This window comes from Medicago sativa, chromosome 3, assembly GCF_051527215.1.
Source record: "Medicago sativa cultivar Bolivia chromosome 3, Bolivia_mono, whole genome shotgun sequence".
Classification (NCBI taxonomy): domain Eukaryota; kingdom Viridiplantae; phylum Streptophyta; class Magnoliopsida; order Fabales; family Fabaceae; genus Medicago; species Medicago sativa.
This window is the reverse complement of record NC_140751.1, coordinates 65,363,786-65,507,964: the sequence shown is the minus strand read 5'-3', so window position 1 is coordinate 65,507,964 and position 144,179 is coordinate 65,363,786. Positions and strand designations below refer to the sequence as shown.

The 144,179-nt window shown below is 34.8% G+C and overlaps 8 protein-coding genes, 3 long non-coding RNA genes and 5 pseudogenes across 22 annotated transcripts in view; 8 read left to right on the top strand and 8 right to left on the bottom strand.

Annotated features, from left to right (window-relative positions):
• The window catches only part of CYP79A4P (cytochrome P450, family 79, subfamily A, polypeptide 4), a 741-nt gene extending 32 nt beyond the window's left edge, over positions 1-709 (bottom strand). Inside the window, 2 exon segments of the mRNA XM_085749747.1 lie at positions 1-545; positions 706-709. The exon segment at positions 1-545 is cut by the window's left edge and continues 32 nt beyond it. Coding sequence (XP_085605873.1) covers positions 1-545; positions 706-709 — 549 coding nt within the window.
• Positions 710-1,193: 484 nt separating this feature from the next.
• LOC146939248 (isoleucine N-monooxygenase 1 pseudogene) lies at positions 1,194-2,678 on the bottom strand (annotated as a pseudogene).
• An 806-nt stretch (positions 2,679-3,484) lies between these two features.
• LOC146939246 (S-adenosyl-methionine 4-1-methyl-2-pyrrolidinyl-3-oxobutanic acid methyltransferase-like) lies at positions 3,485-11,479 on the top strand (annotated as a pseudogene). The gene is made up of 4 exons (XR_015031597.1): positions 3,485-3,628; positions 9,900-10,305; positions 10,464-10,696; positions 10,944-11,479. The product of XR_015031597.1 is annotated as an S-adenosyl-methionine 4-1-methyl-2-pyrrolidinyl-3-oxobutanic acid methyltransferase-like (transcript).
• On the bottom strand, positions 5,073-8,444 carry LOC146939247 (uncharacterized). Of its 5 annotated transcripts, none has more exons than XR_015031601.1 (8): positions 7,951-8,436; positions 7,439-7,535; positions 6,995-7,041; positions 6,366-6,392; positions 6,180-6,230; positions 5,975-6,041; positions 5,571-5,853; positions 5,073-5,326 (listed from the first exon to the last, which is right to left on the bottom strand). It is a non-coding gene; the product is annotated as an uncharacterized LOC146939247 (long non-coding RNA). The 5 variants fall into 5 exon arrangements; XR_015031600.1 differs by having other exon boundaries at positions 5,571-5,787; positions 7,951-8,431; XR_015031599.1 differs by having other exon boundaries at positions 5,571-5,799; positions 7,951-8,429.
• Positions 11,480-12,046: 567 nt separating the features above from the next.
• On the top strand, positions 12,047-15,562 carry LOC146939245 (uncharacterized). 2 transcript variants are annotated; one of them, XR_015033435.1, is made up of 7 exons: positions 12,047-12,309; positions 12,982-13,030; positions 13,174-13,261; positions 13,357-13,403; positions 14,132-14,249; positions 14,337-14,483; positions 15,155-15,562. It is a non-coding gene; the product is annotated as an uncharacterized LOC146939245 (long non-coding RNA). The 2 variants fall into 2 exon arrangements; XR_015033436.1 differs by lacking the exon at positions 14,337-14,483.
• A 27,912-nt stretch (positions 15,563-43,474) lies between these two features.
• Positions 43,475-45,912, bottom strand: LOC146939244 (isoleucine N-monooxygenase 1-like; annotated as a pseudogene). Its single transcript, XR_015031596.1, has 2 exons — positions 44,870-45,912; positions 43,475-44,165 (listed from the first exon to the last, which is right to left on the bottom strand). The product of XR_015031596.1 is annotated as an isoleucine N-monooxygenase 1-like (transcript).
• Positions 45,913-57,285: 11,373 nt separating this feature from the next.
• LOC146939243 (uncharacterized) lies at positions 57,286-59,521 on the top strand. The gene is made up of 3 exons (XM_085752999.1): positions 57,286-57,768; positions 57,949-58,052; positions 58,862-59,521. The coding sequence occupies exons 1-3, from the start codon at positions 57,304-57,306 to the stop codon at positions 59,106-59,108; spliced, it is 816 nt and encodes a 271-aa protein (XP_085609125.1). The 5' UTR covers positions 57,286-57,303; the 3' UTR covers positions 59,109-59,521.
• Positions 59,522-60,665: 1,144 nt separating this feature from the next.
• On the top strand, positions 60,666-63,905 carry LOC146939242 (11,12-secotaxane synthase-like). Its single transcript, XM_085752998.1, has 4 exons — positions 60,666-61,151; positions 62,229-62,794; positions 63,178-63,368; positions 63,457-63,905. The coding sequence occupies exons 1-4, from the start codon at positions 60,778-60,780 to the stop codon at positions 63,568-63,570; spliced, it is 1,245 nt and encodes a 414-aa protein (XP_085609124.1). The 5' UTR covers positions 60,666-60,777; the 3' UTR covers positions 63,571-63,905.
• A 293-nt stretch (positions 63,906-64,198) lies between these two features.
• Positions 64,199-67,644, top strand: LOC146939241 (uncharacterized). 3 transcript variants are annotated; one of them, XR_015031593.1, is made up of 6 exons: positions 64,199-64,505; positions 65,234-65,434; positions 65,557-65,731; positions 66,466-66,643; positions 66,743-66,843; positions 67,236-67,644. It is a non-coding gene; the product is annotated as an uncharacterized LOC146939241 (long non-coding RNA). The 3 variants fall into 3 exon arrangements; XR_015031594.1 differs by lacking the exon at positions 65,557-65,731; XR_015031595.1 differs by lacking the exons at positions 65,234-65,434; positions 65,557-65,731 and having other exon boundaries at positions 64,335-64,505.
• A 1,267-nt stretch (positions 67,645-68,911) lies between these two features.
• On the bottom strand, positions 68,912-72,036 carry LOC146939240 (taxane 9-alpha-hydroxylase 1-like). Its single transcript, XM_085752997.1, has 4 exons — positions 71,519-72,036; positions 70,083-70,648; positions 69,616-69,806; positions 68,912-69,417 (listed from the first exon to the last, which is right to left on the bottom strand). Exons 1-4 carry the CDS (start codon positions 71,893-71,895, stop codon positions 69,106-69,108), a joined length of 1,446 nt encoding a protein of 481 aa, XP_085609123.1. The 5' UTR covers positions 71,896-72,036; the 3' UTR covers positions 68,912-69,105.
• A 35,157-nt stretch (positions 72,037-107,193) lies between these two features.
• Positions 107,194-107,685, bottom strand: LOC146939239 (taxane 1-beta-hydroxylase-like). The gene has a single exon (XM_085749745.1). It carries the CDS (start codon positions 107,683-107,685, stop codon positions 107,194-107,196), a length of 492 nt encoding a protein of 163 aa, XP_085605871.1.
• A 2,207-nt stretch (positions 107,686-109,892) lies between these two features.
• Positions 109,893-112,186, top strand: LOC146939238 (uncharacterized). Its single transcript, XM_085749744.1, has 3 exons — positions 109,893-109,949; positions 110,956-111,276; positions 111,320-112,186. Exons 1-3 carry the CDS (start codon positions 109,893-109,895, stop codon positions 112,184-112,186), a joined length of 1,245 nt encoding a protein of 414 aa, XP_085605870.1.
• A 1,721-nt stretch (positions 112,187-113,907) lies between these two features.
• LOC146939237 (transcription factor RF2b-like) lies at positions 113,908-117,427 on the top strand. The gene is made up of 4 exons (XM_085752996.1): positions 113,908-114,544; positions 115,420-115,552; positions 116,353-116,437; positions 116,578-117,427. The coding sequence occupies exons 1-4, from the start codon at positions 114,033-114,035 to the stop codon at positions 116,943-116,945; spliced, it is 1,098 nt and encodes a 365-aa protein (XP_085609122.1). The 5' UTR covers positions 113,908-114,032; the 3' UTR covers positions 116,946-117,427.
• A 3,297-nt stretch (positions 117,428-120,724) lies between these two features.
• LOC146939236 (non-specific lipid-transfer protein 1 pseudogene) lies at positions 120,725-121,118 on the bottom strand (annotated as a pseudogene). The gene has a single exon (XR_015031592.1). The product of XR_015031592.1 is annotated as a non-specific lipid-transfer protein 1 pseudogene (transcript).
• Positions 121,119-125,656: 4,538 nt separating this feature from the next.
• Positions 125,657-132,480, bottom strand: LOC146939235 (uncharacterized). 2 transcript variants are annotated; one of them, XM_085752993.1, is made up of 8 exons: positions 131,302-132,480; positions 130,040-130,249; positions 128,807-129,300; positions 128,207-128,310; positions 128,004-128,070; positions 127,843-127,922; positions 126,517-126,681; positions 125,657-125,974 (listed from the first exon to the last, which is right to left on the bottom strand). In XM_085752993.1, exons 1-6 carry the CDS (start codon positions 132,368-132,370, stop codon positions 127,884-127,886), a joined length of 1,983 nt encoding a protein of 660 aa, XP_085609119.1. In that variant the 5' UTR covers positions 132,371-132,480; the 3' UTR covers positions 125,657-125,974; positions 126,517-126,681; positions 127,843-127,883. The 2 variants fall into 2 exon arrangements, with proteins under 2 accessions (XP_085609119.1, XP_085609121.1); XM_085752995.1 differs by having other exon boundaries at positions 130,040-130,228; positions 131,302-132,460.
• Positions 132,481-135,999: 3,519 nt separating this feature from the next.
• Positions 136,000-137,059, top strand: LOC146939234 (agamous-like MADS-box protein AGL80 pseudogene; annotated as a pseudogene).
• The last annotated feature ends 7,120 nt before the right edge of the window (positions 137,060-144,179 follow it).

Here is a 144,179-nt window from a genome sequence, read left to right as displayed (position 1 = left end):
TAATCGTGGCTTTGCTACCACCGTTAATGGCTCATCAAGAACCATAACACCATTGGACTCGATAAACTTTATTCTTGTTATATTGGGAGGTACACACCAAGTGATATGAACTTGTTATATTGTAGAACCAAGCATGATACCAGGACAGCCACGCCTTCCTGTACTAAAGGATATGAACTTCAATTCTGGGTCTGTCAACGCTATATCCGAACCATCATTCTTAAGATGGCGTTCTGGTTTGTATTTGTAAGGTTCATTCCAAATTTTTGGATTTCTCCCAAGACCAGTTCTTCCAAGCAATACATGACTTCCCTTTGGTATGAAGTAATTTCCAACCATTGTATCATTTATAGAGACATGGGGAGCATTGAAATCTGTTATTGGATGGAGGCGAAACGCTTCGCTTGCACAAGCCTTCAAGAAATTGAGTTTAGGAATATCGGATTCTTGGACCATCCTATCTTTTCCAACTATATTGTCCAATTCTTCTATGACTTTTTCAAAGAGTTCAGGTTGATTTAACATTTCAGCCAATGTCCATTCAACTAAAAAATGTTTGTATATGTTTTGGAAATATGCGAGAAACTAATGTTAAAAATATAGGTTTTTGTAATGGTTTCACTATTAGAGTGCATTGCTTATTTTGATTAGATGGTTTTGAATGTAGGTCAAAACTTAAGTATAGAATTTGCGTACTAAAGTAACCCATATAATCTTGTTTTCACAATCTAATATCGATTGCATTGTTTTAAACCTTGCATTTATAAATTAGGCGTTGGTTTTTGAAATATGTATCATTTGTTTTAAGTGAATCGTTTTACTTCTTACTGTGAATCGTTTCAATTGCTTTTAAAAAAGGTGATTTTTGATGTTTTTCAAAAAGTAAATGGTTTTAGTAATTACAGTTAATCGTTCCACTGTCCAGAGAAAATTAATGAATTGTTTCCTTCAACTTAATGAATCTTTTCACTTGCTTTCAAAAATGTAATTGTCAGTCTTTTTCAAAAAGAGAATCGTTTCATTTCATTTGGTTTTAAATAATCTTTGGCTCAAAAGATGTGACTTTTGGGTTCAAGGTCTATCGTTTTACCACTAGACCAAGTCTTTGCAAATATGTAAAACTATTTTAAAGTCTTGCTACATGTAAATTTAAACGTCTTAGTAAATGTAGGAGAGAGATAAAAGCAAGTGAGTTAAGTCTTACCGTGATAATTGTTCATTATCCTCATGGCATTTTTTACCTTCCCCATATGACCATCCAAGTAAAGTAGCCTCAAGCATGGGATATAATCAGATGCAGAGAAAGAAGTTCCGGAAGACCATGTCCTCCATCCTTCATACCTTTTACAAAGTACCTTTTATTAAAAAACAATATCCTATACACATTAATTACCACAATAATTTTGAGTATCAATCCTTACATTCACAAGGCCACCATTGTTGCATTTGTTGTACACGTAAAACTTAAGATTTTTTGGCTTCCTCGTTCCTTTTATCTTGAAGCCATTGACGCCTGTGTGGAGACTAGAGAGAGCAAATCTTTAACAATAATTTTTTTCATCTATTCCCATTGTTTGCCATTGGTTACGAGAATTGAGGTCATGTAGCCATTGGATATGATATCACTGGCCATGCTTATTGGGATCTTGATGCAAAATCAACATCATGTTTTCTCAATAATTCGCGGGCAATGGGGAGGGGCAAGTAACAGGGATAACATTGACATTTCCTAGGCGGATACATGCTATTTAATATCAGTGTTCAATTCTTCCATAGTCTTGTGTGTCCACCTAGTTGCAGGTTTGTTTGCAACCATTTAAGGAAGATTACCAACCATGGACCATGGTTTGGGACCAGGGGAAAATTTGCCCAACTCTATATATTTATTTATAAAATGTAAAATCAATGGTTCCCCCCCCCCCCAATATTAATGAAAGACAATTATGAATTTTCCCTACTCTATATATTTCTCCCCCCTATGTTAATCAAAATTATTTTTTCTCTCTCCAAGACCTTTTTCTCTACCCCTACCTTTGACGACTCCATATTCAAACATTATCTTTAACCATGTAGTCTCATTGGTGGTGGTGCAACGAGATTGTTCCCGAACCACAATGCCACCTCGTCATACGATCGCCACACTAGATCTTTCAAAAAATAGTAGTGGTTTGAGTTTTTAGAGGTTCCACATCGACGAGTTTTATGTTTTGGTTCTTCTGCTTGATTTGCTTATAACTTTGGGTGGATTTGGGGACCTTCTTTCTCCGGGACCCTCTTTCCCGTGCGACGGTCCCCCATTCTCAATCTTCATGGGTTGTCAAATAAGTCATTGCAAGATTGTTCCAATTTGAGTTGTTGGTTGAAGACGATTGTGGATTTCATGGTCATTTTTTACTAAATAGATATAGTTTCGTGGGCGTGGTTGCATTTTCCAAATGCATGCAGGATCGTGCCTCTACCTTTTTCGTAGCTTGGGGGTTTTTTAGGAATGTGGCGGTCTTGCCGTGGCATTGGATTCTAAATGGGCCCATCTCAAATCATGTTCTATTTGTGCCGCCGTCCCACCACTATGGACTGCTTTAGTGAGTAGTTTATGGGTTTTGGTGGATCAATCACTTTTGATTCTATACCCGGAGTCAGATGCTAGATTTGAGATTTTGGGTACCATTGACCGCCATAGTGATCTATTAATTTACAAATTAAATTAAATTTTAAATGAATTTTATCTAGAATTGATATCCAACCAAGATTGAGATTATCTAAGAATTTACCAAAATAAAAGTCAATCCGCACAATGCATTTTTTGCATGCGATTTACCCTGTCCCTATTGATATGCCTTTAATTTTCATGTCTTTTTTATACACTGGTGGGAATTTAGATTCCGAACATGATTCATGTTTTTTGCTGTTGTTATTACTGTATCTATCGTTGCTCTCAGCCACAAAAACATTGAGACGTTAAGTACCAGTCAATTCTATGTAAACCTAGACCAAACTCCTTACCTAGACTTGTCTCAATCTTGATAGGTTTTTTTTTTTTTTTTTTTTTTTGTGGGACAATCTTGATAGGTTAGTTTGACTCTTCAAAAAGAATAATAACATGTGAACAACTTTTTTTTTTTTTAAAAAAAAGGATTTTGTGGATAGCAAAATTCCCAAAATAAATGAGTTCATATTTTTTTTTTCAATAATCGCTAAAGAAAATTATAAATTTTTTAACACAATTTATCTTTCTTAAAATCATAACAAAAACACATAATATGATCAATTATAATTTCCATTATTTTCAAATGCTCATTAGGACACCCACCCATACTTGACAACATATCAATTATTTAATGAACTATTCAAATAGGAATCAAATATCAGTTTAATTATTCAATTTCCCTTAAAAATGTTTTATTTAATTTGAACATTAATCAAGTTCCTATATAAGTGTGGCCAGTGTTGTGCTTAAACACGCATGCGCATAAAAGCAAAACTACTATGAAAGAAATAAACAAAGAATAAATATAGAGAAACAAGAATGGAAGTAACTCTTTCAAACAAAATAATGGAAGTAACTCAAGTACTACACATGAATGGAAGCGTTGGAGAAGCAAGCTATGAAAACAACTCCTTACTTCAGGTATATTATATCTAATTTTTGTTTTAGGGAAAATGCTAACAAGTGCCCTAAGGGCATTGCTTAAGCATCTAAAAGTGGCAATTTTTGCATTGGAAATTGTACGGTTATGACTTTTAAAAGTGTTTGACTTGTATTTTCAAGACATAATTTCTTTTTTTGGGTTCCTTAAACAATGTCCTTAGGGCACTTGTTAGCAAGACCCTTTTTTTAGTGGTGATTGGTTTTTTAGTCAAAAGCAAGTGGGAGTAGACTTGCTAACTTACTCTTTCATGTTTTTAGGTGGGAGTACGTTTTTTTTTTTTTGACAAAATAAAAGATATTCATTCATTCAAATTGAAAGAGTACATCGATATAATGCAAATTCGCTAAAAACAAAAACGATGAATCTGTGAGCAGGCTCACATCATCCATGCTAATAGCATAAATCGGCAAAGTACAAATGCCGACACATATGACTATATTTAAATCTCCGGAATAACCATGTTTCCGGATCTGCAACGTGGATGACGCCAAAGTCATTGATTGGATCTGCACTGGATCGAAGTTGATCTGACAATCTGAAGCGATCAAATACCTCAGAGAAACAAGAAAAACAAACAACGTCGCACAAAGACGATGAACAACCAACGTCGCACGAAGACGACGAAATCACAAAATAAAACGAAATAGATGTGAAGATCACTTATTTCAATAAAAGGGAAATAGAAAAACGAGATAGATGGGTGATTTTGGGTCAAAAATTGACCCTAAATCACCCCTCTTTGGTGGATGAAGGAGAAGAAACTAGGGTTTTTGTGACGGCTCACAAGAGAGAAAGGAAAAAGAGAGAGTTTTCGTTGTGAGCTTAGGTGGGAGTACGTTAGCAGCCCTTATATATATATATATATATATATATATATATATATATGTATGTATGTATGTATGTATGTATGTATGTATGTATGTATGTATGTATGTATGTATATATGTATATATATATATATATATATATATATATATATATATATATACACTACAAAAAAACGCGTGAATTCCGGCGGCTAAATTTTGCATATTGCGGCGGTTTTAGCCGCCACTATTAGCCAAACTGGCGGTTCAGAAAAATGCCGGAATTTTGGCTGCCACAAAGATTAAAACGGCAGTTTAATACTAACCGCCATGAAAACTGCCGTAATACGCAATGCATATAGCGGCGGCTAGTTGATTGATTAAAACGGCGGTTTCAACCGCCCTATTGTACACAATTTCAGAAGAAAAAATTGCGCATAGTGGCAGTTTTAACTGCCAAAATTGTTGTAATTTAATTTTTTTAAAAAAGGAACTATGGCAGTTTCAACCGCCACAATTGCCTCTTTTTTAATAAAAAAAATTGAATAATGATTATTAGGTAGATAGCAAACATTTTTCTGGCCCAAAAATCATAAAAGAAATGATAAGAAACGTAGAAAAATATGGACATCATATAAAAATATAAGAATTGTAACAAATCATATAAGTATTTTTCTTTTTAATAAGCAAATGAATTAAATGCGTACAAGGGTCTAACCCATGATACAAAGAGAGTTTTTGACATAAAACACAGGAGATGATTACATTGCCAACTAGAGTACAAATAGCTAACATCGCCATTCTTTTTACTGCAAAACCAGTCCCAAAAAAATTTAGTTCTCTCCCAAAAGCCATTGATGTCAGCACCTCCTGCAAAAGTGATATTATTTCTGTAATTTCTGTAACAAATATTTATCACAACATTATTTACTTCTTAAACTGTTGTAATGTTTCATGCCATGATTCAACAAGTTTATTGTCATTTATTCATTAAGTGTTCCAACATACTTATCCTCCAATTGAATCCCAAATTTCAAGTAATTAAAATGCTGATCAATGCTAGATAACATAACTCGGAAGAAACACATAGACTGCAAAGTAATAAAACCAATACCTTGGACATGTCGACAACAATGTATGAGTATCGTATTGCCCTTGTGAATTTGAGCAGTAGCTGCGTTTGAAGCAAGGGTGCGAAGGCGCCTACAATACTAGGCGTGTTGAATAGAAATCGTATCTATGGGGTGAAGAAGTCCAAATTCATCTTCCAGCAAGGACTCCCATGATTTATCTCTTATGTATAAGCTCTCTCCCAAAGATCAATTACATGCCTAGTAGAAAACCTGAATTGTCTTTAGTAATTCAATATCTTACTTTGTATTGAAGTTTTATATATCCTATACTTCAAATGTTATCAAGGTTAGTAGTTGCAAACACAAAACTCCAATGTTAGAGATGTCATTTAAGTTTCTTAAACCAGGGAATAAAGAAAGAACCAAAATCCTCATTTGTCATTACCTGCCTCTTGAGAAGAAAGCTAATGCCAAATGTAAATCCCCAATGGTTGCAGTTGCCATGATTCAAGCTAACGAAAAAAATTCAAAAACAAAAAATAAAAATTCAAGCTGTTAGAATAAATTCACAACAGATAAAGCTAACAAATTCCCTATAAACCCAACTTTAAATTCTTCATTTTCCATTCAATTGTATATCAAATCAATACCTTAATCATCTCTACCAAATGATGGACCCCCCTCTCTCCAAGAAACAATGGCTGAAAAAATAAAACATAGTCGCTTATTATATAAATTCAAAACAAGCAAAAACAAAAATGAAATCGTTGGTGGCAAAATAGAAGACAAAGCATTATCCAAATCAACAATCATTAATTTTCTTCAAACATCTATACCATGTTGTAATGTAATGAAGCTGGCACCTGCAGCCACATAACACACATTCAGTTACTTCAAAACTCTAAACCTTTGTAGTTCTATGTGAATTCACAGTCATATTAATAAAAGAACCCATATGAAGATTAATGATAATCAGGACAAAATGTATAGACACCAAAAAACAAAAGAATATGACATCATCAGACACAAACAACTTCAATAAAAGGTAAATCAATTTCAGAAGCATGTAGACTAAATAATGAGAAGGATTCACAATTGAAAACAAGGAATTCAGCCCAACAACACACCAAATTTAGGATTTATCAATTCAGAAACCAGTTCGCAAATAAACAAGCAACCTAGGGTTGTCCAAAACAGAAAAAACCTAAAACATAGAATCACAACTTTTTGGATTTAACAAAAGCAAAAGTAAAAGGCTTTAAAACAAAGAGAGAGGAAATAAACAGTGCAGAAGCAAAAGAACTAAAGTTGAGATATGGTTTTAGGATCAAATCGAGTTCAAAACTGAATGAAAGAGGTACAATCAGTTTACCAAATCCTTGAAATGCAATAAACACGAGAAATTAAAAAAAGATCAAGAAAACCAATGCGAAAAAAAGAAAGAGATACAATACAATCAATTTACCCTAATTCAAGGAAGCCTCGGAGCATCAGAGAGACTTGATAGAAATCCTGAAATGGTAGAGAATATGAGATCAATATATTCTATCAATCATTTCAGCATTACTTTATTACTTAACATCCATAGAATGACAAACAAACTATGATATACAACAAAATGTTATTTCATGCAATGGAGGACTCAAACATCATTGTTTACAATATACAGTACACCACAACTTTCTTTCTTTTTGTTTGTTTATCATTTAACTGATTAATCCAACCTAATTAATATACTAAAATCTGAATCACAAATCAGCTAACAAGATCAAATGAGTTCAAACCACCATATGATACAACTTCAAATAGCTTCAAAACTAAAAAATTAAATTGAAATTGCACTAAACAGAAAGTAATAAATCCAAAGATACACCAAATCAAAAAGTTCATATCAGAAGTGGTAACATACACAATATTTGTTCAAGAACCTGGATGAAGGGCTCTTTCTATTCTGATTTTGCCCTCTTCAACAACAGGAGACTGAGGTAATTTGAGGTAATTTTCAACTGCATGAATCACAACACCAACTAAAATAAAGAATAATACAAACCAAAGATTAAGCAAACTTCATACCCAGTTTCAGGTTCCAGATTAAGCAAAGATTAACCAAAGCAAACCAAAGATTCAGCATAAATATATTATCTTAAATTTATCTCTTCACTCCAATTTCAGTAACTCATTCATCGATATAAAAGACAAAAGTTATATATGATTAAGAAAAATAACACAAACTAATCCAAAATTAATAAATTCATAAATAACATTTTAAAATCACGAAGAAAAACAAATCAGTAAATAATAACAATATTACTAAAAAAAATACCAAAGAATCCAATAACACTTCAGAAATAAGCTTCTTGAAATTTTACAAAAATTAAAATTAGAAAGTGAAAAAAGAAAAAAGAAGCATTATCGCAATACCAGGGACATTTGTGAAGGTAGAAAGCGAAGAGAATGTGAGATCCGAACAATTTTTTACCGGATTCAAAGGTGAAGGTTTTGAGGGTTTTGGAAGTTAGGGATTTGGATTAATCGATGGTGTTTGAAGTTTTGGAATTGAGGGTTTCGGTGTTTGAATCGATGGGTTTTGGATGAATCAATGGGTTTTAAGGGTTTGGAATCGATGAAATTGAGGGTTTCATCTTCTGCATGTGTTGTTCTGGATTGAGAAAAAAAAATTATGTGTTGAGAAAAAAAGATGAAGGTTTGGGTTTTTAGTTATAAAAATATATTGTGTTGAGACAAAAAAAGATGGAGGGATTTTCTAAATAATTGGGAAAAAAAGAAGAGGGAAGCTAGTGCGCCAAAGTAGTGGCTGGAAAAATTAGAAATGTTAATACCGGCAGTCTAAAATGCCATTATATACAAGGAATATTATTCAATTAAATTTTGTTAATATCGGCAGTCGAAACCGACGTAATGTACCGTAAAAAGCGGCGGCTATAAAAACTGCCGCAATACACTGGATATAGCGGCGGTCAACACTGACCGCCGGAAAAAAACCGCCGGAAAAAACGCGTTTTTTTGTAGTGATATATATATATATATATATATATATATATGTATGTATGTATATGAGTCAGGATCCGTTGACACCAAATCTCAACCGTTCCTTTTTTTAGATCAAAGACTTAAAATAGTTTTAAAGTTAACTCACGGTGGTTTTGAATTTTTATCTCGCAAACAACTTCAATTTTGATCATATAATTTTATTGCTTCTGGAAAAATGATTCTCCTAATCATATAATTTTATTGCTTTTTGGAGCTGCTAATTTACACATATTTAAAAACACCAAGGCTTTGTTTGAAAGTTTGAAGGGAGGGGAAGAAAGAGTTTTCGGGGAGAAAAATATAGGAGAAAATTGAGAAATTTTTTACATTTTTTGAAAGGGTATTTTTTTTTAAAGAGTGATAAATTAATACTTATGATTAATATATTTTTTATTTTAAGAATATTATAACAACGTATATTAAATTTGAAAAATTCATATAAACCCTCTCAAACCCCTAAAAACTCTCATCCAATACAATTTTTAGTTTCCGGAAATTAGTAGTATTTTATATTTAGAAGAAAAATAAATCCCCCAAAGCCCTATCTCTCCAATGTCTTCTATTTCTTTCACTTACTCCTTTTTTTTTCAAACCTCCCCTCTCTTCCCCTTCAAACTCACAAACAAAGCCTTAGAAGTAAGTTACCAACCTACACCCACTTGGTTTTGACCAAAAGACTAATTTTCACTATTTGAAGTCACTTAAAATCAAAGGATAGTTTTGTTAATTTTACCTTTGTTTTAAAAGAAAACACATAACCTTAGTGCACTTATTATTTCGGTAATTTTTTCTTGTTATAAACAAACACAACTTTATATTGAGTTGTCCTGATCAAACGAGTACCCTTGTTCTTTTTCCCTTTGATAAAAATTGAGTTGTTCACTTGTTGTTAATTTTACAGGTTGCCATCTAGAGTGCATAGGCTGCTAACTTAATTCTATCACAAATCATGAAGTTAACTAAGCTATTCCTATTTTTTTTATTAGAAATTCATTTCTATTAGTTTAAGTTGTGTGCGCCCGCGTGCGCAGGCGCATGAGTCTTTTACTAATTAATGATCAAACACACAAAGTTTCATATAAATATAAAATTTGTAGCTATAAATATGAATTACTTATATTGAATGAAGTCTCAAAATAATTTTAATGTTTTAATTTTTATTGTTATGGATGTGTTGTATTCCATTTGCGGTTATATAAGTACATCAAAACAAAAATAAAACCGATCTATATTATATATGGTCTGAATTGTAGTAAACAAATATAACCGGTCTATATTATATATGGTCTGAATTTTATGCTTCAATTGTAAATATACAGCGAAAGGTTATTTCTTTAACAAAACATTTGAGAGATGAAGCCATAACCAACCTATATTGCAACAACCTTCCTAGAAGCTTGGCAATTGCAGATTTGGGTTGTTCTTTTGGACCAAACACTCAGTTTGGTGATATCAGAAATTATCAAAGTTGTGGAAAAGCTTTGTCAAGAGCATCATCATAAGTCTCCCGAATATAAAATATTTCTGAATGATCTACCAAGGAATGACTTCAACAACTTATTTATGTCTCTAGACACCTTCAAAGAGAAGCTACGTGATGAAATGGAAACTGAAATAGGCCCATGCTCCTTCTATGGGGTTCCTGGTTCATTTTATGGCAGGATTTTTCCAGATAAAAGTTTGCATTTTGTTCATTCCTCTTACAGCCTTCAATGGCTATCAAAGGTTTATTACAGTAATTATCTTTTCTCATTCTTTTAGTACTTACTTTATAATATACATTTAGTAAACATTTCATCTCAATGTATACAATTCACTTTATTTACTCTACTCATAAAGAATCGTTAAATATGAATACTTTGTGTTGGATGGTGATTCATTAGGTTCCTGAGGGTGCCGAAAACAACAAGGGCAACATTTACCTGACGAGCACAAGCCCCTCAAATGTCTTCAAGGCTTACTACAAGCAATTTCGAACAGATTTCTGTTTTTTTCTCCAATGCCGTTCCCAAGAATTAGTTGAAGGTGCTCAAATGGTTCTAACACTATTAGGAAGAAAAAGTGTTGTTACATTTGGGAACTCATGGCTATCGCCCTTAATGATATGGTCTTAGAGGTAGACTAAGAATATATCAGATTCACCAAGAGGGGTTATCATGCTGCCAAGTTTTAGCAGGAGATAATGTAAACTACGGATAATAACCCCTCTTAGTGGAAGCTCGTATGGTTTACATTAACTCCTCTTACATTCACCCCTCAAAAAACACCATAAATACGGGAGTGAAAGTATGAGAAAAATTATAAATTTTGAAGAAAAAAAAACAATTTAACAATTAATATGAATAACTCGATCTATGTTGCAGGGAATCATTAATGAAGAATCAATACTTTCAACATCCCTAACTATTATCCATCTCCATTTGAAGTGAATTTAGAAGTTCTCAATGAAGGATCATTTGTCATCAATAAACTGGAGGTTTTTGAAGTTAATTGGAATGCTCTTGATGATTGGAATGCCTTTAACATTGAATCTGAAATGTCAGAATCACTCAAAGATGATGGATACAATATGGCACAATGCATGAGGGCTGTGGCGGAACCTTTGCTAGTTAGTCACTTTGGTGAAGGTCCAAAGAGAAAAATAAGTTCACCAATCTTAGCATATTGTTGACAAGAAAACCATGAGAAAACACATTTTGGTTTCGGTTTTATATTTACAGTTTAAAATAATTTGCACAGTCATGTTAGTGGTAAATTTGCATCATTTTCCTAATTAGTGATTAGAAAGGGAATGTTATGATGGGGGAATAATAATAGGAGTGTCGGTATAAATGTTGTCTATTGTTTGTTGTGATATATGTTCTTGATTGTATGTTAAAATCATTTATGAGGAGTTTAATCCCACTTGTTCTATATTAAATTTCATATACATTTGTTTACCTTCGAGAATGTTTAGTTTTAGTTTTAAATAATGAAATAGATGTTGTATATGACTTGAAATCTTGAGTCAGGGTTCAGCCTATTTCGCGATATAGAGAAAGACTTAACGACACGTAGCTTAAAGGATTGCAGGGAATCCAGCCACTCTCTATGTCGCGACGCACATGAAAGCTTCGGATCTAAATTGTTATTATTCTTATTATTATGTTAGTTTCAAGAGGTGAAGGAAAAACGAGGACTTTGGGCCATCTAAATTGTTGTGTTTTAGGAAAAATAATTGGATGTGGTTAAGTTAAGTTCTCCCATTTATTTGTTTGAATCAATTTTGTGTGGATAACAAATTTTGGTTATTTTGTGGTATGTGCAGATACGAGAGTATCATAGGAAGCACCGAGCTGCACATTTTGTTGATGCTAATGGCAATTTTGATGCTCTCCTTAAAGAGGAACCTCAAATTGAGTTCACCGGAGCTCTCTCTCTCTCTCTCTCTCTCTGTTTGTGTGTTTTTTTTTTTTTTGTGTGTGTGTGTGTGTGTCTGTGTGTGTGTGTGATAAACCAGAAGCTTGGCATGTTCAGTTTAGTTAAATAGTACTGAATGAATATTTAGAGTATTTATGTAATATTTTTACTCATTTTCACACACCATGGAATGCAAATATTTCACTCAAGCTATTTAAACTCTGTTAATGGATATTTCCTAATTGTTTTTTTTTTTTTGTATTTGTCAGGTAACATGTGGGCATTAAAACAAGCTAAATTCAATATCAAATATAGATGGAATATTTAAAGGTAGATGTGACAAAATTTAGTCCTTGCAGTTTTTAGTTCTAGGTTCTCATAATGGTCCGAGTCGTGCAGTTTACCTTACCAGAATGTTACACAACAGGATTGATTGCTTTTTCTTTGTCTAGGAGTTTCGGAAAAGAGTACGCTCTTAGCTGACTTAGAGTGGGGCAGTCACAACTTACAGTGAACTGTTATAGCTTTTTATTTAGATTAACACCAATGTAGAGAGTTGCGAACTGAATTAGTTGTCTGTCTTTACTGCTTAGATAGTCACAACATACAGTGAACTGTTTAGGGATTGGGATGGAGACATGTAGAGTGAATTGTTTTAATTTTCTGAACTTGGTTGGTTGAGTTGCTAAGCTGAAGGTTGCCTTTCTTCATAAAGTTATAAGGAAAGCCTCCTACATTCTTGGTTCTGATTTCAGCTTGATGACCAAAACATAAATAAAACTTATTTTTTCTATAGCAATTTATGTACACAAATTTATTTTAATTGACTTGCTGTCGACTTTGCTGAGTATGTATAGGCATGTATGTAAACTAATGTCCAATAAATTTTGTCTTCTTGTCAAAAGAGTATGCATTGGCATGTAAATTTTCTCTATGAAAGTTTATGTACTTCTTTTCTAAACCTTTTGTCTTAATTTTCTTTTTGTAATTTGCATTTTTCAGCTTCTACTTGCTGCAGGAACTAAGCTGGAGCAATATAATACCACACAAGGTGAATTAGTTGTTCAAACTTCAGGCGATCACTTATTAGTCTTAAGCTTAATTTATGATATTCTTTGCTACACTTCAATTTTCTTCATTTTTTTTTCGTTCATTACTTTAATGGTTATAACCTTACAAGATTGTGCATCTCAGGTAACATATTGGTTTGTTTCATGTATAAATTATAATGAGACAAATCCTTTACAATGTTTCTCGGCTTACAGGGCATTTGAAGTTTAAGGTACAGCACATGATTGTTGGATTTCTAAAATTAAAATGATTCCTGTCTTTTTAATATATGCCATTTTTTCTTACTGGTTTTGTGTAAATTGTTAGGTACCCACTTCCTCTTACTTCTGGAAGGATAATTGGTTTACTGAAATGTAAGATATAACTTAATTTTAAAAGTGCTGGTTAAATTCGTGGAATTTCCTGTATAACATCAAGTACACCTTTTTGAATATTTTAACCTATTGTCATCCAGGATACTCTTTGCCAATGATATATATATTAATGAATAAGAGGTATTTTGAGGAAGTCTGACGTATTAAATAAATGCTTGTAGGTATAGGCTGCTAGCATGTGTCAGGGGCTAATTTAGTATACCTTAAATTTAAGTCTCTTGAGCTTATTTAAGTGTAGAAGGTAGAACATGATATAGGGTTGGATTTTATAATAACGACAATTTGTGATTTGTAGCCTATTTTATAGCAGGTAGGTTGAGGTCTTGTTTTGGTCATGGTAGTCTATTGATACGATGCATGTGAAGCTGAAAGCATTCTTATGTGTTAGAGTTTAGCTTGTCAAAATTAAAGCATTAGGCATGTAAGGATGTCATATAGCTTTCACTAAATCACTAATGATCCATCTATTATTACCTAGTGATCAATGGGATGATAATCCACATCCACTTGATATGAGGCAAAAGAATTTCTGATGAACACTTGAATGGTTGTTTAGTTTAGCTTAATTTTGCTGACACATGGCTACTTGTGTGTTATTTTTGCATTTGTAGTGGCTGATTTATTGATCTAGAATGTGATCCCTATTCTGGTTATTTTTTGGGGCTGTTATGTGTACTTTTGTATATTCATCAGTTTCATTTTTACAGATTGGAGGATAGATAGATCAGATATTGGTGACAATTTTTGTATTATGGTCCAGCTACTCAGACGGAACTTGAGCTTGAAGCTCAACTTGTTGAAGCAAGGAGCATTATATAATAGCAGGTAATGTTTTATGCTCTTGAAATTAGTAGATCGTTTTACTATAATGAAAAATAACAAAAGCTTATTTACCTTATTTCTTTTATCTAGAAATGCTCTTCTTTAGATGTTTTCAATCGAACCAACAAAGCCTCTTTCTATATATGAAGAATGTTTTGTACCCCAACAAAGGAAACATGGCCAGGGGTCACTACTTTATATGCTAACGTTCAAACCTATCCCAAATTTAAACCAACGGTACCCAATTCTCACTTCTCAAATGAGTTATTTTTCACCAATTGTCCTGTTAATGTTGACTCTTGCTTATATGCTTCTCTGTGCAACTATGTAAGGTCTGTCATCAATTTTTATAAAAATCTCAATTCATTCATATGCTTTTGTTTAAAAATCTCAGTTTCTGTTAATGTTGCTAGCTGCTATAGCAGAGCAACATTAGCTTTTGCTTTAAGGTGATGCTTTTGCTTTAAGTTGATAGTATTGTTTTCTGATTTAAATTCTCAATTTCTGTTATTGTTGCTACCTCCTGTAGCAGAGCAACATTAGCTTTTGCGTTGACGTGTTAGTATTCATTCCTATGTTTTTGTATAAAAACTCAATTTCTGATTTAAAGAATGATTAATACTACACTACAAGGGTGGAGATTTATCTGTAGTTTTTGATATCAATGACCTTATGAGATTTAGTATAGTTTTTGATTTAAAGAATGATTAATACTCCATCTCGGCTGTCGCTTGTATGCTGTCTATTTTATCTTCCTCCCCCCATCTATTAGATTACCCTCTTTCTCATACCTTGCACTGCTCCTTGAAACACTACTATTGGAGACCCGGATTATTCTAAAACTTTTAATTCAAAGGCAAACGTTAACAACTCATTGATAATGTTTAAGCTGATGCTTTCTACTAGAGGTCGTTGAAAGATTGGTGATGAAAGGACATTCAAGCTCTTGTTGTTGACAAAGGAACTAAAATGGTCAAGGTTAATGAATATGCCTTGTTATGTGCTTGCCATCTCGGAGGCACTTTGATAAAGTTGAAGCATCAAGGATGAAGATCTCGTTGGAGGACAAGTTGTGAAAGGACAGAAGTTGTGCTATGGCACGTCTCGGTGGTTTAGAGTGTAAACTTTTGTCTTCGATTATTTTCTGCTACGTTGGTATGTATTATAGAGGATTGAAAAATGTCTGTTAGTTCTAAGAACATGTGTCGTATCTTTATTTCTGTTGTTACATTGCTTGTGATAAACGCAATTGTTCGGAAGCACCAAATCAATATATGGAGAAGAAGGGATATATCTCAGTAAATGATTTTAATTGAGTTTTTTTTTTTGCTGTTGTACTGAACTTTTAAGTATATTTTTCACAAACTAGCTTAATCACTTTTTGATTGGATACACTAAAAAAAATTATTATTATATAAATAGCTGGGAAAAAACTACGAAATTGCTAGGAACTTGTGGCTTGAGATTTACTTTAAAATTATTGTGGTAATATCCTAGCCAAATAGTTAGGAAACTTACACTTTGAATATTATTTTGCTAGGTATTAGTTTGAAAATAGCTAGGTAAATCTATATATTAGTTGCCAATTAGCTAGGAAATACTTTAAAAGGTAATTTGCCGCCCAATCCATGCTACGGCCAGTTTGACAGCTAAATCACAACTAAATGGTAGGTAAATGAGTTTTGCTAGAAATTAGTTGCGCGATAGCTACAATTTGTTTCGTAGCAAATCCATGATTTTCTTGTAGTGGACGTGAGTTTTCTCTTTTCTTGGTCGCCAAGCTTTAAAGGCTGGATGAATCATATAAATATGCAGCACATGTTTAGGGTTTGGGTGAGTGAAAAACAAGGGTGTGAAAAACAAGGGTTTTGTAGCCAACACTCAAACTAGGGTTAAGCAAGTTTTCTTAGGTTTTCTCTTGGTAAGATCGCTCTAGGGCTGGGAGAATCATCCTTGGATTCACTTTGCAGTTGTTCTCTCTACGAGAGTAGGTCATTATTGAAGGAAACTATGTAAACAATATTGTGTTTTTTTTCCTTCTTCTTACTTCGTATTGCTGTCGAGTATGTGTGTGACTCTAATCAAATTCACAGCAATTGTCATCCACCGTGGAGCAATCGAAACACATCTTTGAGAGAGCACCATGGGTACCAAGTGGGACATTGAGAAGTTTACCGGAAGACCCAATATTAGGTTGTGGAAGGTGAAGGAGAGGGCAATAATAATCCAAAAAAAGTGTGTTAAAGCTTTGAACGGTTAAGAACTTATGTGAACGCATCTAACATCAATAATGAAAAATGAGATGAATAGTAAGAGAAGTAGCAAGGGAGACCACTTTTGTGTCGTTGTGGACCTAGATTAATTCGTTATACATGACAAAATTGTTTGCTCACAGACATTTTCTAAAACAACAACTATATTCATTTTGAATGATGCAATCCAGATCTATAATGGACCAACTAACGGAGTTTCACAAAATCATTGATGATTTGGTGAACATTGATGTGATCAAAGATGATGACAAAGCTTTGCTTCAATTATATGCTTTACAAAGGTCCTTTGAATATTTCAAGGATATTATGCTCTATGACAAAGAAAGCATCGTCGCTTTAGAGGAAGTCCAATCGACGTTGAGAACTAAGGAAATAACAAAGTTCAAAGATATTAAGGTTGATCACAATGGAAAAGGCTTGAATATTTCAAGGGGAAGTGATGTAGTTTATTTCTACATGTCATATAACTATGTACACGTGAGTATATATAGGATCGTTTTCCGCAGGGAGTTGCGTTAATCATAAGCATTTTCACAATCTTTCACATTAAGGTATCCTTTATAAAATGTTTGTTTGTAACATTATATCCAAAGATGACATAAAAGTAAAAACGAGATGAGATCGAACTATTTCGCTTGGGGTATAAGATAACGAGCAAGCATAACAGCAGCAATCTCTCGATCGATTAACAGACTCTAGCTTTATAACCAATATTATTACAATCATTTCTACAACATCCTTCGTGTCCAAAGCGACATCGTTATTTCTAAGTTAGCGTTTAAACATTCGTGTCCAAATCCCTTAAACGATAACAAAGTCGATCGGATAACTTAATCGACCGTGTCCAGCCTGATTAAGTATCCGAAAGCATTAAATTCTTGATTAAAAGTAATTATCAAAGGTTTACAAACTTGTCAGGAATGATATAACTTAAGATAGATTGTTATTCTAGTTCTAGATTCAAGAGTTCGTGTCCAAATCATCTTGAATCTCATTGAAAGCATTAAACATAAGAATAACAACAATATTGAATCATTAAGCTAGAACCTTATACATTAAAAGATCAAAAGATTACATAATAGCTTGTTTGTTACCTCAATACTACAAAGAAGATGATAGCTACACATAGACATGTATACTATGCAAAGGATGAAGGAAAGATGAAGATTCCATGTCAAGATCCTTCTTGTCCAAAGTGATCTTGAGTTGAATCTACTCCTAAACCACTTGCTTTGTGTTTCTCTCTTGGAAATAGCTCTGACCTCTCTCTTAGAATGTATGAAAATATCAATGGAATAGTGAATGACCTAAAAGAGAAGTAAAAATGCTATTTAAAGGGCCTGTGTTTTTACACCTGCGCTAATAGCGAAATATACGCTAATAGCGCAGTGTGGCGGTTTAAGTTTGTGGCCAATGGGATGGTGCCACGTTGGTCTTGCTCTACTTCTACGCTCCAGCTACGCTAATGGCGTATCTCTCTGGAGCTTTTACGCTAATAGCGTATCTCACGCTAATAGCGTATTTCTTCATGACCAGCTTCGCTCCAGGTACGCTATTAGCGTATCTCTCTGGAGTGATTACGCTAATAGTGTATCTTACGCTAATGGCGTATTCTTCACAAGTGCTCCAGATTCACGCCCCAGGTACGCTATTGGCGTATCTCTCTGGACTTTGGCATTTCTTGATCACGCTAATAGCGTAGAACACGCTAATAGCGTATGACTTTGAACTTTGACGTTTCTTGCTCCTTGCTTGTATTTTCCTGCACAAAAAGGGTAGAATAAGGCTCAAAAGCATAAATGACATATTTGCATAATATTTGGAGTTTTCCATGGAGAATCTTGCAAAACAAGTCACTAAAATGCCTAAACTCCCATATGAAATATATCACTTTTAAACACTTATCAGGAAGAAGTGAGAATAAAGGTAACAGAAAAGAGGAATAAATATAATAATAATAATAATAATAATAATAATAATAATAATAATAATAATAATAATAATAATAATAATAATAATAACTATTATTATTATTATTATTTTCAATATTATTATTTTTATTATTATTATTATTATTATTATTATTATTATTATTATTATTATTATTATTATTATTATTTTCAGTCTTTTTTGGAGAGTACAATGCTACTGTGGTAATTTGCTTATGCTTTGTTGCGAATTCGACGAGAAAACACACCAATAACAAACTTGATGTGTGGAGCAAAGGGATAATTAAGCAACCAAAATCAAAGTGTATGATACAATTATAAACACAAGGCAAAAGTAGAAAACAACGAGAGAGAAAAGAAGAGAGAACACAAAAAAATTTGTTGACCCAGTTCGGTCCAAATTGACCTAGTCTGGGGGAGAGTGCAGCCCTCTGTTCCACTATATGATGAGTGACGTTACAAAAGGGATATCAATGGGTTACAAGAATAAGTCTCCCGCCTAATTCTACCCAAATCCCAGCCTCTTCCCGTAACCAAGAGACTCAATCCTAATAGTGTTTCCCAAGGTGAATCAACCCTCAAACCCTAGTTTGTTGCCAAGAGACAAACTCTATACAAACCCTAGTGTGATTTCTAAACCCTTGTTTCAGCCCCCTCTATCTCAAGGTTTACACTGATACAATGCCTATATTTAAAGTAAAAGTAACTCCCATAAAATTGGAACAAATCTGGCCCATAAAAATATGTTTCTGAAAAATACTGCACGCAAAATCGGGCCCCGATTTTCCAAATCGGGCGCCGATTTTTCCAGCACCAAACTGCTCCAATGTGCAGCCAAAATCGGGTCCCGATTTCGAAAATCGGCCGCCAAGTTGGGTCTTCCAGCAAACATGATTTTGCACTCCAAACTCCAATTTTGAGTCACTTTCACAACAATCTCCACCTTGACTCCAAATTAGTGATGATGCCAATTTAACATCAACACCTTGCAGCTCTTTCCCTTGCTTCCCACTACACCAAGTAGCTCCACAAGTTTACACCTTAACCTCTTCAACCATAGGAATGCCTTCCTCCCCTTTTGAAGATCCTTGTGTCCAAACTACTCAAGGAATTTTAGGTAGTTCCACAAGTATACACCTTAACCTCTTCAGCCATCAGAATTTCTTCCGCCTTCTCGAAGATCCTTGTATCCAAACTACACTAGGAATTTCAGGTAGTTCTACAAGACTATACCATACCTCTTCAATACGAGACATCTCCCGCTTCCTTGAAGATCACCTTGCATCCAATCACCCTTGGACTTTTAGGGTAATTCCACAAGCCGTGCTATACATTCTTCAACCTCCAGAATGCCTTCTGATAGACGTTTGGCAAGTGCACCAAATACTATCGAAGTAGTAAAAATATCGATCCCACGAGGACTGTTTTTAACTTCAATAATTCAATTGCGTTATAGAAATAGGATGTGTAAAGTTTATTTTTAGTTTGCCACTAGGCAGAAGATTTGGTTTGATTTTAATTAAATCAAGTAACAGAAAATAAAGATTTGATTAAGAAAATATGAGAGAAAGATGAGATCAGATCCTTCGAATCCTCTAAGTTCCCCTAATTGGTCTACTGCACCTATTTGTTATGAATCCTCTTCTAATTTACGATGATTAACAAAATAGCCCTAATCAATCCCTTGAGTTAGGACCCTATTCTTAAACTACAGCCCCTAATTCCTTAGGTGGTCTAATAATTCTTGAAGGTTTTACCGAACGTTAACCTATTATCACTAACAAACGATTATCTATTCCTAGACTAACCCTGTTTATTAGAACAATTCAATTAGGTCTAAGTCGAAAGCCATGGTCAGTGGTCATTCGTTCTCACAAAATCAAGTTATATGTGATCAAGATATAAAAAGCATTAAGAAAAATTGAATTGAATAAACTAGAATTGAATTCATAAACAAAATAGAGTTTCACAGCAACATGTGTCAATTAGGGTTACAAAGATTCATCTCGGATCTAATCTCTAAGAGATTTAGCTACTCATAATCGAGTTTACAAATAGCATAATCAATGAAATAATTAAAACATACATGAATTGGTAAAAGGATGAAGAAATCGCCCTTCTAGCCGTCTCCGATGTCTCAAAATCGCACTTTGCTATCCAAAATTGTAACCCCTGTTCTTTAGATTGAGTGCAGTATTTATAGAAGTCATGGGCCTGACCCGTCAAAATCGCGCCGCGCCATGTATATAGGCGTGCCGCGATTTCCCTCATACAGGGAGGATGTAATTTTGCTTCAAAAATCGCAGCACGGCTTGAAATTGGCGTGGCGCTATTTCCTTCGAACAGACTTCAATATTTAAGCTTTTTGCACTCCAGAACAGTATAAATTGCATGAGAACTCTATCAAAATGTCACAATAAGTCCTAAAAATTACGTAATGACAACATGTCATCACAACCCCAAACTTAAACCATTCCTTGTCCTCAAGGAATTTGCTTGCAACAGTGACAAACGACAGTAAAATAACAGTTACCTGACAAAACGATAGTACCCAAAAGTTCATTCTCCTTCTAGCTAAAGATGATCTAGTTTGACTTGTTCGCATCCACCAATTCACAACTCCTCGCATCAAATTGAAATAGGGTTCTACCAGTCGACATGCAGGTCTACATATTACCATACGCTTGAAAAGTTTCTAAACATCAATCAAAGTCAATATCATTACACACTTTTGAGGTCTTTAGGGTTATAACGGGGCTTAGTTGAAAGGTGGGATATATTTGGATAAGTAGGCTACACAAAATTTGAGTTAGGCATTCCTACGGAAGTTAGAGCACAAAATTCAATCCTTTAATCATTCACCTTGTGGAAATTCAATCAATGCAAAGGTACTTGAGAATATTTTTAACATTTAGGGACAATCGAGTTTGAAGTTACTCGGATTTTCAATGTTTTGTCCCTTTTTCATCATTCAATTTCTTTTTTTTTTTTTGATACACCATTTTTGTGTGTATTTTGCATGACAATTTCATATTTCTTTCATTTTTGTTCTCTTATTCTCTAGTACCCCCACCCCAAACTTAGTTGGTTGCAAATTCCAATAGCAACCCCAAACTTAATCTTTAGCAACATTCTACAATGCCTTAACTCAGAAAATACATTAAGGGACAAGTCCTAAAAGTCTCTAGGCTTGTAATGTAGTTTGTCACCGAACAAAAAGTTCTAATCCTACCGGCTCACAATTGGTTAAGAAAGGATAAATTCAACAAATTAAAACAGGGTAGGGTTCAAAAAAAAAAGCTCACAGGACCAAGCACTTTTGCCTCAGTGTGTAATTAACAAAGACTAATCAATAGTAGAGAAACAATGCAAGTTCTAGAAATGTAGTTGCATGGAAAACTAATCTAAATATAAGTAAATTGAAAAACAAAATTTGGCAATGAACCTTATGGCTGAGATTTCTCGGAGTATGTGACTACCTAGCAACGCCGTACACTTCGCCTTTGAATCAAGTCACCCCTCCTTTAGAACTTTTGGAATACCATTTCATCAAACAACTGTTACTAAACTGGAATAGGTCATATGAAACAAAACAAATTCATTAATAATAAACAAGTGCAGGAGCAATTACAATAGGGAAATAAGTTCAATGGACTTCGACATAAAAAGAAAATAAAAATAAAAAAAAATACATCAAAAGAAAAATAACTGAAAATAAAATACAAAGCAGAAAATGCTAATCCATCAGTAGATCAGCCCATGTTCACATCATCATCCGAGTGTCCAGCCCCCGGTGTCCTCAATCCTTCAAAGATGTCATCCCCTTGATCTTGCTCGGTGGCATTGAAATCATCAGTGATTTCCCTCCTCATGCGCAGACCATACTCTTCTTGATGTGTAAAATATTGTTCCATGCGCTCACGGGAGCCTCCAAACCTTTCATAAGACCCACTAATCGGACCCATATGCAATTGAGCCTCCGCAGCAAACGCAGCTGAGAACCTAGGACGGTTCACCCACAGCTGGTCCGAAGTCTCATTCATCCAATTAGCTTGCACATGCATGAATTCCTCAAGCTTTGGTTGAAGAGGAGCATAACCCCCTTGGCTACTACTCCCTCCTTGCTCCATTTGTTGTTGCCTTGCTGCCTCCCTCTCTCTCTCCTTCATATAGCCCTCATATTTCTTCACAAATCCATCCATTACCGAGTCGGTGATTGACTTCATATTGCTGGTGTTGAGATCACTATCATAAGCCGGCACAAACTCTTGCTCACACAACCAATTAATTAGACTTCCATGCCCCAATTGTGTGGTGTTTCCGGTTGCTAGATCATGAAGACTATTGGCCAAGAGGCGGCCAATATCTATAGGGTGCTCCTTGATGATGGCATAGGCAGCAAGCACCCTCTTGAGAGGAATTTCAGAAGTGCAAGATGCACTCTCAAGAGTCTGGACCAAATAGGACACCCACGCCTTGGGTATCGACAACATCTCCGCATAGGTAAGCATCCGGGACTTTTTCCAAGTTGACCCAGGCCTACACATAGTTGTAATGATCTCATCAAAAGTCTCCTCCGTAATGCCAAACCTCTCCTTCCTCAATTTTTCAACCCAACACTCCTCCGGTGCTTGAACATTCAGCCATGCATTAAGAGCATCCGGGCTGAAATCAATATACTTGCCTCGAACAAAAGATTGAAAGGGTGTATCGGACACCCTTGCATTTGCAAAGAATTCGACGATTACCGTTTTGTTGTTTGCTTCGTCGATCATCTCATTCAACCTCGTCCACCCCCTCCTTCGTAATTCAGACTCAAAGAAAGGATACTTCACAAGCTTTGTGAAATCAAACTTCCTCTCCCCTATGACTTCGAAACTCTTCATAGATTGATGGAACTCTTGGGCTTGGTCATTGATGAAATGGATGGCGTTTTCGGGTGGTTCGGATGCAGCATGAGGGCGTTTGGATTTGTTTGTGGATGGTTTGGGGTTGGTGGCTTTCTTTGAGCGGGTGTTTCTTTGGTTGGAGGCCATTTGTGGTTTAGGAAGATGGTGAAAGGGAAGTTTTGTGAAGTTTGGGAAAGTTGGGAATGATGGTGGTTTGATGGTGGTTTGGATTGATGAATTGATGATAGGATTGTGGGTAGATGATGTTTAGGAAGTGAAAAAGGAGATGAAGATGAGAAAAATTCGTGAGTGGAAGTTGAGGGAAGTTTTGGTAGGAAGTGGTAGGAAGAATGGAATGAAAATGATGATGAATAGTGAAGGATTTATAGTGCTGTAGTGGCAAAATCGCGGCACACCAATTTGCAAGGCGCGGCACGATTTTGTGTGTAACGGCTAGTAACGGGCAAATTTTTAACGGTTGGGAAGTTTGGTGGGTTTGTAACGGCTAGTTTTTGAAAATATAAACGCAGCTTCCAAGCAAAATCGCGCTGCGGCCAAATACAAGGCGCGGCACGATTTCCTTAAAATAGGGGGTTAGGCAGTTTGCTCGTGAAAATCGCGCTGCGGCCATATATAGGCGCGGCGCAATTTTGGTCAAACAGGGAGCATTCTTTGCTTCCTCAGGCCAAAAATTTTGTTTTCTTGAAAAATGCCTGAGTTCCTTGAATCTTTGAAAAACTTTTGAGGAGAGAATCATGCAAGACATCAGTACCTTGCATGATTTTCTTGGCAAGAGGTATCCTTGAACAAATTTTTAAAACTTTCCTGCCTTGTATTAAAAGAAAAGAAAAAATATTTTTGTGTTTTTGTTTTTGAAAGCAATAAAATCATACCTGAAAAATAAATAGTGGGTTGCCTCCCACCCAGCGCTTCTTTACCGTCACTAGCTTGACTGATGACGATCCCTAAGGATCAGTTGATGTCTCTCCCTCCTCATTGTTTGGGAGTCTTCCTTTACGGTACCGTTTCAGCTTTTGTTCCTTACCCTTGAAAGTTCCTTGTGCACCAGACTTCCTTAGATCCACAACTTCATCAACAGGCTTGTTCCTTACCAACTCTTTGTCACAATACCTCCTAACCCTTTCTATCGTATCAGAGAGAATTGAAAGCATACACCATTGAAAAGTAGCCGGCCCATTATGCATTCCAAAGGGGATCTTCTTATAAGTAAACACACCACAAGGATTAGTAAAAGTAGTCTTAGGCATCTTGTTCCAAGTTCCCAATCCCCCATGCTTGTTGTCAAGGATGTCTTCTGATGATTGCTGTTGCATAAGTTTTGTGCTTGCTTTAAGTTGCTTGACACACTCTGTCACCCCAACATCTTCAACCACTTCCTTACTTTCAATAGGCTTAACAATTTCTCCTTCCATAGGTTGAATAGGTTGAGATTCAAGGGAGTTCTTTTCGACTGTTTCTTCAACAACGTCAATCCGGTAACACTTGTGGTTCTCATCTTGGTGCTTCATTGCCTCAAAGATATTGAAAACTACCTGCTCCTTATGGAACCTCAACATTAGCTCTCCACGTTCAACATCAATCAAAGCACGACCAGTTGCAAGGAAAGGTCTTCCAAGAATGAGTGGCATTGCTTCATCTTCAGCCATATCTAAGATCACAAAATCTGCTGGAAACACCAAGTCATTAACCTTGACTAGCACATCTTCAAGCACACCGAAAGGATAAGAGATTGACCGATCAGCTAAAGTAATGGTCATTCTTGTTGGTTTTGGTTCCCCACACTTAAGCTTCTTCATCATTGAAAGAGGCATCAAGTTGATACTTTCTCCCAAGTCACATAAAGCTCTACCAATGTCTACCGGTCCAATTGAACAAGGGATAGTAAATGCTCCAGGATCCTTCAGCTTAGGTGGCAGCTTCTTTTGAAGAATAGCACTACAATTCTCAGAAAGTGCTATGTTCTCATCATCCTTAGGCTTCCTTCGTTTAGTCAACAAGTCTTTCATGAATTTAGCATACAACGGCATTTGATCGAGAGCTTCACCGAAAGGAATATTCACCTGAAGTTGTGAGAAAAGTTGCATGAACTTCTTGAATTGACCTTCATCCTTTTCTTTCTTCTTTGAAAGGTGAGGGTATGGAAGCTTCACATATGATGGAATAACCTGTGGTTTGTCTCCATCCTTCAATATTTGACTCTTCGTCTTCCTCAAGATTGAATCTTCATCAATTAACTTCTCACTTTTTTCTCCCTCTATTTTTTTCTTCCTTTCGTTTTCAACTACTCCATGATCATTTTCTTTTTCAACTACACCCTCATTATTTTTTTCAACTACATCATTCCCCTCCACCTCAACTACATCATCAACCTTCTTTGGAGCTTTTGGAACTAAAGGTGTCAAAACCTTTTTGCTCCTCAATTTAATAGCATTACAAGACTCATTCTTAGGGTTGTCTTTAGTGTTACCTGAGAATCCGCCTTTGTTTTGTTCAGCCAATTGCTTAGCTAATTGCCCCAGTTGAGTTTCAAGCATCTTCCTAGAAGCTTCATTGTTCTTTCTTTCAGCTTCTTGACTTTTCTTCATCTCTTCGAAGTTGCCTTGAGTCATCTTCATGAAATTCATCATAGTTTCCTCAAGAGCTGATGGCTTTCTTTGTTGTTGTTGTGGAGGAGCAAGCATCTGAGAATTCAAAGCGTTGTTATTCGAGTAGCTTAGATTGGGATGCTTGTTGATTCCTGGAGTGTAATACTGATTTTGCCTTTGATATCCTCCCATGTAGTTAGCTTCTTCACTTGATCCTTCTGGTACACATTCACCATTGGGATGTTCTTCACGACATAGATCACACTTGATTGCAGCCACTTGTTGTTGCTTATGAGCCAAAGTGAAGCCTTGAAACTCCTTAGTTAGAGCTTCGATTTGTTTGTTCATAGCTGCTTGGTTAGCAAGGATAGCAGTTTGTTCACTCACCCCAAACACTCCTCTTTCCTTCTTCTTAGCTTCAGCACGATACTCATTTCCAACCATGTTTTCTATCAAAGCTTGGACTTCATGATCAGTTTTTCTCTTGAGACTACCTCCCGCGGAAGCATCTAAGAACATTCTAGTGTTTGGTGTTACCCCCTCAGTGAATATTTGGAGGTATTGTTTCTCGGTGAACTCATGATTAGGGCATCTCTTAAGAAGCAAATTGAATCGCTCCCAAGCATCATATAATGACTCACCTTCTCCTTGCTTGAAGTTAGAGATCTCCATCTTCTTTTCCCAATATTTAGACATAGGGAAATATTTCTCCAAGAACTTCAGCTGTAACTCTTCCCATGTTTGGACAGTCCCGTTTGGTATTGTTAGCAACCAATCTTTTGCTCTTTCCGTCAAGGTGAAAGGAAATAGCCTTAGTTTCTTTTGTGCTTCAGTCACGGTGGGTGGTTGCACACAAAACTCGCAAGTTTCAGCAAAACGGCTCAAGTGTTTATGAGGACTCATAGCTTCAGTCCCATCGAATTGCTTGTCCCTCAAACCGTTGAGGACAGTTGTCTTGATGTCGAAAGCTACGGGGTTAGCTGGTTGAAAAGTATGGGTCAGTTTACTGCAATGAGTGGCTAACCCGTAGTCTCCTAGCTTAGGTCTCGGTGGTACAACTCCTTCACCTTCCATAGTTGCAGATTTAGGAGAAGAGATCGTTTCAGATTTCGGAGGTAAGAATGATCGTTTCAGATTTATAGAAATAGGATGTGTAAAGTTTATTTTTAGTTTGCCACTAGGCAGAAGATTTGGTTTGATTTTAATTAAATCAAGTAACAGAAAATAAAGATTTGATTAAGAAAATATGAGAGAAAGATGAGATCAGATCCTTCGAATCCTCTAAGTTCCCCTAATTGGTCTACTGCACCTATTTGTTATGAATCCTCTTCTAATTTACGATGATTAACAAAATAGCCCTAATCAATCCCTTGAGTTAGGACCCTCTTCTTAAACTACAGCCCCTAATTCCTTAGGTGGTCTAATAATTCTTGAAGGTTTTACTGAACGTTAACCTATTATCACTAACAAACGATTATCTATTCCTAGACTAAACCTGTTTATTAGAACAATTCAATTAGGTCTAAGTCGAAAGCCATGGTCAGTGGTCATTCGTTCTCACAAAATCAAGTTATATGTGATCAAGATATAAAAAGCATTAAGAACAATTGAATTGAATAAACTAGAATTGAATTCATAAACAAAATAGAGTTTCACAGCAACATGTGTCAATTAGGGTTACAAAGATTCATCTTGGATCTAATCTCTAAGAGATTTAGCTACTCATAATCGAGTTTACAAATAGCATAATCAATGAAATAATTAAAACATACATGAATTGGTAAAAGGATGAAGAAATCGCCCTTCTAGCCGTCTCCGATGTCTCAAAATCGCACTTTGCTCTCCAAAATCGTAACCCCCGTTCTTCAGATTGAGTGCAGTATTTATAGAAGTCATGGGCCTGACCCGTCAAAATCGCGCCGCGCCATGTATATAGGCGTGCCGCGATTTCCCTCAAACAAGGAGGATGTAATTTTGCTTCAAAAATCGCAGCACGGCTTGAAATTGGCGTGGCGCGATTTCCTTCGAACAAACTTCAATATTTAAGCTTTTTGCACTCCAGAACAGTATAAATTGCATGAGAACTCTATCAAAATGTCACAATAAGTCCTAAAAATTACGTAATGACAGCATGTCATCACCTTCCGTCTTCATGAAGAAATCCCTTGCTCACCACTAGAGCATAGCACCCAAGGTCCTCCATAGTCGTACCACTCCCGGTGTGTTCAAATGCACCTAAAGCTGAGCTTCCAACCTCTCAACTAGCAAATGAGTACATCCCACTATGTCTTCCACCTTGAAACTCCACCTCAACAAGTAGATCATGAGTATTGTTACCTCCGCCTATCCAGATTGATCATGAGTATTCTTACCACTGCCTCTCCAGGCTGATGTTGAGTGTTTAACGTCTCTCCAGACGATCACCGCTCCACTAGGCATCAATCTCAAGGTGAGACACATCGCCTTCTTCATCCTCCAAAAAACACCACACCATCAAAGCACCTGCATCCTCATAACCCTCAGAGACAATTTGTGCCGAATTACCATTAATCTCCGGACAATCCTTCTTGAAGTGACCCATCATGTTACACTTAAAGCACTTAAACTTTGGCTTGTTACTACTATTTCCCCGGTTACCTCTACCTCCACCATTCCCTCTTGAAACACTTAGGCCTTCCCCGTTTTCATCAACTCTCAAGTCCTTCGACTTAGTCAACTCCTTGGTTCTCAAAGCTGCTTGAACTTCTTCCAAGGTAACAGTGCCTTCTTTTCCATAGAGCATGGTATCTTTAAACGATTCAAAAGATCTAGGTAGAGCACACAACAAGAGTATAGCTTTATCTTCATCCTCAAGATTCACCTCAATATTCTCCAAGTCATCAAGGATTTTGTTGAACTCCGTAAGTTGCTCCATGATGGCCTTTGACTCCACCATCTTGAATGAGTAGAGTTGTTGCTTTAGGAATTGCCGATGAGCCAAAGACTTTGTCATATACAAAGATTCCAACTTTGCCCACATCGATGCCGCGGTTGGTTCCTTTGCTACTTCTCTCAAAACTTTATCTCCGAGGCACAAGACAATGGCACTCCTGGCCTTGTCTACCATCTCGGTCTTCTCCGCTCGTGACATGGTGACCGGTAACGAACCTTCACCCTTCAAAGCTTTCTCACACTTTTGCTGTATTAACACCGCTTCCATCTTTACCTTCCATAACCCAAAATCGTTATTGCCGGTAAACTTCTCAATATCCCACTTCGAACCCATGATACTTGATTATCCTTTGACCTTTGCCCCACGGTGGGCGCCAATTGTTGCAAATTCGACGAGAAAACACACCAATAACAAACTTGATGTGTGGAGCAAGGGATAATTAAGTAACCAAAATCAAGGTGTATGATACAATTATAAACACAAGCCAAAAGTAGAAAACAACGAGAGAGAAAAGAAGAGAGAACACAAAAGAATTTGTTGACCCAGTTCGGTCCAAATTGACCTAGTCTGGGGGAGAGAGCAGCCCTCCGTTCCACTATATGATGAGTAACGTTACAAAAGGGGTATCAATGGGTTACAAGAATAAGTCTCCCGCCTAATTCTACCCAAATCCCAGCCTCTTCCCGTAACCAAGAGACTCAATCCTAATAGTGTTTCCCAAGGTGAATCAACCCTCAAACCTTAGTTTGTTGCCAAGTGACAAACTCTATACAAATCCTAGTTTGATTTCTAAACCCTTGTTTCAGCCCCCTCTATCTCAAGGTTTACAGTGATACAATGCCTATATTTATAGTAAAAGTAACTCCCATAAAATTGGAACAAATCTGGCCCATAAAAATATGTTTCTGAAAAATACTGCACGCAAAATCGGGCCCCGATTTTTCCAGCACCAAACTGCTCCAATGTGCAGCCAAAATTGGGCCCCGATTTCCAAAATTGGCCGCCAAGTTGGGTCTTCCAGCAAACATGATTTTGCACTCCAAACTCCAATTTTGAGTCACTTTCACAACATGCTTGTTTCAAGAAACAATTCATGGATTACTTTGCTACAATTTAGTTCAATCATTAAAACAATACCTACACTATGGGTGTTGGGGTAAGCCCTAAAGGTCAATATAGTTTATGTTAAACTAATTCTATTTATCATGACTTTTATTATTTAATAAAATAAGACATTTTTTATTATATTTATTATAAGATTAATAAAGTTCTTAGAATAGATAGTTCATGTGATGGTACATTAAGTGATACTATCAGATCAAAATAAGGAGACTTAAAGAAACGTCTATAGCTACTTTTTTTTTAGGGAAACGTCTATAGGTACTAAAAATTGAAGTTACCCAACTTCTAAAAACTATGCCATATCAAGTGTGTTCAAGAAGTCTTTCAACTAATCAGTTAAAAGTCTTTCAGCGTCATAGATTCAATTCAAATAAAGAAACTTGCAAAGGAAGGCTAACGGAAATTAGAAGAAACAAGTCATCCATACACACTAAGAGCTAGTTTATCATTCAATCTATAAATTGTAAAATCAACCACTATGCAAAAGAGTTCATTTTCGTTCGATAAAACTATGTCCAAACAGCTATCGCATCCCCCATCATATGATAACTTCTTAAAGACAACGTTGAATGAACGATGTATGAAACCTAAATCTATCCATATTAGTATATTTCACTTTTTCACGCTTCATGCCTTCAAAGCTTCTTGATGTAAGATTTTTCCTACATGTCATATAACTATGTACACGTGAGTATATATAGGATCGTTTCCACAGGGAGTTACGTTAATTATAAGCATTTTCACAATAGTTCACATTAAGGGTTTGGATATAATTTGTTTGTTTGTAACACTATATCCATAGATGACAATAAAGTAAAAACGAGAGGGGATCGAACTATTTCGCTTGCGGTATAAGATAACGAGCAAGCATAACAGCAGCAATCTCTCGATCGATTAACAGACTCTAGCTTTATAACCAATATTATTACAATCATTTCTACAACATCCTTCGTGTCCAAAGCGACATCGTTATTTCCAAGTTAGCGTTTAAACATTCGTGTCCAAATTCCTTAAACGATAACAAAGTCGATCGGATAACTTAATCGACCGTGTCCAGCCTGATTAATTATCCGAAAGCATTAAAATCTTGATTAAAAGTAATTATCAAAGGTTTACAAACTTGTCAAGAGTGATATAACATAAGATAGATTATTATTCTAGTTCTAGATTCAAGAGTTTGTGTCCAAATCATCTTGAATCTCTTTGAAAGCATTAAAAGCAAGAATAACAACAATATTGAATCATTAAGCTAGAACCTTATATATTAAAAGATCAAAAGATTACATAATAGCTTGATTGTTACCTCAATACTACAAAGAAGGTGATAGTTACACATAGACATGTAAACTAATGCAAGGAATGAAGGAAAGATGAAGATTCCATGCCAAGATCCTTGATGTCTCAATGAATCTAGGGTTGAATCTACTCCTTAATCACTTGCTTTGTGTTTCTCTCTTTGAAATAGCTCTAACCTCTCTCTAGAAATGTATAAAATGTTTCAATGGAATAGTGAATGACCTAAAAGAGAGGTAAGAATGATATTTATATGTGCCTGTGTTTTTGTACCTACGCTAATAACGCAGATTACGCTAATAGCGTGGTATGTCGGCCTATAATCTGGCTAATGGGCTTGTGCCACGTTGGCCTTGCCCTGCTTCTACGCTACAGCTACGCTAATGGCGTATCCCTCTGGAGCTTGTACGCTAATAGCGTAACCCACGCTAATAGCGTGTTTCTTCATGACAGCTACGCTCCAGGTACGCTAATGGCGTAGCTCCCTGTAGCCTGTACGCTAATAGCTCAGAATACGCTATTAGCGTACTCTTCAAGAGTGCTCCAGATCCTACGCCCCAGGTACGCTAATGGCGTATCTCTCTGACCTTGGGCATTTCTTCATCACGCTAATAGCGTAGGACACGCTAATAGCGTATGACCTTGAACTTTGACGTTTCTTGCTCCTTGCTTGTATTTTCCTGCATAAAAAAGGTAGAATAAGGCTCAAAAGCATAAATGACATATTTACACAATAATTGGAGTTTTCCATAGAGAATCTTGCAAAACAAGTCACTAAAATGCCTAAACTCCTATATGAAATATATCACTTTTAAACACTTATCAAACTCTCCCCAACTTGGCTTTTTGTTTGTCCTCAAACAAATCAATTGAAAAGGAAACTAACAAGGCTTTGGACAAGGTTTTCAACATGGTGTCAAACAATTCAAAACAAAAATAAACAAATGGTGATTCAAATATGATCGTGTGGACAAGCATGAAGTCCTCCGCTACTCTAGGTTCAAACTAAGAATGCGAAAAATGTCCTAAGCACAACTATACATCATAAACTTCAAAACATAAACATATCTATCTATGAACCACACCTAACACACTTCTTTGAAAGTAAATGCAATATTATGATAACAATGAGTGAGGTAATGAACACACATCCAACAATCATGCTAACATCCTATTTAAGTTAGGTGTCCATCCAAATATCGTCTCAAAAAGCATAAAAGCATGGATCAAAAGGTCTTGCAAGGGTTATAACTTGGCCGGGCTACAAAAGAAATGTCATATGTGGGGCAATTGACCAGAAAGCCTATCAAAGAGGAACATTTTTTTGTATCACAACTTGAAATCCATATACTTCCCTACCAAGAATTACAACCTTTGGTGATTAACAATCAAACTTATAACCTTGACAACTTATTCTATTTTTGATTTTTCTCTTTCTTTTTCTTCTTTTTCTTTTCTTTATCAAATGTACAACTTTTTCTTTGATTCAATGTTGTCAGGTTATTTTAACAATTTCACCACCAACTTGACATATAATGCCTCCTTTTTCTCCCCAACTTGAATACAACAAAACTCTAATTGAATGTTCCCCTATCCTAAGGCAAGGGACAAAGTACAAAAAGGTTAAGGGTTCAACAAAATAAAATTATCAAAGTCCTATAAGATTCAACCATGAACTGGATTTTTGAAAAAATTCAGGCAAATTCAACAAGCATTGTGCTTATGAATATTAACAGTTCATGTTTGAGGACTTGATTCATTTGGCTCAGATTGGGGTATCAGATACTCGCTCTTCTCACAGGTAGGATTTATGTGGTCAAGTAGGTTACTCTCAATTCAAAAAGTGCCTTGATCCTTTCCATGCTTTCAAACAATTCAAAATAATTATCAGATTTAACATAACTAAAACAAGTTAGACGGTGATTATCGGTCTCCAGCATATATACAACAGATTGAAGCTACCTCACATTTATGTTAAGTACTAAGTGGTTCAAAAATATTTATGTTTATGAAAAGAATTAAATGATATATATTTTGTGCAAAGTACAAGTTTCAAATTCTTATTAAAAACCTAGAATAAAAGAAAACCAATACCTTGGCCTTACGCTTTCTCACAAGTAATATCATTATCACTCACCTACTTTTGCTCAAACATGGCTCCATGGAGCACTTTAAAATTTATTGTTCATGAGCAATTTTCTTTTGAGAGACACAAGCAAGATGTAAACAAAAATTTCATCCAAAGCATAAGTTAAAAACCAAAAAACTAAGTTATTAAACCAAATATAAAGTAACAAAGTATCAAATCAAGCACTAAAAACCACAGTGCTTGAAGAGTACAAAATACAACCAAATAAACAAATGTTCCAACATGAAATAAAAAACATAGAGTTTGAAAGCAAAAAGAAAAACATCACTAAAAACCCAAGATATCACTGATCATCCTCTCCAGCATCATCCATGTCAAGATCCTGGTACACATCATCACCCACAACTCCAGCATCATCAGGTGTCGCCTCATCATCAACAGCATCAGCCACCCCCACATAAGGACCTGGCCTGCCCTCAGGCCAGTGAACATAGGCCTGGTACTGCTCAGGAGTCATAACCGGGTACTCAGCATTTCCCGGATGCATGTGAGCATTAAAGAGGTCCTGATGAATGCCTTGGTTGCTCCTCCAAACTGCCTCGTTCTGATCCATCAAGAAGCTGTTCTGGTCCCTCACATACTGGTTATGCATCTGCTGCTCCAGCATAAAGGTCTGCAACCCTGAAAAATCAAAAGAACCAGCACCCTCAGATGGGCCACCTTCATCATCAGAGAAATGGTATTGGGCTGCCCTCTGCTCTGATTTCTCCCAGGTGCAAATAGAAGTGTCAGTAATGGCCCCTTCATATTCTTCATCAAAGGGTCCAGTAATGGCCACTCCATTGGCCTTAAGCAATCCCATAATCAATCCCGGGTAGAACAATGCCACCTTCTTAGCACCTGTGGCAACTTTCAAAGCCACAGCTTTCATCTCATTGGCTATGATGCGAGCAATATCAACCGGCACTTCTTTCAAAATGCACCAAATGAGTGGTAGAACGGCCTTTGGGGCATCGGATGTATGGGCTCTAGGAAGGGCATTATGGACAAGAAATTGGAAAACTAAGCGGGCAGTAGCGGTCATCTCCTTTGTAAGTGCATGCCTAATCTCTCCCTTGTCATTCTTTACAAAATACCTACCCTTGTTCATGATATCACGCTCAATTTGCTGAAATTTCCAATTTCCTTGAGCGTTTCTCTTAGCATAAGAACACAAGGTAGGCATTGTGGGGTCAGGTGATGGCTCAAGGTTTAAGGCATTTTCGAGGAAATCATTGATTGCATCCCTATCAAATGGGATTTGCTTCCCTCGGACATAAGAAGTCCAGGAGAAAGTCTCAGCAAGGGTAGTGGGCGAGGCATCAGGAACAGCGTTACAATAGAACTCCTTGATTAGGTCGGTGTTAATCTCAGTTGCGGGCACAAGGAGTTTGGTCCACTTGCGACCAGTGAAAATATGGAGCATATCAACATGCTCACCATCAGGGTTAATGTCAAAAGTTTTCTCGTGCCAGGTTTTATATTGTGCCATCTTTTTGAACCTGGCAGAGTGGGCAGGGGTGGGAAAACGGTTAGGATTAACGGATGTGGCTGAGGTGGAGGCACCTTTGCCTCTAGGACGTTTAGTCCCGGTGACTTTTTCAACTTGTTTAGGTGCCATCTGCAACAAAACCAGGAAAAACCAACATATTGCATAGAAAATATTAGCACAAACTAGAATTGGTCATTTAAAAACATCAAAAATTTTGAAAATCTGGGCAAGTTGGAAGAACCACGCTAATAGCGCCTGCCACGCTAATAGCGAAATTTTCTGGAAAAATTTCGCTATTAGCGTAAATTTCGCTATTAGCGTATTTCTTCGTACCTGCAATTTTCAAATTTTCAAAATTCTTGTTCCTGCAATTTCACAGTACAAACCAGCAATTTTGAGCCCTAGGTTTCATCCTATGTCTCTATAACACAATAATATCTTGAAAAGGAATCAGAATCACAACATTGGCACACAAATCATTCAAAACCCTTATTTTTCAAATTTTTACAAAATGGGTCAAAATCAAAAGATGAATGTTTGTTGCATGTGGGTTATGATTCTTGTTCCTGTTTCAACTACACTCAAGGAAGAACAATCTCTATTCACAAAGCAAAGATCTAACCCTAACCTAACCATTTCTAAAATTGCTAAAAACATGATATTTTCAATTCAATTAAAGCAAAGGAGAAAAGGAAAACAAACCTGTTAGAATGATGAAAATTCAAGCAGAAATGCAATGCAAAGTGTGGTACTTGACTTGAATTGAAACAATGAAAATGGGTTTGTGAGTTAGGGTTATGTGTGTGAGAGAAGAAGTTTGTGAGTGAGGGTTGTGTGTGTGAATGAATGAAACCGTGAAAAATGGGTAAATGAGGGGTTGTGGGAAGTTAAGGGGAGTTACTCCCCTGGGCCCACAAAAAATTTTCTCCTACGCCAAACCTACGCTATTAGCGTGTCTCTCTGGAGCTTCCACGCTAATAGCGCAAATTACGCTATTGGCGTGAGGCTTCAGGATCAGTTTTTAAAAATTGTTCCATTTTTGCTTTCAATGCTTATGTACTACTACTATATGCTATAAACAAGACAAATACTTACAAAACTGGGTGTGCCTCCCAGCAAGAGCTTGTTTTACGTCATGAGCTCGACGCATTTTGAATAAATCATGGTTCGCCTAGTGAAATCGTCGACACACACCGATCAATTTCACCACCGAAATAGGGCTTAAGCCTTTGCCCATTAACAGTCCAGTTGGCTTTTGTGACTGGGTCCTCGAGTTCAACAGCTCCATATGGTTTGACCTCTTTAACCATGAAAGGTCCGGACCACTTAGACTTCAATTTGCCCGGAAACAGTCTTAGTCTTGAATTGAAAAGTAACACCATTTGCCCCGGCATGAATTGTCTCAGAATGATCTTCTTGTCATGATACTTCTTGGTCTTTTCTTTGTAGAGCTTTGAAGATTCATAAGCTTGATTTCGCAATTCTTCAAGCTCATGCATTTGAACTTTTCTTCTTTCACCGGCCTTCTCTTGATCAAAGTTTAGGAACTTCAATGCCCAAAATGCTTTATGTTCGAGCTCGACCGGTAAATGACAAGATTTGCCATAAACCATTTGGAAAGGAGTGAGGCCTATAGGAGATTTGTATGCAGTCCTATATGCCCACAAAGCTTCATCAAGTTTAGCCGACCAATCCTTCCGAGATGTAGAGACCGTCTTCTCAAGTATCTGTTTGACCTCCCGGTTGGAAACTTCGGCTTGTCCATTCGTTTGCGGATGATACGGTGATGCTACTTTGTGCTTGACTCCATAATGATCTAGGGCCTTGGCAAGTTGTGTGTTGCAAAAGTGTGACCCTCCATCACTAATAAGAACTCTTGGTGTACCAAATCGGGTGAAAATATTCTTCTTTAGGAACTTCACTACCATCTTGCTATCGGCTTTAGGCGATGCTACGGCTTCCACCCACTTTGAAACATAATCAACAGCTACCAAGATGTACTCATTTGAATATGATGAAGGAAAAGGGCCAACAAAATCTATACCCCAACAATCAAACACTTCCACTTCAAGGATGAGTTGTAGAGGCATCTCATTTCTCTTTGACATTGATCCGGTTCTTTGGCATTCATCACAATGCTTGCAATGTAAATTGGCATCTTTGAATAGAGTTGGCCAATAGAATCCAGATTGAAGTACCTTTGTGGCTGTTCTCTCCCCGTTGAAGTGACCTCCATAGGGCGAATTATGACATTGCCATAGGATCTTCTTTGCCTCTTCATCATCTACACACCTACGCAAGAGATTGTCCGCTCCAATTTTGAACAAGTAAGGCTCATCCCACACATAGTGGTTAGCATCATGGAGGAACTTCTTGCGTTGTTGTCATTCAAAATCTTCCGGAATGAACCCGGTTGCTTTGTAGTTCACCATGTCGGCAAACCAAGGTCTCACATTGATTGCAAGCAACTTTTCATCAGGAAATTCTTCAAGAACTTCGGGTTCATCCTTTGTCACCTCATTGTTTGTCAACCTTGACAGGTGATCAGCTACAAGATTCTCCGTGCCTTTCTTATCTTTGATCTCCAAATCAAACTCTTGTAGCAACAACATCCATCGGAGGAGCCGTGGCTTTGAATCAGACTTGGTAAGGAGATACTTGATAGCTGCATGATCAGTATAGACAACAATTTTGGAACCTATGAAGTAAGAACGAAATTTCTCCATTGCATAAACTATTGCAAGTAACTCTTTTTCAGTTGTGGCATAATTGATTTGTGCCTCATTTAAAACCTTACTTGCATAGTGAATAGCATGAAAAATTTTGTCCTTACGTTGACCCAAGACCGCACCAACATCATAATCACTAGCATCACACATTAATTCAAAATTTAAATCCCAATTAGGAGCTATGATTATTGGTGCAGTAGTCAACTTTTCTTTCAAAGTTTCAAATGCTAAAAGACATTCATTATCAAAAATAAAAGACTTATCTTTGTTGAGCAAGTTGCTCATAGGCTTTGCTATCTTTGAGAAGTCTTTAATGAATCTCCGGTAGAAACCGGCATGGCCAAGAAAACTCCGAACACCTTTGACATTCACCGGTGGTGGAAGCTTTCCAATAACATCGACCTTTGCTTGGTCTACCTCAATACCCTTAGCAGAAATCTTATGACCAAGGACAATACCCTCGGTAACCATGAAGTGACATTTCTCCCAATTGAGCACCAAGCTAGTTTCAATACACCGCTTCAGCACGGTATCCAAGCTATTCAAACACATATCAAATGACGAACCGAAAACTGAGAAATCATCCATGAACACCTCCATGCATTTACCAATAAAGTTGGAGAAGATTGCTTGAACACACCGTTGAAAAGTTGCGGGTGCATTACACAAGCCGAATGACATTCTTCGATAAGCAAAAATTCCAAAGGGACAAGTAAAAGCTGTCTTCTCGTGATCATCTGGGTTCATGGCAATTTGATTGTAACCAGAGTAACCATCTAGGAAGCAATAAAAGGATTGACCGGAGAGTCTTTCAAGCATTTGATCCATGAAGGGCAAGGGAAAGTGATCCTTCCTTGTTGCTTGATTGAGTCTTCTATAATCTAAACACATCCTCATTCCGGTGACGGTTCTAGTTGGGATCAACTCATCTTTATCATTAGTGATCACCATCATTCCTCCTTTCTTGGGAACTACTTGAACCGGGCTTACCCAAGCACTATCCGAAATAGGATAGATCATGCCGGCTTCAAGCAACTTCACTACTTCCTTTCGCACCACCTCTTTCATGTTGGGATTCAAGCGGCGTTGCGGTTGTGCTACTGGTTTAAAGTTTTCTTCCATCATAATCTTGTGCATACAATAAGATGGACTTATCCCTTTCAAATCGGATAATTTCCACCCTATCGCTTCCTTGTTGGCCTTGAGGACCTTTACCAACTTTGTTTCTTCATTGATGGACAAGGAGCTACTAATGATCACCGGTTTTGTACCATCTTTCTCAAGGAAAATATATTTCAAATTAGATGGTAAAACATTTAATTCTACCTTGGTGTCATCAACTTTTGCTTCTTCCTTGGATTCTTCTTTCAAATCTTCAAGTATGGCTTGATTAGGAAGAATATCCTTCAAGGAATCTAGCTCCTTCAAACACTCTTCAATAGCTCTTGCTTCATCTTCATCAATAGCATTGAGTGCGTCCACCAAAGCACTCTCAAGGGGTGTTCTATTGTGCAATTGCTTCCGAGTAGTCAAAATGGCTTCTTCGGTTGCATCCATTTTGAAACATGCACCCTTGTCTTTTGAGTACTTCAAGGCTTCCCGGATGTTGAAAGTAACCTCTTCATCATTTACCTTGACCTTCATGATATTATCATCAAGATCAATCATCATCCGAGCCGTTTGCATGAAATTCCTTCCCATTAAGATATGCACATCCTCATCTTCTTCGACATCCATAACCACAAAGTCAGCCGGAAAAATAAATTTGTCCACTTTTACAAGAACATCTTCGGCCATACCTAGTGGTTTTGCAAAGGATTTGTCGGCCAATTGCAACATCATCCTAGTCCGCTTTATACAAAGGTCACCAACTCTTTTGGCAACGGACAAAGGCATGAGATTTATGCTTGATCCAAGATCAAGTAGTGCTTTACCTACATGTGTCGTGCCAATAGCTACCGGTAGAGTTACTCTTCCCGGATCTTGCACTTTCTTAGGCAACGTTCTTTGAATAATAGCACTACAATTGGCATCAATTTGGATCGTCTCTTCATCGTTGATTCTTCTTTTCTTGGAAAGGATATCTTTCATGAACTTCGCATAGACCGGAATTTGCTCCAAGGCTTCTGAGAATGGTATGTCAATTTGCAACTTCTTGAAGAGTTCAAGAAACCTTGCGTATTGCCGCTCTTTGTCTTTCTTCGATGGAGCATGTTGGTACGGTAAGCGTTGAGCCACCACTTGCTTCTCAACTTCTTGTTTCTTCCCTTTATCTTTCCCCACATCTTTCATCTTCCTCTCCATCTCCTCTTGTTCCACTAGATCTCTTTTTTGATTTTTTTCTTTTTCAACTAATTCTTCTTTATTCTTTATATACACTTCCTTCTCTATCTCTACAACATCCTCCTCGAACTTCTCTTTTACCTCCTCATTGACAACTTCATCATCCTTCTCTTCAACAACAATATCTACACCTACCCCTTTACCTACTACTCTACCACTCCTTGTAGCTATAGCTTTTGACTGCTATGCTTTGTGATGCTCCTTAGGATTTGGTTGAGTGTTGGCGGTGAAAGTTCCCACTTGCGGAGGACCTTGAGCCATTTGTTGTGCTAACTGACCAACTTGCGTTTCAAGGCCTTTGATGGACGCGTCGGTATTTTTCTGGTTAGTCATGGACATTTGCATGAATTGCTTCAAGACCTCCTCGGTGCTTTGGGAATTATTAGGTTGTTGGGGGTTATTTGGTGGTGGAAATTGGTATTGATTATTGAATGGTTGTTGGAATTGAGGGAACGGTTGTTGATAGAAGTTGGATTGTGGCCATTGGTAGTTATTGTTGTAAGGTGCTCTCCATGGTCTCTGAAAGTTTTGAGTGGCCGGATATCTTCCTTGAAAATTGGAAGTACCCGGATTTTGGGATTGTTGTGAGGTTACGGCTTGTTGTGGTTGGTTAGGCCTTTGTTGGTTTCCCACATAGTTGACCTCTTCCTCTTCAAAAGAACCGGGTTCGGGACAATAGCCGGTGGGATGATCCTCCGTACAAAGTCCACAAGTATTGACTTGAGCGGTTCCTCCTTCTTGCTTGAGAGATTCAAGAATTTGTTTTGGCATAGCTCTCATCTCCTTTTGCATAGCTTCTATTTGTTGAGTGAGAAGCTTATTTTGAGCTAAGACCGCATCATTTGCTTCTAATTCAAGGATACCGGCTTTCCTTTGTTGAGGATTCCGGTTGTGAGAAGATTTTCTTGAGTTGAGAGCCATTTGGTTAATGATTTTGACAGCATCAGCTGGATTTTTCATAGCAATAGAACCTCCAGCACTTGCATCTAGCATCGTCTTGGACATGTCTTGAAGCCCTTGACGAAAAAGATATAGTTGCATTTGGCTATCAAAACCATGCTTTGGACAATTCCTTAGCAATGATTTATAGCGCTCCCAAGCTTCACAAAGAGACTCACTTTGGCCTTGAGCAAAAGTTGTAATTGAAGTTTTAGCCTCAAGATGCCTATCCTCCGGAAAGAACCTTTCTTGAAATGCTTTCTCTAGCTCACCCCAATTTTCCATCAAAGAAGTTGGTTGATCAATATACCACTCCTTAGCCTTCCCGATCAAAGAATGAGGAAACAATTGCACAAACACACCCTCTTCCTCATCTTCCTTCATACCAAGTGTACCGGCGATAACATAGAAGTTGGTTAAATGTCTATATGGATCCTCATGATCCATACCGGTAAACTGGTTATGAGTTATCAAGTTTATCAACCCCGACTTCAGCTCAATTGATTTGGCATTACGATTTCCAAGATTAGCTAGCCTCCTCGGACTAACCCACATAGGTAGAGCATCATTGTCTTCTTCCTGAGCCATGACTACTTCTGGTTCACTCTTCGGAGATGAATGTGCAGAAGAATGTGAAGAATCACCAAGTGATATAGTATGCACCGAACCTGAAGGAGAAGGAATAAAAAGTAAAGATTCCGGCTGAGCCAGCCTGGCTAATCTCCTAGCTTCCTTTGCTTGCTTCCTAAGTAACCTAGCAGTTTTCTCAATCTCAGGATCAAATTGTAGGTCTTCGTTAACAACGGTACCTCGCATAAACAAAGTTCACCAAGACTATGCCAGGTGGTTAGCATAAAAAATAATGAATGACATATGTGTATATGTATATGCATGAAAGAATTTTGTGCAAAATTGACTTAATCATGACAAAATTGTTTCCATACTTATAATAAATTTCCGTTACTCCCCGGCAACGGCGCCATTTTGATGTAAGATTTTTCCTACATGTCATATAACTATGTACACGTGAGTATATATAGGATCGTTTCCACAGGGAGTTACGTTAATTATAAGCATTTTCACAATAGTTCACATTAAGGGTTTGGATATAATTTGTTTGTTTGTAACACTATATCCATAGATGACAATAAAGTAAAAACGAGAGGGGATCGAACTATTTCGCTTGCTGTATAAGATAACGAGCAAGCATAACAGCAGCAATCTCTCGATCGATTAACAGACTCTAGCTTTATAACCAATATTATTACAATCATTTCTACAACATCCTTCGTGTCCAAAGCGACATCGTTATTTCCAAGTTAGCGTTTAAACATTCGTGTCCAAATTCCTTAAACGATAACAAAGTCGATCAGATAACTTAATCGACCGTGTCCAGCCTGATTAATTATCCGAAAGCATTAAAATCTTGATTAAAAGTAATTATCAAAGGTTTACAAACTTGTCAAGAGTGATATAACATAAGATAGATTATTATTCTAGTTCTAGATTCAAGAGTTTGTGTCCAAATCATCTTGAATCTCTTTGAAAGCATTAAAAGCAAGAATAACAACAATATTGAATCATTAAGCTAGAACCTTATATATTAAAAGATCAAAAGATTACATAATAGCTTGATTGTTACCTCAATACTACAAAGAAGGTGATAGTTACACATAGACATGTAAACTAATGCAAGGAATGAAGGAAAGATGAAGATTCCATGCCAAGATCCTTGATGTCTCAATGAATCTAGGGTTGAATCTACTCCTTAATCACTTGCTTTGTGTTTCTCTCTTTGAAATAGCTCTAACCTCTCTCTAGAAATGTATAAAATGTTTCAATGGAATAGTGAATGACCTAAAAGAGAGGTAAGAATGCTATTTATATGTGCCTGTGTTTTTGTACCTACGCTAATAGCGCAGATTACGCTAATAGCGTGGTATGTCGGCCTATAATCTGGCCAATGGGCTTGTGCCACGTTGGCCTTGCCCTGCTTCTACGCTACAGCTACGCTAATGGCGTATCCCTCTGGAGCTTGTACGCTAATAGCGTAACCCACGCTAATAGCGTGTTTCTTCATGACAGCTACGCTCCAGGTACGCTAATGGCGTAGCTCCCTGTAGCCTGTACGCTAATAGCTCAGAATACGCTATTAGCGTACTCTTCAAGAGTGCTCCAGATCCTACGCCCCAGGTACGCTAATGGCGTATCTCTCTGACCTTGGGCATTTCTTCATCACGCTAATAGCGTAGGACACGCTAATAGTGTATGACCTTGAACTTTGACGTTTCTTGCTCCTTGCTTGTATTTTCCTGCATAAAAAAGGTAGAATAAGGCTTAAAAGCATAAATGACATATTTACACAATAATTGGAGTTTTCCATAGAGAATCTTGCAAAACAAGTCACTAAAATGCCTAAACTCCTATATGAAATATATCACTTTTAAACACTTATCACTTCTATATACAAAAAACAACATAGTTTCAAACTAAATATCCAACTTATTTAAATTTTACCTAATTACCCAACATATCTGTAAATTGAAGATAAACATGTCGATTTGATAAGCCTTAGCTTCTTATTTTCCCTTACTTCAAAAGTCATACAATCCTGCTGCTAACCGTGGCTTTGCTACAACCGTTAATGGCTCATGAAGAAACATAACACCATTGGTCTCGACAAAATTGATTCTAGATGTATTAGGAGGTACACTCCAAGTGAAGCCATGAAGTAGCCTAGCTAATAGCATTATAGTCATTGTGGAGCCAAGCATGATACCAGGACAGCCACGCCTTCCTGTACTAAAGGATATGAACTTCAATTCTGGCTCTGTCAAAGCTATATTAGACCCATCATTCTTAAGATGACGTTCTGGCTTGAATTTGTAAGGTTCATTCCAAACTTTTGGATTTCTCCCAAGACCACTTCTTCCAAGCAGTACATGACTTCCCTTTGGTATGAAGTAATTTCCAACCATTGTATCATTCAAAGAAACATGGGGAGCATTGAAATCTGTTATGGGATGGAGGCGAAACGCTTCTCTTGCACAAGCCTTCAAGAAGTTGAGTTTAGGAATATCGGATTCTTGGACCATCCTATCTTTCCCAACTATATTGTCCAATTCTTCTATGGCTTTTTCAAAGAGTTCAGGTTGATCTAACATTTCAGCCAATGTCCATTCAACTGTGTTTGATGGATTGTCTACGAATGCCAACATCAATTCCTACATAGAAATTTAATGCGAATATAATGAGTTTAATTTGAATATACCAAGCACATATGCAATCAAATCATAATTTAAATATATTGTACTATTATTATTTTTAAATATACGTACACAAATTCTTTTCAAAAATGTATACATGCCATCACAAATATTAATGGTAAAATTAATATTTAAACCTATTTTTTTTCCTAACCAAAATTTAGGGTGAGGGGATTATGCCCCGGTCCAAGGCATGGAAAACTTTCGGACTTAAAGAATGCTTATATAGGTTTTGGAAATATGTGTGAAAATGAAGTTAAAAATTTAGGTTTATGAATCGTTTCACTATTACAGTGCATCACTTATTTTGGTTTACATGGTTTTGAATGTATGCCGAAACTTATATATAGAGAATTTGTGTAACAAATTAACTCACATAATCTTGTCTTCACAATCTTACAGTGAACCGTTTCACTAGCTTTTGAAAAATCGTGAGTTTTGTTGTTTTAAGAAAGTGAATCTCACTCATCAAAGTGAATCGTTTCACTCTCCAAAGAAAAACAATGAATCTCTTCACCAAACTGAATGAATCATTTCACTTGTTTTCAAATAAGCAATGAATCAAAACCCTCGACTTTCTAGTTCAAGTTGTGTCGTTTTACTACTAGACCAGGTCTTTATAAAGGTAGGAGAAAGATAAAAGGAAGTGAGTGAAGTCTTACCATAACTTGTGCCTTGATCTCCTTCGTTGTCAATAATGGTTTATCATTGGCATCTTTCAGCGTGATCAAAACATCTAGCAAGTCATCTTCAACATTCTTTGATCCATCATTCCATTGTTGGATTCTCTCTTCAATTAGGGAATCATGATAATTGTTAATTATCCTCTTTGCATTTTTTACCTTGCCCTGATGACCATCTAAGTCAAGTAACCTCAAGCATGGTAGATAATCAGATGCAGAGAAAGCAAAAACACAGTTAAGTAATACGAAAGCAGCATCAACATGTTCAACTTCCTCAAGACCAGGCCCTTCATCCTTCATACCTTTTCCAAAGTACCTTCTATTGAAAAATAGTTTTCTATACACATTTACCACAATAATGTTGAGTAGCAGTCCTTACATTGACAAGGCCACCATTTTTGCATTTGTTGTACACGTAAAACATAAGATTGTCGGCTTCATCGTTCCTTTTATCTTGAAGCCATTGATGCCTTCGTGCAGAGAACAAATCTTTAACAAGAATTTTCTTCATCTTTTTCCATTGTTCACCATAGGGTACAAGAATTGAGGTCGCGTAGCCATTGGAAATGATATCACTAGCCATGGTTATTGGTCTTGATGCAAAATCAGCATCATGTTTTCTCAAGAATTGGCGGGCAATGGAAGGACAAGTAACAGGGATAACATTGACGTTTCCTAGACGAATACATGCTATTTCAGTGTTCAATTCTTCCATTTTCTTGTGTATCCACCTAGTTGCAGGTTTGTTTGCAAGCATTTCAGGAAGACTACCAACTATAGGCAATGGTTTGGGACCTGGGGGAAGTTTAGGTTTGTTAGGATTCTCAATAATGTAGTATCTTATGGTTTTGATTATCATAAAGCCTAAAAGAATGTTAATCAAGAAAAGCCAAAAGGACTGGGATGGTAACCAGAGGAAACTAGGAGTGTAACTCATGACTTGGGAAAGCATTTTCAAACAAAAACAAATCAAGGGGCAAAGGAACAATATGTTTTAAGTGGTTGTGCTTGGTCACTAATGAGAAGTCTAAGTCCTATTTATAATAGAATAAAACTCCTATTTACTTTTTTATTTAGTTATTAATATATATGATAATAATAAATAGTTTCTGAAAATTGCATACCTACCTTTTAACAGAATTTGTCAATTTGTAACATTAGCTGTTATTGTGATTGTTCTGCTATACTAACAAGTTTTACATTGGTTAAAAATTGAGGCTAAGAATAGTTTATAAACACGCATTTCTTGGTATGTCAACAATGTGTCTTTTATAAAGGACAAAATCTTGAAGGCTCACATTAAACCCAATGCCATCAGTACACTGAAAATGCTTGTGGACTTGAGGTCGAAACTTTAGTGTCCAATGTAGGGACATAACTACTCTAACTTGAGGCTAACAAATTCTTTAGCTCTTATCTTGAAAACACCATATTTGGAACTTGAGGTGAAAACAGTTATTATCTTGAATTGATAAGACATAAATTTGAGTTTATGGCTAGTAGCTTATAAACTCGTATTATTAAGAAAGATGTGTTTGGTAACTGTCATTTATATACACGAGTTTATAGCTTATTTTCTTGAACTTATAGCGGTTTTCAGTAAGATAATTCATGTAGTTTATAGCTTATTGCTTGTAGCTTAAATCTTATAGCTAATTACTATTTATCTCAATTTTACCTTGCAATCTTAACCGAAAGAGATGAATATTAATTAAATTCAACCATTAATTTTATCAAATACTACAAATTCAATAAAATACCTTATACTCCCTCCGTCCTGTTTTATCTGAGCCAGTTTGGTTTTTCACACAGATTAAGAAAAATGTATAAATAAAGGGGAAAGTGGAATATATTGTATTGGGAATGATGAAAGTAGTATTAATTAGAGTTATATTGTATTGGGAATGATGAAAGTTGTATTGAAAATTGAAATGGCTCAATTATTTTGGGACACTTTTTTTTAGAAAATAGGTCAGATATTCCAGGACGGAGGGAGTACATTATAAGTTATAAGTTAGCTTAAAAATATAAATTAGTTTCTCAACTATTTTTTACCAAAAAGAACAAAAATATTGACTATCTTTTAAAATTTTAGAAATTACTCATATATTTTTATTATAAAAAAGTAATAAGTAAAAAAGACTTTGATATTTAACACATTTTACTCATTTATTGCAGAAGCAAGAGACGTGTACGTACGCTGGACCGAGTGTTCCCTTCATTTTAAGGTTTCCGTGTAATGTAAAGTCCTTCCAAAAATTCGTTAGGTACATCTGAGATTCATCATGCATCTGAAATTCGGTCATACAACGTTTATATATCATCGTTTAGAAAGGAAAGTACACATAGAAGTTTGAAAAAATTATGTAAGAATTAATAATGAATGGGACCTACTTGGTACTATGATTCACTGTTGTTTTTGTCTATGTCTCTTTAGCTTATAGAGGATCCTAATCATACAATAAGAATGATAGTATCTGAATACGATGGTTCCATGTAATTAAAATAAGGGAAATTCTAACTTATACTTTTAGGGTACATGTTATGGAACTCAACGTATAAATTACGTTTAGGAAATTGTGCCAATTTATTTTGTTAGGGGTTGAAAATTAATGTTTTGTAATAGATTTTTTCATTTATGGAATCCTTAATACTCCCTCCGGTCCTATTTACAAGAGAAATTTTGGTCAACAAAAGTTAATGTATTTGGTTAAAAAATTGGACCAAATACATCCATTTTTGTTGACCCAAATGTCTCTTGTAAATAGGACTGGAGGGAGTATGTGCCTTAAAAACACAAGTTAGCATGACCCTTAAAATAATAATTTTTTTTGAAAGAATAATTAAAATAGACACTTTTTTGACAAATAATTAAAATAGACACGTTTATCTCTTAGAAGACATTCCATGGGATGTCTTGCAGATTCCAATCCTTGTCAGATGTTAATATATATTATTTAAAAAATGGAAAAAAGAAATATAAAAAAATAACTAGGGAGACATAAACCTAATACAATACAGTAAATCCACACAAAATGTATGTCAACCCAATAAAGTAATACGAAGAAATTTTTTTTGAAGAAAGGTAATACGAAAGTTATTGTATGTGTTTGAACGTGCTTTTATAACAATTGTGTGGGTCAGATTTTAGATTCATTTTTTCAAATTCAAGACGAGCCACATATATAAATATTAATACATTTTTTTTTATTTGTATAATGCATTAATCTTTTTTAAGGAATGTTGCATTAATATAATACTAGACTTTTCACCCGTGCTGCCGCACGGGTCATAAATAGTTCATAACATTACCTGCAATTTTTATTAAAAAATATAGGTGCGATAAATCATAAGGTCTGTTAAAATAACTCATGTTATACGTATGTATGTTAATTTGTTTAGTAGAAATAAGTTTTTCCCTGTCAGTATGTTTTGTTTGAAAAAAGCATATATGAGTCCGAAAGTTAGATTGCAAATTGTGATATAATACATACTTGGAATATAAAGGATAACACCAACATATCTCTCAAACTTGTTAGATTATAAAGCTGCTAATTAATTGTTCTAAGGTGTATGCATTTTCAGCGGATAAAAAAAATCTGTCATTGAATGGCAGAACTAACTTGAGTAGATATGAGAGAAGCAATGAATTTCAAATCACATGCTCGTCTAAGTGGGCAAAAAATTCAAAATCAAGTTTGAAATCTCAAATCCTAATTGATGAAGATTTTCTTTTATATTTTGAGTGAGTAATCTAGGCCAAGTGGACCTTTATTGACAATAACCCTTAGGGCTCAACTTGAAGCAATTTGAATAAGTTTATTTTAGAAACAACAAAGAATAGACTGCAAAAATGTAGTTTACTGTCAAATCAGTGAGCCTAGAATTGGCAAAAGTTACAAACCCTTATATAGCTGATAGGTACAAAAAAATACAGACCCACATGATAACTATCAGAAAAATACAAAATTATTTTCTAAGGAACCATCTTACTTTTACTTTAACTCTTAATCTCTTAACAACAAATTATTTTCTAAAGAGTTGTATGTGGTAGGCTGCAAGTAGATATAAAAAATAATCACATGTAACTTGAAATGTGGTGAAAGCTTTATCTCAAAGTTGTTGGATTCTAATAAAGATACAGATTACATGTGTACCTTAAGAAACATTAAAGTAAAAACCAACACCCAAAGTATAAGTTAAAATACAGAGTGTATAAGCAATATTTTGGCAAACAAAACATTAAAATGGAGTAGTATTTTAGGTAAAAACTCATATACCAACTCTTTTTCCTTTGCCTCTGCTAGCAATGGAGCATAAGAATAATAAACTCAAACGCAGATACTCAATAGCCAGTGTCTATATGACCGTTTATGCTAAAAAGTACTCCCTCCGGTCACATTTATAAGCAAAAAACACTTTTTTAGGTTCATTGAATAATTAATGTATCCGGTCACATTTATATGCTAGATACATTAGTTATTCAATGTACCTAAAAAGGTGTTTTTTGCTTATAAATGTGACCGGAGGGAGTATCAGTTATTGTATCAATTATACAAAGCTACTTCTCCCCATTGACTTCAGAGCACCAATAAAACACAATACATTGTAGGAAGAATCTGCAACCAATAAACTCTGTTGAGATTCATATCACCTCTTTTTATTTGTATAATGCATTAATCTTTTTTAAGGAATGTTGCATTAATATAATAGTTGTTGGTTATTAAATTTTTTAATAATATTTATTAGCTAGATGTACACAAAAAAAAATACTATTTTATGTGCTTCAAACATAATCGATTATTTTCATTTTTAGTATATTATATGTCATATTTTTCGTCAAATCAATTTTATCATGTCTTTATTGAAGGTCGAAAAAGAAACATCTCTGGTGACTTACATGAACATCAACCAGATGAGCGGTTGATTGCTCCTGGCAGCTACATCGTGCACTGCACCTAATTCAAAACATGTTTTTGTTTGCTCCTCTCTGTTTTGCTTGATTAACGATATCAATTATGTCCTTTCAGATCTAGGTTTGCTCAACAAGTGTTATGGGTTGTCAACAATACGTTGTTAGTTTAACGCCCAGTCAAATATTCGATGGTTAGTGACTTACATAAGACATTAAGGAATTGTTCCTAAAGAAGTGAGTTGAGTACCAAGACATTGAAGATGGATTAGAGAAAACAGAAGTTTAATTTTGTTCAAGACATTTAGGTTTTGTTTCGGAGTTTGGAGGAGAGAGTAAGGAAAGGCTTCGAAGGGAGAGAAATATAGGAGAAAATTGAGAAATCTTTCATATTTTTTGAAAGAGTATTTTTTTAGAGAGTAACAAATTAATGCATGATTAATATATTTTTAATTTTAAGAATATTATAATAACATATATTAAATTTGAAGAATTCATATAAACTCTCTCAAACCAGTCAAAATCATCCTCAAATACAATTTTTTAGTTCCCCAAATGAGGAGAGTTTTATATTTTCAAGAAAAATAAGTTTCCCAAAGTCTCTTCTAATGTCTTATATTTTTCTTCCACTTACTCCTTCTTTTTTTTCAAGTCTTTCCTCTCTTTTCCTCCAAACTCGCAAATTGTTTGTTTCGTTAAAAATTTAATCATCTTCTTTAGTCGAAGTGTGACCAAGTTAAGTTTGGATTTTGGAATATATCTCCAATGCGTGGTTTTGTGGCTCGTAAACACTACTCTCTCACTACACGCAAACCATCAATGTTGAAGGACATCCCTACAGCATATGCATCCACGTGGATAACGAGAAATTCATGAATTGAGCACATGCATGCCAAAAAATCCCTGGCCCTTCAAAAAAAAAAAACCCCATGGCCAACTGCAGCATCCCACGTATAAAAGAAAGAAAACATGATTTTAGTTTTGAGTTTCAGTTTTGAATTTCACTTGGAAGGTATGAATTAAAAATATGAATTAAAAACACTCTTTATTTCGTATAGCTATGAATTCAATCAATATAAAAAACCACTAAAACATAAAATTAAAATAATTAAACATGATAAAAGATAATTAAGTTAGAAAATATGATTGAAAACAAAAGTTATGTTAGGCTAAAAAACAAGTACCATGAATATACTCATGTTTTACTTGACATGTGAATGATACTACCTCCCAAAATATTAAATAAATGGACTAAAGGTTTTTAAATAAAAACTTATATTACCATTAAAAAAATATAAAACTTATAATAAAATTTAAATTTTTTTTAAACAGCATATTTTATTTAACAACCAGATCTCTGCTCAAGACGAACAACACTACTAGAAAAAGCAAAATTAAGGAGGGAAATTAGTGACGGAAAAAATAAAATCTATCACAAATTCCTTGGTTGCAAAATTTAGTGATGAAATTAGAGAGGGATTTCACGTTTTTCCTCTCTAAATTTCCCTCACTAATTTTTGCTTTTTTAGTAGTGCAGAGACCGGTGAAACTGAGAATACAAACTAAAGGCATCGTATAAAGGCGGAACACCCAAAAAAAACATCCATGAGGACAACACCCACCAAAATACATATCACCACCTAAAAAAGACTCTACAAAAACAACCTCTATAAAAACGATATCCAACCACCCATTGTCACTACTCACCCACAATAAACACCCTTCAAAAATAAACTACCAGTCCTCAACACCAAAGCAGAGCCACATCCGAAAAGCTCTTTTCTGAAAAGATCATTCAGCTTCCACCAACTCTCAATCTCCGATCCACCGAAAGAAACCATAAAAAGCCCAAAATCAAACTTGAACCAAAGAACTGACTTCCGATCTCGAATCAAAAGTGATCGGCCCAAAATTTTAATATTATTTTAAAAAGATAAAATGATTTATTTTTGAGTAATTTATATTGAACACCCTTTTTCCCATGCTCCCACTACACCCCCATGTGTGCCGTTTATTTTTTATTTATTTTAATAATCCAACAAAATATTGAACCAAAATGGGTTTTAAACGATGTTTTTAAAGTTTTGATGTTAACAATGCATAAACGAACAATTGGATATGTTAATGTGTGTTCAAGTGTGCAGGACCATAAAATTAAATTCTAACTCTTAAATCAAGTTTTGGTTATGAGACATTAAGACTTTGAACACATAAGAAAGCATATGAAGCAAAAGATAAGCTTATAAGACTTAGAACATGATCTGAAGAAAGGTCAACCAGAAAGTCAATATTTTAATCTTAAAAGAATATTCAGAAGAATCTGAAGTATGAAGATGTTAGAAGCTGAAGACTTTAAATAAGTTTGTCGTCTCTAAAGGAATGTCACTATCAGAGTAGTACAAGTTGCCTTCTTCTGACCACATGCAGAAACAAAAAAAAAAAAAAATCAAGGACAGAGGGAATGTGACGGATCATTCCATTAGAAGAAAATGAGTTTCAAATGAGTACTCAACAACATTATCCATTTGAGAAACATTTTAACGTCTATGATCAACCTTCTCAACAACGGCTCTCTCAAGTCTCAATCTCTCCTATAAAAGCACATGAGCAGTTGAAGAATAATATAACAAGACTTCAGTCATTTTACAAGTGCCCTTACTTTGTCAAATTATATAGCGCACAAACACTTAGAGAAATTCTTACAAACTTTTATATCTTAGAATTTCATTAGTATGATAAATCATTAGAACTTAAATTTCTTTAAAATCTAATTTTATATCGAGAGTAAACCACAATCTTATTTTATTTGTTAAACTCTGATTGTAGAAGTCTTTTTCTTATGTGATTAAGCAAAGGAAGTCTCTTGTGTGTTTGAATCTCACCACCACCATTCTCATTCACAACACTCCACCATCACCACCACAGTCTCCGCCATCACCACAGTCCACAACTCCTTCCCAATCACCACCTTCAAATCTCATTATTGTAACACCTTGTTTTTCACTAGAATTATTTATTTATTTATTTATTATATGTGTTTAATTGTTTGTTTGTGTGTTCGATTTGGATTAGTGGATTTATAGACGAGAAGGGTATTTTAGTCATTTTAGGACTAAGGGCATTTTCGTCATTTGATGAGTAAGAGTATTTTAGTAATCTTATAATTGGAGGATATTTTAGTATGTTTAGTGTGGTCAGTTATTTTCGTATAGTTTGTAGTAACTTGGGATAATTAATTAAGATCGCGGTGTATGAGTATTTAATGGGAGGTTTTAATGAAGTAATTTGGTAGTAACATTTTAATGAGATAAGAAGTTACTGAGCTCATTAAGAGAGAGAGAGAGAGAGGGAAACATAACCTAATAGGGAGACTATATAAGGATAACTCTAGTAAGAAATTAGGGTTGTGTATTCATTTCATAAGTTTTACCAAAAGGTGGATAGAGATAGAAAGTAGAGAGATAGAGAGAAGAATAAAGAAGAAGAAGATCTTAGAAGAGGAAGGAGAGGGGCAAGGCTAGGAAGTAAGATAGAAGAGGAGATTGAAGCCCTAGCTTAAGTTTTTGAGTGATTGAGGTAAGGGGCATAAGTTTGATTCTCATAATAAGCTATAATCATTTTTCTAGCTTTTGGATCATGTTTGTTTTGTTGATTTTCATGAATTGGATGATAAAATTCGTGCTTAATAATTATGTTAATTTTGAGTATGATGAACTTTCTAGAATTAAGTTGTTTATATGCTTAAGTTTGTAGTTGATGGTGTCGAATAAGTTGTTTTTGAGAATTTTGCTTAATTGTGTGAAAACCATGAATTTTGTTGATGATTATTGCTCAAACATGTTTTAAATCACTTGTTGAATCATTGGGTATGTTTGAATATTGATGGGTTGTGAATTGTAGGTGTTGCTTGTGAAGTTTGGTTTGAATTGTGGAGTTTTGGAGTTTTTGTGAAAAATGACCATAATTATGAAAACTTGCATTAATTGATGATATGAATCCATGTTTAATGTGTTGTAATTGTCCCTATTACTTGTGTTATCTATTGATGAAGTTTTAACAACGATTTTCGGTCAAATGGGATCGAAAATGGGATTTTGGGATGTTTTTGGAGTGAGTTCCCGAGAGGGAACTCATTTTCTTGGTTTCCTGTGTCTGCTAAACTCGTCCAGCGAGATTCTGTGTGCCATGGCGAGATGTGTTGAACATCACACGATGATCTACACATTCCGAGCCTTTGGGGTTGTTTCGGACATCCCCAAGTGTTCCTTTTGTGGTGTTTTGACACTGTTTTGACTAATATATAGTTGCTGGATCGTTTACTTGGATTTGAAATGGTTTTATTAATTTGAGACGAACTTTGAATGAGAATTGAACATGAACTTGAAATAATCGAATGAATGTTTTCTTAAGTGAAATGATGATGTTATGACTTGTATACTGTAATGATGAACTTACATGAAGCATGTAGGTTTGATAAATAACTATAAGAGCATGTAACTTGGTTTTTTGTAAAAATGTGAAAATAGATGAACTTTAGAATTTATGACGAACTTTGGTGAAATGGTGAAATATGACTTGTTAGCTTGCAAACGACTTTCTGCTCATGATAATATGTTGGATTGTTAATGAACTGAGGATTAATATGCATGAGATATAATGAATTATGTGAAAATGAAAAATAGGAGATTTTTATAGAAAAATAGACGGACTATGGCCAATGATGATTTATGCTAAGTTAACTTGTGAATGATTGTTGGCTACTATTTAGATGATGTTTAATGATTGTTTTGATGATGAAATGTATTCACGAAAAGTGGATTAACTAGGAGTATTGATTGTTCGTTTAAAATGCTATAATTACTAAGTGATGAGATTTTACTTCTTTGTTGTGGTGAATGTTTGATGATGACTATGATGATGATAATTTATTAATGATAATAAATTCACGATGGTGTGTATGCATATGTATGATTTGGTGATGTATGTATATGTGTGTGAGTGTATGTGTGTGTGTGTGTGTGTGTATTTATGTATATTGTTAATGATTATTGTTGATAAATATTGTTGATGAATATTGTTGATGAAAATTGGTGATGAATATTGTCTATGTAAATTATTGATGATTGTTGATGACTTGTGTTATAGTGTATGAATATATGCAACGTCAAGTCATATTTCATGCATACATGGTCAAGTCTTATTGTCGATGGCTATTGTTGATGGAAAATTGGTGATGATTATTGTCGATGGTGGATCCCTCGGTAAAATTAACTCTGATATCCATCAAAAGACTCTTTCATCGTGTGCATCAAGCAAAAATCCAGCAGCAACTCTTTTTACTTGAGTTTTTTACAAAGGCAAAAGCATTGTAAATCAATAGAAAAAGATTTCTAAAAGAATCACTAAAAGTGTTTAGTGATTGTTGTTTGTAAAAGCTAGTGAGTGGAACAAGCGTTAAACCCAAAGAGATGAAAAGAATGAAAAGGTATAGATCAAGGAAGTGATCTAAGAAAAAGGCATAGTTGAGATAATATTAGAAAATCTTCACAATATTGCGGGGACTATAGTAGCCCACGTTGGGTGAACCAAGATAACTTTTTGTGTGTGATTTCTCTCTCCCTATCTCTTTTATTTTTAGCAATACCATACACTTCACAATTATTATTGTTTTATTAACTTACTTACTAACCTAATCCAAGTATACACTTGAGAAATTTTTATTGGTAATTTTTATTAGATCACAATTCAAAACCAAGATACATTGAGGCAAGATTTCACTTTATTAGAAAACAGGTGAACAAAGAAATCCAGAGGGCTTGCTTCCGCAACTGCAGGCTGATGCCCGTCGAGAGATGTATCACAGAGATTAGTTTTTAGTTGTTTTTTTTTTTGTTTCTTTTCTTTTTGTTAGCCTCTTTTCCCCAAAAAAAAAAGTGAACAAAGAAATACTTAAGGTCAGACTGAGAGGATTGATAGATTTTTCAAACTAAGAAGCGTGATTGGAATGGTGAAGTTAGAAAACTTGAATTAAGGGAAGATGATAGTGTTAAATAAAATTGGTTGAGATATAAACTCAAAGTTTGTTAAAAAAAAAGTTGTCACAGAGTTTGTTATGGTTGTTAGCTACTTTTAAGCAAAGTTTGATAGTTTTGTTTGAATACTTGATAAGCAAGTAATGTGAATAAGTTCGTATATAAGTATGATATAAACACACTTTCATTGCAAACGAGAATAACAAGTTTATAAATAATAGAATGTTCCCTTCTCATGTTCGATTCTCTCCGGTATCAATTTAGGTGGACTAATTTAGTTTCTTTAGAAAAAAGAATGTTCTCTTCTTCTCTCTCAATCTTTCAATTCTCTCTTAAAAATTATGACAACTTGCACCGCAAGTTATCACTGCTGCGCTAACAAAATTAACACTCTACTAGAAGTATTATAAGCTTTTTTTTTTTTTTGACAAGAGAAGTATTATAAGCTATCTGAATTCATTTCCAATTACATGTATTGCCTAAACATTATCATTGACGGTACATGTACTGTTATTGTTAACATATGTTTTTCAAAATTAAAATTGCTTAAATCGTGCATGAGATCAACAATGTTACAAGATTGTTGAACAAATTGGCCATCTTAGCAATTTAAGGCTTTGTTTAGGAGTTTAAAAGGGAGGGGAAGGAAAGGCTTTGGAGGAACATAAATATAAGGGAAAATTGATAAATCTTTCACATTTTTTAAAAGAGTATTTTTTAGAGTGATAAATTAATGCTTATGATTAATATATTTTTAATTTTAAGAATATTATAACAACATATATTAAATTTGAAGAATTCATATAAACTCCCCAAAACTTTTCTCCAATACAATTTTTTAGTTCCTCCAAATGAGAAGGGTTTTATATTTTGAAGAAAAATAAGCCCTCCAAAATCCCTCCTCCTAATGTCCTCTATTTTTTCCACACACTCCTTTTTTTTCCAAACTCTCTTCTCCCTTTCCTTCCAAAAAACTAGAAGATTAATATAAAAGCTCTGATAAAACTAGAATTCCTTTATTACAAAGCTCTGATAAATGATTTTTACTGCTAAAAAAACTAGAAGATTAATATAAAAAAGTAATAATTTATATCATGTTAAATTTTTTAAAAACTTTCGTCATAGGGCCAGCATTATTCATTTACACGGCCCTGCTCCAAAGTTTACTTGTTTTGACAAAAACTCCAAAGGTTCCTATAGAAGTATATAGATAGATATTAACATGCAAGACAAAATTATTAAATAATGACACCAATTTCCTATGGCCAGTCTTTCAAAAAAACTGAAGAGACCCCACAAAAATCAAGCAACCAATGTGAATATTCATATCAACCGGCCTTATAAACTTTGGCCACATATGGTCGTTTTTATTAGTAATTGGACCAAACAAGAAATATACCTCTTACCTTAATTTTACCTTTCCATAAATATTTATAGACATAATCTCATTTTAACATAAGAAATTAAAAATGGGTGATCACAAGATGAAAAAAACTATGGAAGAAAAACCAAAACTAGAGGAACTATACCAAGGAATCCCAGATGAATCTGTTAACCTAACATTTCAAGACTTACCAAATTGGAAGAAAAACACTACAATTTCTGAAGGTAGTGCTGTTAACACCCCCACAAGAAATATACCATCACCTTCTCTTTCACCTACGTCCATGTCCCCTACTCATGAATTCAAGAAAGGCTTCAAGGTATATTCTGATCACAAATATAATCAACAAGATTTTCGACATAGAGGAGTTGGTGTTCAAAGTACTCCTACCAGGGCAAGTGAGTATAGTATAGGATATGATGCCATGAGTGGTGAGAGCTTGGCTTCAGGAAAAGGTGGTGCTATTCGACGAAGACGACAAGGGATTCCTCACTCTAAGATTTGTACCATTTGCAATGACTATGTTTATTTTTTCAGGACTAGATGCTTGGTACGTATGTCTTTAAATGTTACTATTGTTGATTATATATAGAAATGATATTCTAAGATTTTGAAAAACCATTTGCAGTAACAAATTATTTTCAAATAATCATATAAAATTTTGTAACTTTATTGTTGAGTATGATGTACTATTCTTTGCTTTATTTAACATTGTTTTTGAAAAATGCAGGTATGTGGCAGGGTTTATTGCAAGCAGTGTGTGGAAATAGGTATGGGAGAATTGAGAGAAGGAAGAAAGTGTATTGAATGCCTTGGACTAAGATTCAGCCAAAGGTAACAATTTTCTAATTAATCAAGCATTTTACTTCAAAAAAATAGTCTTTAAAATTTTGTTTCCTAAATTAGATCGAATGATTTGAAAAACGCAAATCTATTGTTCGATTGTTGTGTTATGCAACTTATAACCAAAATGGTTTTTGACATATAACATCTGTTTCTTATGAAATCTCATCTGCACATGATATAATCGGTGTATAAGAGTCCAGACATGTAATTTCATAATCTTGAAAAGAAATGCACTAATAATTCTTGTTGAAGTTAACTCATCAAGATAGATTAGCTCCTAAGCCTTCATTACAGTGATAGATTTGTTCTATTTCGGGGGTAAGTTTTACAGTGGTCTACGTTGGATCAGTACTTGAAAATCTTCTAAAACTTCAATGATGATTGATATTGACCTTCAGAAATAGAAGTTCAACGTCTTCTTTGTTCGAATGACTGAGACATTGATATGATCAATCTCAATTTGACAAAAACAAGAAAAACAACATAATGCTCCTCAAAACTTGAATCATTTGTTTTCTTTGTTATTATAAAATTGGCAAAGATGAAATCACCGTCTCAATTGTGAGGATAAAGACGACTCTGAGCTTCTACTATTGAATGGTAACATCAGTTGTCATCGGTGTTTTGGACAATTTTCAAGTACTAGTTCATATGAAGGTGGTCCGTTAAGATCTAGTTGAAAAACTGTGTCGCATTATTTTAGTTGAACAATGTTATGCAATGGATAATTCTAATATTTGTTCAAGTTTTTTATCTTAACATCAATAAAACATATAACATTAACTTGATTGACACAGGTACATAGAGAGAGCAGGGTTACTAGGATGTTTGAGTTGGAGGTATCCAAGTACATTAAAGCAAAGTGAACTCAAATGGGCTGAGAAAGGACCAAGGAGGAGTGGTGACAAAGGCTATGGTCACCAATCAAGACCAACAACACCAACAACTCCAAGGAGTCCTCTGTCTATTCCCAGCAGTGAAGCCTCCCATGCCATGTCTGCACCATATTCTCCTTTCTCTCCTCATCATCGCGTCCCTCTTTGAAAACAAGAATTAATTTAACGTTAAATGTTTAGAGTTTAATTGGTATACACCGTCAGGATAAAAAAATTATGAATACATCTAGTTATATCTCATCGCAGATATTTGTGGAGACACTTTTAAGAAATAATATCGCAAAGTGACATAATATTTTTTAAGAAATAATATCGCAAAGTGACATAATATTGAGATATAATTAGATATATGCGTAGAAGTTTTTTTTTTTTTTTTTATAATGATTGTTTCTGCAAATTATAGAGATATTAATGTATCCCAAAACTATTGTTCCTTTCAAAATATTCTTTCACTCTTTGTTTTTTTATTTGATCTTATGTTTCTTTATTCAATTTGTTGATTTAACTTAAGAGTTCTTGTAACCAAAAAACTTAATAAGAGTTCTATCATTGCTTTCTTTATATGTGTCACTTTCTTCAATGTGTCGTTTACTTTTGTACCTTAGCAAAAAAAATTAAATACCAATTACAAAAGTGATTTGCATTCCTCTCAAAAAAAAAAAAGTGATTTGCATTAAAATAATCAACAACTTTCTAGTTTACAAGCATTGCTTGATAGTTCTTTCTTTATAAACGACAAATCAAGCTTGTACAAATTGTATAGATCAAGGTGATACAATACAATAAATAATGATAAAATAAAATACTTTGTTAAGTCTGCCGGCCAGTTACTTCACCCAATACATTGTTATCTATCAAATTACTGAAAAAATCATGGCATTGGTGCAGTAAAATGTTATGTTTCTGAATTTACTACTGTCAAAAGAATCATGGAATTTGTGCAGTAAAAAATTAGTAACATTTGATTAAGATCAGATGGCTCACGTGCTAGGTTTGTATTTTGAATCTGATTTAATAAAATAGGAATGCAAGTCACCGATCTTGATCAAATAGTGCTGATCATTTTGCTGCTACGACTTCATGTATGGATTTCACGATTTTGTGCGATTTTGATGCAATTTTACTAGGATTTTGTCTATTTTGGAATTCTACTATGGATTTGAGTCATTGAAGGTGAATAAAGTCGCAAAATCCTAGATGGTTTAAGTCGGGGATTTTGAAAACAATGTATTATATAGAGAGACCTACTCTTTATTTAGAGAGATACACAACACTCACCCCACCATTGCTCGAACATAAAAAATAGAAGCCATTCTGCTGCAAATGTAATACTCCCTCCGTCCCGGAATAACTGACCCATTTTCTAAAAAAAAGTGTCCCAAAATAACTGACCCATTTCAATTTTCAATACAACTTTCATCATTCCCAATACAATATAACACTAAATAATACTACTTTTATCATTCTCAATACAATATATTTCACTTTCCCCTTTATTTATACATTTTTCTTAATCTGTGTGAAATGAGCCAAGGGGTCAAATAAATTGGGACGGAGGGAGTATATTATTTTTTTGCATAATGTCATCACCGTAGACCCAAAGATTATATCCAAATTAAAAAATGCTACTATGTGTCACTCTCAATGAATTAGATTATTGGTATTGAATATAAAATGATGTACCATACCAATGTCTTCTCTTTCCAATGTCTCTTCATTACATTACATAAAGTAATAAGAAAACCATATATGATCTCTATCTCCTCAAGAGTTTAGTACTACACCGAATGATCTTAAGTCTCTCATCTAATTTCTAAATGGTTGATATACCTTTCATTGTATTATGTGCACTCACTTTGAGTTTAGTTTTTCTCCTCAAAAAAATTCTCTCAAAAAGTCAAACAAAAAATGTTCCAAAAGGGTCTTTGGGGTATCCTATTATTGGAGAAACACTTGATTTTCTTAAAGCACAAAGGCAAGATAAGGGCTCTGAGTGGATAGAAGAAAGGGTATCTAAATATGGTCCTGTTTTCAAAACCTCCTTGCTGGGTTCCCCTACAGTGTTTATTATTGGACAACAAGGAAACAAGTTTATTCTTGGTTCCTCAGATGATGTTTTGTCTGCTAACAAACCCCCTACCATTCAAAAGATACTTGGAAAGCAAACCCTAGCTGAACTTATAGGATCAAGGTACATACTCTTCAACTCTTAATCATTGTTCCAACTTAAATTGTTGTTTTAAAATTTTAAATAGTTTAGATGACTTGTGAAGAGAAATCATATTTTTAAGGGAAATGCTTCTCTATGGTTTCATACGTGCCGCTCAGCCGGTTTTTCAAAGGACTTTTCATTGAACAGTATCGTTTAGAGAATTTTCAAGTGTTTTTTGGATTGATTAGTTGATATACTCACTCGGTCTCGAATGTAAGAAAAGATTCTTTTTTAAGGTTCATTTAATGAATAAATAATGTATCGGATTGATTAGTTGATATACTCCCTCCGGTCTCAAATGCATCATTTATTCAATAAGCCTGAAAAATGAATCTTTTCTTATATTCGAGACCGAAGGGATTGGTTATCAAGTGTTTTCTTTTGTATTGGTTAGGAACTGTATCAACAGTGTGTAGAGCACAGCATGGAAGTATTTTTCCTATTTTTAACAGACTAATTTAACATCAAAAATCAACAATTTAGATGTTTAACACAATTTAAATATGTAGCAAATTATGTATAGTAGATGATTAATGAACATGACAGATGTCAAAACTTATTAAACACTTACTCAACAAAGTTAACCAGACAATATCGAACGTTACTAATCACAAATTTCAAGTGTGTATTTGAAACTCAAATTGTTGCCGGTGAATATCATGTATATTTGAAAGTAGTGATTATTAAGTTCAAAACCGTGTTAAAGTGAATGGTTAATGAACTGCAACTCATTTGTTGAGTGTGATTAACCACGAATTTGAATTGTGATAACCATCTAAGCTGATGTCAAATTTGTATGTCAAAATAACCTCTTGTCAAAATAATTTTTTATTATTAACGTTTTTCTTTATTTTTGATGTCAACACATTTAACCAAAATTTTGCATAATATAAAGGATCACGATGCAACAGCGACAACAGTTTCATTTCAAAACCTTGATTATAATCTTGATTCAAACAATGGCGCTGTGAAATAAGGTCTTTCTTGTTTGAACAGACAATTTCAAAGAAGTGAAATAAGCTCATAGTATGAGTCTTATGTTTATTTTTGGTGCAGGCACAGGTTAGTGAAGGGGGAAATGTTGAAATTCTTGAAACCTGAATGCCTTCAAAACTATGTGAAAAAGATGGATGAATTAGTTAACAGAATATTACTTAAGGAATTGAAAGAGAATAAAACAATTGAAGTTGTGAGGTTGATGAAGAAACTGTCCTATGATATGGCTTCCAATGTATTGTTTGACATAGATGATCACACAAGGGAAATTCTGTTTGAAGATTTTATCACAGCATTTAAAGCAATTCACTCTCTTCCAATCAATTTCCCTGGCACCTCATTTTGGAGAGGCCAAAAGGCTAGAGCAAGAATTGTGACAAAGATACTTCCTATTATGAACAAAAGAAGGGAGGATTTGTCAAAAGGAGTCCTAAGCTCTACTAATGATATGCTTTCTTGTCTTCTTGCAATAAGGGATGAAAATCATCAACCTCTAGCTGATGACATAATTACAGACAATTTTATTTTTCTATTTGTTGCAAGTCATGACACATCTGCTACTCTTATGAGCTTGATGATATGGAAGTTATCTAGAGATCAAGAGGTTTACAATAAAGTTTTAGAAGGTAATTAATTTTTTGTTACACTATGCTATTTGTGTATCATTCCATATTCCAAAAAAAAAGGGCTTTGTTTTGTTATTTTCTTAGAAAAACACTAAAAGAAATCACTTAAGGAAGTTTCCATTCGTTTGTTATAGTTTTTAAATAAATTGAGAATATGAAAAATATATAAAAACTACTTCACAACTTCTCTTGAAAATCATTTTTGCAAATGATTATTTAAAAAAAAAATACTAATTTTCACTATGATCCACAGACACAATAGCTTTTATTTTCTTAAAAGTCTCTGAACTATTAAATAACAAAATCACTTCTTTTTTTTTTATAATCTATAGCAAATAGACCCTTAGTCTCTCTTTAAAGTTTTGCTAAATTCCTTTATGCAGAACAAATGGAAATTTTAAAGCAAAGGGAAGGAAATGAAGAAAGGCTAGCATGGGGAGAGATACAAAAGATGAAATACACATGGAGAGTTGCTCAAGAATTGATGAGGATGATCCCTCCCTTGTTTGGTGGATTTAGGAAAGCACTTAAAGATACTAGCTACCAAGGATATGACATACCAAAAGGGTGGCAGGTGTTGTTTCTTCCAAAATTTTCACTTTTTATTAGTGGCACATATAGTTTTGGGCTAACATTAATGTTAATATGAGTTTCTTGTTTAGGTATATTGGGCATCAAGTGGAACACATGAGAACAAAGATATATTTGAGAATCCATACAAGTTTGAACCATCTCGTTTTGAAAATCCAACCAAGCCAATCCCACCCTTTACTTAACTTCCATTTGGTGCAGGGCTTCATAATTGCATAGGAAATGAGTTTGCCAGGGTTGAGACCTTAACTACCATTCACAATTTTGTGAAGATGTGTGAATGGTCTCAATTGAATCCAGAGGAAACTATTACTCGTCAACCTATGCCATATCCTTCCTTAGGTCTACAAGTTAGGATTAAACCAAGATGTAATATATCTTCTTAAACTCAATTTATTGTCCTGTATTATTTATCCAAGTACATTAAAGCAAACTGAACTCAAATTCTGCTTTAATAATTGACAAATACAAGCCTGTATAAATTGTATAGATCAATATGATACAATGATTAAATGTTGAATGTTGAATGTTAAAAGCATGCTATATTTGCCCGACTGTTTCTTAGGCCAACACATGTGACCACTACAAGAAATTTGCCATATAGCAACGGTCACCTTTAGCAACTGTAAAAGAAGGCGTTGATATAGATAGCCTATAACAACCAAAATTCCAAACCGTCTGTTGCTATAGGATCCGAGATAAAACGCACCCAAATTTTCTCAATTTTCACCAAATATTCAGATACCGCCAAACACAAGCGCTCAATTTTTTCACCCTCTTTTAATTTTTTTCCTTCGTATTTCTCTCTCTCTCACACCACAAAACTCCTCACAGAACAAAAACTTCAATCCCTAGTTTGAGAAATCTCAATCCCAAATCGATTCTCACCCCGAATCAAATCCAGATCGTCTCATATTTAAGATCCCACCTTCCCTGAACTCAATCACACATTCTAAGATTCTGTGAAACCCAATCGTTTTTACTCACTCCGAAACCCAATCGATTCACCATCGATTCTCAGATTCTCGCATTCAAGTTAAATGCTTCAGTGTTGTCACTCTTTGTTCATCTTCATAGTCGCCGATCGAGTTAACTTCACAATCTCCTATTTCTCGCAAAGGTAAACGCTTAGATGTAATGTGCCTGATTTGTTTTTTGATGATATTGGAGAAATTTTAAATTAGCTAATAAGCTATAACAAGCTTTTAATAGGATGATGAAAGGGTTTAAAATCCAATTTATTTCTCTGTGTTATACACTACTATTGCTGAGTGTTTGGAAGCATGTGCGTCTCTGTTTTTGTGTAGAGTGTATGTAACGTAACGGCAGAACAAAGGATGACCAACACTCTCTCTCTCACTACCAATATATCCTGTAGTACGAATGCAAAACCCTTTGACTCGGATCCTGTCTATAGATCCATGGAAGTATATCATATATGTATCTCTTCTCTTCTCTTCTCTTGTGCCTGTCTGTCACACTTTCTAACAGTACATCATAGATAGGGTTTAATCAAACAGATTAGTCTCTATGGATGATCTATGCCTATGGTGTAAATTTTTAAGAATGTTGGTGCTAATAAATGTCATATGGGTTAGGTAGAAGAAAAAAAAAGTTGATTTCTAAAGTTTTAATGCATTGAATATATAATTTAAGAAAAAAAAATTATTTTATATTTCTCAACAAGTATTGTTAGCATTTCCTTTATATTAAGTAGATATTTATATAGAAATTTGGCATTATTTTCCTTATTTTATGAGTTGACTTACAGTAAGATGCTTAGTAGTTGTTATTATTTTTGCTGCATGTTGCTATAATAAGATAATTAGTGAACCTTATGATCCACAGTCTAGTTATGGTCAAGGGAGTTATGCTTATGAATATGATCTACATCCCACTTATTCTTCTTCACAGCTGTATTATAACTAGCCTCCTCCAAGTTATTTTGGTGCTAGTGAACCTTATGAGAGTTGTAGATCCTTTGATGATAGTACCAAGTTTCAGAGGAAATACTCAAGAATTGCTGATAATTACAGTTCCATAGATGAGGTATGATTTTCTAATATGTTAGTGTTTTATCGATCAATATATGTGTGTGTGTGTGTACTGTGTATGTTGTATGTATGAATGTGCATGCATGTGTAAGTACCGACTACCTATAGTATGCACAGACATATTCTATGTATTGCTACGTGGAGATGGAGATGAGAGGGCAGTGCAGGGGAGACGTAAGCGATTGAGACAGCCGCAACGGATATATGCTTCCGATGAAGCTAGAGTGGAACCATTGGAGAAGGCTGATTAGTTGCAATCCCATTTTGATTCTGCACATCCAACTTTTATTAAGTAGTTTCTATTCTACTCTTCCTTTTTCACTTTTTAATTATTAAGTTTTAATTTTTTGTTGATTCAATCCTGTTTTTATTTCGTAATTGCATTTGAATTGACTTGACTGGACAATTAAGGAACTGATTTCTATTGGTGCAATATTCTTCGTACAATAAGTTTTAATTTCTATCAATATTTACATTTACACAGCTTCCAAGTGAATTCATTATCAAATCTAGATTGAATCACTATTGCATATTCAAGCATCAAGAATAGAAGCAACTTATATAAAATCAATTTATATTTTTTTTTATAATAGAAACAACTTATACAAAGTGGTTATATGACAAACTAACTTATACTCAAGAGAGTCTAGGTATTATATTATTTTGTAGGATTAGTAAACCAATATATGTCCGTAAGTTTTCTCTCAAGGTCTCTTTTGATTTGGAGCAGAGGAGGGAGATAAAAATGTACATCAAACTCTTGAAGAGGATTAGTTTGTTATGGATGGAAGCACTATAAACTTGGGATTATAGGATGTTGTTGGTAACAATTAGACAAAATTAAGTAACATTTTCTGCTTCTTGTTTGTTTTTGGTGGTTTAAATTATTGTTTGGTTAACAGGTTACGAAGATTAACAGGTTCAACTTTTTGTTCTTGTTTGTTTCAGCCTTTTTTTACTTGTTGCTTTCATATTTTATTGGCTAACATACCAGATGATTATGTTCCCATTTCATGCTTAGCTTAGGCTATTTGGAGGATCTGCAAAATTGACGAGAGTTCATTATCTTATCAATCAATGCGAAGACAGGATACATAATTTTTTGGTTCTTTTATTTACACAATTAGATATCACTGAACACCAGTTTATACAATGATGTCCATGTCCTTTGTCTTCTGAGGTGCTTTCAAAGAGTTCCAAAGAGGTATTAAAAATATAAATTGGTTTATGAATGATGTTGTTAACTGAGTCATTAGATATGTGTTGCAGAAGACTTATTTAATTCTTCTTTTTTGGTTATAAGAGTGCAGTTTGGAAGTTCCTTGAAGAATCATACTACCAAGTTTCAAGCACTTCATGTGAATTTTTACAAAGAGAAAGCCACTTCTCTTCAGACCTTGCAAGGTACTTCCTATACCATTATCATTTGAGGGACTGTTTAGCATTATTTGTTGCGAGTTGACTAGAATAGACATTCTGATTGTGATTTGTTGTGCTAAGTTAATATTGATATTAAAATATGATCGAGATGATCGCGGGCAAAATGTTATGTTTTGTTATTGTAGGACGTAGGCTTTTTGTGTGCTTTGTGTTTCTGCTCGGTGTTGTGTAAACCAAAGGATCCTGACTGTGTTGTACAAGAAAGAGAACATTAAGACTTATCTCTTTCTATGATAATCTGCTATTTTTCTATTTTCAGTTTGATAACTACATCTCCATTAAGAATTATAATATACTTGTTCAGCCTGATTAAAATACTTGCAATTATATGTCTGAAATTGTAATTATTATTGCAGGTTTGCTATACTAGGATGACAAGGATTAAAGAGACTGCTAATTTTCAAAAGAATAAGAATGGAGAGCACAATGAATCGACATCAGGTCATCAGAATCTTTTAGACGAGTGAAAGTGGCAAGTTCGAAGTTTACTTCCTTACAACATCTGTTGAAGTGTGTGCCGGCCTCAAATATGATTCAAAGATTGTGTTGATAACCTTCTCCGTTCCAGTTTCTTAAGAGAATATGATTAAATTGTTTGATAATAGAAATCCAAGCTTAAGTTATCAATAGTTGGTCTTAAGTAAGTTCTATAAGCATAAGAGCTTGGTATGTAGCTTTGTTAGTTTGTAAGATGTTAGTTCCACATGTTTGTAAGACTTGTTAATTTGACAATATAATTGAAATTTTCTTTTATTTTTCTTTAAATATTGTGTGGTGCATATAAAAAATATTTTATTTTTGACAAAAATATTATTTGTAAAAAAAGAAAAAGAAAGAAGCAGACCAATAGCAACGGACAGTCTGGACTTATACCAACGGATATACGCGCGGGCTAAAGCTATAAGATAGGTGTAAAAGGCCGTTGCTATAGCTCCAAATATTTTTCCAACACCCCAAACTTCCGTTGGTATAGGCTATTGCAACTGCATTTTGCCATTGGTATAGGCATATTATTGTAGACGGCAACAAGTGGCCGTTGGTATAGGTTTTTGACCTATAGCAACGGTTTTTTCGACTTTTACCAACGGTTTTTGCCGTTGCTATATGGCAAATTTCTTGTAGTGGACTTAACAAATGGCAAGGAGATTTGAATTTAGTACTGTAAAATGAGTCATGTGATTGGGGCATTCGGTATAGTTTGATTAAAACTAGACAGCTCGCATGTTAAGATTGTAATTTGAATACGATTAATTGAAGTTGGAACGTAAGTCAAAACCTTACCAATAGAGTTAGGTCTAACATAACGGGTTAAACTCTCAAAGCATAACAAATCATGGTTTGAATATTGGCTGGGACAGTATTCATATTTACTGTCTAAAATGTCTTGAATAAGATACATTTGATGGAAGGAACTCGTGATGTTGGTGTCTTCGAAGCATTTTTAAGGATTAAAAGAGATTTTCTATGATTCTTTAAGGTTTTGGTAAGGCAATAGTTAAGGGAAAAATGGCAATTTTACTAAGATTTAGGGGCTAAACAGCAATTACAAGAAATCAAGGCTAATTTGAATTTTTTTTAAAAGATCAGAGGTCAATTTGCAATTTTTAAAAGTATAGAGGTCAATTGCAATTTTTAAAATATCCAGGGGTAAATTTGTAATCCATAAAACGAGATGGTAGTTAATTTGTGTAAATTTGTTCACAACCACTCTTCCAATAAGACATAAATCCAACAACTCAGCCTGGGAGAGTTTCGGTTGATTGCTGGATGAACCAACAACAGCATCACTGTTCAGGTTTTCCATAAGGATGAAGAGGGAAAAGAGAGTGAGTGTGAATGAGGCTATTTTGAAAAGCACAGTTTTGTACAGGTGTTATATCATCAGTATTTTAAACCGTTATAATAAGTCTATTTGACACTAATTTTAAAATTGTGTTAAGAACATATCAATGACTAAAATATTTAAGAACATATTACACATGAAAAGAAAAGAAACAACACCAACTACATAGTACATGAACACACGGATTCATTGCAATTAATCAAAATTTTCTATTCATGTAGCTACTCAACGATCGTTTCATCAAAATTAGATGATGCAGATTTCAAACGGGTTTTTTATAGTCCGATCTCAATGTCACGGTCAGGGTCATTGACATGGTGAATGTGGAATTTTGTGATTGTAGAAAATCCAAATATAGAACATATATGATTGAACGAGAAAGTTTAAGACATATTACATCTGGGTTTGATCTTAATTGGGAGACCCAAGGATGGATATGGCATTGGTCGACGAGTAATTGTTTCCTCTGGGTTCATTTGAGACCATTCATATGTCTTCACAAAATTGTGAATAGTGATTAAGGTTTGAACCCTAGCAAACTCATTTCCTATGCAATAGTGAAGCCCTGCACCAAATGGGATGTAAGAAAAGGGAGGAATTGGCTTGGTTCGATTTTCAAAACGAGATGGATCAAACTTTTCTGGATTCTCGAATATATCTTTGTTCATATGTGTTCCACATGATGCCCAATATACCTGAAAACATGAAACCAATATAAAATTAAAGGACGAGCCAAAAAAAATATGCCGGTAAAAAAGGTATGCGACTGCAATCTGAACTACGACATCAAGGTTATTGATGTCTCCAAAATAAGAGCGCAGACTACGGTTGTCCACCAATATAAAAAATTGTGACTGCAACTTAAAACCTTGGAAAAAACATCACCTACGTACCTGCCACCCTTTTGGTATGTCATATCCTTCGTAACTAGTATCTTTGATTGTTTTCCTAAAGGCCCCAAACAATGGAGGGATCATCCTCATCAATTCTTGAGCAACTCTCCATGTATATTTCATCTTTTGTATCTCTCCCCATGTTAGCTTGTCTTCTTTTCCTTCCCTTTGCTTTATGATTTCCATTTGTTCTGCATAAAAGAATTTAGCAACAATGTAATCCAAAAAATATATAATTTATGAAAGAATGATTAAATCCCTTATATTTTAGAGCATGGAATCTAGGTTTTAAATTACGGTTTGCAACTGCAATCTCAAATATAGCATCCGCAATGGCATTACAACCACATCAGCCGTATTTTCCCGCAATATAAATGTTCGTAGTGTAAATGTGATTGCAATTGTAGTTTAAAACCATGATAGAACGGAACATAAATAGAAAAACCTAAAAAACAAGTTAGAATTACCTTCGAAAACATTATTGTAAACCTCTTGATCTCTAGATAACTTCCATATCATCAAGGTCATAAGAGTAGCAGATGTGTCATGACCTGCAACAAATATAAAAATAAAAGTCCCAATAATCATTTCATCATCTAGAGGTTGATTATTTTCATCCCTTATTGCAAGAAGGCATGAAATCATATCATTAGTAGAGCTTAGAACTCTTTTTGACAATTCCTCCCTTCTTTTGTTCATAATAGGAAGTATTTTGTCGACGATTCTTTCTCGAGCCTTTAGGCCTTTCCAAAGTGAGGTTCCAGGGAAATTGATGGGAAGAGAATGAATTGCTTTAAATGCTAAGATAAAATCTTCATACAAAACCTCCCTTGTTTGTTCATCTATGTCAAACAATATATTGCAAGCCATATCATAGGTCAGTTTCTTCATCAACCTCACAACTTCAATTGTTTTATTCTCTTTCAATTCTCTCAATAATACTGTGTTCACTAATTCATCCATCTTTTCTACATAGTTTTGAAGGCATTCAGGTTTCAAGAATTTCAGCATTTCCCCCTTAATCAATTTGAACCTGCACAAAAAATAAACACAGGTTTTAAATTGTGATCGCAGTTGTGTCACGGTCGTTCATATTATATTACTATTCTTGATAGAAATCAGACTCTAATATCATATCACTATTCTTGATAGATGACATCGATAAGAGAAAAGTAAAATAGAAACTATATTGTTTTTCAAAACTAGTGTAACTCACTAACTACCTAACTAACTAACTAGAGTAGTTAACTAGTGTAACTAACTAACTAAATATTGTTTAAAATGTCAAGGAATGTAGTTGACATCAAAAACCTTATGTTGCGGCCGCAATTGCGAACACATGACATGAGGAAAATGTTAGATATCAAGAATGATTTTATGAAGAAAGATTCAAGAATGACATGGCAGAATAATCACCCTTCGATTTCAGTCTTATTTATTAACCTTTCATAAAAATAAAAATAAAACAGCACTGCTATTCTTCGCGAGGGATTTTGTCCCGACCGATTCACGACATGTTGTAAGCAGTATAATTTTGCTCCTACCACAATACATGGGAGGGGGCCACAATACAAGGGAGGGTATTATTGTAATTAAGAAAAATGCATTTAGTTAAAATTAGCAGTCGTGAGACTTTCGCTAGCTTATCCGTCGGGATAACTAGCATTATTCTAAAAAAAAATACATAACATCCACCACCCCATGATTTTTGGCCAGACTAAAATTTTATTGGCTAACATTAATTTCGGGACAATTTCTTGATAAAATCTTTCTTGATATATAGCATTGCTCTTTTTTAAAACCTTGATTGTTATATATGGATTTATTTTTTTGATAAATAATATAATCTATTTAAATCAACAATTTAAGTTGCATCAATGAATAATAGTTGAAGAATATGTACCTTGATCCTGTAAGTTCAAGTAGGCTTTGTTTTCCAAATATCCTTTGAAGTGTTGGAGGTTTCTTAGCAGACAAAACATCGTGTGAGGAACCAAGAACAAACTTGTTTCCCTGTTGACCAATAATAAACACAGTAGGGGAACCCAATATGGAAGTTTTGAAGACAGGACCATATTGAGATACCCTTTCTTCTAACCACTCAGAACCCTTGTCTTGCCTCAGTGCTTTAACAAAACCATATGTCTCTCCAATAAAAGGATACCCCATAGATCCTTTTGGAACATTTTTAATTTTACTTTTTGAGAGAAATTTCGTGAGGAGAAAAGCTAAACTCAAAGTGAGTAGACATAAAACTATGAAATATATTTCCACAACCATTGGAAGATTAGATTGAGAGACCTAAGATCATATAGTAGTTATTTAGGGTGATTGAAATCAAATATATATCGTAATGATGAGACTTCTAAGAGAATTACGTACATCATTTTATATTTGCACGCGTATAACCCGATGGATAATATAATTGATTGAGAGGGACACCTCGTGGCAAACATCAGCATTTATCTAAGAGCTTCCTTTAATTTAAAAGGGAAACATTATAATCATCATTATTGATTGATAGCTTCCATTAATTTTAAATTAACTAACACAACTTCTTGGAGTATGGACTTTCTCAATTTATATAGGAAAATGCTAACAAATGTTTTAAAGACATTGTTTAAGAAACTAAAATAAATAAGGGTCCTGTTAACGAGTGTTCTCGGATCACTCTTTAATCATTCCTAATGAAGAAATTATACTTTAAAAAAAGTAAAGATTTTAATTTCCAATGTAATAAATGCACAAACTTTCATTAAAAAATCTTACTTTTGGTGCTTAAACAGTTTCCCGGGGACACTCGTTAACATTTTCTTTTGCGTAGAAAATGATGTAATTATAACTTTGAAAAGTATTTGACTTATATTTTTCCAAGACAAAATTTCTTATGCATTCCTTAAGTAATGTTTTATGAAACTTTTTGCTACCCGTTCCTTAAAAATAAAAAAAAAATAAAAAAAAGATGTTTAACCAATGTCCTTATAAGATGTTATTTTTGATAAACTAATGATTATACAACTTTTCATAAAAACTTACTTGTTTTGAATGTTTAACCAATGTCCTTAGGGTGTTGGTTAGCATTCTTAAAAAAAAAAAAAGTGATGCTGCTACAAAGCAACTTCACTTTGCAATTTAAAAAAAAAATATTCACAGGGTTAAGTATGATTTTTAGTCACTACAATTTTAGGGTTAAGTAAATGAGTTTTTATTCACATTATAGGCTTATGTATGATTTTAATCACTACAATTATAGCATTTTTATTCACATTGTAGCAACTTCACTACGAAGGGAATAATGTATTAACTGTTATTTCTTACTGTGTCCATGATTGAAATGAAGTTTCATCCATGTTCAACATAGACTTCAATGTCTTCATACAAAAATGTGGAAACCCACTTCAAATTCTCTTTGTTTTTTACATCCACGAGCATATGCTATTATAAATGTAATTTTGGATATGAAAGTCCTAAAAAAGTTTCGGTTCTAGCTGTTGAGGGGCAGTTAGTGATTTGATAGCACAATAAGGAAATGTAAGAACTCTTCACCATCTGAAACAGCAACTAGCAAGAAGACATGTTGACCGTTTGAGATAGGCCATGCATCGATGTGTAACTCATAGAAGTAAATACAAACAAAACATGATAATACAAGATAATTGTATTAGATAATCCACATTAAAAAATACTTTACATTCAATGTGTATGCAAATTTAAAAGGGTCCTAATCTTATACACGTTACATGAAAATCCAAACAAATTACAATTGACATACTAGAATATTTTGGCATCAATGGCTATAATTAGCTTCCTGTAATTATGTTGTGTCATAATTAGATAGTTGACCAAACGTTACATAAGAGTTGTATATATTATATTCACATGAATGAGAAAGACAAGCATTATATTATCTTACATGGTATCACCCTAATCGATCCCTCTATCTCTTTTTCTCTCAAACCCTAACCATATATCACATTATTTTACATAGTGATTTATGGACGTCTCCAATTTTAAGTTCTGCTGTTTATAAATATTATGTATTATTCTTAAATAATTTTACAAACTTCTTGTGGACTTTTCCTATTAGCAAAAAATATCATGTTGGAACAAAATGTGTTTAACAATGAACCTTAGAAAGTTTTGATGATAACAAGGTATTAAAAATTGTAAATTGGACTAGCTAATTTTTGTTCAAGTGTACAGGACCACAGTTAAAAAGTTACATCTTTAATTGGTTCTGAATGAGCAAATAAAGAGCAAAAGAAAATGAAGCTTAGACGCTTCTGAAGGCAATACGCTCCTGAAGACAAAAAGCGCTTCTGAAGTCAAGCTGCTCCTGAAGAAAGTAAAGTGCTCCTGAAGTCAAGTTGCTCCTGAAGAGAGTAAAGTGCTCCTGAAGAAATGGTGCTCCTGAAGATTACCGCTTCTGAAGACAAGAGGTCCAGAAGCCACATCATCAGAAGCTGCATTATCAGAAGCTGCGTTATCAGAAGCTGCCTCATCAGAAGTCATTTCACCAGAAGCTGAAGATCAACTGGATTTGCAAAAGATTCAAAGATTGAAGAATCAACACTGCAAAAGCTGTCTATTGGATTCGAAAACATAGCAGAAAATTAGTGGAACATTGCAACGATCATTTCAAAGGTGTTTGAAGGCATGTGCTTGCAATTTTGGACGAAAGCATTGACATTGTACTTCTGTACGAATTGTTCAACCACGTTCTCCACTACTCTGTTTTGTGTCCACGCTACAAGACAAGAAAACAGCTCCAGAATACGGCTTCGCCTGCAAAGTTGTTCCTTTGGATAAGGAATGGATTTCAAATTTGTTCTTCATAGGACAACAACCAAATCAGGCAAAATATCATTGGTGAAAGATCAAGCTTCAACAACGACTCTTTGATGTGCTGGCAATTTCACAACGTCTCTTTCACACCTCTATAAAAAGGAGTGAAGAATTAGAGAATTGGTAATGCAAGAACGCTGAACGAAAGACTCACAACATTTTTACAAGTGCCAAACCTCTGCTGAAATTGTTCTGCATTCACTTAGAATTTCTGTGTCTCAAAGTCATATCTTAGAAATTCTTAAGTCATTGAGTCTGTATCTGATTTGTATTGTGAGCACCTCTGATTGTATATCAAGTGTTCAACCTTAAACAATTTTCTGTGTAATTTTGTTTAGTTAGAAGTCTCTTGCAGTTGTGCTTGAGCAAGGAAGTCTCTTGATTGTGTTCTTGAGCAAAGGAAGTCTCTTGCTTGTGTGCTTGAGCAAAGGAAGTCTCTTGCTTGTGTGCTTGAGCAATTGTAATCAGATATTACTCTTAGTGAAATCTCCTTGGAAGTGCAAGGGGGACTGGACTACTTCCGGATTGTGGAAGGAACTAGTATAATTGTTTTGTGTCGTTCTTCTTCTCTCTCTCCGTTTTATTCCGCTGCATTTAGATTCTGATTATCACTTCAGAAGCTGTCTCACTTAGCTTCTGATCAAGTGTGTTCAGTTTTAGGAGAAACGAAGAATTTTCCAAAACACAATTCAACCCCCCCTTCTTGTGTTTTTCTCACCTTCATATCATGTGTTTGAAAATGTTCAAGTCACTTACTCAACTCATTCACACTCAATTTTTGCGAAAAGTCAAAACCTTTCAATGTGACAATGGCGGTGAATATAATAATGAGCTTTTTCAAAAATATTGCAATGATCTTGGCCTTGTTTTTTTTTCTCTTGTCCTCGCATATCCTCACAATATGGGAAAGCGGTACGTAAAATAAGAATGTGTTGGAACAAAATGTGTTTAACAATACCACTTTGAGTTTTGATGATAACAAGGTATTAAAAATGTCAATTGGTTATGCTAATATTTGTTCAAGTATGCAGGACCATAGACAAAAAGTTATATGTCTTTAAACCAAGTATAGGTTCTGGAAGAACAAATGAGAGCAATGGAATTTACAAAAAGGAAGCTTGTGTTGCAAGATAAAGTCTGAAGAAGAGAGTGTCTGAAGACAAACAGCGTCTGAAGACCATCAGAAGTAGTCTACCAGAAGCTGACATCATCAGAGTCTGAAGAACCATCATAAGCTGGAGTTCATCAGAGTCTGAAGACTGGAAGCTGAAGTTTGTTAGAAGTTGTTATTCTGAATACATATGATTGCAGAAGGAATGGAAGCCTGGAGCAACGACTATTTCAGAGGAATTAGAAGGTATCAGATGCTTATCCATTGAAGAGCATAGGAAAAGGACATAGTGTTATACCCTAATTTTGGACCTAAAAATACTTGTTCAATTATTCTTTTCTTGCATTTCAAGTCATTTGAACTGTCTCTGATCAATTACATCTTTCTCTGCATTTTATTTCAATATTACTTGCAAAATTCATGAAAAAGGGCATTTTAGTCATTTCCTATGTTAAAATTTCTTTCAATCTTTGAAAAATTGTTTGAGTCTTTTCAATTGGTTAGAATAAGTCCTTATTTAAATTCTATGTCAAAATCCATTTCAAAAATTGCATTTGAAGTCATTTCGAGTCAGTTTAGCCCCTAGGGGCATTTTAGTCTTTTCATGTGTCAAAACTCTGTTAATTTCTAAAAAAAATTGTCTCTAAGTCTTTTAATTTGCTTGTATAAATTCTTGCTTTAATTCCATGTTAAAAACCATTTTAAAAAATTGCATTTGAGTCGTTTTGAGTCGTTTTAGTCCCCAGGGGCATTTTGGTCTTTTCACACGAAATTTCGGCAGAGAGAGGTTACTTTAAAGTACCTCATTTAAGTAATTGGTTCGTTTTAGTCCGTTTTGTCATTTTTAATCGTTTCACTCTACGTTATTTCCAAATTACGTTTTTTACCAATTTTATTATTAATTACTTTTTAGTCCTTTGTGTCATTTTGCATTTTAGTCCTCAATTTTTAATATTTGCAAATAGGTCCAAAAGTCTGTTATGAGTCCAGTACACGTGTCATTATCTTACTGGTCCAGGTCCATACATGTGTCAGCCTATAAAAAGGCACAGTCATCACATACACTATTCAGATCCATTCATTGTTGTACAACTCATCACAAACACTATTACTTTTTCTCTTTCTACTTTTCACAGATCAAACACCAAAAAATCGCAGAAGATTGCATGAATCTTCAAGAACATTCTTGAAAAATTCATCATCTTCAATCTCCAGAAATAAACAAAGCCGTTCAGATTCATCACAAAAAAAACATCACAACCGTTCGTCACAAACCTCAAGAACATTCAACAAATTCTGGAAATCAACATCATCAAGATTCGTCACCACCGAACCCTAATTCTCCAAATTTCCAGAAATTCATCGAATACAACACAAATTTGAACCACAGTGAGCAAAAATCCGTGAAAAGATTCGTGCCTCAACAACACCATAACAACAATTTTCGAATCAAAGCAAGTGGTGGAAAGAAGGAGAAAAGCTCGGATTCAAAGCAACAGAAAGGAACAGATCAGGAAGAAACAATAAAAAGAGGTAACTGTCCTAATCCTTCGTATCTCTTCCTTCCTTTTTGTGTTTGTTTAATAAAATTTTCGAGCTCCAAAAGTCTAGATCTGCATCGATCCACAACTCACTTTCGAAAATGAGTTTTAAAATCAAAAAGAACGCAGAAGGATGAGTATAATGGTGTAAAAAGATTGTGGATCGGAGCAGATTTCATTCTCCGACGACGGCGATGGCACCGGAAGGTGACCGGCCGCCGTGTCGGAAATCTGGAGAAGACGAAGATCTTGCTGCGTTTTGAAGTGAGAGGAGAGAGTTTCTCTCTCTAAGTTAACCTTAGAGAGAGAAACGGTTGTGTATCATGTGTTTTTCCCTTTGCATTTCGTATATATATGCCTGGCCAATCACACGTGCGCGCGTGTATCATCATACTGTGCTCCCCTGTGTTCTGTGACGTTGGATTTAGGGTTTTGGCTCCCTGGATCAATCCAACGCTCCTGATGCGTTTGGATGATCCAGGATCCATCTCCTTTTGGGCATGGACATCTTTTCTTTACAGCTTCTTCGTTTTTGCTTGTTTCTTGCTATGTGCACCACTGGATCTTGTTTTTTACACCTTCTGCATGTCAAAATTTTGTGCAAAGATCCCAAATAAATTTCCATGAGTGCTTGATGATTTTCTTGATGTTTTTTATGATATTTTTGCATGATAAAAATTGATAAAAATATGTGTGATGATTCTTTGATTAATATCTTGTTTTTTTGTTGAATTTGTGTGAAATTTTACCATGATTTGGCCACAATACTTTGACATATGACATGAGTGCTTGATGTGTGGTTTAGTGATGAATATGCCTCTGAGTTTGTGGTTGTTTACTGTCTTGTGAATTGATTTGTGGATTTCTTGTTTTACAAGTCATGTAATTACTTTAGTGTATGAATAAAGTGCCAAATATGCCTAAGACATGTCACAACTTTTGACTTGAGTGTTTTCTTCTAATCCTCATATTGTTAAGTGTGATAAAACCTTTTAGAAAAGTTGACATGATGTGAGGATTATAGGTCATACACCTATCTGGATATTATGATAAGTTTTAGGAATATTTTGTCACTTTTAGGTTAAAAATTTCATTAACTTTTGCCAAGTTGTTTTTGTAGTATCCCTTTTGCTCATAATTTTCAATTCCTATTATTCCTTATGCTACTAACCATTTTATTTCATGTTTCATGCACCATAAAGCATTCCATACTTCATCCCTTTCTTCACTTTATTCCTTGCATTTTAAATTTTACCAAGGCTTAGAATGTAGAAACTTAGGAATTTTTGTAAAATTTTCTTCTTATGCATTTTAATTCTTGCAAGACCATAGAATGTATCTAGGCCAATGATGTAAAGGACAATGGACTCTAATGATGTACACCGACACAAGCACCGACACATGCACACACATCACATGGATATTTTAGATGTATGTTTAGGGAATGTATGTTTAGATGTATGTTTAGGAATCGCGATACTTAGAAAAATCCTTTTCTGCAAAAAATATGAACAATATCACTCAAATAATTTCCTAATAAACTTTGGGATCCAAATTCCCATTGATTTTCCCTTTCTTTTCTTAAATAAAATCTTAATGAATTTTAATCATCCTTTGACTTTCTTTTGCAAAATAACTAATTCAACCTCACAATTTCACAATCTTATGCCCTTGAGGCCTCTCTCTCTTATTCTTCAAAATCCCATTTTCAAACTTAAAATCAACCAACAAAAACAAAAATAATTTTTTTTGGAAGAGAACTACGGTGGATTTGATCCCTTAAACGAGTACGTAGGCAAGGAATCAAAATTCCTTCAATTCAAATAAAATAAAAATTCAAACACATTCTTCTCCCTCCAATTCTTCATTTAGAAAACCTTTAGGCTTAATATCACTTTTAAATAGCATTTAAAAATAAAGCGCGCGCGTAGAAATTAAAGACGGTTCCTATAGGATACTATAGTCGTTATGGGTGCCTAACACCTTCCCGTAGCGAAAACAACTCCCGGACCTCGATTCTCAAGGGTTTTGCTTACTTTTTCCCTTCCCAAGAAAAAATAAGATATCACCGGTTAAAAAGGTTCAAAACGTAATCAATGTTTGACACCCGAACACCAAGATAAAACAGCTGGCGACTTCACTGGGGAGATTCGAGAGTTACGCCTAGTCTTTATTTCCACGCTTGCGCTTCGTTTTTACTTGTTTCTTTTACTTGCTTTCCTATGTGAATAAATGTTTAATTTCTTGCAAACGTGTGGGGTGAGAATATCAAAAGTCCTACACCCGGGCTGAGTGAACTTAGGATTTAGAAGGGATATAATCGACAATTCATTCCGGGGGTTGCCTCGTGTTTTGGATTATGCGATCAATCCCACATAGTTGAGGCATTTTAGGGGTGATGTTGTCGGCGCGTGTTGTCGCGTTTAGGCACTTTACTTCTATTTGTTCTATGACGCTATGAACCGTAGATAACCAAACCCATCCATGGCCATTTTCTAGGATGTAGTGCGGAGGCTAAACCGAGTGTTGTCTCGAGTTTTAGTCGTCACGCGATACTACACTCAAGTTAGACCTTCTTATGTATAATCATGGAGCGAGTGTTGTCTCGCGGCACCGTGATATACGTCGGAGAGGTTGCAACTTGGGAACCTTTTTAGAACCCGGTTACTATTTCCTAAAGCCCTAGATTCACCGGACACCGTGTCCACCCATGACTCCTCGACTTTGAACTTCAACCCACCATGTTTTCTCCGAACTTGAACATAATCATGCATTCATGCATACATGCATAAACTTTTTCCATGCATTGTTATCAAAGGGCTTAGACAAATTGAATTTGTAAACATTACAGGAATGGGGAAGACTAAGTCCTACAAGTTCAAGGAAGTGGATTTGGCTAGTTTGAGAGATTTGGCACTCAAGGTTGAGGATCCGACTGGTTTCCGACATCGTTACGGGGCTTTACTTACTATTCTCCAGACTAATGTGGATGAGAAGCTTGTGCACACTCTAGTGCAACTCTATGATCGGGAGTATTGTTGCTTTACTTTTCCCGACTTTCAGTTGATGCCTACTCTAGAGGCTTATTCTTCTTTGATGGGTCTATCTATTGCTAAAGGGGTACCCTTCGCGGGACTTGAGAATCCTCCTACTCCATTGGTTATTTCTAAAGATCTCTATCTCAAGACCACCGATGTCTCCAAGAATCTTGTCACTAAGGCACGCATCCGAGGGTTCACTTCAAAGTATCTACTCGAGAAAGCTCACCTCAATACCACTTGTCAGGACACGCTTGAAGCTATTCTTGCACTTCTCATCTATGGGCTTATTCTCTTTCCAAATCTTGATGACTTCGTGGATATGAATGCTATTATGGTCTTCCACTCCAAGAATCCGGTTCCTACTTTGCTAGCTGACACATATCATGCTATTCACGATCGTTCCGGCAAGGGTCGTGGATACATTCTTTGTTGTGTGCCTCTCCTCTATAGGTGGGTTATTTCGCACCTTCCGAAGTCTTTCCACGACAATCCAGAGAATTGGTCTATTTCACAGAGGATTATGGCTCTCACTCCTAATGAAGTGGTTTGGCTCACTCCAGCTTCTAGAGTCAAGGAAATCATCTTTGGTGGTGGGAAGTTTCTTAATGTACCTCTTCTTGGTACCCGGGGTGGAATCAACTATAACCCGGAGCTCGCCTTGCGACAATTTGGTTTCCCGATTAAAGGAAAGCCCATCAATCTTGCTACATCTCCTTATTTCTTCCACTACTCCAATGCTCCCACGGGAATAAGAGAGGATTTCATGTAAGCTTGGTCCAAACTTCGGAAGAAAGAGGTGAAGCATATGGGTGTAAGGTCCGGTGTTGCTCATGAGGCCTATACACAGTGGGTGATAAACCAAGCTGAGGAGATTGGTATGCCTTACCCCTCTATGAGATATGTGTCTGCATCTGTTCCTACCATGCCTTTGCCTCTACTCCCACCTACCCAGGAGGTGTATCAGGAGCATCTAGCTATGGAGAGTCGGGAGAAGCATCAGTGGAGGGCTAGATACTATGAGGCTGAGAACTTGATCATGACTTTGGATGGAAAGGATGAGCAACAGACTCATGAGGTCTTGACACTGAAGAAAGAGTTAGCTAAGGCTAGGAGAGAGATTGAAGAGAAAGATAGGTTGCTTATGAGAGACTCCAAGAGGGCTAGGGGTGACCGTGACTTCTATGCACGATACTGCAGCTATGAGTCCGAGTCTGAGGATGATGCTTCCACTTCCTATACTTGAGGATCTCCATTTCCTGTTGTTATGATCAGTTGCTTATGTTATTCTACATTTCAAAGTCTATCCCTTGGCTTAGTATTTCAAAGGGAATTACCTTGTAACACCCTATGATGTTTGATTGTTTGGTTTTGATGTTTCAACTGTTTAGTAATGTTTACAAGTTTCTAATTTGTCTAAAACCCTTCGATAATACAAAAAGAGTCTTTTTGCATATGCATTTACACATTTCATGCTTCATATGCATTCATTGGTCACAAGAAGCTTCTCTTGTGCTCATTGCCTCCTGGTTTTGTCCGCCGCAGTCTGAAAAGTGGCTCGTGCTCGCAAGGTTTACCAACCAGATAGAGTTCAACAAACAAGATTTCACAAGAGAAGAATCATGGCTAACTTTGAAGAAGAAAATGCTCAGCTCTGTGCCGAATTGGCTGCTATGAAAGAAGACTTGGCTAAGGCTCATGACGCTATGTCCACCATGATGGCTGCACAAGAACAACCAGCCACATCTGTTCCAGTTTCTACTGAAGCAATTCCGTCTATCCCACTATCTACTGTGGTGTCTGATGCTCGGTTTTTTATGCCCACTGGGCGTCCTTATGGACTCTCAGCTTACTATTCTCCTAATACTGCTGCTGGTGTCTCTGGTATTGCTGGTCAAGGACAGATTCCCGTATCCGCCTCTATGCCTCAAATGACTACCGTTGTTACCGATCCTATTGTCCACACAGTGCAACAGGTGATTGATGTTGATACTCCGCGTGGACAAAACCTTGCAATGGAGGCTATGAAACAACAGTTAAGGGAATTGGCTGGAGAACTCCGTGAGGTCAAAGCCAGCCGGGGAAACAATGTCTCTGCTAAGGCCCGTGATCTATGCTTGGTATCCCGGTTTGAGATCCCTAAGAAATTCAAGGTACCGGATTTTGACAAATACAATGGATCTTCCTGTCCACATAGCCATGTCATTCGGTACGTTCGGAAGATGGCCAATTATGCAAATAATGATGCACTGATGATACACTGCTTCCAAGACAGTCTAGCAGAAGATGCGGCAGATTGGTACACTGGTTTGAGCAAAGACAATATCCATACCTTCGAGGATCTTGCTGCTGCTTTTGAAAGTCATTATGAGTTCAACACCCGTCTGAAGCCAAATAGAGACTCTCTTAAGTCCTTGTCTCAGAAGTCAGATGAAACCTTCCGTGAATATGCCCAGAGATGGAGAGGGGCAGCTGCCCGTGTTTCTCCTCGACTCGATGAGGAATAATTAACACAGACATTCCTGAAGACTCTGAAGAAGGAATATAAGGAAAGAATGATAGTCTCTGCTCCAAACAACTTCTCTGACATGGTTACTATGGGAACTCGTCTAGAGGAGGCTGTCAGAGAAGGTATCATTGTTCTTGAAAAGGGTGAATCTTCAGCCAATGCACCAAAGAAGTACGGTAATGGCCACCATAAGAGGAAGGAATCCGAGGTAGGGATGGTATCTGGTAATCAGTCTACACCTGCTAATGCAACTCAGTTACCTTTGCCCAACCAATACATGCAGTACTCTCAACATCCTTTCTTCCCGCCATTCTACCAGCAATATCCTCTGCCACCGGGTCAACCACCAGTGCCCGTTAATGCCATTGCTCAACAAGTACAGCACCAGCCTCCTGCTCAACAACAACAGCAGCAACAACAGGGTCCTCGGCCCAAGACCTATTTTCCACCAATACATATGCGGTATGCTGAGCTGCTCCCAACTTTACTTGCTAAAGGACACTGTGTCACTAGACCAGGCAAGCCTCCGCCTAATCCATTGCCTCCTAGGTTCCGACAGGATCTCACATGTGAATTCCATCAGGGCGCTCAAGGCCACGATGTTGAAGGTTGCTATGCTCTGAAATATATTGTGAAAGACCTGATAGAAAAAGGACGGTTGACTTTTGAAAATAGTGTTCCTCATGTTCTTGACAATCCACTTCCAAACCATGCTGCTGCCAACATGATCGAGGCTTTCGAAAGAGTCCCCGTTCCTCAAGAGGATCCCGTGTTGGATGTCCGCAATGTTGTTACTCCCTTGGTACCGCTACATGTCAAACTTTGCCAGGCTTCTTTGTTCAATCACGATCATGCTTCTTGTTCAGAATGTCTCCAAAATCCTATGGGTTGTTGTGTGGTGCAAGATGATATACAGAGCCTGATGGACGACAAGCACTTGATTGCCAGTGATGTATGTGTGATTGTGCCAGTGTTTCATGATTCTCCTGTTGAAACGGTATCTCAGACAAGAAAGGTTGAACCTTTGGTGATCAGGTTACCTGGTCCTGTATCTTATGCCTCTACAAAAGCAATTCCTTACAAGTACAATGCAACCATGATTGAGAATGGAGTGGAAGTGCCTCTGGTATCCCCAGCTACGATTGATAACGTCGCTAGTGAAATTACAGCTCTGAGAAGCGGGAAAGTCCGTCCACCCTTGTTCCAAAAGAAGGTGGTTACACCTATTGCCACAATAACTCCACCAGTTGCTCCTCCTATTGACAAGAGCCTCGGCCCATCAGGCCAATCTATTAAAGAGTCTAATCTGGACGAAATTTTGAGGCTTATTAAGAAGAGCGATTATAAAATTGTTGACCAGCTGCTGCAAACTCCGTCAAAAATCTCCATCTTGTCTCTGCTCTTGAGCTCAGAAGCTCACAGGAAAGTGTTGATGAAAGTACTCGAACAGGCCTATGTTGATCATGAAGTCTCTGTGGATCAGTTTGATGGAATAGTGGGTAACATCACTGCTTGCAATAACTTGGGGTTTGGTGACGATGAACTCCCCAAAGCAGGGAAACACCACAATTTAGCTTTGCACATCTCAGTGCACTGTAAGTCTGACATGATATCCAATGTATTGGTGGACACTGGATCATCTTTAAATGTAATGCCGGAATCTACACTAAGGCAGTTAAGTCATCATGGAATTTCTCTGAGGGGAAGTAAGTAGCTATCTGGTTAAGGCTTTCGACGGATCTCGCAAGGATGTTCTTGGGGAAGTAGACTTGCCAATTACCATTGGTCCCGAGACATTTCAGATCACTTTCCAGGTTATGGACATCAATGCCTCTTACAGTTGTCTCCTCGGAAGACCGTGGATTCACGACGCTGGGGCAGTAACTTCCACTTTGCATCAAAAGCTCAAGTTCATGAGGAACGGTAAGATTGTCACTGTACATGGTGAAGAAGCATATCTGGTTAGCCAAGTGTCATCTTTCTCTTGTGTTGAAGCAGGGTCCGCTGAAGGGACGTCATTTCAAGGCTTGACTGTTGAAAATGCAGAACCCCGAAGAGCCAGTGCTAGCATGGCTTCACTGAAAGACGCTTAGAGGGCTGTTCAAGAAGGGCAAGCTGCTGGCTGGGGCAAAGTAATTCAGATTCCGGAAAACAAGCGTAAAGAGGGCCTTGAATTCTCCCCGACCTCAAGCGTTTCAACATGAGCTTTCTACAGTGCTGGGTTTATCAATGTTATTGCTGAAGATACTGCTGAGAGTAGTTATGTGCCTACATTTGTTGTACCAGGAGGCACTGTGAGAAATTGGGAGGCCATTGATGTTCCTTTAGTCATGCATGCTTCCATGTAATGTGTCTTGTTGCTCATGTTTTCTTTGTTTTCAAAATAACAATCCTTTCGCTCTGCCCAAGGCGAAAGTGATATCATTGTAAGGGCATGTTTGTTTCGGCATTGCCGTTATTAATAAAAGTTGTCGTCTTTCTCGCGACTCTTTGTTTTTTACTTTTTAGTGCTTTTTTTCTTGGAAATAATGGTAATGCCAGAAAAAACCAAAACATTTGTTATTTTTCTTATTAATTTCAAAAAATCTGCATAGAAAACATTTTTCTAAAATCATCCCAATCATATTATGCAGATTGAACCACAATAAACCCGTTGAACACAGTGACCCTATGGTTCCTCCAAATTTTGAATTCCCTATATATGAAGCTGAAGATGAGGATGATGATGAAGAGATACCATATGAGATCACTCGACTGCTTGAGCAAGAAAGAAGAGCCATTCAGCCTCACTAGGAAGAGATTGAGCTCATCAACTTGGGTACTGAAGAGAACAAGCGAGAGATCAAGATTGGTGCTGCACTTGAGCCAGCAGTGAAAAGGAAGATTACTCAGCTTCTCCATGATTATCCAGATGTCTTTGCATGGTCCTATGAAGACATGCCGGGTCTAGATCCCAAGATTGTGGAACATCGGATACCGACAAGACCTGAATGTCCTCCTGTCAAACAGAAATTGAGAAGGTCTCGTCCAGACATGGCTCTTAAGATCAAGGCTGAAGTTCAGAAGCAAATTGATGCAGGTTTCCTCATGACAGCTGAATATCCTGAGTGGATTGCCAACATTGTACCAGTACCGAAGAAAGATGGGAAAGTTCGAATGTGTGTTGATTACAGAGATCTGAATAAAGCCAGTCCAAAAGATAACTTCCCATTGCCTCATATTGATGTGCTTGTTGACAGTACTGCTCAATCCAAAGTGTTCTCTTTTATGGATGGTTTCTCCGGTTACAACCAGATACGAATGTCTCCTGAAGATAGAGAAAAGACATCCTTCATCACTCCGTGGGGAACGTTCTGTTATAAAGTGATGCCGTTTGGCTTGATAAATGCTGGTGCTACCTATCAAAGGGGTATGACCACTCGGTTTCATGATATGATTCACAAAGAGATTGAAGTATATGTTGATGATATGATTGTGAAGTCAAGTGATGAAGAGCAGCATGTTGTGTATTTGAAAAAGATGTTTGAAAGACTGAGAAAGTACAAGCTGCGGTTGAATCCTAACAAGTGTACATTCGGCGTACGATCTGGAAAGTTGCTAGGCTTCATTGTCAGTCAGAGAGGCATTGAAGTTGATCCTGACAAAGTCCGAGCCATCAGAGAGATGCCGGCCCCTCAAACTGAGAAGCAAGTCAGAGGTTTCCTCGGACGTCTGAATTATATTTCAAGATTCATATCTCACATGACTACTACATGTGGACCAATTTTCAAATTGCTCAGAAAAAATCAACCTGTGGTGTGGAATGATGAATGCCAGGAAGCTTTTGATAGCATTAAAGAATACCTGTTAGAGCCACCTATCCTTGTCCCGCCAGTGGAAGGAATGCCTTTGATTATGTATCTATCAGTGTTAGATGATTCAGTGGGTTGTGTTCTCGGTCAGCAAGATGAGACTGGTAAGAAAGAGCATGCTATCTACTATCTGAGCAAGAAGTTCACCGACTGTGAGACTCGGTATACAATGCTTGAAAAGACATGTTGTGCCTTAGCTTGGGCTGCCAAACGCCTGCGTCATTATATGGTGAATCATACAACTTGGTTTATATCCCGAATGGATCCAATCAAGTACATCTTTGAAAAGCCTGTTGTTACTGGAAAGATTGCACGTTGGCAAATGTTATTGTCTGAATATGATATTGTGTACCAAGCTCAGAAAGCAATCAAAGGAAGTGTCCTTGCTGAGCATCTTGCTTGTCAACCTCTTGATGATTACCAGCCAATTAAGTTTGATTTCCCTGATGAAGAGATTATGTATCTGAAAGCAAAAGACTGTGAAGAACCACTGATCAATGAAGGGCCGGACCCCAATAGCAAATGGGGATTGGTGTTTGATGGTGCTGTTAATGCTTATGGTAAAGGAATTGGAGCCATAATTGTAACTCCGCAGGGGCATCACATTCCCTTCACTGCTCGAATAACTTTCGAATGCACAAACAACATAGCTGAATATGAAGCATGCATCTTGGGCATTGAAGAAGCCATTGATCTGAGAATTAAGCACCTTGACATCTATGGAGATTCTGCGCTTGTTATTAATCAGATAAAGGGTGAATGGGAGACTCATCATGAGAAGCTGATCCCATACCGCGACTATGCAAGACGTCTGTTGACATACTTTACCAAGGTTGAGCTGCACCATATCCCTCGGGATGAGAATCAGATGGCTGACGCTCTTGCTACTTTGTCTTCCATGTTTCGTGTCAATCACTGGAATGATGTGCCCGTAATCAAAGTGCAACGTCTTGATAGACCCGCTCATGTGTTTACTATTGAAAATATACCAGATCGGGTTGATGAAGATGTGAATGATAAAAAGCCTTGGTATTACAACATCAAACAATTCTTGCAGAATCATGAATATCCACCTGGTGCTTCCAACAGGGATAAAAAGACCTTGAGAAGATGGGCTAGCAAATTCCTTCTGGACGGAGAAATCCTATACAAGAGGAACTATGACATGGTCTTGTTGAGGTGTGTTGACAAACAAGAAGCTGAGAAATTGATTCATGATGTACATGACGGTACTTTTGGAACCCATGCTTCGGGTCACACTATGTCAAGAAAACTGTTAAGAGCCGGCTATTACTGGATAACTATGGAACGTGACTGCCACAAACATGCTAAAAGATGCCACAAATGTCAAATTTATGCCGACAAGATTCATGTGCCTCCACATGCTCTCAATGTTATGACTTCCCCATGGCCTTTCTCTATGTGGGGCATTGACATGATCGGAAGAATTGAGCCAAAAGCTTCCAATGGACATCGTTTCATCCTAGTGGCAATTGACTATTTTACCAAGTGGGTTGAAGCTGCCTCCTATGCAAATGTGACCAAGCAAGTGGTCGTCAAGTTTATCAAGAATAACATCATCTGTCGATACGGTGTTCCCAACAGGATCATCACTGACAATGGTTCCAATCTGAACAATAGCATGATGCAAGCTTTATGTGAAGAATTCAAAATTGAGCATCACAACTCTTCTCCTTATAGACCTCAGATGAATGGTGCAGTTGAGGCCGCTAACAAGAACATCAAGAAGATTGTTCATAAGATGGTCACTACTTACAAAGACTGGCATGAAATGCTACCTTTTGCCTTGCATGGTTACCGTACTACAGTGCGTAGTTCAACCGGGGCAACTCCTTTCTCTCTTGTGTATGGCATGGAAGCAGTTCTCCCTCTGGAAGTGGAGATTCCCTCTCTTCGAGTGATCATGGAAGCAAAGTTAACTGAGGCTGAATGGTGTCAAAGTCAGTATGATCAATTGAATCTGATTGAAGAGAAACGTATGGATGCTATGGCTCATAGACAGTTGTATCAAGTGCGGATGAAGAATGCTTTTGACAAGAAAGTCCGGCCTCGAGAATTCAAGGAAGGCGAACTTGTATTGAAAAGAAGGATAAGTCAGCAATCCTACCCAAGGGGCAAGTGGACACCTAACTATGAAGGTCCTTATGTTGTCAAGAAGGTTTTCTCTGGTGGTGCTTTGATTCTTACACACATGGATGGTGTTGAGCTTCCAAATCTTGTTAATGCCGATATAGTCAAGAAATACTTTGTCTAAAAAGAAAAGAACAGCGTGGTAGGTCGAAAACCCGAAAGGGCGGCCTAGGCAAAAATGCGCTTCCCGGTGGATCGAAAACCCGAAAGGGCGATCCAGGCAAAAGTTAGGGACAAAAAAAATGAATATGAAAAAGCTCGCTGAGATTGTACGCAACTCAGGCAAGAATGAGCGCCTCGATGAGCCGAAAACCCGAAAGGGCGGTTCATGCAAAAATGAGGTTGACAATAAAGAGACAAGTAACTATATCTGGCAAATCACCATCACCCCTTGGGGCATCTGCAACTGTCAATGATTTTCTTCATCAGAAGCTTCTGTACTTGTGAATTCAAAATTTCTATGAAATGTAGCGGTCATCGTGTTCAATGTATCACCAACCAATAAAATTACCATTTTCCAAGCTTTGTAAATCCGTGGAGTTATGCCTTTGGCTGATTCTCACTCTTCTACATCAATTTGAGCATGTGCTATTGTTTGAAACTCTGTTTTTCTTTCTACTTTCAATGCTATATACAAAATATTTCTTTTCTATTTGATAATGTCAATGCCTGAATGCAAACATTTTTTAAAATTGAAACACCTTTTCCTGTCTATTTTGAAAGCAAACCTGAGCAATAGGGTACATTTCAATGAAACATGCATGAATGAATGAGTGTCAATGTCTATTTCAATACATGTTACAAGCAGGTTGTTCCCCAAGATGATCTGTGGTCAATGGCAAGAATGGAAAAAAACAGAATGAAAATGAAAAAAGTTGGAAAAAATGCAAATAAAAAGCTCGCTAAGTTGAAAACCCGAAAGGGCGGCTTAGGCAAAAATGAGCACCCCGCTGATTGACAACCTATGAAGGCAATTCAGGCAAAAATGGGGCAATGAAAAGAATTTATTCCCCGGTGAATCGAAAACCCGAAAGGGCGGTTCAGGCAAAAATGGGATTGAAAAGTGAAAAATGAAAGAATGAAAGAATGAAATATTGAAAAGCGTTGACCACAGATACTAACATCCAAATGTTTACCCAGCACTGACACGCCTAACAACGGCGACCTGTATCCAAGAATCTTCCAAGGATTCCTCTACGAGTTTTGTTGCCCTCAGCCATGGTTTTGATGCGTCTTTCAACGACGGTCTCTCCAAAGAGGATTTCTATGTGAATATGTTGCAGCATGAGCCACTACGTGCCCAATCTTCCAATGATTCATCTGCCTCTGTGAAGCTTCTTTGTCAAGTTACAAACCGATCATGCATTTCAAGCATTCATACATGCATAATCATGCATTTTATGTGCTCATACATTCAATAATCTTGTTATACTATACATACATGTTGCATTTCCAATTTCAACTTTCAATCCAACTCAGCTTCCACTTTCAATTCAGTTCAATCTCCACTTTCAATGTAATTCAACATTCAATTTCCAAACCAACTCAATCTTCACTTTCAAAATTCAACTCACTTCCAATTTCAATCTTCAATCTCAATTTCAATTCAATCCAAATTTCAACTGTCAAATTCAACTCAACCTTCAATTTCAATCCAATCTCAATTTCAATTTCAACTGTCAAATTCAATCCAATCTCAACTTTCAATCCAATCTCAATGTCAATTTAACCCAATTTCAATTTCCAATTCAATTTCAATCTCCAATTCAATTCAATTTCAACTTCCAGTTCAACTCAATTTCAATTTTCAATTCAATTCAATTTCAACTCTCAATTCAATGTCTATGTCTATGTCTCTGATTAATTTCAATTTTCAGTCTCTCTTTCAATCTCAAACTTTCAATTCAATGTCTTTGTCAATATTAATCAATTCTCAATTTACTTTTGGGCCAACAAAAATGGTCATGTCTATCTTCAAATCAAGTCAATGACAATTTACCCTCAATTGGTATCTTGTTAAATCAGACTTCCAATTTGTATCTTGTTACTGGTCAAGTGGCTAGTTCGCTCCACAGAACAGCTTGTGCCTGTTTATATGCTTATATTCCCGGACAAACGACAAGTTCGATCCAAAGAACAGTTTGTACCCAGCTTATGCTTTGTTATCAGTCAAACGACAAGTTCGATCCAAAGAACAGTTTGCACCTACCTACATGATGTGGTGATGATCCAGCGGCAAGTTCGATCCAAAGAACAGTTTGTATCTACCCTTTTGTCTATACCTCCAACCAAACGGCCAGTTCGATCCAAAGAACAGTTTGTACCTGTCTATCTGTTTGTAACTTCAAACAAGTGTCAAGTTCGATCCAAAGAACAGCTTGTATCTGCCTATATGTCTATGTTTCCGGTCAAGTGCCAAGTTCGATCCCAAGAATAGCTTGCACCTATCTCTATTTTTGTATTCCTTGGTCAAGTGGCTAGTTCGATCCAAAGAACAACTTGTACCCTATTTGCTATCCACTGGTTTGTCTACCCTGTCAGTGTTCACCTGAATCCCCAGTGACATGACATGCTCCATAGACTCCAGTTGTTTGTCTCGCATTCATAATCAAAATATCGCATGGCATTCATAATTTTGGAAATCTAAGCACGTATTTTTATGTCCAAAAACAGTGCAAATGTTAATATTTAAGTATCTTCGTCCCGTCAAATCAAAGACTTCGTCTCTTGACTCTCCGGACAAAGAAACTTAAATAGGGGCAGCTGTTATACCCTAATTTTGGACCTAAAAATACTTGTTCAATTATTCTTTTCTTGCATTTCAAGTCATTTGAACTGTCTCTGATCAATTACATCTTTCTCTGCATTTTATTTCAATATTACTTGCAAAATTCATGAAAAGGGCATTTTAGTCATTTCCTATGTTAAAATTTCTTTCAATCTTTGAAAAATTGTTTGAGTCTTTTCAATTGGTTGGAATAAGTCCTTATTTCAATTCTATGTCAAAATCCATTTCAAAAATTGCATTTGAAGTCATTTCGAGTCAGTTTAGCCCCTAGGGGCATTTTAGTCTTTTCATGTGTCAAAACTCTGTTAATTTCTAAAAAAATTGTCTCTAAGTCTTTTAATTTGCTTGTATAAATTCTTGCTTTAATTCCTTGTTAATAACCATTTTAAAAAATTGCATTTGAGTCGTTTTGAGTCGTTTTAGTCCCCAGGGGCATTTTGGTCTTTTCACACGAAATTTCGGCAGAGAGAGGTTACTTTAAAGTACCTCATTTAAGTAATTGGTTCGTTTTAGTCCGTTTTGTCATTTTTAATCGTTTCACTCTACGTTATTTCCAAATTACGTTTTTTACCAATTTTATTATTAATTACTTTTTAGTCCTTTGTGTCATTTTGCATTTTAGTCCTCAATTTTTAATATTTGCAAATAGGTCCAAAAGTCTGTTATGAGTCCAGTACACGTGTCATTATCTTACTGGTCCAGGTCCATACATGTGTCAGCCTATAAAAAGGCCCAGTCATCACATACACTATTCAGATCCATTCATTGTTGTACAACTCATCACAAACACTATTACTCTTTCTCTTTCTACTTTTCACAGATCAAACACCACAAAATCGCAGAAGATTGCATGAATCTTCAAGAACATTCTTGAAAAATTCATCATCTTCAATCTCCAGAAATAAACAAAGCCGTTCAGATTCATCACAAAAAAAACATCACAACCGTTCGTCACAAACCTCAAGAACATTCAAAAAATTCTGGAAATCAACATCATCAAGATTCGTCACCACCGAACCCTAATTCTCCAAATTTCCAGAAATTCATCGAATACAACACAAATTCGAACCACAGTGAGCAAAAATCCGTGAAAAGATTCGTGCCTCAACAACACCATAACAACAATTTTCGAATCAAAGCAAGTGGTGGAAAGAAGGAGAAAAGCTCGGATTCAAAGCAACAGAAAGGAACAGATCAGGAAGAAACAAGAAAAAGAGGTAACTGTCCTAATCCTTCATATCTCTTCCTTCCTTTTTGTGTTTGTTTAATAAAATTTTCGAGCTCCAAAAGTCTAGATCTGCATCGATCCACAACTCACTTTCGAAAATGAGTTTTAAAATCAAAAAGAACGCAGAAGGACGAGTATAATGGTGTAAAAAGATTGTGGATCGGAGCAGATTTCATTCTCCGACGACGGCGACGGCACCGGAAGGTGACCGGCCGCCGCGTCGGAAATCTGGAGAAGACGAAGATCTTGCTGCGTTTTGAAGTGAGAGGAGAGAGTTTCTCTCTCTAAGTTAACCTTAGAGAGAGAAACGGTTGTGTATCATGTGTTTTTCCCTTTGCATTTCGTATATATATGCCTGGCCAATCACACGCGCGCGCGTGTATCATCATACTGTGCTCCCCTGTGTTCTGTGACGTTGGATTTAGGGTTTTGGCTCCCTAGATCAATCCAACGCTCCTGATGCGTTTGGATGATCCAGGATCCATCTCCTTTTGGGCCTGGACATCTTTTCTTTACAGCTTCTTCGTTTTTTCTTGTTTCTTGCTATGTGCACCACTGGATCTTTTTTTTACACCTTCTGCATGTCAAAATTTTGTGCAAAGATCCCAAATAAATTTCCATGAGTGCTTGATGATTTTCTTGATGTTTTTTATGATATTTTTGCATGATAAAAATTGATAAAAATATGTGTGATGATTCTTTGATTAATATCTTGTTTTTTTGTTGAATTTGTGTGAAATTTTACCATGATTTGGCCACAATACTTTGACATATGACAACAGTGCTTGATGTGTGGTTTAGTGATGAATATGCCTCTGAGTTTGTGGTTGTTTACTGTCTTGTGAATTGATTTGTGGATTTCTTGTTTTACAAGTCATGTAATTACTTTAGTGTATGAATAAAGTGCCAAATATGCCTAAGACATGTCACAACTTTTGACTTGAGTGTTTTCTTCTAATCCTCATATTGTTAAGTGTGATAAAACCTTTTAGAAAAGTTGACATGATGTGAGGATTATAGGTCATACACCTATCTGGATATTATGATAAGTTTTAGGAATATTTTGTCACTTTTAGGTTAAAAATTTCATTAACTTTTGCCAAGTTGTTTTTGTAGTATCCCTTTTGCTCATAATTTTCAATTCCTATTATTCCTTATGCTACTAACCATTTTATTTCATGTTTCATGCACCATAAAGCATTCCATACTTCATCCCTTTCTTCACTTTATTCCTTGCATTTTAAATTTTACCAAGGCTTAGAATGTAGAAACTTAGGAATTTTTGTAAAATTTTCTTCTTATGCATTTTAATTCTTGCAAGACCATAGAATGTATCTAGGCCAATGATGTAAAGGACAATGGACTCTAATGATGTACACCGACACAAGCACCGACACATGCACACACATCACATGGATATTTTAGATGTATGTTTAGGGAATGTATGTTTAGATGTATGTTTAGGAATCGCGATACTTAGAAAAATCCTTTTCTCCAAAAAATATGAACAATATCACTCAAATAATTTCCTAATAAACTTTGGGATCCAAATTCCCATTGATTTTCCCTTTCTTTTCTTAAATAAAATCTTAATGAATTTTAATCATCCTTTGACTTTCTTTTGCAAAATAACTAATTCAACCTCACAATTTCACAATCTTATGCCCTTGAGGCCTCTCTCTCTTATTCTTCAAAATCCCATTTTCAAACTTAAAATCAACCAACAAAAACAAAAATAATTTTTTTTGGAAGAGAACTACGGTGGATTTGATCCCTTAAACGGGTACGTAGGCAAGGAATCAAAATTCCTTCAATTCAAATAAAATAAAAATTCAAACACATTCTTCTCCCTCCAATTCTTCATTTAGAAAACCTTTAGGCTTAATATCACTTTTAAATAGCATTTAAAAATAAAGCGCGCGCGTAGAAATTAAAGACGGTTCCTATAGGATACTATAGTCGTTATGGGTGCCTAACACCTTCCCGTAGCGAAAACAACTCCCGGACCTCGATTCTCAAGGGTTTTGCTTACTTTTTCCCTTCCCAAGAAAACATAAGATATCACCGATTAAAAAGGTTCAAAACGTAATCAATGTTTGACACCCGAAAACCAAGATAAAACACATAGTACAATTGTACAACCACTACCTTCACTACTCCACTCCTTATGTCTGCAGTAGTACAATATAACAGTTGTGACTACGCTGGTTACTCTCTATTCATGGAATGAATTTGAAATTGTTCCTTCATAGGACAATAACTTAATCAAGCAACAGATCATTGGTGATTATCAAGCTTCAAAACGACTCTGTTTGATGTGTTGGCAATCCTCAACGTAGCGTTCACACCTCTATATAAAGGAGAGAAGACTTGAAGATTAAAAGAGAATCGCAACAATTTTACAAGTGCCAAAACTCTGCTAAAATTGTTTCACATCAAAAGTTCACTTAGAATTTCTTAACAACTTTCATATCTTAGAAATTATAGAGTCTTAAGAGTCTGTATCTGATTTGTATTGTGAACACCACTGATTGTATATCAAGTGTTCAACCTCAAACATATTTATGTGTAATTGTGTTTGTTTAGAAGTCTCTTGCTTTTGTGCTTGAGCATAGGAAGTCTCCTGCGTTTGTGCTTAAGCATAGGAAACCTCTTGCTTTTGTATTTGAGTAGTTGGAAGTCTCTTGCTTTTGTGCCTTTTGTGCTTGAGTAGTTTGAAGTCTCTTGAGCATAGGAAGTCTCTTGCGTTTGTGCTTGAGCATAGGAAACCTCTTGCTTTTGTGCTTGAGTAGTTTGAAGTCTCTTGCTTTTGTGCTTGAGTAATTGTAATCAGATATTAATTTTAGTGAACTCTCCTTGGAAGTGCAAAGGGGACAGGACTACTTCCGGATTGTGGAAGGAACCTGTATAACTACTTTGTATCTTTCTCTTCTTTCTATCTCTCTACTTTATCCGCTGCATAAGACTCTGAACTTTGTTCAAGACTCCTAACTCTATCAGACTCTGAACACTGGACTGAGTTTTAAAAAGAAGAAAAAGGTAACACAATTCATCCCCCACCCCCTTCCTTGTGTTTTTCTCACCTTCGGAATGATTAATAATATGATACGCACTATACTAGATCATTCTTCTTTTCCCCCGTCGTTTTGGCATCATCCTCTTCACATGGCAACTTATCTGTAAAACATTCTTCCATGTAAAACACTTCAAAATTAGTCACCAACGCAACTCTTATATCAATGTGATCCCACTTACACACATCTACGACCTTTTGGTTGTCTTAATAAGTTACAAACCCGCTCTACTCCGTGTGTCTTCTTGGGTTATCCGTTGAATCATAGAGGTTACAAGTGGTATGATTTGTCAAACGGAAAATTAATAATTTCGAAGCATGTTATCTTTTATGAAACTCAATTTCTCTTCGCCAAGATGCATTCCCCCTCACCTGATTCTTATCACTTCCTAGATGATGACCTACACCCTTACCTTATACATCAGTGGCAAAATCAAATATTATCACTTGTCACACACAATCAACCAACACCAACAACCACAATTGATCAACCAATCCCACCAATAAACCAACAATACCCATATTATACCTCTCTGATCAGCTTATCCACTACACCTTCCTCTCTCACACAATCACCAATCCAACCACATCCACCTCCACCTACTCAAACCATCACTACCCGTAGCATGAAAGATATTGTAAAACCCTGCAAGATATTTAACTTATCAATCTCTCACTGCGACCACACTGTCTCTCACATACCTAAAACCCCCCAAACTAGCCTTAACCGATTCGGATTAAAAATCCGCAATGCAATCTGAATTTGATGCTCTTATTAGAAATCCGCATGTAAAACCCACTCTTCCAACCCTATGCTACTTTGTTACCGCCAACCGCTACTTCAGACCTCCTCTAATGTGAACTGTGAGTATATTTAATTAAGTTAAAGGGTAAAACAGTAAATTAATTTTAAAATCACTCCTTTTCCCTTGTTAACCAAAAACATTTTTAATTAAAATTTGTCTCCTCTCCTCTCATCCCCTCTTTTTAACCAAACTTATATTTAATTAAAATATATTCCCTCTCCTCTCCTTCCCTCCATTAAAATCCCTCCCCTCCCTCCTCCGTGAACCAAACGGAGTGGCAACTTGAAATATAATTATTCTCATACGATAGTTTGATATTTACTAACAATCCTTTTTTTTTTTTTTGACAAGAATACTTACAATATGTACTAATTAAAAAGGTACGCGTGTGTCCTTTTTGTTTTTGGTGGTGGCTGAGGTTTGAACCCCAAACCTTACATATTTTATGCATTGTCCATATCAACTGAGTTAAGCTCACAAGGACACACATATGTCCTTTAAAATAAAAAGGTACATGTGATTCTCCTTGTTATTCTTTTCATGATAACACTTCCGAAGAGAAGACTTTCATACAATATTTTATTTGGCACGAAGTAATCCAATGAATAATCTAATTGATTAAGAGGGACACCTCGTGTTATTATTCTTTTAATGATAACACTTCCGAAGAGAAGACTTTCATACAATATTTTATTTGGCACAAAGTAATCCAATGAATAATCTTATTGATTAAGAGGGACACCTCGTGGTAATTAGATGGAAAAAATAAATAGAACGAAGAGATCGAATATTGTGTTAGTGTATATATAAAATGAGAAAACAAAATTGGTTTAATTAAGGAAATGGTCTTTATTAATACTAGCGTCCAGACGGGCACTCTCGTGTCCATCTGTCCACTTTTTCTACTGCGCTAACGTATTAATAAGTTTCTTCCTAAATAAGTTTAGCCAATAGACACCCTCAAAAAATAGGTTAGTAAATAGCTTGTTAATAAATAAATTGGTGATTAAATGATACATAGTTAATAAATCATTAGAACTTAGGGTCATTAGAAATGCTAACACCACCCATGCCATGCTTGCCATATCGATGCCACTGCGTCGGCTTACACATTTCTTACCTTTTGTATCCATATTCATTTCTCTATGCTCCAATATCATTGTCGTCAAGGACATCTCCATCCTTCTTTTCACATCTCCCTGCCCAGTGGCGGAGTCACTCATAACCCAGGGTGGGCCACGGCCCACCCCAACCCTAAAAAAAATAATTTTTTATAGGTATAAATGTACATATTAATATATCAAGTTATATTATATATAATATGTTGCGCTATATTTCATAGTTGTACAGTGTGCTCTAGCGGTTAGGCATTGGTCTATTTAGCGCCTACTTGTTTCAAGTCCGACTCCACTAGGACCTTTGGTAATTTTTTATGCGTTTTATTTTTAATTTATCAAAAAACAAAACCATCATCAATCAGGATTCGAACCGGCGTATGCTGGTAGACAAAATGATTTCCTTGCCACCATGGTACAAAATGATTTCCTTGCCACCATGGTAAAAATCTTCTATCCTGAAGTATTGCTTTAAAGCGTTATGTATCTTAAAATCTTCTAGCTCCGCCACTATCCCTGCCTATTTCTCTTGCAATTCTTTTCGCCTTTGGTTTGCATGATTTGAAAGCTTCGTTTCAAGTTCGACTCCACTAGGACCTTTGGTAATTTTTTATGCGTTTTTTTTTAATTTATCAAAAAAACAAAACCATCATCAATCAGGATTCGAACCGGCGTATGCTGGTAGACAAAATGATTTCCTTGCCACCATGGTAAAAATCTTCTATCCTGAAGTATTGCTTTAAAGCATTATGTATCTTAAAATCTTCTAGCTCCGCCACTATCCCTGCCTATTTCTCTTGCAATTCTTTTCGCCTTTGGTTTGCATGATTTGAAAGCTTCGTTTCAAGTTCGACTCCACTAGGACCTTTGGTAATTTTTTATGCGGTTTTTTTTTTTAATTTATCAAAAAACAAAACCATCATCAATCAGGATTTGAACCGGCGTATGCTGGTAGACAAAATGATTTCCTTGCCACCATGGTAAAAATCTTCTATCCTGAAGTATTGCTTTAAAGCGTTATGTATCTTAAAATCTTCTAGCTCCGCCACTATCCCTGCCTATTTCTCTTGCAATTCTTTTCGCCTTTGGTTTGCATGATTTGAAAGCTTCAAAGGAAACTAAACATAAACATAGAAATTTAGTTGTCGTGTCTCTCTACTCTGGTGGTTTTAACCCACAATCCAAAACGGAAACTTAAGTTGGACATTAAACAACTGTACTTACTCATAGTGTTCTTTAACGATCCCTTTCCACTAGGGGTGTTCAAAACCGAACCAATCCAATAGAAAAACCGCAAATCGAACCAATCCAAACCAAAACCGCAAAAAACCGCATTTGGTTCGGATGTAATCGGATAATTTTCTTGCTCAACCGCATGGTTTGGTTTGGTTTGCGGTTTTCATTTTACCAATACCGAACCAAACCAAACCAAACCGCAACATAAGAAAAATGTTGATTAAAAGCAATACTCATAGAAACTCAATGGAAACTTTATAAAATGACATTTTTTTCTCTTGTTAGATTCTTTCTTTACTTTTTATTTAAAAATGTATTTATGTGCTATTTGAAATTTCAGAGAAAGATTAAATCTTAGTCTTTTGCATTTCTTACTAAATAGGATTATGTTTTGTCCATGTTTTTAACTTGGTTTATGTTGTTGGAAACATTGTAAAATGAAAATGAAATTGTAATATTTGAAGAAATTTAAAACATTGCAGAAAATATGTTGTGTTTAAACTTTTTAACTTGATTTTAATGTTGGAAACAAAAAATTGTATCATCTAAAAAAAACCGCACAAACCAATCCAACCCAAACCGCATTGGTTTGGTTTGGTTTGGTTCAGATTTTATTTTTAAAGTAAACCGAACTGAACCAAACCGCAAGCTTTTTTATCTTGCTGTTCGGGTGACTTTTACCCTCAAAACCGTACCAAACCGCACCGCGAACACCCCTACTATCCACAACTGCTTTCACTTTTGTTGAGTTTGTTCATTGAGGAAGCATGTGAAATTATAAATAGAAAAAAAAAACTTGAAATAAATGATAAAAGCAAATTCAGTACGCATGAAACTGGCAAATCCATAATAAATAGAAGTATAAACTGCAAACTCCATGAGTGTCCTTAATTACATTTGAAACAACCTCATATATAACCTATAAAATCAAACAAAAACAAACATAAAAAAAAATAATCGATGTTCTAAACCTTGTAAATTCTCTTCTCCCACGTGCTATTCCCCCTGTATCCACCAAAAATAATGGTCGTCATCAATCAAAAGAGAAAATAACAAAAAGAAGATTGAAATATAAAAGAAAAAGAAGTTGGAAAGAAGAATGTGTAGCCTGAGTAAGCATTAAAAAACAGAGAAAGAAACTTAGTTTGGGGACAATGGACCGGAAAAAAGACTAACAAAGGGTAAGAGTGATCCGTTGCCGCCGTTTTTGGCAAGACTCCCATATTACGGTTTTGCTATTCTCCCTTCTTTTTCACATATCTATTTTGAAAGTGAAAATCTATGTTTTATGTTATAACTGCTGCTCAGGAGTTATATTTTTGTTTGTGTGATTATTAGTGGGAAAGGCTGATTTTTTTTTTTTTTTTAATAACTCCTATCAAGTAAAGGCATTTTGGGATTTACAAAAAAAGGCAACACCAAAAAATAGTATTGCTTTTATTAATAGGTATAGAAGATTTTAAATTTAGTTTTTTGTCCTTTAAATTGCTTTACCAATTTTAGTCTTTCAAACATTTTTTCGTCATCAACTTTCTCCTTGATGTTAAATGGAGTTATTAACGTTGTTTATGTGCCACTGTCATACATATGTATTCATTTAATGGAGTTATTAACGGAGTTTTGGAAACTTGTGGTCGATCGGATTATTTACGGATTGTCAAACTGGAAAACAAAATTTCTTTCTTTGGGGGGGCGTTTGATACATCTGATATCTGTCATGTCATCTCTTCCGGTTTACTTTCTTTCCTGTTTCAAGGCACCCACAGGTATAATTTCTTCTATCGAATCTTTATTTAAAAAAAAATATAATTGGGGGGTTGTGAGGACATTAGGAAAATTTCTTGGGTTGACTGGGATTCAGTTTGCTTATCAAAGGAGGATGGAGGGTTAGGTGTGAGGAAGATGTTCGAATTTAATTTATCATTGTTAGGGAAGTGGTGTTGGAGGATGTTAGTGGATAAGGAGGGGTTATGGTATCGAGTCTTAAAGGCTAGGTTCCGGGGGGGGGGGGGGGGGGGGGGGACGGTTGAAGGAAGGAGGGAGCGATAGCTCGCTGTGGTGATGGGTGATTTGTGGTATTCGCGGTGGTGTAGGGAAGGGGGCGGGAAATTGGTTTGAGGATAATGTATGTAGGGTGGTAGGTGGAGGTTGTACTACTTTTTTTTTTTTGAAGGACAATTGGGTGGGTGGAGTTCCGTTACGTGTGAGATTTCCTCGGTTGTTTTATTTGGCCGAAAATAGGTGGGTGACGGTGGAGGAAATGGCGAGTAGAGGGTGGGACGATGGTGGCAGTGCCTGGGTGTGGGGGAGGCGCCTTCTTGCTTGGGAAGAGGATAGTGTTACGGAGTGCTCGACTTTGTTGCATAATATTCTTTTGCAGGATCGTATAATTGACAGGTGGTGGTGGCTTTTCCATCCTATTTATGGTTATTCTGTTAAAGGCATGTATCAGTTCCATACGGTGACAGATGCACTTCCTAAAAGGGGTATGTTTGACGATGTGTGGCATAAGCATGCACCGTTAAAGGTATCCATGTTTGCTTGGAGACTTTTTTGTAATCGACTTCCGACCAAAGACAATTTGGTACGGCGACGAGTTCTCCATAATGATGATAATGTGTGAGTAGGAGGTTGCGGGTCTTTAGAAACTGCGAATCACTTACTTTTTGGCTGCGACACTTTCTGCAGCGTATGGCTGCGAATCAGAAGGCTTTGAATTCACATTGCATAGTAGACAATGTGAAACGCTTATCATCCTTTGGCTTAAGTCTAATACTCTATAACAAATTTCGTTATAAGAACTAGCGAAAAGACGGGCACGTACTAGCGAAAAGACGGGCACGTACTAGCGAAAAGACGGGCACTCACGTGCCTGTCTTTCCGCTCTTTTTATTGCGCTAACGTTTGAAAATTATGAACGGTGATTTTTTTATGAAATTTTGATTTTGATTAAAATTAAAGATATAAATATTTGTTGCTTTTAAGTTACAACAAACCAAACCAACCATGATTATCTATTTCAATGACACCAACAATATAACAAAAAAAAATATAATCTATTTTTTTTAAATGACACCAACAACAATCTTTATTATATAAAAAGTTGTGTAAGGGTATAATTGGAACAATAAAAAAGTAAGTATAAATATACTCATCTAGTTTGATACACTTTTTAAATGATAAAGGAAAAAAAACTAGACATATATATTCATATCGTGTTTGTTACATTTTTTTATTTCTATCTATTTGTTACATATGTTATTTGTATTGAAATTTGAGGGCTTTTTTTGAAAGAAAAAAGTCAGCCCAAAAAAGCTGAAAGGGGTTGTTTTCTTTATATATAGTATAGATACTATATTTTTTGTGTCATTCAAAAAGATAAGAATTTATATTATATGATATTATATTTGTTACATTGTTGGTGTTATTGAAAATGATATGCTTTGTTTTTTTTTGAATAAGAAAAAGATATGCATAGTGTGTTACAATATAAAGATGCAAAATTAATTTAAGTATAATTTTTTAGGCATCTATACTTGTACTTTTAATTAAAATCAAAATTTTATAAAAATAATTATACGCATTATGCTCTTTCAAAAAAAAATTATACGCATTATGCATCACTAAAAAAAATTATACGCATTAGTGTAACAAAAAAACAGACAGACAGGCATAAAGCATTACTTTAAACGCTAACTAGACCATCGACCCGTGTTATCGCACGGGTCATATCGAAGGTAATATTTGACAGTAACATGTAACAAAATAGTTTAGTTGAATGTCATAATTGTTCTAATTAAATTCATAATATTAATTATTATAGACATTGGTACTGTACCATATCATATTATGTCCATGGCATCAACCTTGATATTGTAACATGACATCGACCCGACACAGATTTTGATCTTTTAATTGGAATGAACAATAAATGCAATTATCATTGAAATTAGGAACATAATTTGACTAACATAATAGCGAGACGGGTTAAGCTTTAAGTAATAGTGAAACGGGTTAAGCTTTATTAATAAGAGATAGGGTTCATATAGTAAAATTAAGTAGAGAAATTATGGTAAATCTAGGGCAAAATATTGCTTACGGGTTAACTTTAAGTAATAAGAAGTAATAGAAGAGACAGGTTAATATAGTAAAATTAAGCAGAGAAATAAGGGTAAATCTAGGGCAAAATATTGCTTACGGGTTAACTTTAAGTAATAAGAGATGATAGAAGAGATATTGTTAATATAGTAAGATTAAGCAGAGAAATTAGGGTAAATCTAGGGCAAAATATTGCTTACGGATTAACTTTAAGTAATAAGAGATGTGTGTGTATATATTTGCGAGGTTGAAGAAAGAAAATAAAAATATTTGGTATCATTAAATGACAGTGTGAATAAAAATATTTGTGAGGTTGTGATTATTAAATGATATTGAAATTAAATATATAAGTGATAAAAAGATAATAAAATTAAATGGAACTTCCTTAAAAAAAAAGCTAAATGGACAGGTTCAAAAAAATAAAATTAAATTAAATGGAGAAGAAAACATATTGAAATATAATATTAAAAAATAAAAGAAAAGGTTTCCAGGGTGAGTTGAAGAGAGGTGCTTGTGAAATAAATTAGTTTTTTTGAAGTAGCATTCAACAACTTTTGGTTAAATTTTATGCATTCAAAAAAGTACTTTTTATAGTAAGTACTTAATTGATATTGTGTTTATCCTAATTTATCCTTAAAAATATAGAGTAGTTGAAAAAAAGTTGGGACAAACGGTACTTTAGAACACTAATTGAACACAAGGCTTTATTAAATTATAAACATAAATTATTTAATTGACTTTTTTATAAGGAACAAGAAAGCATAAAAGTCGGGAGAGGGCCTGAACTCTATACAGCTAGAGAAAACACATGAAAAGAAAGGTAAACAAGCAGCCACAACCAGCTAAAAACAAAATTACTTGGTGAGAAGAGAAATCCCAAAGACAAAAAGAAAATCAAATAACAGAAAGCAATGAGCATTCTCCCAAATTACTTGGTGATGTATTTGGAAACCTCCTTTTTACAACAACTTTGAAAGCCAGTTGTGGTTGTACCCTTAGTTCATAGATCATGCTGCATGAACAAGATGTTGCAATTAGAGATTGTTTTTACGTCTTTTTGGTCTGGTTTGGATGCTTCACTACTAAAAAATTAGTAATTTAAGATGGAATACAGACGGACTTTAGACTCTAAATTGGTTTCAAACGAATTTGAGACGGAATAAGTTTTGTGCGAAAAACCCGCGCCGCAAATATTTATTCATCCCAAATTTTGTCTGAAATATATTTTCGGACAAATTTCAGACGGAATCAATATTGTTTAAATGAATTTCAAACAAAATTTATAATATTATTATTTGAATGAAAGTTCCCAAAATTAAATATTTTTTTATTTTGGGTTTTTTTTAATTCAGATTTGAACAAAATTATCATTATATTTGGACAATTTTTACAGTATTTTTGGATTTATTAAATATTATTTTTACAAGCGAATATACAAATTACTCCCTCCGTTCCTTTTTAAATGTCTTTTTAGAAAATTAACACTAAAATAGCGATGTGTATTTTTGCACATTTCCTTCCTATTATACCCAAATTTTAATCCACCAATAAATTCCTATTCTTTTGCAGATACTTTATCTTTCCAATAAATTTAATATGTTATCTTTCTCTCGTAACAAACAATTGTCAGTTATTATCGTTTTCGCCAACAAATTCCTATATAAAAATTATATTGATGAAACTTCTTCTTCTTCTTCTTCATCGTCATCTTGTTCTTGTATCTTGTTAAATGAGTCTTCAACTATTGATCCCTCTTCACCTCTCATCAGCAATTCCAATGAGTCTTCCACTTTTTCTTCCTTTTGAACATTCATGGAGTTTTTTATTTTTCTTCTCTCAAATCTGTTCTTTTACTTTGCACTTGAAATTTTTAACAATTGCTACTCATCTTATTTATAGAATTTTAACTCTTCTTGAAACCATTGTTTGTAACAAAATTTTGTTTAAATTTAAAGATAACAAGAAACAAACTTTGTTTAAGAAAAACATACTTTAGTTTTCCTACTAGATAGCATTAATTAGTTTTATTGAAAGAATTAAGTAATTGACAAAGGGTATAATTGACAAATCATACCCTTAAAATATCAAAAAGACAGTTAAATAGGAACGAAAATTTCACCCTAAAAAGACACTTAAAAAGGAACGGAAGGAGTAATAAACTGTGGTTTTATTTTATTTTTCTGTAATGGTTGAGCTTCCACAACGACTCAAATGTTATAAATTTGTTCCTCCATTCCACTTCCATTATAAGAGAAAAAAAAGTTCCAACAAATTTATACTTTTATGCTCATAATTCTTTTTAACTAATTTAAACGATCAAAATAATTTATGATGGTGATTTCATGCACTGTTCATCCGCCACCTTCCTCTTAGCTTTCTTCTTAATCAGGAAACCTCCAACAACCATCGATCCTAACCTTTATTGATCCTTTTATCATGAATCCAGACACTATACCATGGCCCTCCCTCACAGATGCAACAGGTCCACCAAAAAACCCAGCCAAAACTACACCAAACTCCAAAAACCCTAATATGGTTGCCATTCAACAAGCTCATCCCAGAACCAACAAAACTCCTTCCATTATCCCATGGAAATGTCTTCTAAATGAGTCAACCATCACAAATCAAACCAAACCTCATCCCCAAACCACACACAAACAAGCTAGCTTGAACCTTTGCTCAAGCTTTAATTAATCTTTATGATATCTTTGCCTCACAGTTACCTCAACCAGTAATCAAAGGTGATAACCTTGCTATTGCAAATCCTAGAAGAAGAGTATCTTACTGGTATATGAAACATGCAAGCACAATTTGCATGCAAGAATATTCTAGCCAAAGGGTTCTACCCCTCTCAGTGGTTGCATTGCGTTCCAAACTATTTGTCCTATGGAAGAATCCTGGTAAGTGAAGTATAACCTCTTTAGGGAAAAAAAATTATGAGTCATCTTTTTCTTCCTTAGAAGATGTAAAAAGGGTTAGATATATTGCTTCATGGAATCTACACCCAAGCCTTTTAAAGTTGTTTGCCTGGACTAAGGATTTTAATCCTAGTGTTCAAAATATCTTTTCAGCTCAAGTTTGAGTTAAGCTATATAGTTTATCACAGGAGTACTGGTGTCCGAAAATTTTGATTGTTATAGCCAGCAGTCTAGGTACTCATATCTGTACTGATTTTGCTTGTTCTAAGCATATGATAGAAACAACTTTCAGCCAGTTTGCAAGAGTTCGTCTGGATAAGGATGATACACAGGAACCAAGGTACATGTTTTTTATTGAAAGGTAAGGTTTTGCATTTTTTGTTGAGTTAGATTATGAAAACTTGTCTGACTTTTGTACTCATTGCAAGAAAATTGGTCATCACATTGATAACTGTAGAGTTTTTAATAATAGTCCCTCTCCTTGATGCTAAGAATCCAAAGAAAGCATAAAAGAGTCTAGAAAAGATTTTGTTCAAGTAAAGGATGAAAGGAAAAAACAGGGGAATCATGCCAAAGATCCTATTGTAGTGGAAGAGAACATTGCAACAGATAGCTTGGCTAAGAAATGAAAAGCTCCCTTTATTGATGAAAGTCCTGACAAGGCTGACACCAACAAACATAATGATGATACTGGGATTTTGAAGGAAAATAGATTTGATGTCCTTGGAAATAAGGAGGATGAACAATAACAAAATATTTTAAGCGCTATTAAGGAAGCTAATAAGGACTTAGAAGAGGAAATAAATACAAAATTGGGAAAGATTCAAAGAAAAGAAAATGATGTGACAGCTGGTAATGAGATGGAGGAAAGCTCACAAGAAAAAGACTTTGTGGATGCTACCCAACTTGAAGATCAGATTCATGTTTGGAGAAATGAAAAGGAAGACACTGATTTCTTAAAGGACAAAGCTGCTGAAAAATCTAATCTGGTTGAGTTAGAAAAACAAAACAAAGCTTTCTTAGCTCAATCTTGGGCTAATATTGCAGAAGATGACGAGGATTACATGATCTAGAAGCTCAAGATTTACCCGAGGTTCACAACAATGAAGTCTCTGGTAAAGAGTAATAATATGCAACCAGAGGGAAAAGTGGTCAAACAAAGATTTTCAGATGAAGAATTTATTCTGGAACATAAGGGGAGTGGCAAGTTCCCCATCAAGATTGGCTCTTATTAAATAGCATAACCTAAAAAACAAAATTGAATTACCTTCTAAAACATTTTGTAAACCTCTTGATCTCTAGATAACTTCCATGTCATCAAGGTCATAAGAGTAGCAGATGTGACATGACCTGCAACAAATATAAAAATAAAAGTGCCGATAATCATTTCATCATCTAGAGGTTGATTATTTTCATCCCTTATTGCAAAAAGGCATGAAATCATATCATTAGTAGAGCTTAGAATTTCTTCTGACAATTCCTCCCTTTTTTTCTTCACAATAGGAAGTATTTTGTCCACAATTCTTTCTCTGGCCTTTAGGCCTTTCCAAAGTGAAGTTCCAAGGAAATTGATGGGAAGAGAATGAATTGCTTTAAATGCTAAGATAAAATCTTCATACAAAACCTCCCTTGTTTGTTCACCTATGTCAAACAATATATTGCAAGCCATATCATAGGTCAGATTCTTCATCAACCTCACAACTCCAATTGTTTTATTATCATTTAATTCTTTAAGTAATATTGTGTTGACTAATTCATCCATCTTTTTCACCTAGTTTAGAAGGCATTCAGGTTTCAAGAATTTCAGCATTTCCCATTTAACCAACTTGAACTTGCACAAAAAATAAACACAAGTTTTAAATTGTGACCACATTTGCATCGCGATCTTTCATTTTATTGTTCTTGATAGAATAAAACATATTCTAATATCATATTGCTATTCTTGATAGATGACGTTGATAAGAGAAAAGTGAAATGAATATGTTGTAAAATTGACTCAAAGTTAGTGGGATGGAAGTCTGAAATCGTGACACGATTTTGGCACCGTGTCACGATTTTGGCAGCGTGACACGATTCGGTCACGATTTTGAGGCAGTGTGTGGGTGTGTTTCTGGAAGCTAAATCGTGACACGATTTGGGAAGTCGTGACACAATTTTGACAGATCTGAAACACTATTTAAGCACTCCATGACCCATTTGTTGGGTAAGCTTGGTGAATCTCATGGAAACCAAATGAGGGAACTTTTAGGGTTTTAGATACTAAAGGTTGATGGTCTTTGGGTGAAGTTCATAGCTTCAAGATGTGAATCTTGGAGAACCAAAAGAGGGGGCGCTCTTGGGAAAAGGGTTGGTGCCTTTTGGGGAAGATTCATGGGTTGGGAAACACATGAGTAGGGAGTCTTTTGTGAGCAACTTGGGTGAGTCTTGTGAAACCAAAAGAGAAGATCCTTAGTGAAATCAAAGGCTAAGGGTTGGTTCTCTTTTGGGGTTAGATTCTAGAGTTGGGAAACAATTGCAAACACCTTTGGTGAGTGAAAATCATTGTGTGTCTTGTCCATTGGTGAGATTGTGGAAATGGGTAGAAATTAGGGTTGTTCTTTGTGATCTTGTTAAAGCTAATTTCTTTGTAACCCATTTGTATCTCTTTGTAAGAACTCATTGATAGTGGATTGGAGAGAACAATCTCTCCCTCATAGTAGGTTATGGTTGGACCGAACTGGGCAAACATTTCTTGGTGTTGTTATCTTCTCTCTACTCTCTTTATCTTGTTTATTCTTTGGTTCGATTGTGGTTTTGCTATACACTTGGCTTAAAGACTAGGTCTAGATTGTTGTTGTATACTTGTGATTAATTTTGGTTATTGATTATCATTGATACTTGCTCCATGAATCTAAATTTCATTGATGTGAGGTTTGGAATTGACCGAATTCACAACAGAATAAAATAAATCATATCAAGGGAGACATAAGATATTTTTTGCAAATGAGAAAAACAACTAGTGTAACTAACTAACTTGAGTATTATAGTACTGTAACTAAATATCTTGTTTAGAATAGAAGAGAATTGTAGCTGACATCAACAACCTTATGTTGCGGCCACAATTGCGATTACATAAGGTTGTAGCTAACTAACTAACTTCTAAGAGAACACTTACAGACAACATTTTATATTTGCACGCATATAATCTAGTTGATTGAGAGGGACACCTCGTGGCAATTAGTAGAAAAAAAGGTAACATCATCATTTACCTAAGAGCTTCCTTTAAGTTGAAAGGGAAACATTATAATTATCATTATTGACGGTGGCGGAGCCAAAACTTTTTTTATGGAGGGGCCATATTGTTAATATATATATATATATATATATATATATATATATATATATATATATATATATATCGTGACAAAAATAATTACAATTAAAGTTGTAGTCAAGTGGTTTGTTTGTTTTTACATTGCTCCCCTAAACATGGTTCGATATTTGCATTTTACAATGTTTTCATTGCATTTTTTGTTTAAAAAATACAAAAAAAAAATACGAGTCAAAGCTAAAAATGAACAAAGAAAGAATCAAACACAGGACCTAACGCTAATGTGAGATGCTTCACTGTTTTGCTAAAGTGTAAAGATATGAAAGAATCAAACACATGACCTAATGCTGGAAGGTGAGGCTCTTAACCCCTTTGCTAGAGTGTAAAGACATGAATTGTAATGCAAACGTTAATATATATAACATAACATTTAGTTAAAAATGTGTATATATACCTAATAAAAATGATTTTTTTTTTAAACTTAGGGGAGGCCATGGCACCCTCTGGCTCCGCCTCTAATTATTGATAGCTTCCATTAATTTTAAAGTAACTAACCAACTTCTTAGACACAAGACTTGCTCAATTTATATATGAAAATGCTAACAAGTGTCTTTGGAGCATTGTTTAAGGAACCAAAATAAGTAAATTTTGCATAGAAAATGATATACATTTACTATGCTTATAAGAGACATAAATACAAGTTAAAGATTAGTGAGGTACATTTACTATCCGTCATTTACCAATTCTTATCTTGTAGCAGAAGTTGTTCCATGGTCTTGTCTATGACTAATACGGACAGGCGATCCTTTGCCATACACCTCGCTCGTTCATTCTAAGAATGTCTTCACGCATTCTTTCAGAGGATCAAAATCCTTAGCTATTAATTCAATGACTTTTTACATGTGAAACAAATATTATAGGATTAATTGTGTTTTTTATACCTTGTTATCATCAAAATCAGAGGTCATTATTCTTAAAACAACTTTGGTTCAACAAACAATACCATTTTATGTTGTCTTGTCTTTATTGTGTCGGTTGAAATGCTTTCCTCCGTCGATATCTCACGACAGCCCATGAATCCTTCTCCCCTGCGATGTTTCATGCAACCCTTCCCTTTGTGTTTCGCTCATACTCACCATCGAGTAGTTACCCAAAGGTTGCCCTAGGGTTCCCTAACTCTACCCTCTAGGATTCTTACTCAGTTTTTTTGTTATTTGTAAATGTATAATTTTCTTTTAGTCTAAGTAAACAATTTGTTTTTTTATTTTCAATATCAAAAGATGAAGTGAAAAGACATCATTATAGAAAGAAACAAAATATTACTTTTATTACTTTGCAAAGATATGACTTTTTTGTTTTTTGTTGTTGTTCTATGTAATACTCCCTCCATTTCAAAATGAGTGTCATTTTAGCCAAAAAAAATTGTTTCAAAATGAATGTCACTTTACATTTTCAATACAACTTTAATTTTTTTCTCCCAACTTTACCCTCAATAAATACTCCAACTTTTCTCTCACACAATTTTCAATGCAACTTTAAGTTTGTCTTGGGCAGTTTAGTAAAAGTGATATGTCTAATGATTATTTCATTCAATTCCTTAATTTATGTGCAATTGGCTAAACGACACTCATTTTAAAACAGAGGGAGTACATTTTAGCCCAAAAGTAATTATCGTAATAAGTCAAAAGTAGAATATGAGGTGATGTGGATTTTGTCTCACAGCTTTTTGAAGCTTTTAGCTTGTTTAGTGCTGCTTCTGGCCTTAAAGCAAATCAGGCTAAGAGCTCAATCTATTTGGGAGGTGTTTCCATGAGCGTTCAAGATGTTATTGTCACTAAGTTTAACCTCATCAAAGGTGAGCTTCCTTTTCGGTACCTTGGGGTCCCCTTGTCCTCCAAAAAATTATCTGTTATTCAGTGTCAACCTTTGGTGAAGAAGATCATTTGTAGAATTGAAAATTGGTCTTCTAAGTTGTTATCGTATGCTGGTAGGTTACAACTTATCAAATCAGTCTTGTTTGGTGTTCAAACTTATTGGAGTCAGGTTTTTGTGCTTCCTCAGAAGGTTTTAAAACTTATTCAAACAGCTTAGGGTATTTCTCTGGACTGGAAAATCTGGCACCTCCAAAAGAGCTCTTATTGCTTGGGAGCGTATATGTCTACCTAAGACAGCTGGTAGGTGGAATGTAATTGATTTGAAAGTTTGGAATCAAGCTGCAATTTGTAAACTTCTTTGGAATTTGGCCAACAAGAAGGATGTTTTATGGGTGAAATGGGTTCATGAATATTACACTAAGGGGAGGAATGTGCTACTCATGGATGTGCCTGCACAAGATTCATGGGTAACAAAAAAAGTCTTTGGTGCAGCAAAGACTATATCAAGTGTTAATGGCAGTATTTTTCAACAAGCTAATTTCTCTATTAAGAGAATGTATAATGCTTTAAGAGGCGACTTTGCAAAGGTTGGGTGGAGGAAAATGATATGTAATAATCCAGCCCCTCCAAAATATATGTTTATTACTTGGTTGATTATTCATGCTAGATTGCCAACTTGTGATAGGATGCTTAAAGTAGGTATCCAATGTGATCAAGTTTGCATTTTGTGTACAAAGGAGAATGAAACTCATTCTCACCTTTTCTTTTCTTGTGATTATGCTGATGTTGTGTGGAAAGGTGTTATGAGATGGATGAATATGACTGTCAATTCTAGCAATTGGCAATCTATTTTGCAATATATTCAGTCTCATTGTAACAGTAACAATGGTATGCATCAAGCTCAAAGAATGGTGTTGAATGTGACCCTGTATATGATCTGGAAGGAGAGGAATGATAGAAGATTTCAGAATTGTTACCGATCTGTTCAACAACTCCTTAACCAAATCAAAATGGATGCTTACATTAGAGGATTGCAATTCAAGAAGGTGCAAACACTGATGATTTGGATGCGAGGCTAATGGTTCTTTTTGTTTTGTTTGAGCTTAGCTCTTGTTTCTTGGTTTAGTTGTTTACTGATTCCATGAAGTTTGTAATAACTGTTTTGGTTAATGAAAATTATCTCTATTTACCAAAAAAAAGTAGAATATGAGACAAGTTTATTTAAATAAAAAATATTTAAAGTAAAGAAGTTACAAAGACATACAACCTATGGTTACTATTATAAGCAAAACTTTGCATTTTAAATTCATTCAATTAATGATGTGTGTGATCTTTATTATCGACAATATACATCATTTAATAAATGAATCTAAAATTTTGATTTTTTTTCTTATAATAATGATCGGATGGTTGTAAACAGTATGAAAATCGTTTTTTTTTTTTTTAAGAAAGTATGAAAATAATAATTGTATGAATAAACAAATCTATATGTTGAATGTTCTCATTTTGGAGGCATAAAAAATACCCCTTCTATCCCATAACAAGTTAGTCTTGTCCTAAAATAACTGACTCATTTTATTTTTCAATACAATATTAATTATTATTTTAAATTATAATTCTAATTAATATTATTTTCATCACTCTCAATTCAATCTATTTCACTTTACATTTATAATAATGGAGAATGCATCAATATTTAACAAGAGCATTTCAAACCATTTTAATATGTGTGAAATGAATGATTTAAGACATTTATGGGTTAGAATATCACTTAGTAGCTATGAAGCCCGGATACGTAGTACAGATACGGGTACGATATGATACGGGTACGCGGATACGCGAAAATTTTAAAATTAAGATACGATACGGCTAAGATACGTTAACAAAATATTTATACTAAAATTTATATGCATGTAAAATACTTAAAAAAGTATTGATTACTCTTCAATACTATATAATCATAAAAGTCACAATTTACAAAAAATAATACATGTGATCAAAATAAAAAAATGTAAAGTTTTCGTATAAATCATATTCTATTTTCATTCATATCTCCTCTCTCTCTCTCTCTCTCTCTCTCTCTCTCTCTCTCTCTCTCTCTCTCTCTCTCTCTCGTTACTTTCATCCACCAAAAATATAATTTTTAATTGGTTATCGAAAAACAATTATAGTGATTCATATCTTAAATTGAATCATATAAATTTCCATTGAATTTTCACAACAAAGTCTCATTTGTTTACACTTCAATTTTTTCCAGGATACGTCTCTGTGAAGTATCTTATAAGTATCCCTGTGTATCTGTCGAGTATCTTATAAGTATCCGATAAAATATATATTTTAAATTAAAATAATTAATTTCAATACTCCGTGAGTACGTATCCGATACAAGGATGTCTTCATTTTAGAGTATCCGGGCTTTACAGCTTAGTAGTGTCAATGTAGTCAACTCAATGTTGATTTCCAAGAAGATAAATGTAAATTATTTTTTTTGTTTGACAAAAGCTTATAAAATACTCCCTCCGTCCCACATTACTTGATCTATTTAGAATATTTGCACTATTCATGTAACATGTTTTGACTCTATTTTTCTACTAATATATAAAAACAAAATATAGCATATAAGATGTTGTTAGATTCGTCTCGATTAATATTTTCTAAATATCAAATTTTCATAATTTTTTCTACTAGATTATTAAAAAAATTTAAGTTTAAAATTGTGCATTGGCATACGTGACAGAGTCAACTAGGTCAAGTAATATGAGACGGATGGAGTAAATTAAATAATAATAAAATAAAAAATAAAAAACAACCGTTAATAGTTGGTTTCAACGAGAGGAAGAAGAGAAGAGAGAGAGAGAGAGAGAGAGAGAGTTTACGCGTTTGTGAGACTCAATCAAAAAAAAGTTCAGAGAAGAAGAAAATAGAATGGCAACACGAATGCAAGATCCCAATGCACCTTCTTCCAACGTCTTCATCCGCGGCCACGTCAACGGCGTCACCGTCGCCGGCGAACCCCACTCTCACCACCGTCGCGCCCACTCCGAAATCAACTACCGTCTCCCCGACGACATTATGGACCTCTCCCCTTCCGATCCCTTAATCGGCGGCGGATCCTCCACCGCCAGCCTCGACGAGATCGGATCCGAAGACGATCTCTTCTTCACCTACATTGACGTCGAGAAGCTCGGTGGAGTAACAAACCGTTCGAATTCGAATCAGACCGGTTACAGTGCCGGCGCCGGAACGAGTGGGAATAACGACGGAGAGAAGAGTGGGAATGATGTTACGACGCCGAGAACGAGGCATAGACATAGCTGCTCGGTGGATGGATTAACTTCGACGACGAATATGTTTGGAGAGATCATGGATGCGAAGAAAGCTATGCCTCCTGATAAACTCGCTGAGCTTTGGACGATTGATCCAAAACGTGCTAAGAGGTTTTTTTCTTGATTTATCTTCGTTTCAAAATGTATCAACTTTTTTGTGATTGAATTGGATTAATGTTGATTTTTTTTTCGTAGATTTATCGATTTATGATCTTAATTGTCATTAAAATATAATTATTTTGTGTTGTTGTTATTAATTACTTATTAATTATAGAAATTGATTGTTAGTTTGCAAAATTAAGTAGTTGATTATGATTATTTGATCTTAAAGTATTGTTTTTTTCGGAATGTTAATGTTGAAATGGAAATTTTAATGTATGTTTGGATTTAGGGTGAGATTGACAAAATCACGGTGAGTTGTCGTGGTTTTAGAAAAAACTATAATTTGGAGCTTCAAGACTGATGATACCGTGATTTTGCCAAACTCGCCACTCATCTAGACATATAGTTAGTGATTGCAGTTTTGTTATGATTGTGTAAAGAAACATGGTATTTGATCCTTCAAAAAAAAAAACATGGTATTTGATGATTGCGGTTTTGTTGTGATTGTGTAAAGTTTGGACTTTGGAGATCTCGAAAAACACTTTTTTTTGTACCAAAAAAACTCTTATGCTTCATGTTTTGTTTAAAAATCATGTTTAATCTAATGACATTATTTGGTGTTTTACTTACCATTTCTGAATAAATGGAAACAGTTTAGGATATTCCTTTTTTTGGTTAGATGATTTGAAATCTAGTTGTTTGGGGGTATTTTCTAAGAAAATGCATTTACAACTACTGTGGATTTGTAATTTCTAACAACTATACATGCTTCTTGAATGTTGAGTGTTTAAATGGGATGTGAGGCAGAAATCATGAGTGAGGTTTATGCCGTAGTTGCTGCTTTAGTTTCATTTTAATCTCAGAAGTTTTGTTGTTATGTGCAGAATACTTGCAAACCGGCAATCTGCTGCGCGTTCAAAGGAGAGAAAGGCCCGCTATATACAAGAGCTTGAGCGCAAGGTTCAGACCCTTCAAACAGAGGCTACAACTCTCTCCGCCCAATTGACATTATACCAGGTTAGTTTCAACTTAGTCTATCCTTGACACAACAAAACAGAAAGTTCTCTGTATATTAGCCCTTTTGTTTATTCGAGCTGCAATTTATGCTAGAAATGTCTAAGAAATTAGTTGATCATGACTTTGATATGATATTGCAGTTTCTTTACATTTTGCGTCTTTTGGTTATTGTCTTGGAATTCTTATAAAGTTATAATATAACATGTTTGTCTGCAAATATTTCTTCTTCGGCCTTGTATAAGCATTTCCAACCAGCTGTTCAAACAATTCATTTAAACTATAATAGGAGATATATCTTTCTTGAAATTGTTCTTAACAATGAAAATATCACATTTAGATAAGAGCAATGCTATATCTCTAGAAAAATAACATCAAGAATTCTTCAAGAATAAATAGCAACCAATCACAATGCACTATTTGCCACAATTCAAGGAGGTGTGGCTGAAAAATAGGAAGTGAACAAATAAATCATGCAATTAAAACTTGCCAGCTGTGTCTTGAAAAATTCTTGATGCTATTTTCTAGAGAAATAGCATTTTCCTTTAGATAATTGGATCGTGGACACACACTCTTCTTGTATTCTCTTCACAAAATCCTTTCTTTCTTCTAGTAGATAAATCTATATAGTAATTGATCATGTTACAAAATAGTAATTTAGATTGGGAAGTTATTTTAGTAATGGCTGGTATTGATGCTGGTTTTTAATTATAATTTTTAGTAACCATTTGTTGACTTCAGTTGTTTGTTATACACAAACTTATATGTGATAGGAATTTGTCTCATAATTATTGATTTTTCAGAGGGACACAACTGGTCTGAGTACTGAAAATACCGAGCTCAAGCTCCGTCTCCAATCCATGGAACAACAGGCACACCTTCGAGATGGTAGCTACTATTAAACCAGTCACTTTCTTATGATACGATTAGATACATGCTTAATGATTTACATTTTTCAAATGATAATTTTTAAAATGCCTTTGTTATAATTAGCTAGTGGTATTGAAAATTGTTTCTATTTAATGCAGCTCTTAATGATGCGTTGATGAAGGAAGTTGATAGGCTTAAGATTGCTACCGGGGAGGCAATGAACCCCTCTGAATCTTATAATATGGGAATGCACCAGATGCAATTTGCAGGGTCAAATTTCTTTTCAATGCCACAACATTCAGGTCCTTCAAGTCACCAGAACATACAATTTCTCCAATTTGCTCACTCACCATCTGACATGCCGAATTATCAGTTGCAACAAACCAATTCTCACCAAATCTCAGATAGGCTGCAAAACGATCAGCTCGGTCGTTTTCAGGGGCTTGACATCAGTAGCAAAGGAACAACCCTCGTGAAATCTGAAGCCCCCTCAATCTCTGCAAGTGAGAGTAGCACTACATTTTGAATATAACATAAACTCCTTGACCTACTGACTTATTTATGGTACTCCATTATCTTCAATTGTCTATAGTGTTGACATGTAGTCATCGAATGAAGGTTCTCTGTTTCATTAAATATTCCATTTAGATTAAGAAATGATTCTTGATTGTTTATTCTTAGGGATATGCTCCCCAAATAGGGGAAGCACCCTCGTGGTTTTGTCGCAAAAAGTCCACGCAATCATATTGAAGCGTGGCATTTTCGTGTTGTGGGTTTTAAAAAATTCAGAATGAAAGGTCATTCACTTTGTATCTTTGTATGTTGGGATGCTTTTTGATCCCTCTTTGGTCATGTGTATCATCATTTACATGATACAAATATGTAAACTATGATTTGTTGTATTGTTCCAATTGAAGGACATGTAAGATGAATTATCCAAAACAGAAAAGGATCTGTAAAATGTACTTTTAGTAATCTTTTATTATTATCATTATAGTTTTAGATTTATGCCTTTGGTTCCTTTTCCTCATCAAAAAAAAGTTTTAGAAACTTCTATTATGCATCTTAGATCAGAAATTTATATGCATTGCTCAACTAGACATGTTACATTTCTTAGTTGATTGCATTGCATCCTATTTTTTTGTAGCTATAACTAATAAATGACTTCATCGACCATGAATTTAGAGATGAGGTTTCAAAATATCTCGTCCATGTAATAGGATTTTGGTTTTCTTAACAGAAGCTGTCATTTGTCTTTAAAGTATTGGAGATAAGAATGCCAACCTCTCTGGGTTCTCTCTCTGCCGTACATCTTAACTCTTGTCTTGTCTACCTTTTGTCTTACAAGACATTAATATTCATAAGCTGGTTGGAGGGGTCCCAAGTACTCAAACAAGGATAAGGCAGGATTGTATCTTTAGCAGCTGTCTTATTTAAGTTGTCACTATGTTGTTGTAGGCCAGATTTCAATGAAATTCTTTGATCAGATATTGAAAAGAGTTGTGTTATTTGAACAACATAAACGGTAATTGGTTTACTTGACAAGAAATACTTCTATGATGGCAAGACTAAATAAAAATCATTTAGGGACACAAAGATAACACTATATTTTATTTAACTATTTTAAAAATATAAATTATTAAATTGTTTTCTATTGTACTTTTTCCAAGTTGTGTGAACGCGTTCAAATGAATTATATTTAGAGTTGTGACTAGATAAGCGTACCTCGACTTAAGGTTATATAATGAGCCCCAAAATGAAACGTGTGTGGCAAGCCTATTTTCAACACAATGCTCGCTGATAATTGTGATGGGAGACACATCAACATTGTTAATCTTATTGAAACAAATTGGTTAGAGTTATGATTCGATTAGATTTTACACACAAAGTCGATCGGGAGTTACGAACTAATCAGAAACGAACTTAATGTGCATAAAAAATCAAAGTTGTTTGCCTTATGTATATATTGTTGACCAATATGTAAGATTATCCACAACGGAAACATCCATTTTTTTTTGTACTTATGAGTCACATGTGTACAAATCACTTATTTATAATTTTTTTAATAGTAGTAACATAATAAATACTCAATCACTTTACTTCTAAACAAAAACTTTCAATCCCTCAAACCCAACAAATCACAAAGATTCTTAAACAATATCCATTAATCATCTATCAATAGTTTTATATCATTACATTTCAAAATTCTAATATTAAAAAAAAATGAGAGTGCTTCATAAAACACCTCTTTGTAATAGATACTTCTTTCTTTTTCCTTCACAATGAGAGTACTTGTTAGATATCAACTCTTAAAGAGTAAGATCGTCCCATTGTGGATGGTGTAAGGGTCCTTTAGTCTTTGAGATTGTGTTATCTTGAGTCACTGATTAATTTTATTTCAATGTATGTCATACTCTCTTTGTATTATACCCTCCTCTCGTGTGGATATCATTAAGAAATGTGATTCAACGTCTCTTTACAATTCCCTCAAAAAAAAAAAAAAGTCTCTTTACAATGTTCCGTTATAAAATTAAACACTAAAGTGGTCAGATTATGTTGGAAATTGTTGAAGCTGTTTGTATCGATTTAATTACACTTTTTGGCCAGTGTAAAATTTTGGTTCTTCAAGTTTTTTTCCACCAATTCGTTAAAAACAAAATCACCACCAATTCATTCGTTTGTTTGAAGGGAAATGTTAACTTGTGCCCTTGGGGTATAAGTTAAGGAACCAAAAGTAGAAGTATTTTCTTGAAAATTGTACATTCAATGTCTTGAAAGTTTCAAAAGTTATCTTTTCAACATATAATTTATTAATTAATTCTATTTTAAGTTCCTTAACTTAGGACACAAGTTAACATGACCCTTGTTTTAATAGTACATTAGTTCATTTTCTCCCTACAATTCAGTAAGCTTAGTATATTATTATTTGGAGCATTGCAATTTATCTAGAGAGTTTTTATCAAGAATTGATTAAGAAAAGGTCTCAGCCAATTAAATTTGTTATTGGCCGGAAATCAAGAGAGGCAGGGGTGTATAATTAAGGAAAAGTGTTAGCAAATACAATATCGAAAAAATTTCTTGATATATTTCCTTGTTGTATCTATCAATTCCCTATTACTTGTGTGATGGTCGTTAGATTATGTTTTCCTTAAAAAAATAGTTGTTACATTATGTTGAATTTTGGTCGACTAATTTTAAAGATTTTTTTTATTTCAACTAATCAATTTGTTTTTTAAGGAAAGAAACTCATATTATTTCATTCATCCTAATGGAGGTGATACAAGATAGAATCAAATCAAAGATATGTTACGAGCATACAAATTTGACACCCTTACTATTGTATGGGCGATATGATTTGCTTGTCTCTTAACAAAACTTACTTTAAAGTTTATGAATTGATGTAACAATGATCTATTTTGACCGACCAATTTTAAAAAAAACAATACGTTTTATTGGTTTAGAATTTTTTTTTGTTACCGATGGTCAACCATATATCTTTACCGTTTTTCTCAGAAAAGGAAAAAAGTTAACCATATCAATTATCAAATAGTGAAAGGGATATTTTTATTGATGAAAGATGATATATATTATTCCAGAAATTCACCAGATCGTTACATACGATCAGTACACTTTATTTTATTTTTTCTATTTGGTACAAACAGACTTTGATTTTCTTATTCTCCATAGAATGAATAATCTTCCAGCACTAGCTACTAGTAACAAATAGTCTTGCTCTCGAGGTATATGTTGCAACCTTTGCTGCTTACTTCACCCTGCGCAATTACATCAAAATCCATAATTAGGATATGTTTGCTAAATAGTTTAATTACAAAACTCATTGAATAAGCTGTTAATCCTGTAAGCTTGATAATCGACTAGAAATAATGGTTAAAGTTAAACTATATTTTCATAAATTTTAAGTTGTTTTCATAAGTTCCAACTGAATCAAATAAATCATTGACTAATTTTTCTATATAACGGAGTATCCACATGCAACTGTTTAGACTAATCTTTGAGTTAGGATATGACCAAAATGGTGCAGTAAAGATCTCCTCAAAAGTTTTGTGCTAATTAAGAGTCATGCTAATTTGTGTCCTTAGGGCACAAGTTAAGAAGTTAAAAAAGGAATTAATCAATAAATACACAAGTTAAAAATTAAGAATACACAATTTCTAAGATGTTATTTTTATTTTTGATTTCTTATCTTGTGCCCTTAGAGCAGAAGGTAGCATTTTCCTTAACCTAAAAACAAACCAAGTAAATATAAAAGTTGGACATGAATACTAGATACAAGAGAGAGAAGGCTTACTTATTGCAATCAGTTGAGGGGTAAACTTTGAAGGGACATTTAGATCCACATAGGTCACCAAGTTGATTAATTCGAGTATAATCAATCAAAGGGATTTTTGCAGCCGTATCTTGAATGCAATGGCATGCAACTCTTCTATCATCACCATTCTTATATGCAGCATTTATAGAGTGAATACCTTGGCAACACAAGGGTGATACACTTCCTCCCAACATTCCATAGGGTATGCATGGAGTTAGATATATAGTTGTTTGCTCACATGTTAGGGTTGCTTTAGCATGAGAACTTGCTATCATCATGCAAGCCATCAAAATAAATAATGCAACCTTACCCATATTTTTTTTTTTTTTAAAAAATATATTGAAGTAAGCAACTTTTGTTTTTGGAGTTAATTATTTGTATTAATGATGGTTTATATAGAGAGGGAATGAGGAGTTAGTGATTAAGACGGATCTAAGGTAGCTACAAATTTATTGGTTGAGCCAAAGATTTTTCTCATTTAGTTGTGACAATTCAGTTCATGCCGTTGAAAATTCAATGTAAGGAACTTACTTTGAAACTTCAAAGAGGTAGAATTGTGTGTATAATAATGATTATTTAGAAACTAGGGCCTAGGGCTAGATTCTAGGGTGCACAATGCAAAGTTATTTATATTGCATTAAGATTTAAGAGCATATTGGTCGGTGCTTTTGTTGTTATTTTTCGTGTCTAATAACTCAAAAGTACTAATTCGGATGCCACCGGAATAATAGTTATAAAAAAAATCAAGTAGAATAGTAGAGCCATTCAGAAGAAGAAAATAAGCAAAAAGAAAACCAAGAAATAAATAATCGAAGAAAAAAATCAAGAGATTGATACTTCTACGCAATTTTTATGACATCATGTAATGTAAAATAATTTAAGATTAAGATATTAAAATGAAAAATCATTACATGTATCAACCACACGTTGACGTGTGTGGATACCAGTTTGCTGCTTCATCTACCAACCAAACCCAAGTTATCTGCTTTGCTATCAGAACTCGTAGAAAAATTAGAGATAATGAAAACGAATTTTGAAATAGAATTTTTTTTTAATTATGAAAAATGCGACCAAAGGCCCTTAGGTCATTATTTAAGGAGTTAAAAGAGGTAACTTTTATTTAAAAAAGACTTAAATGTGTCATTAGTCCCTGCAGTTACACCATTTTTTGGGTTTAGTCCCTGTGCTTTTTTTTGTTTGGTTTTAGTCCTTGCACTTTAGAAAAAAAATTGGTTTTGGTCCTTGCCGTTAGATAGCTGTTAAAAAAAATGTCAAAGTTAACAGAGTGCTATGTGGCCCAATCGTTACATGCCATGTGGCATAGAAAAAAGAAATTTTTACAAATTTAATTAAATCAAATAAAACAATTGCTTTATAATTAGTTTTGTTATTATTATTAGAGATTACTGTTCATCATCCCCTCCAATCCCACATCGTCACCATTTATGCTGTTCCAACAGAATTATAAACTATCCCCCTTTCTTGTTACAATATAATTATAGACTATTCTTGTTGAAGGTTTGGTGCTTGTGCCTCTGATTTTAGTGTATTATAACATAATATGACACAGAACCACTATTTCTTCGCAAATTTTATCATCGAATTGAACCGCAAAATTTCATCTTTCAACTGGACTAGGACTATGAAGACAGAACTAAATCGATCCTTGAAGACAAATTTCAAAGTCAATTTCGTTATCAATTTCACGACCATGAGTTTGATTCGCATTCAATTGAAAACCCTAGATTCCATTTTTTCCTCTTTCACAAAACCTTCGATTGGCATTTATGCTGGGCAAACTGGAATTCCTTCTTAACAGTTACAATAATATTAACAATAGAGGTGTTGAAGGTGAAGAAGAAAAACATCAACAATGCTGTTGCGATGGTGAATGGTACTGCTACAGAACCGTAACACAAGAGGTGGCTTTTCAATATTATGTTACTAATATTAATAAAATAATAATTAAACTAATTATAAATCAATTGTTTTATTTGATTTAATTAAATTTATAAATATTTTTTGTTGTGCCACGTGGCATGTAACGATTGGGCCACGTGGCACTCATTTAATTTTGACATTTTTTTTAACAGCTAACTAACGGCAAGGACCAAAACCAAATTTTTTCTAAAGTGCAAGGACTAAAACCAAACAAAAAAAAGTGTAGGGACCAAACCCAAAAAATGGTGTAACTGCAGGGACTAATGACACATTTAAGCCTTTAAAAAATTGTGTATTTATAACTATAACATATGATATATGTGTGACTTGTATTTTCAAAACATGACGATTTCTCTTTGTGAATTCTTTAAATAATTTTTTTTTGAAGGAATGAATTCTTTAAATAATATTTAGGTACTTATTAGCATAACATTTAATTATTTTCATTATTAGCATAACATTTAATTATTTTCAATTTGTCAAAAAAAAAAATTAATTATTTTCAAAGCAAGTTGTATGACACGTTGAGACAATGATTTTTTTTTTTTTTGAAGGAACGTTGAGACAATGATATACTCCTATTAATTTGAACAAAAGAATCCCCCTTCCATTCCAAAGTAGTTATGCTTAATAACCATGTTATTTTATTTTATATTAATAGCTCTCCTAAAATTTAAGAGATTATTATAAAATTTGTTCATATGATCATATCCATGAAGCTGCATCACTTGCTACTGTGTTTATAAGAAAACGCATGCATGATTGTTTTGTAGAGTATTATACATTATACATTCAAGCTTATTTATATGATTATGAGTTTTATTTCAGTTTTGGTTAATGAGAAATTAATATCTAAATTTTTTTTTTTGAGGGAAAATTAATATCTAAATTGATGTTTTGGACAATATAATATGTCATCGCCATTGCTATATGTTCGAATTTAATTCTATATCACTGTATCTTTAAAATTTACTTACAATTTTCTGTTATAAAACTTGTTACATTGGTCATCCTCTGCGACATATAGGAAAAATGGATTAAAATATATTTTATTTTGAATTATTTCCTTAGCCAAATATATTAATACACTTTTAGTCTTTTTTTATTTGATATAAAATAGGACAAAAGCCTAAGAAAAATAACAACAAATTTAGAGGAACATTATGAGACATTAAGCGTCGACGGATATGTCCTCGTATGCATAGCTCAGTTGGTATGGACAATGCATAATATATACAAGGTCTGTGGTTCAAACCCCGATCACCACCACAAAAAAAAAAAAAAGCGTCTACGAATATGTCATCAAAGAGGTTCTTTAAGTTTGGGCAATATTTAATATTTTTCGAGAGTCGGTTAGTTCATTTTCTCACTACATTCCACTAACTTAGTTCATGGAATCACCTTACTCATTTTTTTTAATGTAAAAAGAGGTTATACACTTATTGACGGATCTAAGGGCTGCAAAAAAAATATTGGGTGAGTCACAAATTTTTCTCACTTGTGTGTAACAACTTCATCGTTGAAAATTCAATGTAAAGGAACTTATCAGGAAACATCAGAGGTAGAAATGATTTAGAAATTGCGGCCAGAGATAGATTCTATGATGCACAATGCCAAATTATTTATATTGAATTATGAGCACATTAGCCATGTGTTTTTGTTGTTATTAGTGTGTCAATCTCAAATAATTTGGAGCCAACGTAATAGTTTAAGATACTTCTACGCAAATTTTATGACTCCAAGTGATATAATTGAAGTTATTAATTTGAAAAGTCATTACATATAGTCAAGTTTAGCGATTCATCCCCACCTGAGCCAAGTTATCTGCTTGTGCTCACAAGTCGCAGAAATATTATAGATAATGATAACAATTTGAAATTAAGTTGGACATGACATAGAATTAGTTTTCCGTATTTGAAAATCATATGAAATTACAATGAGAGCTAATGTTGGCCTCCTCCAATCACGGAGTCATTGTTTTGACATTTGAGATGGTAATATTAAGCCTAAATTACGAGGTCTTTTAAGTTTGACGTAAATAAGAAAATTAATGTATTATTAAAAAGCTCAACACATTTGTTTCCTCTTGTTTTTGTCCAACAAATATCATTAAAGTCATGGTGAGGACAGTGAGGTCATCATTGATGTTTTGAACGATTTAAGAAAGCTTATATTCAAACTTGACCAGCAAGTTTTTTCAGATATTAATACATTAATATCCATGGTTATTATGTATAATACTTAAAAGACCAATTCGTATATTATATTTCATAATTTTATATTCAAGTAAAATTAAGTGACAGATATATCTATATAATTTTATATGCTGTATTTGATTTTTTTGGTGAACTAGCATAAAGACTTCAAGGCCACATTGGTCAGGTGTAAAACTATATCTATACACTGAAATACAAATACATTTCAAATTCAAATAACTAAAATGGAGTTTTAAAATGATTTCGTGAATGAGGTGTAAAACGGATAACAATATATACCATGTAGAAGCGTTGTTCGCATATAAATGATTGGAACAAACCAAAGAGATTATGATGGCAACAATTGATGTAGCTTAGGTTTATGTTATGCACTGATGCATGAACTAATCAGCACAAGACCGTCCTAAGCACATAACAACTCGAATGTATTTGTTAAACCCTCACATAGCACAAACAATTACAATAGCTCAAAAAATGGTTCGATTTAGAGAAATGTTCATTCTGCAATGAATCCCTAGGATGAGCAACCACCAAGGGAATCTGATTCTAGAGAAAATGAAGAGTAATCTGGCACATGCTTTGAACTGACAGGCTAGGATAGAAGCACGAAAGTCTTCGAAATGTGCAGTGTTAAACAATAAAAATCGCAAAATAAATTGGAGAGAATTTAAGATGAGATAATACCACAAGAAAACAAGTTTGACTCCATATACACAAGTATATTTATGGACACAAGATTACTAACAAGTTTGAGTATTTGGCAGCCCTAGGTTCCAATCGCCCAGCTCATGTTAGAAGAGACAGTCAGGCCAACTGCGTTGCCAAAATAAGAACGGTTCAAATATACAAAGTTGCACATATATTTTTCAGATTGATTCTATTGATTAGCAATACCCTTGACGGCTAAAAAAATAAAGAAAATATTAGATTAAACATGTACATTTACATGAAATACTAAAGGCAGCATCAAATAGCTTCATTTGTGTATACTGTTTCCCATATCTCAGATTTCAAAGTTGGTAGGATCTTTTTCCCTTTCAAGTTGCCCATATTCGCAAAAAGATAAACCTGAAATTTATACAGCAAGTCAGTATACCTTTTCTGGCAAGATTCAGCACTTCCTCTCCACCACCAGTAAAATACTACTCAATTTGTTCAGCAGTTAGGAACTACAAAACCAGGTTATGTATGTAATTCTATACAATGCATCAATTTGTATGGGTAAATTTCACAGATATCAGCTACTAAAATGTATGCAAGTAAAACTATTAATAAAAACCTAAACTTGCCACGAAAATTTCATGCACAACAAGTAATCTCAACCAGTCATAACTCTCTTCTGTTTTTGTGACAGACTAACATGCTATAAAGCTCTACATGGAATGGTTAAATGGCAAGTAGGCCATAATAGATTTTTCAGCAAGATAAAAAATATTGGTATTGAGCTTTTAAGATGCAGGAGTGCAGTATAAGTTGCACATCACGACAAGAAAACTTATATTCCACTGAATCATTATAAACTAGATTCGGAAAAGGTATTCATCCAACAGCCATAAAGCTTCAGATATATGTTTGCAATATGCATAATCAAAACCTGCATTTAGTCTAACCTTAGTTAAGATGAGCCCTGAGCCCTTGAGACAAGAATGCAGATATAAAGGAGAAGTGGTTTGAGTGGATTCTAACATGGACTTTGGGTTGCCAGTTGGACCTCCCACCTCACTATCTGCACTAGTTGGATAGTGCTCAACAAAACAGTATTCCATAGCTCGAACCTGCTATCAAAATTATCATTATCTATAATGTATGACAAAATTTTGCAGACAGAAATACACTGTAAATATGCTATGAAGCGCGAACCCTGACACAGTAACTGTACAAAACACGGACGTATCAATACTGCTAATGACAAAAAAAAAAAAAAATAGTACTCCGACCAGGGGCCAAGACTTTAGGATTAGTGGGGGAGCTTTGGCTACTCCAATACTTTTGTTTAATGAGCAAGTACATTTTTATATTATAGCTACCTCAAATAAGTCTGTTTAAAAAAGAAAAAAAGCATATATAAAAAAGTCAATTATTACTTGATTGCTAAATTTTATTGTCTTATCTTGACACTTATAATCTCTACAACAACTATAAAGAAAGCTTTTTCAGCAATCCAAATTTTCAAGACAAGTCTCAAACAAAAATAGATTATGTATTTATTGCAAATAATTCATTTGTTTACATTGAAAAAGAATTTGCTAATCTATTTAATTATAAATATATTTGACTCCTTGAAACATCGTCAAGTTCAGCTTTACTAAAATATATCTAGTTTTCAAATACCGTTTTTAAAATATAGTCCTGAAATATAAACAAAAAGGGTATCTGAAAAGTTGATGTATCTAATCCTGATTTTTAATCAAGTACATCAACTTTTCAAACACCGTTTTTGCTTATATTTCATTCAGGAGGGAGTACATTGCTAAATTAGCACACATATAATGCATATTTAATGCGTTAATCTCAAATATCAAACTTAGGTGGTTCAACTTCACTAAAAATTACGGCCTGATTGGATTGACTTATTTGAACTTATCTAGTGGCATAAGATTTGTGAGAATTTTGAGATAATTTATGGAAACAGCTCAAGATATAGTTGTTAGAGATTGATATTTGAGAGTAAAGAATTAAATATATGCTAATTTACCAATGCACTGAATTTTTTCAAATCACAATTGTCTCACTATAAAAAGTCGAATATTGAGCCCTATTTTTTTTTTCAGTTCACAAGGTGAGTTTCAAAACTAAAGATAGTCCTCTACCCCTCTTTGTTTAAAAAAGGAAGAATAAGGCAAGAATGAAACAGCAATTGTTGCTAAATTATCAACCCAAATTACCCATAAACATTAGAAATGCAATTTGAAAGGACAGATGCAAGAAAACAATACCTTCCTAGGATATATACACAGGGATGTTCAAATAACTCGTGTCACCGCATCATATTTCTCCACTTGTCCTTCAGATCAACCTTAAATAATAAAATTGAAGTGTTATAAACGGCACAAGTTCAGAAAGAAATAACACAGTCTTTTGTGCATAGATTACATACTCCATTTCTATATTCAAATATGTTGCTGTAAAAGTCTAGGATTGTCCTCCAGTTTCCTTCTCCAAACCTGCATAAGAAATATAGTGAATGAGAACATAAAATCATAATATATGAAACTGGCAACAAGTTCATTAACTATCCGCTTCAACTATAACTTGCATCCATGGTAGCTCACTAGTTAAAAAAAAAAAAAAAAAACATACATTCTTACACCAGCCCTTAGTGTCTCTTCTTCCAAGGAAGTCCATTTCCTTTTCTTCCTTCTTGGCTGACTTTGTTGCGGTAAGTTCTCTATTGAATCATCCCACTGCAAAAAGAAGGAAATAACTAATGTGCCAATGCCCAATAGAAAGCACATATACAAGTACAAACTTAGTGAACACCACAACAACCAAAAGAAACCACCAAACACAAGAGACTCTTAACCATCTAAATGATAATAAAAAACAACAGTTGAGGGTGAACATCTGCAGAATCCACAGGCCACTACATCTGGTGGTGGCATATTTTAAAACCATGATTCAACACATTGGATTTATAGCAGCTTTCATATCCGCACATAAGTGCAGTCAGTCACTACTGCATCAACGCCAATTTCGTGTAATGGTTCGTAATTTTAGTAACGGCAGCAGTATTTAAAACAGTGGTGGGAAATCTTTTGAAAGAACTTCCTCCAAGAGACAGCAAGCATCATGAAAAATATATCTTTTACAAGACAGCATCCTTTAGGCCCTTAGTGAAACATATGAATATAATAAGTAATCCACCCCCAGATTAGAACAGATAATTACATAGATTATTACCTCGTATGTCTGAGCATGACTTGCCCGTCGCATTAAGTTGGGGCGACGATCATTACTATAGTTGGGGCGACTACCATTACTACAGTTAGGAAGATCACTACTACAAGGAACAGAAATCTCCTTGGCAACATTGGCATCATTAGGCTGATATAGTACAATAGTCTTGCATGCATCTGAATCTCGTACATCTACATGTTCACTCTGCTTTTCACTGGCTGGCCTGCGATTCATATCTTTTGTAGCCAATTTGGATCTTACGGCTTCAGATGTGTGCAATGCATCAGGAAGAGGATCTTTGACCAATGCTTTTAGCTCCAAAGAACTTGATTTAAGGGACTCCCGAAGTTTCTTCACATCAGCAATACGCAGATTTTCATATTTAGTCGAAAAATTTATCGGCCTCGCTTCCTCATCACCAGAGAGTTTAACTCCCTTGTGTCTTGTTTTTAGTGCAGAGTGCTTGCGTTTGAGCTGACCATTGTCTTTCCGAATTTCTATTGGAGAAACAAATATAGTTAAAAGAATGTAAATAACAATCAAATAGGCGTAGGCATATCAATTGTTGAGAAGTATCATAAACTTGTGTGTTATCTAAACTTGTTTTGAATAAAGAATGAACAATTCTTTCCAACAAACATAAAAATGTTTGTCTAAACATGACATTGATGTCATGTGGCAACAGTCCTGCAATGGGTAGGGAATAAGAAGAAAAAAAAACTCCGTAGTTTTAATTGATAGTAACAACACCTTTGAGGGAAAGTGTGTGACTAAAGTATAATTTCTTTGAGGGAAAGTGTGTGACGAAAGTATAATTTCTCAAGCACTAAAATTACCCATAACCACTTAAACAATGACTATTGAATAAATAGTGCATATATCGAGAACATGGTTGCAAGTAAAACAAAGAAAACCTTATAAAACACACAAGAGAAACTCAAATTATGCAGCACAAAAATCCATAATTCCATATAGCGAGTTTCATGATTAAAATGCTACTCTAACCACTTATGCAATTACGTAAACTTTTAGGACTTCAAATACACTCAAATTTTACAGAAATTTAAATCCAAACTTACAAAAATAACAATTTAAATTTACTACCAATAATAACAATTTAAATCATTATCATCAAAACTTACAAAGACACTCAAATTTTACAGAAATTCTAAACTTCTAAAATCTCCAAGTATTATTTTGAGGAAATTGAAACAAAAAATAAAATAAAAAACAGACCTTTATCTCTCATTCCAGAGGTGCGAACTATCGCTTCCAATTGTTCATTGCCACGATTTCCATCCATCAATGCTACATCATCGTCCCCATCAACATTATCATTATCATTCACATCGTCACCATCATCATTCATTTTCTCCTTTCCCAAACCTTCTAACCTCCCATCACGCTTCCTCAAATCTTCACCCCCTTCAGCAATTTCACAAACACCTTCAGGAGGCAAACCCTTATAAAAATTCTAATATCCTTACTTAAACAATGACTAATGAATAAATCGCGCATATACTGAGAAATTTTTTGCAAGCAAAAACAAAGAAACCCTTATAAAACACACAAGAGAGACTCATTTTGCATCATAAAAATCCATACCTAGTTTAATTTAATGATTAAAATGCTACTCTCACCACTTATGTAGCTACTCAAACCCTTCAAATACACACTATTGTTTACCGATAATCATAGTAGTTAATAGCGGAGAGCGACGCGTAGCGGCCGAGCCCAAAAATGCTATAGCGGGATAGCGCCTAGCGCTATGACCGCTATTTCATAACTTTTTGGACAAATTATATAAATAATACTGTAAATTATAAACAAACATATATCTAATATAATATAAAATTAAATATAACATTCAAATCTCATGACACATTCATAAATCATACAAAGTTACAAACCACCTAAATCTTATGAAAGGTTTTACTCATAATCATTCAAAGTTACAAACCACCAAAATTCAAAACATTACGAAAGCTTTCAAGTCTTCAAAATTTAAAAGTCTTAGGGTGAGAAGATGTACAGATCGTCCGTTTTTTGAGAGAAGATGCGTTTTAGGGTGAGAAGATGAAAGGCGCCGTAAAGAATCAAAGAAGGAAGAGAGAAACTGAAGTTTTTACGGTTTGACGAAAATGACAAAAATACCCTTGTTTTTTTTTTAAACCAAGGAGAATCTTGTATTTTCACGTAAAATGAAATAGTAGTGCTAAACTGCAAAACCGCTATGCAGTGTTGCGCTGCTATTGCGCCGCTATCTCATAACGCTACGCCATGGCTTATTGCATAGCGGTCCGGTACCACACCGCACCGCGCGGCTGCTATAGCGCTGCTATTGGCCACTATTAACTACTCTGCCGAGAATTATAATTTAAATCATTACCATCAAACCTTACGCAGCAAACACTAAAATTTAACATAACACCCAAACTTTTCAACTCTACAACATTAGTTTTGAAGTGATTTAAAAAAAAAAAAAAAAAAAAACACACCTTTATCTCCCATTCTAGATGCACCAGCTTGCTGTTCCACTTCCTGATTCGCATCAACAGAAGTACCAACTCTCTCTTCCGATTCATCATTGCCATGATTTTCACCCATCATCATCTCATCATCACTATCATCAACATCATTCACGTTACCATTCTCATCATCATTCATTTTCTCTTTCCCTAAACCTTCTACTCTCCCATTACGCCTCCTCGACATTCCACCACCCGAGCCATTCTCTTCCAATTGCCGGTTACCATGATTTTCACCAACATCATTATTCACTTTCTCTTTCCCCAATCCTTCTAACAACCTTCTACTCCCCTCAGCAGCATTTTCACAAACACCTCCTGGACACAAACCATTCCCCTTCGAAACCATCGCAATCTTTTCACCCATTGCTACATCATCATCATTCACTTTCCCTTTCCCCAAACCTTCTAACAACCTTCTACTCCCCTCAGCAGCATTTTCACAAACACCTCCCGGACACAAACCATTCCCCTTCGAAACCATCGCAATCAAATCAAGAAACGAATCCCCCATACTCCCCCACGCTTCCTTCAAAAACCTCTTCACTTCAACAACCGCATCTCTCCTTGTATTCAACCCCACCAACCTCTCTGCAACCCTAACATCCCAAAGCGCACCTTCAATCTCTTCCCCCCACCGCACAAACCCATCCGACACCAACCCACTCCCTCTCCTTCCCCTCCAAATCCTCTTCACCGCCGAAAAATACTCACCAGACGGATCCTCCGGCGAATTAATCAAATACTTCACCGTACATTCAACCGCAACAGCACAGTAAGCACTCCGAAACGCATTCGTGATAGAAACTCCGTCGTCGCGGTAAATCTCTTCAAGATGTTCGAGGATTTGAAGGGAGACTTCGGAGATTGAAGCGTTGAGGATGTGGGATTGAAGAACGCGGAGGAGGAGGGTTTTTTTGAGACGTGAATCGGCGCCGGAGAGTGGAAGTAGGGTTAGGGTTTTTTGAATTAGGGGATCGGGAACGGTGGTGTTACGGAGGAGGAATTCCATTATCCAGTTTGAGATGTTTTCGTTCATTTTTTGTGTTTCATGGAAGATTTTCAGGGTTTTGAATGAAGTTTTTGAATCTAAGAACTCTTATTCTAGTTTTTTTTTTTTAGTGAATATGCTTTTTCGTCGTTTAATTTATACGTGTTGGTCAATTTTATCCTCAAATTATTCGAAATAGCTAAAATGCTTTTGAATTTTACAAACATCGATCGATTTTGTTCATCTGTCAAGTGTTATTGTTGACGGTGATGACGTGTGACGTTAAGTGCTGACGTGAATTGCCAACTCAAATGTCATGTATTTAAAGACAAAATTGATCGAAAATTATTAAAAAAAATTGGACTTTTTTAAATGAAACACATTTATTAGTACCCTCTGTGTTGTCAATTATAAACAAATTTTAATTTTTTAGGTTCATTCAATTAATTTTGAATGTGATTTATATTATGGATAACATACATCATTAATTGAATAAACTTAAAATGTCAAAATTTGTTTATAATTTAGAGTATAGATTTTATTTGATTTACCCCTTTTTAACATTTAATATGATGTGTTTTAAAAAATGATTTTAATTGGTTGATCGTGTACAGTGGCGGATCTCTTTGGTGGCCGGTGGGGGCCACGGCATCCCCCAGTATTTCGTTATATAGTATATTATCAGTAATAATATCAGTAAAATTTCGCGGTTGTAGTGGAACAGGGGTGCCATAAGTTGCTGAAGGTCGCGGGTTCAACACTCCATGCTCTTCTTTTTACACATTTCTCTTCTTTTTTAGATACTGTATTAAAAAAAAAAAGCGTGCTTTTGTGCTTGAGGGGGGATTTGAACCCATTTTTGTGCTTGAGGGGGGATTTGAACCCATGTTTTCCCTTGCTGTTTTCAGACAATCTATACCACCAGGCCAGTTATCAATAATTGTTAATTTTTGAAACCATATATTATATATTCCACAAAAGTTTGGCACCCCCAACAATTTACCTCAAGATCCGCCACTGATCGTGTAAAGTTTTTTTTACTCCGCCAACATATTTTAATTAAACTCTTTGTTTAATCAATGAACTTTGTTTTTGTTAAATGTGATAGATTTTAAAGTTTATTAAAATTGCAAAAGAAAATCACAAATTTCGAATAAGTTTTCAAGTCATACCTCAAAATGTCCTCCATCCACATCCATTTTTTTTGAAAGAAACCTCCATCCACATCCATTTCTCGAAAGATTTTCTCCTTGTCTCCATTTTTACGGGACCACAAACATTAAAAAACATTAGTTTTATATTATTTTGTGAATGTGTTTCAAGTTACTATGGAATTTTTAAAATATATTTTCTCCGCTCATATTTATAAGATAAAAAAAGATTATTTTTTATGTTTATTGAATATCTAATGTATTTGATCTATATTATATACAAAATACATTAGATATTCAATGAATCTAAAAAATATTTTTTTACTTATAAATGTGAGCGGATTTAGTATATATTGCAGTAATGTAATGTGTCATTTTTTTTTTTTTTGAGAGGTGTCATTTAAACTATATGTATTAGTTTTAGGTGCACTACATGTTAATAAAAATTTCCAACACTACTACCTTCCAAGTGCCTCACTTCGTCACACCTGCTATCGGAGGAAAACTACAAAGTTTATTTTAAAAAATTTGGGAAAGGGATAAAGTATAATTAATTAAAGTGGTTTTAATGGTCATTTTACGACTATTTTTTTAAAGAATTTTACGGCTATTCTTAATGAGGTTTGAATTCTATCTTAATATTACTCCGTCCGTTTCAAAATGAGTGTCACTTTAATCAAAAAACATTATTTCAAAATGAATGTCACTTTACATTTCCAATACAACTTTAATTTTTTTCTTCCAACTTTACCCTCAATAAATACTCAAACTTTTCTCTCACACACAATTTTCAATGCAACTTTAAGTTTGTCTTTTTCTTATAAAGTAAGGGCAGTTTAGTAAAAATGTTATGTCTAATGATTATTTCATTTCATTCCTTAATCTGTGTGCAGTTGGCTAAAGCGACATTCATTTTGAAACGGAAGGAGTACAAAATCAAAACTCTCATAACCGAAAAGATATCTTGGACAATTACGAAGAGTATTTATTAAAAAGGACAAAGAGTAATAATAAATCATCTTATTGAAAGTTCTTTGTGAACTTTTTTTTTTGAGCAAGTTCTTTGTGAACTTATTGAAAGCATGTTATATAAACACTAATTAGGTCATTTAAAATAGAACAGATGGAGTATTTTCTTGCGTTGACCATCTTACATGACTTCATAAATGTTATTTTTTCAAGTAATTTAGTAGTTAAATCACACAATTTTTAAAGTGTGGAGAAGTGAGGAATCCGGGGTTCGAACTCCAACCCCTGTAAATAATTTCTCTTATAGCAACCAACCGACCTACACTTTCGGGACAAATTACTCCATAAATGTTAATACTACACGAGTAAGATAAACCATTTAAGGTAGTTGTTTAATTTCTCTCATTTATAAGTTATACTCATAAGACTTACTCAGTGACGGAGCTAGAAAAAAAAAGCTCGGGTGGGCCACTAAATTTTGAAATATTTTTTATAGTACAACTTTTAATTGGAGGATAAGGGAGGTTTGAAATCCCCACAAATTAGAAGGTTTGTAAACCTCCGCTAACATATAAGCATGACAAAAATCATGTATCCCATTTTTGAAACTGCTGAAAACTAAAATCGTTGAAAAATTATTTAAAATCTCGTAAAATAGAACCTATAATTATTAATTTTTTATTTTTCCGGGTGGCCCTCCGCCACTAGACTTACTTAAAATCAAACTAATTGTATCTAAAATATGTCTATGTAAATTGCACTTGGGCCCTCTTTGTAATAAATAAAATAAAACATGTCTATATAAATGTGGTAATAGTCATTTTGGTCCATGAATGTGTAATGATTAGTTACAATAGTCATTTAATGTATCGAAATTTCAAAGGCTAAAGTGCACTTACCCCTTAAGTTTTAAAAAGTTGTGATTTTGGTCCCCTATGAAAAAAATGACAAAAGTGACCCCTATGTTTAGGGAAATATGTTTTTTTTGACCCCTAATAGAAGGTAAATGTCATATTTTGACCCCTTATCTTCTCAAAAAGTTGCGATTATGACCCCTTTTCTGGGACACGTGGCGTCTTCTCAGCAATTTTGGAACGAAAGGGGCCAAAATTGTCATTTTTTTAAATAGGGGGCCAAAATCGCAACTTTTTGAAACTTAGGGGTCGAAAAGTGCAGTTGAGCCAATTTCAAAATAGTCTCTAATTGTAAACTTCGTTGATCAAAATAATCTATGACGTTAAAATAGTTTGAATGTTGACATTAACTCTTTTCTTATAAGGATTTATATAAAAATAATTAAGTATTTATATGGACTTCTACGACAATAAGTAAGTATATTAAGGGCCTAATATATCAATATTAAAGAAAAAAAAAATTAACGTAACAAACTATTTTGACCAACATTAAGAGATTATTGTGACTTCTCGCTATTTTTTCTAGGACCAATATGACTATCACCTCCTATATAAATAGTATACCGGAGTAAGAAGAAAGGCATGATAAACATCCTTTTTGAAATTTCTCTCGTTCGTTTCTCTCAGTTTTCCAATCACTACCATGGCTGCGAGAAATTTGAAACTTGAATACATAACTGATGACTCCAAGAGAAAGACAACATTTGGAAAAAGGAAACAAGGTTAGATACTTGCTTTCTCCTTAACTTTTATGAAGCAAATTCATATATCAAACAAATTTACCATTAGAAATTTATGAACATGCGTATCATCGTTAGATATTATGATTTATTTATTTTATATCTTAAGAAAATTAGAACTATTATATGCCTTGTAATGATATATAAGTAGTCGCAATTATTATGGACAATTGTCAACGAATGTTGTATTCACAATAATTTAAACCCATGTTTATAGTATAAATTATCAGTTTTACATTTCTCTCAATTATCTCACAGCTCTTGCTATGTTTTTCAACAGGCATAATTAAGAAGATTAATGAAATCACCACCTTATGTGGAATTGATACATGTGGTATAATCTATGAGTAAAACAACGCTCAAGCAGTGGTTTGTCCATCCGAAGAAAAAGTCCAGATGGTGTTGGACAAGTTCATGAGTTTTCCTGAATTTGAACAAAGAAAATCGATGGTGGATCATGAGGGCTTCTTGAGGAAATCCATAGCAAAAACCCTAGAGAAGTTAAAGAAACAAAAGAACAACTCCAAGAAGAATGAAATGAATGATCTAATTGGTCAATTCATTCATACGGGTGAATTGGATGGAAATGTGGGTGAGAGTGATCTTGAAGATCTGTCGTTGCTTATTGTTTGAGAACCTTAAGGAAGTCGAACAAAGAATCGAATGGATTCAAGCCCAAGATGAAGATTGAAATGGAGTTGAACTTATGAACTGAACATTGTGTGAGTCCCCAGGGGTTATCTCAAATGGCCTTTGTTTTATGTAGTTCATAATTTCTTAGAAAAATGTGTTCTTTTACTCCATTCAGAATAAAATGTTAGTAAAAATGATTTAAAAAGTCAAATGTATTTGATCTAAGTTTTAGACTAAATACATTTAATTTTTAAGTTATATTTTGCTCATATTTTATTTGAAATGGAGTATGTAGTATTTATGGAGTCTTATTTTTCATCGTTTAGATTTTATTGTCTTTTCTATTGCATATGTATTTTACAATTAATCTTCATGTGTGCTTGGTTTGAATATGTTGACTTTATTTTATCGTAGGTTATATTTACTTTTCCAATGTTGATGATCATCAATAAATTCAATAGAGACTTGGCTTACTGGGTTTTCAAATGAATTTGCTTTTAAAGTTTATTAAAATTGTAAAAAAAATCACAATAATTAAGTAAGTTTTCAATTCACCCCCCAAAATGTCCTCTATCCACATCTGTGTTCTCCATTGCATGAAGATTTTCTCCTTGTCTCCATTTTTACACAGACATTAACAAAACATTAATTTTATATTATTTTCAGGATGAATTTCAAGATACTATTAAATTTTTGAAAAATATATAGCAATAAGAGTAATGTGATGTGCCATTTAAATTACATGCAATAGTTTTAGGTCCATCAGGTCAATAAATTATATAAATGAATAATCAATGTAGATTTAGTATAAATATTTGACTGTATATTAAGATTGATTGTCACTTCACTTTCTATCATCTTCAACATGACACAATTACATTGTTGATTGTTTCTCCCTCCTTTTATAATTTGTCAACTTGTTCACATAAACATATTCCATTAAACATTTTTGTTTCTTGCTAGAAAACTTGTGATACTTCTTGCTAATGCATTGTGAGTTTAAAGGGAGATGTTAGATAATATGTTTTTGTTCATTTTATTATTATAACCTAAGGGTGTTCTATTGTTTTAATTTCTTTATTATAAATTATCATTAAAACTCTTGCATTCACAACTTTTACGATACTCTTTACATTACTGGAACCCTAATTTCTTACTGATATTCTTCTTCCCGTTTTCTCTCTTTCTATATTAATCTCCATTGTTAACAACATCAACTAGAATAATTTATTTATATATTTAAGGATTTGAAATCTATTTCGAAAAGAAAAAGCTATTTATAGCGAAAAGTTTTCTCGCGACAACACCATGGCGTGTACGGTATTCAAGCCTAGTTAAGATTCAAAACGCAGATCGTACGGTTCTAGTGCTTTCGTGGGTCATTCGTGAATTTGGCTTCGCTACATATAGCAAAGCTCATTTCGAAACTACATAAAACCATATCATTTCGTCCATAATTTAATGGTGCTTAATAGGAAAACAAGGAAAGAATGCTTATCCAACAATTACATCTGATCTAGGTGCCAGCATCTTGGGAGAGCATCTTGTTACCTACTGAATTTGGAGTATAAGAAATATGTATACCTTATAACGTTTGCACCCTTCATGCCGATATGCAGAAATTGATTGGTCGAGGTATAGAAACCAATTTGTGAGTTCCCTTGATTTTGTATCATTGAATGGGCCAAGAGTCGATTGGACTAGCATCTAGAGAGAGAAGGGGCATCTTGTCAAACTTTTGTAAGACTTGAGTTTGAATAACCAGTAATTTTAGGAACTTATAAATCAAAGTCAACTTCCTTGTCCTAGATTATACACTTCAGAGATTTTTTTGTCATAAATTATAAGTCGTTTTACAATTCCAATGAAACATTAATGTTACTTTTCCTATTATACCATTAACTATTTATTACTTTCTCATTTTTTAATTCTTTAATTTATTGTTCCAATACCAGTTATTAAGGACAATTTTGTAAAACGACTCATAATATCTCTTTCCCATACAAAACTAATTACGTTTCTTATGACCTATGAAATGCCCTAAACATTACTCACCCGGTTTCAAAATGAGTGTCGCTTTAGCCAATTGCACATAGATTAAGGAATGGAATAAAGTAGTCAAATGTCATAGCAATTTGACCAAATTATCCTAATCAACTATTGGTTTGTTTTTCATTAAAGAAAAAATAATACTTTGGAAGTAGTGTAACATCAAGGTGAGAAAAACACAGGGGGGGGTTGAATTGTGTTAGATTTTTCTTCGTTTCTCCTAAACTGAAGCACACTGATCAGAAGCAAAGTGATACAGCTTCTGAAGTGATATTCAGGATCTAAATGCAGCGGATAAAGAGAGAGAGAGAGAGAGAGAGAGAGAGAGAGAGAGAGAGAGAGAGAGAGAGAGAGAGAGAGAGAGAGAGAGAGAGAGAGAGAGAGAGAGAGAGAGAGAGAGACAAAGCAATTATACTGGTTCCTTTGCACTTCCAAGAAGAGTTCACTAAAATGTAATATCTGATTACAATTGCTCAAGCACACATCAAGAGACTTCCTTTGCTCAAGCACACTTTGCAAGAGTCTTCCTATGCTCAAGAACACAATCAAGAGACTTCTATGCTCAAGCACAACTGCAAGAGACTTCTAATCAAACAAGATTACAAAGAAAAATGTTTGAGGTTGAACACTTGATATACAATTAGAGGTACTCACAATACAAATTAGATACAGACTCTTAAGACTTTAGAATTTCTAAGATATGAACTTGAGAAACAGAAATTCTAAGTGAACTTTGAATGCAGAACAATTTCAGCAGAGTTTTGGCACTTGTAAAATGTTGTAAAATGTTGTTGAGTCTTGTGTTCAGCATTACCAAACTCTAAGTCTTCACTCCTTTATATAGAGGTGTGAAAGAGACATTGTGAAATTGCCAGCACATCAAAAAAGAGTCGTTGTTGAAGCTTGATCTTTCACCAATGATTCTTTGCTTGATTTAGTGATTGTCCTATGAAGGATCAATTTCAAATCCATTCCAGTTGAGAGGGAACATTTCTGCAGGCTTGGTTGTATATTCAGAGCTGTTATCTTGTCTTGTAGTGGAGACACAAAACAGAGTAGTGGAGAAGGTGGTTGTACAGTTCGTACATAGTACAATGGCAACGCTCTTGTTCCTTTTGCAAGCGAATGCCTTCAAATACTTTTGAAATGACTGTTGCAAAGTTCCACTAGTCTTCTGCCATCTTTAGACGAGTTTTAATCCATGAAACAGCTCTTGAATCATTGAATTCCGCAAATTCAGTTGATCTTAAGCTTCTGGTGAAAATAGCTTCTGATAAGGCAGCTTCTGATGAGGCAGCTTCTGATGACGTGGCACTTCAGAACCTCTAGTCTTCAGGAGCACTAGTCTTCAGAAGCTTCTAGTCTTCAGGAGCTTCTAGTCTTCAGGAGCACTTTGCCTTCAGGAGCTTCTAAGCTTCAATCTTGTTGATTTCTTTGCTCTTTATTTACTCATTCAGAACCTTTGTATGATGTAAATTTTTAACTATGGTCCTGTACACTTGAACAAATATTAGCTAGTCCAATTGACAATTTTTTAATACCTTGTTATCATCAAAACTCTCTAAGGTTTATTGTTAAACACATTTTGTTCCAACATAACATAGTATTAATTGAAGGGTACAATTGAAAAGAAAAAGTTATTATTGCATTGAAAACCGAAAGTGACATTCATTTTAAAAAAATATTTTTTGGTTAAAGCGACACTCATTTTGAAACGGAGGGAGTATATAATTTGGGACGGATGTAGTAAATAGTTTGGTTTGTACCATGGAGAAGACAATTGATATCAATGAGAGTAGTCAACTTTTGTATTATTATGTTACACTTCTGTTTTCTTACTTTTTTTTAGGGGAAAAGGGGTACTGTTTCCTTCCTTCTATTCACTGGTTTTGCAAGACTTATAATAAATGGGCTGTCAAGTAAATTACATTTATAACAATATTATGGTAAAGAAGAAAATTATAGGTAAAATCATATCCATAAAACTAGCATAAATGTAAAAAAAAATAGAATAATAATAATAATAATAATAATAATAATAATAATAATAATAATAATAATAATAATAATAATAATAATAATAATAATAATAATATGTAAATAAACATTTGTTTAGCGACGTTATTTTTATATCAACGTTGTTTTGATTTTTAACCAATCAAAGTGAGTCATTACAAATTTGTTTTAATTATCAATCAATCAGAGTTTAACCAATTGTCATATGTCTTTAGTAGTTGAATTGTACACACCGTTAATGACACATTTAATAACAAGTAACCCAATGAAATTGTAACATACCATCACATTTCAATATGCAAACAAGTTAGGATGTATGTATTACCTTTTAATTTGTAAGCAAATCATATGTTTTAGGGATAACTAATTTTGCATCATATGTTTTATGGGTTCGAAGTGTAATTTGCTGATTAATTTTCCTAGAGAAATGTTAGGGTCACTTCTTTTAACACACTTCTATAACACACTCCAATGGAAACTATCCACGTCATTCACTTTCTTTATTCTTTTACCTTCTAACCTGTTTCACCTTGATAACCTTTTTTTTTTTTTTTTTTTTGTATAGATTAACTTTTCATCTTCTTTACTTATCCTCTTTCATCTTCTGTACTTATCATCATGTCAAAGACGATTTCTTCACAATTTTGTCAGAAGTTGATTTCACCCAAATTGACATTTCCAATATATTAATTTGATTGCTCCAATTCCTAATAGAACTAAAAAACAAATCTTTATATGGAGTTCTAATTGCAATTCCCACTTATAATCACCTTATATTTTAATGGATCCCAACTATGACGGCAATTTCCAATTTTTAATGGATCCCATAAGCTTTATTTTTAATCGAAATTATAACAGAACCCAGTTTCATACACAAAGAAATTATCCTAATGTTTTCATACACAAAGATAGAACCCAGTTTGAAAGCCAAAAACAGAACCTAATTCAGATTACTTGTTTCCATTATATTTCAAATCAATCAAAACAAGTTATGACAGATTAAACCTCGCGAGAAAGACGATAGAGATTGTGAAAAGTGAGAGAGAGTGGGATTGATATACAGGAGGTTCTGATACAAAGTAGAATAGAAGGAGAAATTGAAAGATTAGAAGAAGGATGAAGCTTGCTGAGAAGACAGTATTGACGTTAAATTCTTAACAAGAAAAAAAAGTTACAAACAAAATAAAAAACAACTTGTTAATCCGGTTACAGGTAAAGGAAAAAATAAAGTAAGTGACATGGTTAATTTCTATTGGAGTGTGTTATAGGAGAGTGTTAAAAGGAGTGACCTTAGCATTTATATACATGACTACATGAAAACTGCATTTTAGCGTTGGCCTGAAACCCACGCTAACAGGGTTAAAACGGACGCTAACACTGTATTGGTGTGGGCAAGCTAAAAAATTTGAAGCTAGTTGGAAGTGTCGGTTGCAGGCCATATTTGGTTAATCTAGTGTCGATGTAGCTGAGTTTAAGTCTAACTCTACTTTCAACCGAGGCTAATATATCCAACATCTAAAAAGTCAATAAAGTCAACATCCTAAGTATCAATCAATTCTAATTGAGTCGGTGTTATCGACGCTAAAGTCAATATTATGAAGGTCAACCAAATCCAAATAGATTTGGCCTAGCTGATCCTAATCGACACAAGTTTTGGCACGTAATGCCTTATTTGATACTCTATTTAGCCCAAAATAACAATAAACAAGATAACACATCAAATCAACCACAAAGTAATATGCAAATCTAGCTAGTTCCATATAGCAAACCGCAATCCTATTTTGCTATGATCACATATAGTAAACTACAATCCAACATAATGAACAATAAATAATATGAAAATTATAGTTAAAATCATACCCATAAATTTAGGATCTACTGGTCCTATGTAATCAATCAACAACTTCATTTTCATATATTCTTTCTATGAGTGAGTTTTCCTTTTTTTAGGGTAATTTTTTTTTTTTTGAGGGGGCTCATTACTACATATTTGTTCTATACATAGTTTCTAAATGTGACAGATTTTAATAAAAAAAAATATGTGAAAGATATTTATAGCTTCTATATTTTTTGACAATTTTATTATAATTTGAATATGTGAAAGATATTTAATTATAATTTCTATATATTTGTAATATTTAATAAAAGAATTGTCTGCAAAAAAAAAAAATAGAGTCTGATAGATCCATGATACCTCAATGGATAAAATATATAAGATGTAAGTGTTGCAAGTATAGAGTCAGCTACATCGAGACTAAAATATTTGATAACAGAAAAAATTGAGATATATGGCATAGTGTAGGTCTGGCCGATTCTAGCAGACGCTAATAGCATCAGTGACGGGGTGCGACATTAGAATCCGACTCTAAACATCTCTTTTCTTGTAGTGTAGTCTATATTACTTTCAGATTTACATCTGCATATTACACTCTTATGGTGATATTAAACTCGAAAAGAATTGTCATGTCACCAAAATTTGATAACATCTATGAGATCAACCTATCGAAGAATATGGAGCATAGTCTTTCAAATCATTCATGTTTGATATGTTGTTTCAAACGACGTTATCTATTAGACCATCTGAATCTAATGCTTATTATAAGTTGACATTGACTATAGAATATAGTGTGTCTATCAAATATCAACGTTCTTCTGGTTCTTACATGTTGATTACATTGGATAATGAACATAACATGTTCGTGACACATATAAGATATAATGTGTCTGGTACCAAGTAGCCAACATATTGATCTGCTATAACATAATTGGAAGTTGAACATCCTATGGTAAAAATAAGTTCATCTTCTAGTACAATGCGTCTTAAATTCAATGAAAGTTTGGTCGTTCTTTAATCCAACAAAGAAGTTTGTGTTGATTTAATACCATAATGAATTTCTTTATAAGTACAGTGAAGTGGTACATGGTATGATCATCAACCTAGGGTATTCATCAACAAATCTATTCTTCACTCAATGATTCTTCAACGGATCTATTCTCCAGTGCAATATAAGAAACTTCTCCCTGACAGTTAAATTCGAGACTGATGAATATAGTAAATCATTGAAGGAGCTTTGTTCAACAAAAACGTTGTTACAAATACCTTGTACAAGTTGTTTATATATTGAATATGCTCTCTAACTGAGAGTTTCAAACTTGTATTAGTATCAAACCATTCACATTAGATAATTTACATTATCTCTTGAAAAGTTATCTTTGATAAGAATTATTCCTATTTTTGATCAGGCTTGTGAAAGAATACATGGAGCCTAAAAATCCTTACATAATACTTTTTTTTTTTTTACAAAAGCCTTACATATTTGTTTAAATCCTTTGTGAGCTATAGTGAAATTTCTCACACGTGAGGAGACTAGAAGATGCTTCGACG

What these genes read in the sequence shown, in the direction of transcription:
- LOC146939239 (XM_085749745.1), bottom strand. Translation starts at nt 107,685, where the DNA reads ATGGATGAATTAGTCAACACAATATTACTTAAAGAATTAAATGATAAT.
- LOC146939240 (XM_085752997.1), bottom strand. Translation starts at nt 71,895, where the DNA reads ATGGTTGTGGAAATATATTTCATAGTTTTATGTCTACTCACTTTGAGT. An exon ending in CTTGAACTTACAGGATCAAG is followed by an intron (nt 70,649 to 71,518) that starts GTACATATTCTT and finishes TTTTTTGTGCAG; the next exon opens with GTTCAAATTGATTAAGGGGG. An exon ending in TTACAATAATGTTTTCGAAG is followed by an intron (nt 69,807 to 70,082) that starts GTAATTCTAACT and finishes TCTTTTATGCAG; the next exon opens with AACAAATGGAAATCATAAAG.
- LOC146939237 (XM_085752996.1), top strand. Translation starts at nt 114,033, where the DNA reads ATGGCAACACGAATGCAAGATCCCAATGCACCTTCTTCCAACGTCTTC. An exon ending in GATCCAAAACGTGCTAAGAG is followed by an intron (nt 114,545 to 115,419) that starts GTTTTTTTCTTG and finishes TGTTATGTGCAG; the next exon opens with AATACTTGCAAACCGGCAAT. An exon ending in CCCAATTGACATTATACCAG is followed by an intron (nt 115,553 to 116,352) that starts GTTAGTTTCAAC and finishes TTGATTTTTCAG; the next exon opens with AGGGACACAACTGGTCTGAG.
- LOC146939242 (XM_085752998.1), top strand. Translation starts at nt 60,778, where the DNA reads ATGGTTGATATACCTTTCATTGTATTATGTGCACTCACTTTGAGTTTA. An exon ending in TTACAATAAAGTTTTAGAAG is followed by an intron (nt 62,795 to 63,177) that starts GTAATTAATTTT and finishes TCCTTTATGCAG; the next exon opens with AACAAATGGAAATTTTAAAG. An exon ending in ACATACCAAAAGGGTGGCAG is followed by an intron (nt 63,369 to 63,456) that starts GTGTTGTTTCTT and finishes TTTCTTGTTTAG; the next exon opens with GTATATTGGGCATCAAGTGG.
- LOC146939243 (XM_085752999.1), top strand. Translation starts at nt 57,304, where the DNA reads ATGGGTGATCACAAGATGAAAAAAACTATGGAAGAAAAACCAAAACTA. An exon ending in TTTTCAGGACTAGATGCTTG is followed by an intron (nt 57,769 to 57,948) that starts GTACGTATGTCT and finishes TGAAAAATGCAG; the next exon opens with GTATGTGGCAGGGTTTATTG. An exon ending in GGACTAAGATTCAGCCAAAG is followed by an intron (nt 58,053 to 58,861) that starts GTAACAATTTTC and finishes TGATTGACACAG; the next exon opens with GTACATAGAGAGAGCAGGGT.
- LOC146939235 (XM_085752993.1), bottom strand. Translation starts at nt 132,370, where the DNA reads ATGAACGAAAACATCTCAAACTGGATAATGGAATTCCTCCTCCGTAAC. An exon ending in CTCTGGAATGAGAGATAAAG is followed by an intron (nt 129,301 to 130,039) that starts GTCTGTTTTTTA and finishes TTTCTCCAATAG; the next exon opens with AAATTCGGAAAGACAATGGT. An exon ending in TATTTGAATATAGAAATGGA is followed by an intron (nt 127,923 to 128,003) that starts GTATGTAATCTA and finishes TTATTATTTAAG; the next exon opens with GTTGATCTGAAGGACAAGTG.
- LOC146939238 (XM_085749744.1), top strand. Translation starts at nt 109,893, where the DNA reads ATGATATACATTTACTATGCTTATAAGAGACATAAATACAAGTTAAAG. An exon ending in ACAAGTTAAAGATTAGTGAG is followed by an intron (nt 109,950 to 110,955) that starts GTACATTTACTA and finishes TTTGTCTCACAG; the next exon opens with CTTTTTGAAGCTTTTAGCTT. An exon ending in TTCAAACTTATTGGAGTCAG is followed by an intron (nt 111,277 to 111,319) that starts GTTTTTGTGCTT and finishes TTATTCAAACAG; the next exon opens with CTTAGGGTATTTCTCTGGAC.